Source organism: Schistocerca cancellata, chromosome 3 (assembly GCF_023864275.1).
Source record: "Schistocerca cancellata isolate TAMUIC-IGC-003103 chromosome 3, iqSchCanc2.1, whole genome shotgun sequence".
Classification (NCBI taxonomy): domain Eukaryota; kingdom Metazoa; phylum Arthropoda; class Insecta; order Orthoptera; family Acrididae; genus Schistocerca; species Schistocerca cancellata.
The window spans coordinates 327417023-327561201 of NC_064628.1; the positions used below are offsets into that span (position 1 = coordinate 327417023).

Consider the following 144179-nt stretch of genomic DNA (forward strand, 5'->3'; position numbering starts at 1 on the left):
GCAGGTCAGATGTTGAAGTGTGGAGACGTGGACACAAAACAGTTAGTCTTTACAGACAAACGTAGTCCACTCAATGGTGGAGTTACGACCACGCAGAGATCACGGGGTGTTAAATTTTATGACGTGTTTGCGGAAAGACTGTTAGACAACTAACACACTGAAGTGGGTACATATCAAGGTACCAATGATCACATCTGCACTTACATTCCTACATCTTGTATGTTTGGCTTTCTCTAATTGCTTCAATTGGCTAGTTTTCAGTATCTTTCAACGATCCACAGCTGACCAGAAAAGAAGGTAAAATGTTGCGCTGCCTGGACAATAGCGGTGGGACACTCCATGTAGACACTGAGCTAGATAACTCGGTGGTTTGTAACATGGACTCGGATTCGAGAAGATTGTGGTTCAAATGTTCTCCAACATCTTCCTTATTCTCCTAGTTTGACTCCGGCAGACTTCTTTTCGTTTCCGTGCCTTGAATTAGCCCTGAAAGGCTCTTTTGCAGACCTAGCGCTTGACCACGGTGTGTCAAGCGAGTCTATAAAAAGCGTTTGATCACGGTTTCCATCAGCTTTACAACCGATGTCAGAACAGTGTTGTAGCTAACGCCGATTACTTTGAAGGTCAATAAAGGTATTTTGTTTGTAACTCTTGTTTCCTTTATCTTCTGAGATCATTCACTGAACTTTTCTGGCGCACTTTTGGGTTCATTTAATCTTTTGTCCTGTGTTGTTTCTAGAATGCAGTACATTCTACACTAGGGCACTTGTCGCTCAAAATGCGGCGTGGTAGAGAAAGGGAAGAAAATAGAGGAAAATAATTTACAATTTCACTTTTAAAAAGGTTTTGATGATATGTCCACATTTTTATTCTGTTGATGAAGTATTTCGAATATCACGAATGATTTATTACCGATGCTACGGTCATGCTTTCAAACCTCCAAGAACCAATTCATTACCTCCATCGTTATAGGCGCTTAAATACTTCAGAAGTGTCCTATAGGAAGTAAAAATGCGATCTTTAGAAATAGTTTCACCGCAGAAGATCGTAAAACAGTCCCTCTTCCAATAACCGTATGAACATCGAAATGGCTAATGTTGAGATCATCGACCACGGAATAGTACAGCAACTAGAATCGCTTGGTAGTGGAATAGCATCAGGACCAGATGAGATACCTGTAAGATTCTACAAACATTACGCGAAAGAACGTGTCCCCTTGTAGGAGCAGTTTATCGTAGTTCTCTGAAGGAACGACCGGTTATAACATTACAGGCCTATAATATTGACGTCAATCTGTTGCGTTTTAGGGGAACGTAAATCTCCTCTATAAAAATCAAAAAGGATTCCGCAACTTATCTCTCACTGTTCCTCCGTGAGACCCTCAGCGCTACAGACAACGGCACTCGGGTTGATGCTGTGTTCCTTGACTTCAGCAAGACATTTGACACCGTCTAGCGAAAAACTACGAGCTTACTATCAGACCAGATTTGTGACTGGATTCAGGACTTCCTTGCAGACAGAACTCAACATGAAACTCTTAACGGAACAAAATGTACTAATGTAAAGGTTATTTCCGGAGTAACCAAATGAAGTGTATGTAAATGTATGTAAATGATATAGTAAAAGCGTTAGAAGCTCTCTGAGACTATTCGCAGATGATGCGGTTGTCTATAAGAAATTAGCAATGCCGGAAGACAGCGTCGATTTGGAAAATGACATATAGAAGACTGATGAATGTAACAGACTCTGGCAGTTGACGTGAAACGTCAGTAAAGATAACACATTGCGCATACATAGAACAAGAAATGCACTACAGGACACCTAGACTATTGGTGATATATTGTTGGAAACATTACATACCGTAAAGTATCTAGGAGTAATAACCACAGCGACCTTAACCAGAATGACCGCATGAAACAAATAGTGGGAAAAGTAGACACCAGACTGAGATTCGTATGAAGAATCTTAAAGAAATGTAACTATCCACGAAAGAAAGGCTTACAGACAGCTTGATCAACCGATTCTTGATAAATCATCAATCTGAGACCCTTAACAGGTACGACTCAAAAGAGGTCTATTCGGAAAGTAAGGTCCGATCGATCGCGAAATGGAAACCACAGTGAAAATCCGATGAAACTTTGCACAGATGCGTTGGGAAGCGTCTCCAACAAGCTCGTCGGTCGTGTCACATCGCGCTTTTTAGTTCTGAGCTCACAGTGAGAACGTAAAGATGCCTAGAACGCAGAGTCTCCCGCCAAGTACGAGAGTTGGAACTTTAATAGTGGCAACTACACTCCTGGAAATTGAAATAAGAACACCGTGAATTCATTGTCCCAGGAAGGGGAAACTTTATTGACACATTCCTGGGGTCAGATACATCACATGATCACACTGACAGAACCCCAGGCACATAGACACAGGCAACAGAGCATGCACAATGTCGGCACTAGTACAGTGTATATCCACCTTTCGCAGCAATGCAGGCTGCTATTCTCCCATGGAGACGATCGTAGAGATGCTGGATGTAGTCCTGTGGAACGGCTTGCCATGCCATTTCCACCTGGCGCCTCAGTTGGACCAGCGTTCGTGCTGGACGTGCAGACCGCGTGAGACGACGCTTCATCCAGTCCCAAACATGCTCAATGGGGGACAGATCCGGAGATCCTGCTGGCCAGGGTAGTTGACATACACCTTCTAGAGCACGTTGGGTGGCACGGGATACATGCGGACGTGCATTGTCCTGTTGGAACAGCAAGTTCCCTTGCCGGTCTAGGAATGGTAGAACGATGGGTTCGATGACGGTTTGGATGTACCGTGCACTATTCAGTGTCCCCTCGACGATCACCAGTGGTGTACGGCCAGTGTAGGAGATCGCTCCCCACACCATGATGCCGGGTGTTGGCCCTGTGTGCCTCGGTCGTATGCAGTCCTGATTGTGGCGCTCACTTGCACGGCGCCAAACACGCATACGACCATCATTGGCACCAAGGCAGAAGCGACTCTCATCGCTGAAGACGACACGTCTCCATTCGTCCCTCCATTCACGCCTGTCGCGACACCACTGGAGGCGGGCTGCACTATGTTGGGACGTGAGCGGAAGACGGCCTAACGGTGTGCGGGACCGTAGCCCAGCTTCATGGAGACGGTTGCGAATGGTCCTCGCCGATACCCCAGGAGCAACAGTGTCCCTAATTTGCTGGGAAGTGGCGGTGCGGTCCCCTACGGCACTGCGTAGGATCCTACGGTCTTGGCGTGCATCCGTGCGTCGCTGCGGTCCGGTCCCAGGTCGACGGGCACGTGCACCTTCCGCCGACCACTGGCGACAACATCGATGTACTGTGGAGACCTCACGCCCCACGTGTTGAGCAATTCGGCGGTACGTCCACCCGGCCTCCCGCATGCCCACTATACGCCCTCGCTCAAAGTCCGTCAACTGCACATACGGTTCACGTCCACGCTGTCGCGGCATGCTACCAGTGTTAAAGACTGCGATGGAGCTCCGTATGCCACGGCAAACTGGCTGACACTGACGGCGGCGGTGCACAAATGCTGCGCAGCTAGCGCCATTCGACGGCCAACACCGCGGTTCCTGGTGTGTCCGCTGTGACGTGCGTGTGATCATTGCTTGTACAGCCCTATCGCAGTGTCCGGAGCAAGTATGGTGGGTCTGACACACCGGTGTCAATGTGTTCTTTTTTCCATTTCCAGGAGTGTATTTGTTTACAGCTCGTACAAAATGGATACGTGTTTCAATGTTTTACTGACCTTAAAAGTAGTCACCAGCATTGTGTATAACCCGTTGCCAGTGAAGTGGAAGCCGTAAGATACTCTTAGCAGTTCCAGTTGCGTTGACATTTCGAGCGGCGCGGTCTATTGTCCGACGAATTTGTAGCAGTTCTGAAGCGAATGCCCTGAAGTGTTTCCTTCTGTTTAGAAATCGAGTTGATCTCACGAGAGCTTAAGTCAGGGGAGTGCAGTAAGTGGTATATTACTTAGGAGCCCCATCAGTCAAACAAACCAGTAACAACTTGCACTGTATGTGCTTGAGCACTGTCCTGCAAAATGATGATCAGGTCCTGCAGAAAGTTTCATCTCTTCTGTCTCTAAGCTGGTCGTAGATTGTGTTCCAAAAATGAACAGTATAGAGACAGGAGTGATGAGACTTTCTGCAGGACCTGACCATCATTTTGCAAGACAATGCTCAAGCACGTACAGTGCAAGATGTTACTGATTTGTTTGACTGATGGGGCTGCTAAGTGCTCTACCACCTACTGCACTCCCCTGACTTAAGCCCTCGTGAGTTCAACTCGATTTCTAAACTGTAGGGAACACTTCAGACGGCATTCGCTTCAGAACAGCTACAAATTCGTCGGGCAATAGACTGCACAGCTCGCACTATCAATGCAGCTGCACTGCTAAGAGTATCCTATGACTTCCACATCGCTGGCAACAGGTTATACACAATGCTGGTGACTGGTTTGAAGGTCAGTAAAACTTTCAAACATGTACCTGTTTTGCATGAGCTGTAAATAAATAGTTGCCACTATTAAAGTTCCAACCCTCTCATGAGGGCCTGGTGAAAGATTTCGCCTGAAGCTATGCAACCCACATAACGTAACTGTCATGCGTTTCGTTCTACAGGACAATTCCCAGCTGTACTCTGCATGGGCAATGAAGATGCTCCTGCAGCCTTTTCGGTGGGAAGTGTTTGATCACCCACAATACAGCCCATAACTGGCGCCCCTTCAGGTTCATATTTGCTCACATAAACCGCTGGCTACGAAGACAGCGTTTTGGCACAGACAACGAACTACAGACCAGCGTAGAGAATTGGTGGAAAGCACAGGCGGCTACCTTCTGTGACGATGGTATTGGAAAGTTGTTACAACGATTTGACAGATGTCTAAGTCGGAACGACGATTATGTAGATAAGTAGCTGGAAGTTGTAGCAAATAGTTGCAAATAAAACATTTTTGATCTTTACAGTGGTTTCCATTTCGCGACCTTACTTTCCGAGTAGCCCTCGCAAAAGAGACAGAGAACATCCAACGAAGAGCGTCGCATTTCGTCACGGGGTCGCTTAGTCTACGTGAGAGCGTTACAGAGAGGTTCAACGAACTCCAGTGGCAAACGCTAACAGAGAGGCGTTGTGCATCTGTGAGAGGTGTACTATTGACATTTCTATAGAGTAGTTTCCGGGAAGAGTAGGACAACAAATTAATTCCTCCTGTACGCATATCACGAGATGAACACGATGAACAGTTCGAGAATTTAGAGCTAATAGGCTTACCGACAATCATTCTTCCCACGCGCCATTCACGAGTAGAACAGGGAAGGGGGTATCAGTTTGGTGCCAGAAGTACCCTCCGCCACCTACCGTCAGGTTACTTGCGGAGTATTGATGCAGGTGTAGATGGGTATATTTGAAATTATAAAAACTGAAAAAAGAAATGAAAGATTTCGACATTTCCAAACACTACATCGACGAAAAGGGAAACTGACACATAGTTAGCAGAACTTTATTGTTTTCTGCTCAATATCAAAGCATAAACTGCTAAGAAAAGATCTTGGCTATCCATTCAATTATCTCTAGTTTTCCATCATTTCGAAGCAGTTATGGTGTGAAAGCTTGCTACATGAGTTCACTGTCGATGAAAATGTTAATGCCTTACCATGGAGATTAGTTTTACGCAGCCCAGAAAGACAAAATCTCTTCTGTTAGGATTTAAAATGAGTGCACCACATTTATTTCTCAATCTGGAATAACTCGAGACACATTACTGGTCTGTCTGCTGGGTACAAAGGCGCCTACGGTACAAAGACTCGACTTACCAGTGACGTCCAGTGCTGTGTCCAGCGTGAGTGATCTGATCTTAAACTCCCCGCCGATAACTCCAGTGATTGCTGGCCGTACTATGTGTTACCGACGCCGCATCTTAGATTTGCTGAAGTGGTTCGGGTAGACTGTTCTTTGCGGTGTTGACACAATACGTACAGGGAGGCACATCGTTTAGCCACTACGTTTAATTATCACGAAGAGCAAACATATGAAAGCTGCTCCGGTTCACAGGTCTCTGCTCGAGCGCTGTATTCTTGTTGCGTCATCCGGCGCCAGAACCGCGAAGTCAAGCGGAGAAAACCCATGCGGTAACCGGCGGTATTGCTCCTCCCTTGTAGGCAGGCGATTACATTTTTGTGAAAGTTTATAGTAATAGCTGTTGTACACTTAAACAACAGAGGAAAACGGTTGAAAAGGCGCAAGACTGAAGGCGTAAGCGTGTGATTAGTTTGATGTTTAAGCCATAACGAAATTCTGCACGTACTCCGAGTTTTTCGAATCCAGAGAACTTGAATGATCTCATGTGTTTTGTTCATATTTCTCGAGCGATGAAAACTCATATTTTCAGATTAATAGCAACGATCCTCTATTAACTTGTGGGCTTGGTTTGCATAAGGTCAGTTAATAGGACGTTATTTGGTATCAGCAGACTTGAATGGTGCACATTACTTGGTTTGCATTTGAGATGTACTACGTTATTTGCCGGACACTGTTCCTATTTTTGTATGCGAGAGGATGTGATTTCCACGACGCACTTCGATACTAATTTCGCGAGCACCTCCACGACAGATAATGTCGTTGTTGGATTGGACTTTTTGTGTTTTAATATATGGATTAAAAGTATGCGGCTAATTGTGAAAGAGATATCAAGGCAGAAAGTGGGTGCTCAATATGCGAAGTCTGTTTAAAAAAATTCCGGAACATTCGTAATTTCGCGCCAGTTGGAGCGAAATGCGGTTGGCATCCCTGCTCACGCACGTGTTTAATGTGTAACTGCCGGACGTTTCATCGTTCTATGTCTGTGAGTTATTGTTCAATGGTGTATTGAGTAGAACGTTGAGTCGCACAGTCTGTGAATTTCGAGATGGCAGAGTTAGAGGAGCACGTCCACGAAATTGTGAGTGCCAATCGAAGACTCACTGTCCGAGAGATTGCAGAAGAATGTAACATTTCAGCTGGATCATGTCATTAAATCCTGACGCAGCATCTTGGAATGCATCTTGTTGCCGCCTAGTTCGACCCATGGCTCATGAGTCAAGGCCAGAAAGACCTTCGTCTCGCAACCTGTGAAGAGCTTTTGGATTGCGCAAATGAGAATCTTTAAGAGAATCATAACTGGCGATGAGACGAGCGTCTACGGTTATGATGTTGAGACTAAGGTTCAATGATCTTCACAATGGGTCGGGAAAGGTTCTCCAAGACCAAAGAAAGCACATTCATCCCTGTTGGTGCGTGACTGTTGCACAAAAAATGAAATTACTGTACTGCGTCATCCTCCGTACTCTGCAGACTCGGCCCCTGCGGACTTTTTTTTTTTTAATTTCCAAAGTTGAAAACCCCGTTAAAACGACGAAGATATGCAACGATAGACGAGATAAAAGAAAATTCGCGGAAGGCGCTTCACGCGATCCAGAGAGAGGCGTACCAAGACTGCTTCCGGAAGTGGGAATGGCTTTGGGAGCTGTGTATCAATTGTGGAGAAGAGTATTTCGAAGGAGACCATCCACAATAAGTAAAAGCTGTGCGTAGAAAAATTTTGTGGACAAAGCTCCGGAATTTTCTGAACAGATCTCTTATCATGCATCACTTGTGTAAGAATGAAGCTGTTAGTGCCCCTTCACAGCTGTGCAAATTGTTTAATCACTTGTCAATAGCCGTCAAGTTAAATCATAATTTTATTGGTACAGGTAATTTGCAGAACGCTTGTAAAGACAGCCACATCACGTGCAGGGACAGGGAATAAGCAAAGATGAAACCGAATCAATTACAATATCATAGAGGAGTAAAGACTCTAATGGGAATTAGGAAATTTTATGTAGAGTTATGAAGATCATTACACAGTAGATTAGATCTGTAGTCAGTCACGTGTGCCGTGTGTGTTTCAGGTGCGGTCAGTTTCGTGCCAGACTGAAATAATCGATGGGAAAATTTATAAAAAAAAAAATTATGAAATATACAATGTGGCCAGTTACTGGGCAATTTACTGTCCAACGTTGCAGTGGACACAGGTCATAATGTATTGACTTATCAGTGCATTACGTATTATCTGGAAAGAAGTACTGTGGGAGTAAGCACGATCAACCTCCTATTGGGATAGGCGATAACGTGTTGGGGGAAGAGGGCAGTGGGAAGCGATGGACAGACAGACTTTACTATTAGCGTTTCCAAAAGGTTTTTTAGAAAACAGTGTGTAGGAGAGCAATGGCAAGTCACAGTACACGTAATTTTCTGTTAGACCCTCTGTCTGGCTTCTGAAAGAGAATATCCACAAAAATGCTATTTATTCTTTTGTGTGTTAGGATTAGCTGACTTCTCAGTGCTGCCCATCCATGTATTTATTCCAGTTTTATTAGTCCATCTCCTCCCTCCCCCTGTCTTTGTCCATGTTCCCTTACGCCCTCTCTACCCATCTTCTCCCCCTTCTCTCAGTCAACTTCCTCCTCCATCATCTGTCTGTCCATGTCTTTCTCCCCTGTCTCACAGCCCATCTCCTTTCGCCCCTCTTTTCACCTTTTCCTCTCTCCTTTCTGTCCATTTCCTCTTCCCCATCTCCCTCTGTCCGTCACCTCCTCCCCTCTCTCTGTCCATCACCTCCTCTTCCCTTTCTTTGTCAATTTCCCGTCTCTCTGTCCATCACCTCTTCCACCACCTTCCCTCTCTCTGTCTGTCCATCCCTTCCCACTGCCCTCCCCTTCCGTCACCACATTATCGCTCCCATCCCAATAGGAGGTTGATCGTGCTTACCCCCACAGTATTTCTTTCCAGATGTTAAGTAATACTCCGATAAGTCAATACATTATGACCTCTGCCCACTGCAACGTTGGATGCATTGCTGGCATGTGATGCGGTAACAAAAGTATGTAAGCGGAGCAGACTCGGAGGGAAGCTATGGGCTGCAAATGGTTGAAATCCATTGAGATAAGTGACTTTACAAAAGGCGGATTATTATTACGCAGAGCTGTGAACGATTATCTCGAAAACGGCAAAGCTGGTCGAATGTTCACGTGCTACTATCGTGATCATCTGCAGAAAGAGTTAAAAGGTAAAGTAGGACGGATGGTGATCTGTGGCATCTCTGCCGAAAGAGTACAATGCTGGTGCAAGCACAAGTGCTTCGGAACACACTGTTCAGCGTACGTTGTTGAACATGGAGTTCCGCAGCAGACCACACGTACTTGTTCACATGTTGAGCCAAAGGCATTGACAGTTGCGACTGCAGTTGGCACGAGACCATAGCAATTTGACTGTCGATCTCGGCTCTTTGGACGAATTACATTTTTGCTACACTAAGTCGCTGGTCGTCTCCCCAAACGCCGTCATCGACGTGAACGGCGGCTCGAAACTTGCAGAACTCCACGGACACAGGCTGGTAGAGAAGTGTTACGCGATTTCGCTTGTATGGGACCTTTGGTAGTAATTGAAGACACCTGCGAACTACCTGTATCCCTTCGTGCTTGATGTCTTCCCCGACGGTGGTGTCATCTTTCAACAGTATAATTGTCTGTATCTGGAAACCAGAACCGTGCTATAGTGATTTGAGGAGCATTATAGTGAACTCATGTTGATGTCTCGGCGACCCAACCCGCCTGGTGTCATCTTTCAACAGTATAATTGTCAGTATCTGGAAACCAGAACCGTGCTATAGTGATTTGAGGAGCATTATAGTGAACTCATGTTGATGTCTCTGCGACCCAACCCGCCTGATGTAAATCATTCGGAACCCATCTGGGTCGCTATCGGCGCCATCACTGCGTACGCAAATCAGTGGCCCATTATTTACCAGAATTACATGACCTGTGCGTAGACATTTAATGCCACGTATCTCCACAAACGTACCAATAAACTGTCGTATCCCTGATACGCGGAATCAGTGCTGTATTTCGTTCCAAAGGCAGACAAACAACACATTAACCAGGTGGTCATAATGTTTTGACTCATCAGTCTATATCTACGAAGTTTGGTTGAAATCAATCCAAGGGTTTAGAAGGAGTTTTTTGGTCGTGGCTTTGCCCCCATACGCACAAGTCACTTACGTTTCACATATATTTAACATAATTCACACATATTTGTACACATATTTCACCTGTATCTCTAGCGAATTTCGTCCTGCAGTTTCGTTTTCACGCAGAGTAACGTTCATGACCTCATATCTCCAAAATCACGTCCCGTACAATATAATTTAGCAAGTACAACAAATGGGGTACACTGTCTGCGACATGTGTTGCGTACAGAGTTAGTAGAAAAGACGTAGTAAATTACAACATCATGCACGATGCGTCCGCTGCTCGTGGTCTCGCGGTAGCGTTCTCGCTTCTCGAGCACGAGGTCCCGGGTTCGATTCCCGGCGGGGTCAGGAATTTTTCCTGCCTCGAGATGACTGGGTGTTGTTGTGTCGTCTTCATCATCATCATTCATCCCCATCACGGTCGGAGGAAGGCAATGGCAAACCACCTCCACTAGGACCTTGCCTAGTAAAGCGGTGCGGGTCTCCCGTATCGTTCCCCTACGCTCTGTAAAGAAGCATGGGGCTTCATTTCCATTTCCATGCACGATGAGGCAGTTTGACTACATGAACAACGAAACTCTACTAAGAGAATTTTTTTTACTTTTTTGGCTTTCATTTTTTTGTTGGGGGGGGGGGGGGGGGTGAGACCGGAGGAAAGTCTCGTAAAGGTTTTAAAATACGTGTAAAGTTTGTTGTAAGTCACTACGTGCTCTCATTCTCAACTATTGCATGAATATATTCTGGCTATTTGCGCGTTGCCATGACTGCAAAAGAATTAAAAATAACATCACAACCAAATGCAGACAGAAAAATTAGAAACGGACAAAAAGCACTGCTGAAGAGGCAGAAGAACAGGACCACGTGTTAGAAAATTATGGCCCTTCATCACGAACCTCGAGCGAAAACAGAAGTAGTAGACCTTGAAAAGCAACAGACCAAATAGAAGTCGTCCTAAAAAATTCAGTGATACAAACAATCCCCAAAACAAGGACGGCCAAAAGATGGTTCGATGCTGAATGCTACAGCAAAAGAAACACTGTTCTAAGAATCCTCCACAGACTAAGAAACCAGCATGACGAGGAAACATACAAACTGTACGCAGAAGAGAGGAGAATCTACAAAAAACTAATAGAAGAGAAGAAAAAAGAATACATAGAAAGTGAGGCAAAAAGAGAATCGGATGAAGAGCAGAGAAAGACCCATACATAGCAGCAAGACCAAGAAAAATGGCTCATACACCAAATATAGACCTGAAGGAATGGGAAGACCACTTCAGTAAGATACTGAACAAACGAGGACTCAAAACACCCCCAAAGAAAGAGAAACAACATCAAACTAAGGAAAAAGACAATACATGGGAACCCCTAAATGAAGATGATGTGAAAGAAGTAATAAAAGCACTGAAGAACAAGAAAGCAGCAGGACCTGATAATACATATAATGAACATATAAAAGATGCAAAAGAGGCCCTCCAACACATATGGACCAAACTGTTTAACAAATGCCTGGAACTTGGAAGAATTCCGACACAATGGAGACACTCGACAATAAAAGTTCTCTACAAAGGTAGAGGAGACCAAATGGACCTAAACAAGTACAGACGCATAGTCCTGGAAAATACTCAATTCAAGATGTTTTCAAAGATAATAACACAAAAAATCCAAGCCTCTGTGGACAGTCATCTCCCAGAACGACAAATGGGTTTCAGATCTGGAAGATCAACACTTCCGGCAGTCAGGCTTCTTCTAATCAACATCGATGATGCGCTACAAAAGAATGTTCATAGACTTCACCAAAGCCTTTGACCTATTGTAAAGAGAGCTCATAGCCCGAAAACTGGAAAACACAATGGGAGAAGACAGCGTATGGGCAAGAATAATCAAATCAATCCTCGAATACAACTTAATTACAATATCAGACAACCTCTCTTTTTCGAACCCAATTCTGCAATCGAACGGAGTCTTACAGGGTGACCCAATGAGCCCTTTGTTGTACATTCTTGTCACTGAAGAAGTACTCCGAATTGGAGAAAATGAAGAAGATGTGTATTTATATGCATACGCTGACGACATAGCCGTAGGTTCAACAGATATACAGAAACTGCAGAGAATCATTAAGAAAATAGGCAGATGGTGCAGTGAACACAAACTTCACATAAACATAACAAAGACAGAAATGGTAATTTTCAGAAAAGGAGGCGAAACACCCAAGAATGCGGAAATCAGTATCAGAGGACAAAAAAATGAAAATCTCATCAGACTTTAAATACCTAGGAGTGACATTGCAACCAACAGCCAAATGCTTCACAAAACATACAACAGAACGTGCAACCCAAGCAATAATAGCAATACAGGACATCAAAAACATCCGCCTACTCAGTCTAGAAACAGCCATGAAATTATTCAACACAAAAATCTTGCCAATCCTGGCCTATGGGATGGAGGTTATATGGGACCACCTGACAGAAAAAAATCTAGAAACACTAGAAAAGGTAAAATCGACATATCTAAAAAGAGCACTAGGTCTCTCAAAGACAACAAGATCTAGACTAGTGTACCTGCTAGCGAGAGAGACATTCCTAATTGAAGACATCAGACTTCGATATATGATGCCACACACCAGGGCTTCCAGAAAGCAACTGAAGATCATGGAGGACAAACGAGAAAAAATATGGCCGGTGTTTTATGGCACCGAAGCAATGACGAACCGCTCACGGAAAGCACCAAACGTCGAACAGCGACATGTTGTAACTAGACTTTCTATTCACGGCTTTCATCATCTAATCTGCAAGAACAAAACTTATCACGACCCAACCACAACATGTGTATGTGAACTGTGTATCGAAGCCTGTGAACGATATCACATAGAACTGTGCAGTAAAAGAATGAAATCGATAAATGAACATGTAAAATGTAAATGTAAAATGTTAAGCAAAGTAACTGTATATGACTATTTGGCAGCAATTTTATTAAATAATAAAACAGAAGTAGTTAAAGATAAGAAGGAATATTACTGATGGAAAATGCTGAGATATGTGCTGGTTGGGAAGAATGCATAGGGGAACTGTACGATGATGTGGACTTCAAGAATGAAAGTAATGTATTTGAAGACATCAGTGAGTGTGAAAGAGAAGTGCACGACCCTCCACTCATTAGACATGAATTTTAACATGCCCTTTGCAGTCTCAAAGAAGGTAAAGCAACTGGTGTTGAAAATATTCTCGTAGAATTCCTGAAAGATTTAGGTAGCAACATGAAAAATCAATTATTCAAAGTAATAAATGACAGTTGCGAAACAGGAATCATGCCAGAATACTTCATACAATGTAGAAACATGACCATACCTGGAATAGGAAAGTTAGTTGATTGCTTCAGTTGTATATTACGATCAACGTTGTCACTTGCCTCCAAAATTTTCACTAATGTTATTAAAAGCAGGATAAAAGGAAAAGTGGATAAGTATGTTGGAGAAGACCAAGTGCAAACTAGAAGAAGCAGACAAACAAGAGGAGCAATTTTGGCCTCGAGTGTACTATTGGAGAGAAGGATGGATGCGAATAGGAAGAACTTACCTTATCTTCACTGTCTTAGGAAAAGCTTTTGACAACTAGAACAAAGGAAAAGTAGGACATAACTGGAAATGGAGAAGAATGATTAATCAACCGATGCACAAAAATAAACATCAATAAAATAGAGGAAGAAGCCAAGATTAGACAAGGCGTTAGATGAGAATGTCTCCTCACCCATATTTCTTTAATGTTTCTTTGAGGAAGCTATTCATGGAAGGAGGAGACAAAGGACTACATAATACATCGTATCAGATTTGCTGACAACAAGGTACTAGTTGCAGACTCCAAAAAAGAAATCAATAGAATGCTGCAACTCCTGTCAGACACTCTTGAAATATGGGAATTGAAAGTGAACAAATAGAAATCGTAGTGCAGAAAAATATGGAAGAAAGTAACACCGATATAGAAATTGATGACATCAGAACTGATCAGGTGAAACACATTTGTTATCTCGGTAGTATAATCACATAGGACAGCATGTGTTTAATGGAAGTGAAGAGAACGGTTGCACTGGCAAAACAGACATTGATGAGTAACGAAAACATTTTAAACAGCAACATACGGACACAGATATCAGAAAATCTTTTAAAAATCATCTTTAAGGAGTATACTGATCTATCGAAGTGAGAGTTAGACTCTGGATGAATTCTAAAAGAATCGACTTGAATCTAGTGGAATGTGGATATGGCGGAATAACAAGAATGAGCTGGATGGAAAGAAAAAGATCTGTAAGACTTATGGAAAGTCAGTGAACAGAGAAGACTATTAAAGAAAATGGAACAGAGAAAAAAAAACTTTATTGGACATGCCACAGACACAGCAACTTCGTCAGTAACATTTTGGAAGGGAAAATCCCGGAAAAGAAAGGAACAGAACAGCCTACGATGAACTATTTGGAAGACACTGAGAAGAGAAATCGATGCGATAATTACATGTAACTGAAACAAAACAGCCAGTGTCAGAAGGAAGTTGTTGCATAAACAAGGCATTATTCTGTAGAATATGTATGTGTAAGTTTGTTTGTATGTACAAGATACAGCCAGGTAAACTTGGTAATTGTATCAATAATACTTACAATGTCGTTGTACCGTTTGTTAGTTGATTGAAGTGGTCCAGTATGATCTACATGACTCACTTTCTTTGAATAAGGGATGAAAGAAATCTTCCTTGATTCCTTATTCACAATTAAACATTTTACACAACTGTAAATCATTCTTTTCACCTTGTCAGTCAAATCTGGTGTATAATAATAGTGTTTTGCTTCCTCTTCTGTTCGCTTAGTGGCATAATGTCCTTTCTCATCCACATGTGTGATGAATTCATGTTGCATAGTGTGTGGAACCACTAAAGCCGCCTTCCGTCACAGAACTTGGAAAGAATTCCATATCTCATTACAATGTTCTCATAAGGCCATTGTTTGAGAATGTTCTTGACTACTGCCACACTACTCTAGAGATATCCTGACTTGGTTCTAACTATTAAATAATCTGCAAAAGCAAATTGTACATTTGCACAATTACTTTAGGCATTAAATGTTTCATTCTAGAACGGGATCGGTATTTGATGGTGTAGGAATACTGTTTAAAGATTAAAATCCCTTTTGCTATTCCTGATGACAAGCCCTTCTCATCCATAATATTGGAATGAAGAATTAGAATTTTTAAATGTATTATTTTTAAATACACCAAGAATTACTTTAAGGAATTAACAATAGCTATAACTTCAAGCTGATAATTGGCATATTTTTCTTGTTGAGATGCTTTTTTACTCATATACGAGATGGAACTTGTCATCAGTTGGAGATTTTTTAAATAACATAGCTCCAAAACGTTTTTTACTTGCAACTGTGTGTGGTTGTTTTGCATTATTGGTTATAGTTTTTTACAACCAAAATCAATGACAGAATATTTTTGAGATTTTAGAATCCTTTTCTGTGCTCTTCTTAGAACTTATACATTAGATTATCTCTTTAAATCACTCAGAGGTTTGGCAGTTGTAGGATAATTTGAGATAAACGTCCTAAATTATACTGTTAGTCCTTGGAAACATTGTACTGCTGCAATAGACAGCTATTATCTTCTCAGGAGAAGGTCAGATTAGTCCACAGTGTGTAACGTATACAAGAAACTCAACAGTTTACATTCAAGAACGGGCATATTGCAAAATTAAATTTAAAACCATATTCTGGTGCAGGTTTATCACTAAACCAAGCCACTGAAGCTCCTAATCATCACTCTTTGTTATTATTGCAATATTCTCCATGTAAATCAACAGGATGTTCTTTCAAGTCAATGCACAAAAAATCAAAAATATTTGTTAACACAGCAGGTGAAATTGATAATCCAAGTCAAACATTCCTGAACTGGAACTGCCCTGGCTGCTTCACAAATGAGGTATATTTTCGGCTTAAACGTCACATGAAAGAAAGGAAAAAGCTCTTGAGAGTAGTAGTATAGTGGGGTTACGAGCACTCTTTTGATATCCAATTAATTAAATTGATCAATTAATAAACCCCCACCCCCGCCCAACGCCACCCATCCATGCCCCTGACCACACTCACCCCCACCCCTGGATGACTCCACCTGTTCTCTCAGCTGTGCATGTGCCCCAGGCCTCTCCTCCCCCACCCACCCTCCTTGGCAATCTACCCTATTGGTGGTAATTTCAAATTTTGGCGTAAATTTCGAATTTTGGTGATAATTTCTTTGTCCCAGGTCTGTGGTGACATCTCACCCCACCTCCCACCGGGGAATTGAGGGGAAATTAATAACGGCAGAGCCCTTTCTGGGACTCGAAACCTGGTCCTCCTGGGCGGAAATCCCAACTGTACCCCATAACACAATTAAACCACTAGAGGCGCTTGGAATTGATGGGAAATTAAAATTGTCAGTACTCTTCCCGGGACTCGAACCCAGGTGCTCCCGAATGGAAAGCCCAAGTGCACACCCTAAAGCATGGAAACTGTCCAGATACGGGTGAGGAAGGTTAGGTTAATGTACTTTATTGATTTTGGTCGCTAAACTGATGCAAAGATCGATCCTAATTACATAATTAATCACAAAATTCGGTCCTAATTACACAAATATATGCATAGCGCTAAACAAGGACAGCATAAAATCGCCATATAACTCAAAAACTGACGATACCATACAACTGGTGTTATCCTGCTGGGAAAAAATTTCGCAATACCACTCGAAACTAGTGACAGACACCCTCAAACCCTGCCCTACACCTACAAGCTTGCGGGAAAAAGACTGGGGTGTAAGGTACTACCTTTATTCCTTTTGGTCAGAAATATGTTCAACTGACGAGATGCTGGTGTTGGACAGATAGGAGTTTAAAAAGTGTATCACCTGTAAGCACATAGTATCTATCGTTGTTTGATGTCAGAGTTTGCTACAGACGCCTGCTCAAAAACCACCTACAGCCCAGGTAACCGATGCCAATAAGTGCTATCACAGCTGGTGGTCCAATGCTTTTTCTTGTTTTCATTAACGACTTCTCATCTGTTACTTTGCCAGATACTAAGTTAACTAAGTTAGTTTTGTTTGCAGATGATACAAACATTGCAATAAGTAGCAAGTCAGGTAAGGATTTAGAAATAGCTGCTCATCATATTTTCACTTACATTAATAAGTGGTTTAAAGCTAATTAACTGTCATTAAACTTTGACAAGACCCTCTATAAGCAGTTCAGAACCTGTAAGAGGTTTTCTTTCAACATGTGTATAACAGTTTACCGCATTGTATTCACTTATTTCTACAATCTACTGACAAATTGTCAAGGTAGTATGTATTATATGCAAGTGTTTTATGATTTTATGCTATATTTTCTGACATGTTCCACACCCACGAGAAACATCTCAGGTTTTGGGTCTATGGAACGAAAACTGAATCTAATCTAATCTAAAGTATTCTCCAATATTTGGCTTCTCCGGCTTATCACCAGTCTCGTCGTCTGTAAAACTCTTAACCTACCAGAAAAAATTCACACAGATATGTACATTGAGACGACAAAAGTATGGGATACCTCCTAGTATCATGACAGACCTCCTTTTGCCTGGCATAGTGTAGCCACTCTGCGTGACAAGGAGCCAAAAAGTCGTTAAGCATCCCCTGCACCAAAATATTTAGCCATGCTGCCTCTATAGCCGTCTATGATTGCGAAAGTGGTGCCGGTGCAGGACGATGTGGACGGACTGACCTCTCAATTATGTCACAAAAATTTTCGATGGGATTCATGTCGGATGATTTGAATGGCCAAATCTTTCGCTCGGACTGTGTAGAATGTTCTTCAAACCAGTCACGAACAATTTTGACCTGGTGGAATGGAGGAGTGTTATCCATAAAAATTCCATCGTTGTTCGGGAATATGGAGTCCACGATTGGCCACAAATGGTCTCAGTTGGTTCATCTGGACCAGAGGACCCAGTCCATTCCATGTAAACACACCCCACACCATTACGGAGCCACTAACAGCTTGCAAAGTACCTTGTCGACAATTTGGGTTCATAGTTTCGAGGTGTCTGCGGCACACTCGAACCCTACCAACAGTTCCTGCCAACTGAAATGAGGACACACCTGACCGCGCCACGGTTTTACAGTGGTCAAGGGTCCAACCGATATGGTTCCGAGGCCAGGATGTCGTGACGGTAGCAAAGGCACTTGCGTTGATCGGGTGCTGCCATAGCCCATTAAGGCCAAATTTCACCGCTATGTTCTAATGGATACGTTCTCCGTACGTCCCACGTTGATTTCTGCGGTTATTTCTCTCAGTGTTGCTTGTTTGTTAGCACTGACAAATCTTAGCAAACGCCGTTGTTCTCGGTCGTCGAGTGAGGGCTGTCGGCCACTGCGTTGCCCGTGGTGAGAGGTAATGCCTGTAATGTGGTATTCTCGGGACAAACTTGACGCTGTGGATCTCGGAGTACTGAATCCCTAACGATTTCCGAAAGGGAATACCCCATTCGTCTAGCTCTAACAACCATTCCTCATTCGGTGTCTGTTAATTCCCGCCCTGCGGCCATCATAATCAGGTCGTAAACATTTTCACATGAATCATCTGAATACGAATGACAGCTTCGCCAATGCGTTGCCCTTTCATAGCTTGTGTATGCGGCACCACCGCCACCTGTGTATGTGCATATCGGTATCCCATGACTTTTTGTCACCTCACTGTTAAGATCTGCCTCCAAACGTCAGAGATGCCACATTTTCTTTTAGACGACACAAATGTTACTGTGTAAAACATGGGATGTAATATAATTTTCCCGAGCTGGTCAGTCATTGAAGTAGACTATTTCAATTCTTAGGACTAAGGATAGTTAGAACATTTTCTTGGAACTATCGCTTTACAGATCTTACTCAGAACCACCTTCACAATAAGAATGGTGTCCACTGCCTCTGGTACTGAAATGCAACAGCTTGTTTGCTTTCACGCTGTAATCTCATATGGTGCTTTATTCTGGGCAACTCTGCTCACTCACCAAGAATATTGATAGCCCAAAAAAGGACTCTTACACTGATCTGCGGAGTCTGCTTGAAAATTTCGTGTAGGCAGCCGTTTAGGTTTCTCGGAATTCTAACTCTGACATCTATGTCGAAATATTCCATCACGGGATTGTTGTTGACAATATTGGCTCATTCAAAAGAAATTGCAACATTTATTCAGTGAATATTAGACCGAAGGAATGTATGCACTTGGATAATACTTTCTTAAGCAATGTACAGAAAGGAGTGTTTTATCCATTAGGTTTCATTTTCAGTGGACGTCCAGCACAACTGAGAAAAGAAACGCTGATAAACCTCAAATATTCAATCCAAGTTGAAAGATTTCCTTGTGGCACACATTCGTTCTATTCTCTACGGGATTTCCCACCCAGAAGTCCAGAAATTTCCTCTGTAAAGTGTTTATTACAAAACTTTCTCATATTTTTTCCTGTTTTACTAATTCTTTGCTTATAAATTTTATAATCAGCAGTGTATAAACTACACTGACGGAATAAAATCGCAACATAAAAATATATTAATAAAGAGTAATGAAATTTCGGGAATACGTTTGTCTAGGTAACACATTTAAGTGATTAACATTGCAAGATCACAGGCTATGTAAGCACGAGATAATCCATTGCAAATGTGAAATGCTCTTATCTTAATAACCGGTGTAGCCACCAGAACGATGAATTCAAGCGTACAAACGGGCATGCATTGTGTTGTACAGATGCCGGATGTCAATTTGTGGGATATGACTGTCGCAGTTGATCGGCCAGTACAAGGACCGGTAATGCTGTTTGTGGATGACGTTGAAGTTGTCGTCCGATGTGTCCCACACGTGCTAGATTGGGGACGGAACTGATGATTGAGCAGGCCAAGGCACCTTGTCGACACTCTGTTGAGAATGCTGGATTACAACAGAGGTACGTGGCCGAGCGTTATCCTGTTGGAAAACACTCACTGGAATGCTATTATTAATGGTAGCGCAACAGGTTGAATCACGAGAGTGACGTAGAAATTAGAGGTCAGGGTGCGTGGGATAAACATGAGGTTGCTCCTGCTGTCATACGAAATCGCACACCGCACTGTAACTCCAGGTGTAGGTCCAGTGTGTCTATCAGGCAGGCAGCTTCGTTGCAGGGCCCCTACCGGCTACCTGCTAACCAACACAGGGCCATCACTGCCTCCGAGGAAGAACCATATTTCATCCGAAAACACAGCAAACCTCCAACCTGCCCTCCACTGAGCTCTAGCGTGATACCACTGAAGTCGTGGTTTGGGGTCAGTGGAATGCACGCTACAGGGCGTCTAGCTCGGAGTCTTCCTTGAACTAACCGATTTATAACAGTTCGTTGTGTCACTGTGGTGCCAATTGCTGCTGAAAATGCTACTGCAGATGCAATAGGATGCTTCAGAGCCATACTACGCACACGATGGTCTTCCCTCGCGGGAGTGCAATGTGGCCGTTCGGAGTCTGGTCTTCTTGCGACCGTACTTTCTCGTGAATCCCGCTTTGCATCTTCATAGTGATGCTTATAGCGCCACTGTTACATGACTGACGTGAAATCTGAACAGACATTATCTTTCAGATGTAGAAACATGTCTACCAACTTTCGTTTAAGCCACACAACTCCTTCTTGGTATTGCGGTTTCTTTTCCATCAGTGTATGTACCGACCCGTTCCTTGAACAAGTAGCTCTGGCTCGCATGGTCCCACGGAATCTAAAAGATACATAAAGAGATGTCGTACTTGTTAGAAACCCATGTATAGACTGAAGAAGCGTCCTAGCAGGCTGTTTGATTGTGCTACTTATCCTTTGAAACTGAACACTTCCTACGAGCTTATACTATTGGTATAAGCCGTTAGTTGCTTGTATCAATAAACAACTATTCATTACGACCATTATTTTATAGTCTCAGAGCACGAAGTTTCTGATCTGTATACTTTTGATGCTGGAAGTTTGGGATATTCTGTACTTGTAGAGTGAGTTGGAACTGTAACGATAGAATAACAGGATAGAGTTCTTATTGTTTCCTTGGCTTCCAGTACGTCTTTGCATTGCAATTCGTTTTGTCTGTGCGAAGGAAGATACAGGAATGTTGCTCTTCAAAGTCCCGTTGCATTCTGCAATTTCTCGCGCTGTTACAATCAAAGACGTGCAGCACGATATGAGCGTTGTGTAAATATTTCCACTGACTCATTTTACTTACTGTTTATTACACGGTAAATTCCCTCTTTCCTCTTTGCCAGAAGGCCTGAACTCTGACAACAGTAAGACACTGTTACACAGACAACCACAGATAACGAAAAATTACAAAGCTTCGAGGAACGTCGTAACCCTGTCAACGCTACATAAAAATAGAACGTTTTATATGCGGAGCTGTTAAAAATGATATCTACGATGATTGCAAGATCTTGTGCAGTAACGCAATGCGATCAAAAATCTTTGTAATTTTCTTACAAGTTTAACATCTACAATAGTCCTAGAAAAAACTTCCATGCAAGTATCGACTGGAGACGAAAATGACGTGGTTGAGTGAATGGGGATTTAGGAGGCTTTGACAAAAATTTTATTGAATGTGTTGTACGGCAGCTTGCTACAAATGAAGATGTATATTAAATGGTGATAGATAGGATAAACTTTGCAGTAATGTTCCAATACATGGTATGATGCTTAATCGCGGCGACTGAATATGTAGTGTGCCGTTGCCAAACGACATGGCATGAAAAAATCATGTAGGGTCTATTGTAAGGAAGAGGAATGACTGACTTCAATTTATTGGGATAATTCTGGGAAAATGTAACGCACCTGTAAACGAGAGCACGCACAGAGAACCGTTCTTGGATACTGCTCGAGTCTTCCATATCCTCCGATTTGCATTTCAGGAAGACATCGAATCAATTTCGAGGCGCCTGGTTACATTTTCACTGGTCTGTTCAGTTACAAGAGTGTTTCGGATGGGTTCCGATACCTTAAATGAAAATCCTTGGAGCGAAGAAGACGTTATTCCGCGAAATGTTATTCAGAAAATTTCTGGAAGCAGCATTTGTGACAGTTTACACAACGTTACCACTGCATGCTACTTGCATCTCGACCAAGTAGCGTAAACAGAAGATAAGAGAGATTACTACGTACAAAGGCATACAGGCAACACTTATCCTTTGCTACGAGGAGCATTCAATAAGTAATGCAACACAATATTTTCTCGGCCAGTTTCGGCACACCGTGGAATATTCCCGCTTCAGCACCTACAGTTTTATGATGTTCCGGTATGTGGCGGCATTATAAGCAGGCTTCAAAATAGCGACTGTAGCAGAGGTGCGTTCCAAGTAGAGAGCTTTCGTTAAGTTTCTTTTGGCAGAAAACCAGAGCTTCGCAGATATTCACAGGCGTTTGCAGAATGTTCATGGAGACCTGGTAGTGAACAAAAGCACGGTGAGTCGTTGGAGGCGTCTGTCATCAGCACAACAAGGTCGCGCAACTTGTCCCATTTCCCGCTTGCCGGCCGCCACATACAGCTCTGACTCCTGCAATGTTGGAACGTGTGGACACTCTCATTCGAGGTGATGGACGGATCACAACCAAACACCTCACTGCCCAACTGGACGTCTCTGTCGATAGTGTTGACACACTCAAAGTTGTGTGCCCGCTGTGTTCCTCAACGCCTAACAAAAAACCACGAAGAGCAACGAAGGACCATGTGTGTGGAGTTTCTTGCGTGTTACGAGGCTGATCGTGTCAATTTTTTTATCGAACATCGTTACAGGAGATGAAAATTGGTTCATCAGTTCGAATCGGAAATAAAACCACAATCCATGCAGTGGCCCCAGGCCATACCTCCTCCGAAGAAAAAGGTCAAAGCCGTGCCCTTATCCAGCATGATGTAACGATCAACTCTGAAGGTAAAGTGGTACCCTCAAGAAATTGAAGACCGATTTCAGCGTTGTTGTTGCCAGAAATATGCAAACCAACTTCTTCTCCATGAACAGGGCCCCACACAAGTCTGTTCGCCCGAGACGAGCTCACAAAACTTCACTGGACTGTTCTTCCTCAAATTCACTACAGCCTAGATCTCGCACCTCCCCACTTTCATCTTTTTTGCCCAATGAAGGATACAGTCCGCTGGAAGCAGTAGACTACGTGGATGATGGGAAGGTTATTAATACAACAAGACGTTGGCTCCCATGTCGACCAGTAGAGTGGTACCATGCAGGCATACAGGCCCTCCAAGTAAGATGATGTACGACTGTCGAAATGAACGGAGATTATGTTGAGAAATACAGTTTTGTAACAAACAGAGTGAGAAATAAGGCCGGCCGTTGTGGCCGAGCGCTTCTAGGCGCTTCAGTCTGGAACCGCGTGACCGCTACGGTCGCAGGTTCGAATCCTGCCTCGGGCATGGATGTGTGTGATGTCCTAAGGTTAGTTATGTTTAAGTAATTGTAAGTCTAGGGGACTGATGACCTCAGATGTTAAGTCCCATAGTGCTCAGAGCCATTTGAACCATTTTGGGAAATAAGATGGTGTATTGGAATACTGAATAAAACCAACCTTATTTCAGGAAAAAAATGTATTGCATTACTTATTAGACGCTCCTCGTTGATTTAAGAAGGGAATAGTAAAAGGAGTACGTTGCAGCAAGAAGCACCTGTCTGATATTTCTCAGACTTCATGGAGATATTGATCACATATCGGATATGAAATGATTAAGCTCTCATGTTTCATTCGGAACTGACGTCTATTGTCAACGTCACATGGTGGTGCAATCTGCCCGGGGAAGCCAGGCTCCAGACATTGCTCTTTGTTGCCTCTGGTAAGCGATCAGTGGTAAAAGATATACGGCAACCCCACCTCTCAACTCACTTCCCAGTACTCTGTACCCGAAGGTCCGTGGCTAAACTCAGTCCTTAACTTGCATCTGCAATAGAGCTGTTTTAATACGTCTATTAGTTAAATTTCCTTCGGACGATCCTATAATCTTCGTGTGCTGTAGTTCCTCTGGAAGGACCCGTGCCTACTCTTCTTGTCATGCTATTGTCCGGGGCCCATTTGGTCATCACTCGTTCTCAGCCATTGCAGTACAGCTCATGGTCTGAGTGACCCGTCGGCATGATGCTGCTATGTCAGTGCAGTGATTCGGCCTTTTTCAAGCCCCTTAAGGCCATAGTAAGCTGCATGTGCACTTACTCTGGGCACCATCTGTTACGATCTCCACACGTACAGTGACAGTAACTGCAGCTAAGCGCTGTCACCGAACACCGAAACAACAGCAAAGCTTTTAAGTCCTCAACTGAAGTCCAGAGTCTATCACTCCTAAAATTTTCACATCTGAAACAATGGCGTCTAATTTTCCGCCGCAAAACACTTTGCCTTTCCTACCTTGACGAGTGGCCAGCAGACGACGAGCGTTCAGGCAAGGTGTTCATGGTGTAACATTTAATATTTCCGTCAGTGTAGCAATGGCACAATGTACTCTCCAATAAGCGCTGACAAGTGGCTTGCGGTTTACGCATGAGGAAGTGTAAATCGTTTCTTATTTACGGGTTCACCGTGAAACAAGATCACGACGACCAGTCCATCGTTACATAATCTATTTCACCGCCCTGTCACTAAAGCTGATTAATTCTTGTTGACACATATAGCAAATCTGGGAAGACATGTATAGGGTACGTTTAATTTGGACTGCTGTGATTTTATTTATTTGCCTTTGGGCAGCAAAGACCATACAGCCATACAGCCAACTGTAATTACAAAAGTGTCACGTTAACATAATTGAAATTTTCACAGTAGAAGACGTGCAAACATTAAATTCTTAATATAAAATATAACCCCCAGTAGCTGTAATAGTGCCACGTTAATATTAGTGCGATTTTCACAACAGAACAATGATAAAAGTCTGAAGTACAAAGATAAGTTCGTAATATAAATTAAAAACACAAAATTATGACCCAGATTTAGAAATGGGTTGGTTCCATAGGAGAATGACATCTACAGGAACATGAGGTTGAAAGCTGGACAACGGCGTCGTTTTCAAAGGTAAGTTCTTAATGGAAAGTAAAAACACAAACAGTCGTCTCAGTTTTCGAACAGGGCTGGTTCCATGGGAGGACAAGATCGACACAACTTGAGGGGCAAACCTGGTTACCGAGCGAGGTGGCCCAGTGGTTAGCACACTAGACTCGCATTCGGGAGGACAACGGTCCAAACCCGTCCCTAAATCGATTCAGTCAAATGACGGGATGGTTCCTTTGAAAGGGCACGGCCGATTTCCTTGCCCATTCTTCCCTAATCCGATGAGATTGATAAGCTCGCAATTTGGTCCCCCCCCCCCTCCAAATCAACCAACCAACCAATCAAAGCTATATACCGGCGTGTTTTAAACAGCGAGCAAATAATACTTATACAAGGTGAATCACCTACAGCTTGCACCCCAAATATTGCGGGCTCGCATTTTTAGCTAATAAACAGATTGCAATAATACTTACTGTATTTTTTGTGAAAAATACTTCTTTTTTAAAATGGAACAATGCCTATTGATACTAACAATCCTAAAGTAGGGAAATTAGAATAACAGTGGTGTTTCTTGCAGGATTCTAGTGGGAGTCATTTACGAAATATCGTGTTTTGAAAAATTTCCACACCGACTCTTGTCTGTGCCATTCAGTCTTCGTTATTGCTAGGTACGGTGTTGTTATGTTTGCTTATAGATTGCTTGTGTGTTCCTTGAGCGTAATGCGACTTGATAGTAAATTAGTGTGCTACAGTCCAAGCAATAGGCAGTGAGTGGACGATGGGATTTACCAATGCAGAAATAGCCGACATGTTCATGGTGTATAGAGAGTGTAGGAAGAATGCAGCTCGTTCTTATAAGGTGTATGCAGCAAGACATGCAAACATACGTCAACCATCTCGGCCGTTATTTATCAACTTCTTCAAGCAGTCACCTGAAACTGGTATTGTAACACATAGACAACGCTACAGAAGGAAACAAATCCCGACAAAAGAGACGGAAATTAATGTTCTTGCTGCTGCTGCAGTTGATCCGCACGTTGGCTTACGCGCAATTGCACGAGAAAGTGGAGCGATCAGGCAAGCGTCCCATGCGTTTTTCATGGACATAAGTTCCATCTCTATCACATTTCTCTCTATCATGAGCTGCATGGAAACGATTATGAGAATCGTTTTAACTTCTGTACATGGGCTTTGAAGCAGGATACTCCAGGTGTATCATGTGTCTTGTTTAATGATGAAGCCACATGTACCAATCACGGCCGGCTGAACAGCCGATACATGCACTGTAGGTCTACTGACAGTCCCCGTTGGCTTCGTCAGGTGAAACGTCTGCGTCCATGGAGTGTAAACATGTGGTGTGGGACAATCAGCTCGTAGGCCCGTTTTTCATAGACGGAACACTGAACGCGCACAGGGATCGCAGTCTGCCAAAGCACTAACTTCCACGGATGCTAGAAGACGTTCCTCTGCGGACCATAAGGCACCTGTGGAAGCAATAAGATAGCTGTTCAGCCCATACTCCACAGAATGTCTTCACGAATTGTTTCCATATCGGACTGGACGCAGAGGTCCTCTATCTTGGCTGCCCCGGATCTGAGGCCTGTAGACATTTCTCTGTAGTGAAAGCTGTAAGATGCTGTCTACAAGGGCATACCAACTACACCCGATGATAGACAACGGCGTGTTACTGCACCCTGCTCGCACATCTCCGCTGAAATACTAGCACGTGTGCAGCAGTGGTTTCGTACCAGGCAGGAAAAGTGCATTGCAGCTGCTGGCGGTTATTTTGAACGCTACCTGTCATGGTCAGCTGTGTCGTTACCGGTCAGAATCCATATAACTAGGTATGCACTTGTATTGTTCTCTAGTGTGTCCTACAACAAGTATTGCATAAAGTGTCGGTGCGGAAACTTCTCAAAATACGGTATCTTGTGAACGAATCGCACTAGAATCCTTCAGCAAGCACCACTGACATTCTAATTTGCCCAACTTTGAGTTTGTTAATGTGAGTAGGCAGTGTTCATTTCACGAAGTATATTTTTACGCAAAAGATACACCTTCTAAATATTATCACAATCTGAAACTTCCTGGCAGATTAAAACTGTGTGCCCGACCGAGACTCGAACTCGGGACCTTTGCCTTTCGCGGGCAAGTGCTCTACCAACTGAGCTACCGAAGCACGACTCAGGCCCGGTACTCACAGCTTTACTTCTGCCAGTACCTCGTCTCCTACCTTCCAAACTTTACAGAAGCTCTCCTGCGAACCTTGCAGAACTAGCACTCTTGAAAGAAAGGATACTGTGGAGACATGGCTTAGCCACAGCCTGGGGGATGTTTCCAGAATGAGATTTCCACTCTGCAGCGGAGTGTGCGCTGATATGAAACTTCCTGGCAGATTAAAACTGTGTGCCCGACCGAGACTCGAACTCGGGACCTTTGCCTTTCGCGGGCAAGTGCTCTACCAACTGAGCTACCGAAGCACGACTCAGGCCCGGTACTCACAGCTTTACTTCTGCCAGTACCTCGTCTCCTACCTTCCAAACTTTACAGAAGCTCTCCTGCGAACCTTGCAGAACTAGCACTCCTGAAAGAAAGGATATTGCGGAGACATGGCTTAGCCACAGCCTGGGGGATGTTTCCAGAATGAGATTTCCACTCTGTAGCGGAGTGTGCGCTGATATGAAACTTCCTCGCAGATTAAAACTGTGTGCCCGACCGAGACTCGAACTCGGGACCTTTACCTTTCGCGGGCAAGTGCTCTACCAACTGAGCTACCGAAGCACGACTAACGCCCGGTACTCACATTCTGGAAACATCCCCCAGGCTGTGGCTAAGCCATGTCTCCGCAATATCCTTTCTTTCAGGAGTGCTAGTTCTGCAAGTTTCGCAGGAGAGCTTCTGTAAAGTTTGGAAGGTAGGAGACGAGGTACAGGCAGAAGTAAAGCTGTGAGTACCGGGCGTGAGTCGTGCTTCGGTAGCTCAGTTGGTAGAGCACTTGCCCGCGAAAGGCAAAGGTCCCGAGTTCGAGTCTCGGTCGGGCACACAGTTTTAATCTGCCAGGAAGTTTCATATCAGCGCACACTCCGCTGCAGAGTGGAAATCTCATTCTGGATTATCACAATCTTTTTATCGGCTAAAAACGCGAGTCCCCAGCTATCAATCAGTTCTGCGAAAACCGCACATCAACAGCAATTTGCATTTTCGCAATGTCTGCTGTGCAGGTTTTTGGTGATTCACACTGGAGATATTGTACTAGTGAAGTAAAGCAGTTACACTTGTAGGGAGGGAGTATCCCATCACAACCAATTTCTTATATAGGACCGCCTGTGCGGCCAAGTACTTGGTACACGCCAGTATGACGTGGCGTGTGCTGATCACAGTGTTTAGAAGCGATGATTTTGAATCGGTGTAGGTGGGCGGGATAACACCTGTGTCCCAGTCTAGTGCGGATGACAGAGGTCACATAATATCTACGCATACTATACTCCAACGACATGAACATTGGTCGAAAAGAGACATTCGGTTCTATAACAGCCAGGTAGCCGCCCTATAAGGGCGTGCCATTCACAGTTCGAATTGACTGTCGAGCTGAGATCCGTAATGCTCCTCTTAGTGAGGCGGTCAGTAATTTCACTATGGAGAATCCAATGATGCCTTTTTATCCAAAGTAAGTGGACGTCAGTGCCCAATGTCAGCGCGTCTATTATGGCCTTCAAGACGTCCAAGACATATCTGTTACTCTGTTTATCAAACCCCAGAGGCTGTAGTTTCTGCACCACACTTTTGGGGTCCTTCAGGATCAATACGGGCCGGAAAGTCTGTTTCCCATAAGAAATAGCCTCCATTGATGTCCACACGACTGGTATGAAGTGAAATGCACCGCTTGGCAGTCAGCGGCCGAGAGTTTTAAACAAAGGATCGTGGCAGTGACTGACCGCCTGAGAAGGCAGGCAGGAGCGAGTCGTCTTGGCTAGCGGAGACAGACCAGTGTAGCAGTGGACTTTGCTAGCTGTTGCGGGAAAGGTTATTTTACCGATATTGCAGCTATAATTTGCGCGAAACCACACTGGTGGACTTCGTGTCAAGCCGATACGTCAGAAATCTACAATTTAGAGTAATCCTGCAGTAATCACAGGTACACCTAAACGCTTACTGCCACTCAGCCGACAGTTGTACTACGAAAATTTAGAAATTCACACACTTTGCATAAACCAAAACTTTCGAAAAGTCTAAGGGACGATGAAAAAGTTTCCGTTTGAAGGAGTTTCTGCAGTGTATATGCAATGTAGCCCGACTCTCATGATGCTTTATAACCAACGATATGCAAGCAAAGGGTCACTGTGGCATTTATGTTTTTCCGACGTGAGTGCGGTAAATGCGGAAACGTGAAAACGACGTTATTACCAAATGCGCCCAAACAGGACCAACGTGCTGTCATTCTTTTCTCGGCTGCTGAAGGACAAGGGCCGTTAGAAATCCAGCGGAGAATTAAGGATGTGCATGGGGCAGCAGGTCCGCCGAAAACCACCATAGTGAAATGGTATGCGGCAAGGGACGCTAGTGCTTCATGACAACGCACATCCCCATATCGCAAATGTTACGCCAACTCAAATGGAAGACGCTGGAGCAACCGCCCTGTAATCCTGATCTCTTCTCATGCCACTATCACTCCTTCGGTCTCTCGAACAAGGCCGTGAAGAGTCGACGATTCCTGCCGGACGAAGATGTGCGGCAGGCGTTTACGGACCTCTTCACATAGCAAGACACAGTGTTTTGCCAATCGGTATCTGCAAGCTGGTGCGATGGTGTGGTGATTGCCTCAACGCTTACGGCGATTTTGCCCGATTGGCATGCCGATTCCGGATTGTACAACTTTCGAACCGAAAATGATGTTCCTTATACAAATAAAATTTATTAGAATTCAGCTGCATGTGGCCACGGTCACAAATGAGGCGTCAGACCATAGTTGAAGAAGTCAGTTGTCAACACTAACCAAGTACCACGATCGCAAGCACAATTGGTATTCGTACTATAGCTTGTTGTAATAACAGCTGTTTATTCCAGTGTGCCAGAAAGCCAAATCCTTTACATAAACAAATAACATCTACATCTACATCTACATGGTTACTCTGCAATTCACACTTAAGTACCTGGCAGAGGGTTCATCTAACCATTTTCATACTACTTCTCTATCATTCCACTCTCGAATGGCGCGTGGGAAAAAGGAACACTTAAATCTTTCCGTTCGAGCTCTGATTTCTCTTATTTTATTATGATGATCATTTCTCCCTACGTAGGTGGGAGTCAACAAAATATTTTCGCACTCGGAAGAGAAAGTTAGTGACTGGAATTTCGTAAATAGGTCTCGACGCAAAGAAAACCGCCTTTGCTTCAGTGAATGCCACCCCAACCATATCAGTGACACTCTCACCCCTACTGCACGATAACACGAAACGGGCTGCCCTTCTTTGCACGTTCTCGATGTCCTCCGTCAATCCTACCTGGTAAGGATGCCACACCGCGCAGCAATATTCCAGCAGAGGACGGACAAGTGTAATGTAGGCTGTCTCTTTAGTGAGTTTGTCGCATCTTCTAAGTGTTTTGGCGCAAAGCGCAGTCTTTATTTCGCCTTCCCCACAATATTATCTGTGTAGCCTTTCCAATTTAAGTTGTTCGTAATTGTAATTCCTTGGTGTTTAGTCGAATTGACAGCCCTTACATTTGTGCGATTTATCGTATACCCAAAATTTATCGGATTTCTTTTAGTACCCATGTGGATGACCTCGCACTTTTATTTGTTTACTGCCAATTGCCACTTTTCTCACCACACAGAAATTCTCTCTAGATGATTTTGTAATTGGAATTGATCGTCTGATGATTTATTAATTTAGCATAATGTAGCCCAGATCCATTCTTTTCTCCTAATCGAGTAATTATTCATTTGGTCACTAAGGAAAGATGTTCTTCATTTAAATGTGGTACGTAAATATTGAGAGGGCTGTTGAGAAGAGCGCATAAGTAACTCAATATAAGGAATCGATGTTAATTGTTGTTACTATTATTTACTGATGTTTCTTATATCTAAAGAGATGAGCACGTCCACCCATTAGTGGACATTAATGTGGGATGTGTGCACCGTACACCTTTGTGACGGCCTGAGCTCTCCTGGCCACACTTTCAATAGCTGTGTTAATGTCTCTGGAGAAATGGCACACCAATCTTCCTCAAGAGACAACACCAGAGAAGGAAGTAATACTGGGCGCTGGGGTCGGAAGCTAAGTTGGCGTTTTAATTCATCCCAAAGGTGTTCCACAGGCTTCAGGTCGGGACGCTGGACAGACCAATACGTTTCAGGAATGTTACTGCCCACAAACTAATGCCTCATAGATTCTGCTTTATGACAGGGCGCACTGTCAAGATGATACAATCATCGTCGCCGAATTGTTCCGCTACTGTATACAGCACTTCACGCTGTAAAATGCGTTCATATCCTTCCGCGTTTAGCATTTTCTTGAGCTCAATGAGGGAACGACACCCTAAGAACGAAAATCACCCCCATATTGTACGAGGGCTGTTTTTTTTTCCCAACCTCCGATCGTCCATCTAAGCAAGTAAGAGGTAGGGAGGGGCCGGACCTGCGCGTCATGCGATTGCGCAGCTCCCCCACCACAAGCTCTGCCGTTTTCAGCTGCAGTGTGTCAATCGTATTCGAGCTACGTCCGTGTAAACATGGCCGCTACGCTCGATGCACCCACCAAATGTGAGTTACGAAGTGTAATCCGTTCTCTGCAAGCAGAAGGATGTACTGCTGCGGAAGTCCATCGCAGAATGAGCAACGTGTATGGTAACAACGTTATGAGTGATGGTAGTGTTCGGGAATGGTGTCGAAAATATAGAGGAGGACTAATAGACGTCCATGATGCAGGTGGACAAGGTCGGAAGTCTGTCGCCACTGTAGGCCTCATTGAGCGTGTTGATCAGGCGGTGAGATGCAAACGAATGTTTACGATTATCGAACTATCAGATGAATTTCTAGACATATCAAGGTCTGCTTTGTACACAATTGTGACTCAAGACCTAGGCTATCGCAAATTGTGTGCACGTTGGATCCCAAAAATGCTCAGTACCGACCACAAAACGCAAAGGATGGCGTCAGCATGATCGTTTCTCACACGTTCTGCCAATGAGAGAAACGTTTTTTTGAAGTCGATTGTTACTGGCGATGAAACGTGGGTCCTCTATGACAATCCTGAAACAAAGGAACAATCAAAGCAGTGGATGCACACAGCTTCCCCAAGCAAGCCAAAAAAGTTTAAACATTCACTGACGAAAAGAAAAACAATAGCCACTGTGTTTTGGGACCATAAGGGAGTGCTGCTGGTGGACTTTATGGAGCAACGACGATAACCAAGGAACTTTATTGTGAAACTACGTCGTCTCCGCAGAGCCATTCAAAACAAACTCAGAGGAATGCTTTCACCTGGCGTTGTTTTGATCCATGACAACGCCCGAACACACAGTGCCAACATGACAAAAGACCTCCTAAAAAAGTTTAAATGGAAAGTTTTTGAACATCCACCATACAGCCCGGACCTAGAACCAAGTGACTATCACCTGTTACGAGAAATGAAGTCATGATTAGGCGGGCACCGCTTCGCTACACTTCAGGACGCCATCAAGACTTACCTGTCCTCACTGGCAGCAACATTCTTCGAGGAAGGCATCGAAAAGCTTGTGTCACGGTATGACAAGTGCCTCAATCGTTTTGGCGATTATGTAGAAAAATAAGTTAAGACTTTACTGTACTTTTGGTAATAAAATTATTATTTTCTGTACATTTTTCTTTTATTTACAGCTAATCGGAGGCTGAAAAAAAATTGCCCTCATAATACCACCTCCTCCTTACTTCAGCGTTGCCGCTACAAACGATGACAGGTAACGTTTACAGTCACCTACTGTCCAATGTCTTCTCTCTGTATATCTTCACAAGGGCTACGTAGCACTGTCTACAAAAATGTGTGGCTCTTGACGAGCTGACCGAACATTGTAACCCATTGTCTTTAACTCTCTATGCACAGTCATTTTTCTATAATGGTGGTAAAACTGAAACTCACGTGTGGTTCCTTCCGCTAAATGTGATGCGATTTTTCGCAGACATCCTTCGCAATGCTCGACGGTCCATGTCGGTCAATATATGAGATCTGCCTGGTCTTCGTTTAGTTGTGCTTGAACCTCCACGTTTCCACTTCGCACTTATATCGACATCAGTCCTCTTGAGCAGCTGTGGAAGGGTTGAAAAGTCCCCGATGACTTGTTCGTCAAGTGATTAGTGCACGTTGAAACTTTCCTGACCCAACCATTCTGCTGTTACAGCTTCCCTAGTGACAGCACACTATTCCCCGTCTCCTTTCCACCTCTCGTGACATCTAGTGGTCAATTCCTCCTGATATAACGGTGTCCGCATACTTTTCATTGGATGCTGTATGTGCAAAACATGTATTTTTATTCTTTAACGCTAAACCGGTAGAATTAGGACGATCTGTGAGATTGCAAATTTGAATGGTGTTCCATTTCTTAAATTACGGCGTTTATGTGGGAGCTTTGTGGCATGTGACAGTAATTGAGGCTATTCACTCGTGGAAGTGGCAAAAGTATAATGTTTTTGGGTTGCACACTGGCCATGAATGTTTCAGACTTTAACACTTTGTTAGTGACTGTCTCTGGACTTCAAAAGATGAATAAAATGAGCGTATTGCATCGTTGGCCGGGAGGCCCCATTCGGGGTAATTCGGTTGCCAAGTGCAAGACTTATTTCAGTCGACGCCACATTGGGCGACATGCGCGCCGGTGATGAGGATGAAATAATGATGAGGACAACACGAGACCCAGTCCCCGAGCGGAGAAAATCTCCAACCCGGCCGGGAAAGGAACCCGGGCCGGCCTGCAGGCGAAGCAAGCACGTTACCACCCAGCTAAGCAGGCGGACTCCGGACACCACTTCAGGACTTACAATACTATGACGTTGTTTCGGTGTTCGGTGAAAGCATTTAGCTGTGAGCAGATACTTAAACTTTTCTACGAGCGTTAATACTGAGGCGCTGTCGGAATTTAGAGTTACTTGTGATGCTTTTAGTGACAGACTCTGAAAAGATTGAAAGACAAATATTTCGTTGTAGATGAAGGATACTACTGGCAGATATTACACTTTCTTTTGGTTGACTGTTAATGTTTCGTGACGCTGAGGTACTTCCGGACTTAGCAATTGGGCGCCAGTTAAATAATTGTTTAAGGGCACCTGCCAGCATACGTTCGCATATATGCAAGCTGTACGTACACTGGTTATATTCCAAATGTTCAATTAGCAACCCATTTATTTCTACTGTTTGCTCGTCTGTAAGTCCATCATTCACAAGTTTGTTGTTGTGTTGGTATTACATATGTCATTTAATTTATCCATAAGTTTTTGTTGTTGGCTACCATCATTGATTTTTCTGGATTACATTCATTCACTTATTATTTAACTATGCAATTTTTCCTGACAGGATTATTTCAATTGAATAATCACTTGTGAAAAAAAGCACCCCCATGACGAGCTATCTCGGATGTTATAATTCACAAACAAGCATCAGCCCAACTCAACAGTCTGCTGGTTGCTATCGTCAGTAAGGTAGACCAGGCAGCAAAAGTAAATATAGATGAGATATTACACTGTGTTCAGTGAGTAGTGAAGCAGGTAAAATTCAATTACAAACAGTTGACAACCAGCCCGTAGATTCAAAGTATGTGTTTTAATAGTCATTCATTTTGTATGACTGCTTTCCCCCATGGACCGGGCTAGATGCCACTTGGTAGTTTTGTATGCCCTTAAATATTAGTTTTTAAATAGTGGTCTCAGATTTTTCCTAATTAACTGTTATCTTGTCAACTTTTGTAATATTTGATTTAAACTGATAGTGTTTATTCTCATGACAGTCAGAATATCACCCGGTGAACAATTATTCTCTTTAAAAAATTTCCAGCATTTTTTATTCAGAGCACACATAAATAAGGAAATTGAAAGGTTTAGTGCCACGCAGTGCTGAATGCAGTAGAGCGATTGACAAAAATAAGACAACAAATAAAAAAGTAATGAGTTTATTACATATGAATGATAATGATGAGATACAAAACTCATGAGAAAATAAATAGTGACAAATGACGTGACTTTTGTTAGAATCGCTCTGTCTCGAAGACGGGGTTGTCAAGTCCATTCTGTTGTTTTCCTTCCTCTCTGGCCTCTTCCTCTGTAAAGATAAACCAAAACATCGTAAGTGGTAAGTGAAACAAAATTTGCAAAAAAATGGCTCTGAGCACTATGGGACTTAACATCTGAGGTCATCAGTCCCCTAGAACATAAACTACTTAAACCTAACTAACCTAAGGACATCACACACATCCATGACCGAGGCAGGATTCGAACCTGCGACCGTAGCGGTCGCGCGGTTCCGGACTGAAGCGTCTAGAACCGCTCGGTCACTCCGTCCGGCACAAAATTTGCAGATTTATTTGTTAGTTACATATCCAATAGATCGTTTGAATGATTCTCTTATCGAAGTTATGTGGAGGACCTATCATTAAAATCTATAGTATTCCAGACTGCCTTCTTAGAAGCTGAGCAGCTTGGATCTAACTAACAGTAAAACTTATAGAGAAGTTTGGAATTTGGACAGAAACGGCACGTATGAAACTTCCCCTGAATGAGCTATCCAGACAGAACAAAAACCGCAAAAATCTTCCAAGCACTTACAGTCATTTATCTATGAGAAAATAATCATTGCAGATGACAATAAAGGGAAGAACATTAGAGATAGTAAGACACGGGACGCAAGTTAATTTTGAACAAGGATGGGACGTGAAATCACATTGCTCTTTTCGAAAAAATCACCCGCCACCCACTTTAAAACACAACATAACTCTGGGTGACCAGATAATGGGTAAAATCACGACCCTCCCAAATGCGAGTACACTGTCTTAAAGATCTCGCTCTGTGCAATCACTCCTGCACCACCTTCAGCGAATCGTGTAGCCGTATGCTGAAGAAACAATCTGTTGTAGCACGGTGTTGTCTGTACTTAGCTCATTTTCCAGCAGGCTTTTCTATTTAGCCTTTCGTTTTTCTTATGGGCCAATAACTTCCACAGAGTAATTTGTCACTCAGCTCTTTAGAACCAGCGCTGTAGATACAAATGATAATGTTGCAGTGATGTCGAAATTAGTAACAAAATCGTGTTGAGCTTAATGTTTCCTGACAGAATTCTAAAAAAATTGAAGCCGTCTTATGGCAAAACATGATTGACAGCAGCTACACACAGCGTTATTCTAATTAATCGTCCATACTAATTTCATGACGAAATGTGTGAATACGGAGCAGTACTGGCCGATTCATCTAAGTTGTCTGAAACGAAAAACCCCAAATAATGGGCCACTACCAAGTATGGAACTTAGCTAATTTCTTTTGAGACTGTATGGAGTGGGGTGTCTGAGAGGCAGTTAAGGCGCATAAGTGCTGGAGCTCAAATTAATTAAGTGATGATGTTTATGACACGATGACAGTGATGCAATGAAAATTCTTTCCATTGTGAGGGTGATGAGATGGGGCCTTCTGCTAACTGTGAGTTGGGATTGTGTTGATAGCAGTGCAGAAGAGGGTGTTATCTGGAAAAAATATAATCAATGTATAGACAGGCCTATGTGTGAACTGGGTTCTTAATTTGAGATGGGATGGCTAAGAAAGGCATGATTGGAAGAAACGGTAGATTACAGGAATGAATGCATGATCTGGAAAGTAAAATGACTGAAATTAAGCCGTCAAAGGACAGGGAGTGTTTGGAAATGAAGGGATGGTGTGATGCGTTGATAGAGGCGCGGTAACAGGCTACAGTTTTCAATTATGATGGAGACTGTAAGGTTTTGGGACTCAAAACTGTACGAGATGTAGCAAAGGCGAATGTTTTGAGCTGATACAAGATGCGAGTATGAGGAGATAATCGCATAGGGAAAGCGAGGTGGCGTGCAAGGATTTGACAGAGTGATAAAATTAAATAGGAGCAGAAGGCTTAGATTTGGATAGGCCAGGCGTGAGTTTTATATGTGCGGATGATGCTCGTGGTTTTCTGATTCCCATATTCGACCGGTTAGTAGTTTTAGGCTGTTGTGGGCTTTCTTTTGAATAATTATGTGGTGCAGAGACGTTGGAAAATAGGCACTTTTTGCGTAGACGCCGTTTTGTCGGACCTGCTGGGTACATGAAACAAAAAGAATATAAACGAACATCGTAGACTATGCTTTCAACGACGAGTACATTACCGTAGTCTTTCCTTTCTCATGGTACAACTTAGCCAGTGGATCTTCTGTGAGGCAGTTACGTACCTTGGGGTGGGTCGTTCCAGGGCTGCACTTTGTCCGTGGCGAGCACCACATACAGGGCGTACGTGACGAGGCCGATGCCCGCTGAGATGTAGAACACTGTATTCCACGCCGTCCGCGTTTGCTGGAAGAAGCAATGGAAGAAGCTGTTACTAGTTGATTCCAAGACCAGAGACACCAGAATCATACTACTCTTCTAAGTCTTCCACTACTGCCGAAAGTTAGATACCAGGTGTTAACTCAGCTCTCAAATATACATCGCAGCCAAATTAAAGGATCATTTTTTTCGAAACCTCGTAATTGGTTTCCATTGAAATTTCGCATAAAAGTGCCTAAATTTTCCTCCTAATGGCGCAGAAGGCAGAATTGAGCCAAACTTCAGACTTACGCTCGGGAATGGGAAACAATTATGGGGTTTCGAAAAGAACTCTCCCTCCGAACAGGCCTCCTAAGGCCAACGGTACCGACCGACGAACTTGTCTGCCTTAGCCCACAGACGTCAGTGAATGTGGATATGGTGGGGCGTGTAGTCAACACAGCGCTCTCCCAGCCGTCGTCTGTTTTCGTGGCTGAAGCAGCTACTTCTCAGTCAAGCAGCTCCTCAATTGGCGTCATAACGGCTGAGTGCGCCCCGCTGCCAATAGCACTCGGCGGAACCGAACAGTCACACTTCCAAGCCCGATTGCACCTACTTCAGATGGTCTGACGGGAAACGGTGTTACCGTTGCGGTAAGGCCGTTGGCGGGTTTCAAAAAAGAGATCCTTTAATTCTGTAGCGCAATATAAAACCATTAACGTATTTTTTATTTCTATTTTATGTTTTATATAATGTTATTTATTCACTGTTAGCATAAACGTTTCAAACGCCCTTTCCAATTTATTTTTAATGAAGCATACCGTGTTCGAGGCGTAGCGTCTCACTATTTTCAATGTTCGACCGAGCGACGTGGCTCAGTGCTTAGCACACTGGACTCGCGTTCGGGAGGACGACGGTTCAATCCCGCGTCCGGCTATCCTGATTTAGGTTTTCCATGATTCCCCTAAATCGCTCCAGGCAAATGCCGGCATGGTTCCTTTGAAAGGGCACGGCCGACTTTCTTCCCCGTCCTTCCCTAATCCGCTGAGACCGATGACCTCGCTGTCTAGTCTCCTCCCCCAAACAATCCAACCGCCAATGATCGATCGTAGATACTCTTTAGATTCGGAATAAAAATCAACAACTCAGGCGGCCATAGGCTTCAAGTATAAGAAATCTCTTTCTGCCAAAGACCTTGCACCCTTTTACTCTTCGGGTGGGTAGCACCACCTACAACCGGAAAAATCACCAGTGATCAGCGATATGAGAACGCACATGGCAATGGAAACCACTGTCTTAAAGTGACACAATCTCTATACCTAGGAAATGTAGCCTGTAATTGAAAAACAAGTTGTTGCTCCACAGTGAGAATGTTCCAAAGTAGTCCCCAATTCAAACAGACAACAGGTGGTGAAAATGAGAAAAATATTAAAAAAAGAAACGAAAGGGTAATATTCTATGAGTCTGAGCCTCTAATGCAAGAGGTCTGAGCGTGGCAGAGAAACTAGAAAATCCGAAAAATAAAATACAAAAGCTAAAGCAAGATGTAATAGGGATCAGTATTGTGAGATTGAAAGAAGATATAGATGTCTGGTGAGACGAGTACACGATAACATCAACACTATCAGAAAATGTTACAACAGGAGTAACATGCAAGAATTAATCATGCCATATCATTATGAAAAGAAAAGCAAGGCATACATTGAGTTACTGTGAACAATTCAGCGACAGGATTATTCTCATTACAATCGAAAACAAACCTACGCTAATAATCATAGTTCAAGTATACATCCGATATCGCACGGAGAACGTGAAGAGAGAGAGAGAGAGAGAGAGAGAGTATAAGATAAGTGGACATGTAATTCAGCATGTAAAGGAAGATGAAAATCAAATAATCGTGTGGGACAGAAGCACATTAGCAGGGAACGGAACAGAAGGCAGAGCTACGTGTGACTACTGCCTACATGACAGGAACGACAGAGAATTCTCCAATTCTCCAATAAATGTCAAAAAGTAATAGTAAATACACTATTCAAAAATCGCATGACCTAGAGACAAACTTGAAAAAGAAACACAAGGAGATTACAGCATGGTGAGACAGAGATTCCGAAATCTGAATTGTTATGTAAGACGCACTCAGGAACAGATATATGCTCAGATCACCAGTTAGTAATAATGTAGAGTAGGTTGAAGTTTCAGAGCATCATCAGGAAGAATAGTTCACTAAGAAGTAGTATACTGAAGTTCTGAACAACGATGTGCTTTGAAAGTTCTCCGAGAATATACATACAGCGAAAACGAATACCACAGTAGATAGTTCAGCTGAGGAGGAATGGAAGTCCCCACAAAAGGGTAATCGTATAAATTTGACAGACAAATGTAGGTATACGAAAAGTAAAGTGGAAGGAAATGTGTAACATAAGAAATACACCAACTGAAAGAGTAGAGAGGGAAAGAAAACAAGTTAATTTAAAAAAGGTACACAACAATATACGTCGCTTGGAAATTAATTAAATAAGAAAACCGAGGACGCCAAAGGAAAAACAATACAAAAAATGCGGCGAAATCAGAAAGGAATATTCATAGAAAGGATGTTCAGAATGGCCAAAATAACTTTCAGAGAATTTAAAAGCAACAGTGTCAAGGTTATGAGTGGGAAATAATTGCACTGTGAAACGCAAAGGCTTCAGCGGAGAGAGGAAAGAGTATACTGTGGGCCCCTACGGAGGTGGTACGGCAGGGGGGGGGGAGGGGGGGGGAGGGGAAGAACTCTTATTAAACGCGTTAAAAGAAAATTTGGATACAAGGGCTCTGGGCTCTGTTTCTAGAGTTTACCATAGCTTTATCTTTGGAGGACCTTCGTTGAAAGAAGACAGAATTGATAGACAAAATTTCTTCAGAATTTCTAAAATCGTTAGGAGAAATGGCAATCAAACGATTATTGGTGTATAGAATCTATGGCGGTGGAGACACCATCGAATCTTCGGAAGAGTATTATCCACGTAATGCTGAAGGTGACAAGAGCAAATAAATGTGTGAACAAGACTCCCATCTGCCTGACACCTCTTGCTTCTTTCCAGCACAGTTAAGAAGAAGGTATAGACACCAGTCAACCTGATGTGGAAGCTGGCAGGTAGTATGTGGGGAGCAAATGCGTCAGTCGTTTGCGAAGCATCCCTTGCATTGGTATACTCTGTAGCAGAATACTGCGCAACAGTTTGGCTCCTCAGCGCTCATGTAAAGAAAGTTAACGTTTATCTGAATGCAGCTATGAGAAACATTACTGCTACAGTCAGAACTACACTTTCATGCCGACTAACAATACTATCTTACATCTGCCGACTCGACGAAAGGCGGCTTTCTACCACCTTTGTCAAAAAATTTCCAAAAATGAAACAATGCCTCTTCAAGAAGATTTATTGTCGCTGCCAAGGAAACGCTTCAAATCCAGAGGACCAGCATGTGAAGTGGGAGTCAAAATTCTCTCTACAGGTTTCACCCGGTACTCTGCGTGGAAACGTGAGTGGCAAGCCATGGAAACCTAACTGTTAAAGTTTCAGGCTTTTATCATCCCAGGGAGATGTGGGCACAGCTTAATATACTTCGGACTGGAGAAGGTATGCGCAAATACAACACACACAAGTGCGGGTTTGCACTGACGGTACGTGTGACTGTGATGGTATTCAGACACTGAGCCACATGGTAAACGAGTGCCCTAACAGAAGTTTCCCTGGTGCTATGAAGAGTCTAAATGAAGCATTTGACGAGGCATGACTCCACATAACTGAGTCTTCCGATAGTCATGTGTACTGCGGACCACTGAAAATATAATGTAAATAGTTGCACACGTGTATTTTTTAGTCGAACATGTACAACAATTTTATGGTAAATCATCATACGATAATAATAAAAAGTAGCATAAATGTGATTAGCGACAAAATTAAATTCTTAAGTTGGGATCGCGTATCAGAGGAAGGAGGTGAGCTATGTCGGAAGCAAATGGACGAAGCAAGGAAGATATAAGAAGCAAACTAATAGAAGCAAAGGCAGGAAGGCTTCTTAAAGTAAGTGTGATTCCATGAGTCATAGGACTTAATCTGAGAAAAATTTTGGAGGATGTGCCTCCGGAGCACAGCACTGTGTGGCAATAAATCAGGACTGTGGTGAAATTGAAACAGAAGAGAGTGGAAGCATATGAGATGTGTGAGATGTTACAGAAGGATTCTGAAAATCCAGACTAACCATACGAAGGGACTGGTTGACAGAATGTCTATTAAGAGATCAGGGAACGAGACGGAACAGCAGAGAGCAAAAATATTAGAATTTTTTTCCTTTTATCTTGAGTCTTCTGTCAGGCGCCATGCATAACTTAACGATTTCCATCCCAGTGCTATCCGTAGGGACCGCCGAATGGAATACGACGGGGTGCTGATAAGTCCATGGCTTTTCCTAGTTAAAATGCATGTAGATTAATTTTCATGTTTCGGCATCAAAGCTTGTTCTTTACGTTTTCTGTACAGGTTTGAAATAACTGCTCTTCCTGCTCCACTATCAAGAATTGAGTCGCTGCATTTAAAACACGGCATTTCGGCACTGAAGATGAAGAGCGTCCTGGGAGACCAATTCAAGTCACATTTCCGGAAACCGTGGATACTGTTCAGTCCATGATCCTGGATGATCGGAGGTTAATTGCTAAAAAGACCCAGGACAAATCCCGAGAAGGTGTGGGTCATATTATTTGTGAGACTTTGGACATGAGAAAGCTCTCAGATAAATAGGTTCGCTAATGTCTCAGTGCAGACCAAACGTGTGAAAATGTGCTTGCTTCACAGTCCATTTTGGTCCCATTTCGCCGAGAAGCAAATAGGATTTTTGGATCATCTCGTCACTATGGATGAAACATGGACACACACTTATGACCCAGAGACCAAAGAACAGTAAAAGAATGGAGACACAGTGGTTCTTCACGCCCAAAGAAGTTCAAAACACAGAGGTCAGCAGACAAGTCGCTCGCATCTGTCTTTTGGGATAAAGATGGAATTCTACGTACTGACGGCTTACATGGTAAGACCATTACGGAAAATGACTATACTGAACCTCTCAGCAAACTGAAGAAATAACTGGTCTTCAAACGTCGGGGAAAGCTGGGAAATGGAAACTTATTTCTGCAGAACAATGCACCTTCTCACAAGGTGGCTATCACGCAGCGAAAGCTGGCAGATTTTCACTGTTAAATCGTCAAATATGCCCTCTGTTCACCTGACGTGGACCCATCAGACTATTATTTGTTCCAAAACCTCAAGAAACATCTCAAGGGAAGACGAGTTCCGAACACTGGTGAAGACAGAAAGGCTGTGGATGAGTGGTTTGCAGCACACTCAATTTTTTTTATATTTTTTTAGATGGGCTAAAGAAGCTCGAACAAAGATTCCATAAACGTGCTGAACTCAAGGAGTAATATACTGAGTGCATTTTTCTTTTCAAACTCATAAGAACATTTCTTCTTTATGAAGCCAAGGACTTACCCCTCTCGTACATACGCAACAACATATATACAATTGAGGACACTGTAAGTGTTACTCTGCGATGAAGAAACTGTCACAGAAGTGGACTGCACCAAAGTAATTGGAAGTTTGGTGAAAAAGAAAAGTTAATGTGAGGAGACCACCGCATTTGCAACTTGTTTGAAGAATTACTTTGTAACTATTAGCAGTAGTAACTCAACGTAGCCGCTAGAACGTTTGTTTCAAATATAGTGAATAAAGTTACGTTGTGTTACACGCAGCAGCAGAGATGTAACGCATTGGCCACCTTCGACATGACAGACGTATTTCCACCTTTTTTTGGAGAGGTTACCTATGCGTTAGACTCCTCCTTTCCATAGCGGAGTTAATTCTGTCTACGATGGATGAACCTTCAATCGAGACGATTTCGGACTGCCGAATACCGAAATGGTTGTTTTATAAAATTGCCGGCTGTTTTCCCTCTCCATTCCTGTCCAATCCGAGATTGTGTTCGGACCTCGTCATCGACAGTGCATTAAATCCTATTTTTACTCCGTTTTATTATTTGAGATGTAGCACATGACTTGATACCATGCATTTTCCCTGGGAGGACACGCAACGAAATCTTCATCTTACGATAAGTTTTTGGATGTTTCAATGCTATCAAATCTGAACTACTTACGTTGCCATTCGTCAGCCATCCCACGACGTACGGTGCCAAGATACCAGCGGCGTTTGCGAACGTGTTAGAGATGCCGAGCATGGTGCCCGAAAAGTTGGGCGCGATGGCGAGCAGGTTCATGGAATTGCCCGTGTACTGCGCGCCCATGCACAGGCCGTTGATGGCGAGGAGGGCGATGATGCCCGCCACGTCACAGCCCACCAGCGTGATCACGATCAGCATCAGCGCCGGTGGCACAGCGGCTGCAAGTGACACCACCACGTCAGTCATGTGAAACGAGAATCATATTCGCATTTGAGAATATTACGAAACTTCCGCTGTACTACGCAATGGGCGTGTATAGCGGATAGAAATGTACTGTATTCATGGAAGATTACAACACACACTTCGCTAGATGACAGTACTATATACGTTATAACTTGTAATAGAATATAGACTTTTTTTTCCCTTTATTGTAATTTCATGCCTCAGATGAGGCGGGCCAGCAGCAGCCTACATACACCGCTCTCCGGCCAATAGATACAACAGATAGGCATAGAAGACAGAAAACATAAAAAGCATGGTAACACGAGGTGCATTCAAGTTCTAAGGCCTCCGATTTTTTTTCTCCGGACTGGAATGAGATAGAAACATGTGCATTGTTTTAAAATGAGGCCGCGTTCATTGTCAATACGTCCCAGAGATGGCAGAACCGTACGGCAGATGGAATTTTACCGCCAGCAGCGAGAATGAGAACTGTTTTAAATACTTAAAATGGCGACGTTTTCCTTACTTGAACAGCGTGCAATCATTCGTTTTCTGAATTTGCGTGGTGTGAAACCAATTGAAATTCATCGACAGTTGAAGGAGACATGTGGTAATGAAGTTATGGATGTGTCGAAAGAGCGTTCGTGGGTGCGACAGTTTAATGAAGGCAGAACATCGTGTGACAACAAACCGAAACAACCTCGGGCTCGCACAAACCGGTCTGACGACACGATCGAGAAAGTGGAGAGAATTGTTTTGGGGGATCGCCGAATGACTGTTGAACAGATCGCCTCCAGAGTTGGCATTTCTGTGGGTTCTGTGCACACAATCCTGCATGACGACCTGAAAATGCGAAAAGTGTCATCCAGGTGGGTGCCACGAATGCTGACGGACGACCACACAGCTGCCTGTGTGGCATGTTGCCAGGCAATGTTGACGTGCAACGACAGCATGAATGGGACTTTCTTTTCGTCGGTTGTGACAATGGATGAGACGTGGATGCCATTTTTCAATCCAGAAACAAAGCGCCAGTTAGCTCAATGGAAGCACACAGATTCACCGCCACCAAAAAAAATTCGGGTAACCGCCAGTGCTGAAAAAATTATGGTGTCCATGTTCTGGGACATCGAGGGCGTAATCCTTACCCATTGCGTTCCAAAGGGCATTACGGTAACAGATGCATCCTACGAAAATGTTTTGAAGAACAAATTCCTTCCTGCACTGCAACAAAAGCGTCCGGGAAGGGCTGCGCGTGTGCTGTTTCACCAAGACAACGCACCCGCACATCGAGCTAACGTTACGCAACAGTTTCTTCGTGATAACAATGAAGTGATTCCTCATGCTCCCTACTCACCTGACCTGGCTCATAGTGACTTTTGGCTTTTTCCAACAATGATAGACACTCTCCGTGGCCGCACATTCACCAGCCGTGCTGCTATTGCCTCAGCGATTTTCCAGTGGTCAAAACAGACTCCTATAGAAGCCTTTGCCGCTGCCATGGAATCATGGCGTCAGCGTTGTGAAAAATGTGTACGTTTGCAGGGCGATTACGTCGAGAATTAACGCCAGTTTCATCGATTTCGGGTGAGTAGTTAATTAGAAAAAAAGTCGGAGGCCTTAGAACTTGAATGCACCTCGTACATGATGAGCATTACATGATATATTAAAAGCCGTTCGACGGAAGGCGCGGTACAGAAAGGTTGTCACCAGCAGAACAGACGATGACAACGGAGAAACACTGACGCACGGAAACACTGGTGACGATCATCGGCGGTGCACTCACAAAGACTCTGATGAAAGGGGGGGGGGGCTGCCTGCAGGTGGAAGGAAGAGGTAGGAAGGCGGGAAGGAGGGGGGGGGGGGAGCCAGTTGGAGGAAGAGGGCAGAGTGGGGGGAGGAATAAAGACTGCCACGCGTACGTTTATATACTGAGGTGATAAGTCATGGGATAACGATATGCACGTGCACAGGTGGCAGTAGTATCGCGAACACAAGGTATAAAAGGGCAGAGGACTGGCGGTGCTATCATTTGTACTCAGGTGATTCATGTGACATTCCATTTCGGAAATCGTTTGGGAGCTGAATATTGCGAGATCCACAATGTCAAGAGTGTACCAAAAATACCAAATTTTAGGCATTACCTCTTACCACGGACAACTAATGGCCGACGGCCTTCACCTAACGACCAAGAGCAGCGGGAATTGGGTAAAGTTGTCAGTGCTAAGAAACAAAGAACACTGTGTAAAATATCTGCAGAAAAAAATGCGAGATATACGACGAACGTATCCGTTAGGAGAATGCGGCGAAAATTGCCATTAATGAGTTTTGGCAGCAGACGATCGACGTGAGTGCCTTTGCTAACACCACGCCTCTCCTGGACTCGTGACCATATCGGTTGGGCCCTAGAATACCGGAAAACCGTGGTCTCGTCAGACGAGTCCCAATTTCAGCTGGTAAGAGCTGATGGTAGGGTTCGGGTGTGACGCAGACCCCACGAAGCCATGGGCCCAAGTTGCCAACGAGGCACTGTGCGAGCTGGTAGAGGTTTCATAATGGTGTGGACTGTGTTTACATGGACTGGACTCGGTCCTCTGGTCCAACTGAACCGATCATTGACTGGAAATGGTTATGTTCGGCTAATTGGAGATCATTTTCAGCCACTCACGGTCTGCGTGTTCATTGAATCTTTATGGATGACTATGCGCCATTCAGAACATTCTGGACAGTTCGAGCGATTGAATTGGCCACCCAGATCGCCCGACATGTGTCGCATCGAAAATTTTGTGGACATCACCGAGAGGTCAATTTGTGCACGATATCCTGCTTCGGCAACACTTTCACTATTATGGACGGCTATACAGGCAGCATGGCTCAGTTTTTCTACAGGGGGCTTTCAACGACTTGTTGAGTCCACTCCACGTCGAGTTGCTGAACTACGCCGGCCAAAAGGAGGTGCGACACGATATTAGGAGGTATTCAATGGCTTTTGTCACCTCAGTTCGGAATACACTGATGTGCAAGACTTAAGAACGAAAACTACTTTCACAAGATGTGTCATTGCGAAATAACATAGTTCGAATAAACTTGGACAATACTTAGAAATAAATACTACAGTACCATGCAGCACAGAAAGTACCTGAAAGAAATACCCAATGAGAAAAACATTGACACTTTTATTCGAAGACAGTAATTGCACTGAGAACATCACGATTCATGACGGCCCCCTGGAAACTACAAAAGACGGGACATAGTTGTTAATAGCGTGTCTTAGCACTACAGACAGCAATACATGCTCTGCAACGCGCTCGCGTGCTGCTCAGAAGACTAGTAAGGAGTTGTTGTGGTCGGGCTTTTCATTCCTCCATCAGCGCGGTTAACAACTGCTGGATATTCGTCGGTGCACGTCGATGTGCTGCAATACGTCTGTTCAACGCATCCCACACGTGCTCTATAGAGCTTAAGTCGGAAGATTTCGGGCAAAATGATCCCTCATTTTCATTCATTTCCACCTAGCAGTTAATATGTTATGTTACATTATCTAGTTCGTTCTTAAGTTTTGTAGAGCAGAGTACATATTGCACTTTGCTTTTATAAAGTTGTATTCCTGCTGTCTTTGGCATTCAGTTAACACGCTTTTCACGCATATAGCGGCTCTTATATTTCCAGAGTCGGGACTCTCGTTATTTACCTTTTTTTTCAGGCTGTTGACCTCTACGTAACTCTCACACCAAATCCTCAATAATTTCTTTGGTATATTTTTGTCTTCCTCTGCTCCTATTGTGTCTCCCCTTCACTGCTTCTTCCAGCACGGTGTTAACTATTCCTACATGCCGCAGCAGATGCCCCACTAACTTCTCCCTTTTTCTGTAAGTGTCTTCCATACCAGTCAAATGCAAAATTTCTAGGAATGAATATTGATTCTCAGTTGAAGTGGTGTGAACACACAAAGGTGCTTTCAAACAGAATGTCATCAGCATGTTATGCCCTTAGAATCCTATCATCAGTGTGTAACATGCTGTGTCTTTTAGTTACATATTATTCATATGTACCCTCAATTCTTAGCTATGGCAATCTTTCTTGGGGAACAAACTCACAAAATATGAACAGTTTTCAAACTCCAGAAAAGAGCCATACTGTTCAAAACCCTGGGGATTTTAACTGCTCCAGGTGAATACATTTACTAGTCAGTTATACACATCAAAAATAACATTGGTAATTACTGCACAAACAGCTCTGTCCATGACCATGCAACAAGAGATATACTCAACGAACATTTACCAAGAAAAAATAATATAAAACTCAAAACAGCATTTTCTACCAAGGAATAAAACTATATAATAAATTACCAAAAGAGATTAAAGAAATTGCAAATATACACTTCTTTAAAAAGGCAGCTAAAAAGTACCTGTTATGCAATACATTTTATACATTGAAGGATTACAAAACAGAGTATGGGTTTGATAAAAAAAATTTTGTACAAAAAAAAATAATTATTATAAAACATCCAACATTCCACTTAACACCTTCACTTTATGTTTTTTCCTTCTTTTTTCCTTTCTAGAAATACTTACCCCCAAGCTATCCATAGCACAGTACTAACACCTGCTCCTCTTCCTGAACTCAACACCTGACACATTATGGAGGGATGCTGATGTGTGTGTGTAGTGAGTCAAGTGTTATGAAACAATGAGTGTATAGTGTGTGCAGTGACTGATAGTGAGATATGAGTGAATGGTGTGGCATTACATTATGTAATAAGTTACTTGTAAAAAAAGTATCGTATACCAGGAGTAAATCTAATGATTATTTCTAACTAGAAGTCTGTAAATATTTGTGTATACGAATTAGATAATTTTAAATTGGTCTAAACTTGTAAATACTTTGACATGTCCTATATCCTTGTAAAAAGAGATCTACAGATGAATAAAGCTACTACTACTACTACTACTACCACTACTTCTACTATTTTCTCCACCGCTACATTTTGTACTTTATCTGTCCACTTAGTTTTCAACGTTCTTTGGTAGCATCACACTTCAAATACTTCCAGTGTCTTCTCCGAATTTCCAATGGACCATATTTTGGTCCAAATCAAGACTGTGCTCCAGACATACTTAATTTCAACATCAGTAACTAATACCAGTAGGTCTTTTTTTATTTAAGTACATTGTCTTCCCGATTCTTCCTCGTTTCAGCCTGCTTTGTAGTATTGCTCCCTAGACAGACGAATTCTTTCACTTCTTCCAGTACTGAGTCATTCCCAACTTCTCCCTAGACAGACGAATTCTTTCACTTCTTCCAGTACTGAGTCATTCCCAACTTCGTCGTTATCCTCCTCTTTACCTACTGTTCATAGGCCTCGTCTTTGCTCTGTTTATCCTTTAGACATAATCCGCCCTTTGTGTCAGCTCTATTCCTTTCAACCTTTCTAACTCTTCCTTACAACCAGACTGAGAGCTATGTCGTCTGCGATCTTTTGCATTAGGATTAGTTCTTACCTTTTAAATCTATTAAAAAATATTCTTACCCTTCCTTTTTTGCTTGTTCGACTTTCAATCCGTAACAAGTCCTTGCATCCTTGTTAACGCGAATTTTCCTACCTTTTACAAGTCCCACATGGATTTTCTGGTTACCGTAGAAATACATTACTTCAGTGGTACGTCACTGAGACAGTGTGCTGGGAATACTCACTGATGCCGTTGAAGATGCGGTAGCCGTTGATCTTGGACACCTTGCCGCTCGTGATGAGGTAGTCGAGGATACCGCTGTAGACGACGCTGCCCAGACCTCCCACGATGTACGGGACCGCCGACAGCGCAGAGTTCTGCACAGACAGGACGCAGCAGTTACCATCAGATCCGCCTCATGACGGCATTAATGCCTGCTCTTCTCTGATTCCCATTCAAAGCACTGTTTTTGTGCTGACTTCGGTGTAGCGCTGGGTGTGTGCAGAAAGATCGGATGAGGGATGAATGGGACAGAATTTTCAGCCCTTAATGTGCTCTCTGTACCTCGTTTAGAAATGTCTTTGCGGTCTCTCTATTTACTGACTCTATCTGCCCAGTATTTTTACCGTATAGTCGAAATTTCATCCTTAATTTTTTAGTCGATTACCTTTAAGTGAAATTTTTGTTACCACAGTATATGTTAAAGTACATGCATAAATGCTGGTGTAGGGGTTTTGTAACTGTAGTTTATATATAAGTTTATTAACTATGCGGTGCAACATTGTTGTTATGAAGTAATACTGGCGTTTATATGAATTCATTTGAAAAGTAGTTTTTGTTGGAACTTCGTTAGTCTCTCTGTGACGTGTCTATGCACCATAGACTTATTTCTTGGTTACTTGTATTATGGCGTCTGTTTCCTTGTTGTAGATTCGCCTTACAAGAGGGTTTTGTTGACTTTCTCTACCGTGACTGAAACTAGCTAAGTGACTCGATTTTCCTTCTTGTCTCCGCGATATCTCTGAGGACATAGTACGTAATCGCAAGTTTGTGATCGTGTGTTCTTGGGGTTACTGAATAAGAAGCTCCGTAAAGTATGTACATTACGAATCGTGTTGCTTAGGTTGGAAACTCCTGTTGATGTTTTCTTCCGTTTTTTTATATAAATTAGTGTTATTTAAACTCCGCCTTATGTAAAACAATTTCTTTCTTTCTTTTTTTTCCAGATATGTTTCGACATCTATGTATCATCGTCTGTGGTTCAATCGAATCACATGGCGGATTAAAGACAAGCGTCGACGTGCCGGCCAACCTAGATGTGGCTTTTAGGCGGTTTCCCCCATCCCTATAGCTGAATGCCGGGCAGGTACCAAGTCCCGCATCAGTTACACAATTCGCAAAGATTGGTGCACGAATTACACTACACGCAGAGGGTTGGTTGGGGGGGGGGGGAGGTACACAAATTCCGTGTTGTGGAGGGAGGGGGAAGGTCAGCGGTTTGGCAACAGAATCAGCATCCGGCCAACCCATAAAGTAACAATGCCAAATCCGTTCATAATCCTGCCTATCCTGTGTCGACGCGTGGCAAAGGCACAAGAAAACGAAGTTATTATCTTAGGTGTTAGTGTCTAATGAAAAGTGGGAGTGACTCCAAGCTATATTTTTTTAGGTGGGGCGGGGGCGTAATAGTAACAAACAGCGACCCCGATTCCCTCCACTACCGAACGCTGGATCTGCGACTAGCCTCTGACAAATGTAAAATTACGAAAATCAAAAATATTAGATGAACTCGAAAATGTTTCAAGCGCCGTGTGACACGACATAGTTCCAGATACTGCAGTCATCTTAATATATCTCGAAATATTATTTCCCAGGAGATAACAGTTATTAGAGCAATCAGTTAGCAATTCAAAGAATACTTCTTCCATGATAGATACGCACTCTCACGATAAGAGATAATTTACTACAGCTCTTGAAATTATCTCTCACGTATAACCTTGATATAAAATCACTACATTATCCCACAAGTAAACATGTAATATATTCTATGTCGCAGCCTTCAAGTTCCATGTCGTTCTCATGGACTTCGTATCAGTTTGTGAAATATGCTAACGATATGTTGATCCTCAGTATCACTTCATAAATTTAAGATAAAACTTCCCTATTTTGTACCCAAACAAAAGTCTACAACAGGTACATTCTTGTTCAAAGCGCAGCAAAGACGGAAAGGGGATAACAGAAAAGTTAAATTACTACAAGAATATGCTAACTATAGTGCAATCCTGTGCACGAAATTACAATTTATGCCTTCAATGGCAAGCGGACTTTTTGAACGCTGATGAGAATAAACATGTAAAATGTATTTCATAGCTGTCAGAAATACATGCTCAATGATTGAGAGGTTATGAAAGACTCCAATTTGGGCACGCTATTTTACTAGCAGTTGCTCGAGAACAACAGTCTCAAAAGCCTTCTGGAAATCTAGAAATATAAAATGAACATCGCCTGTCGATAGAACTCCTTACTTCTAGTGAATAAAGAGCCAGTTGTCTCTCATAACAATGACATTTTCTGAATACGAGCTGGCTAACGCCAATAGATCGTTTTCTTCGAGCTATTCATAATTTTCAAACTCAGAAAATGTTTCAAAATCCTACTGTGAATCGATATCACTAATCTGGATCTATAATTCAGTCGATTACTTCTGTATCCTTTTTTGTGATTTGGTGTGATCTGTGTGTGGCTTGTGTAACTTTCCAAGCTTTAGGTACGGATCTTTTATCGAGCGAGCGGTTGCACATGATTGGTAAAAATGGAGTTATTTCATCAGCATATTCCGAAAGAAACCTAAATGGTGTACTATTTAGACCTGAAAACTCGTCTTTATTGAGTGATTACGTTGCTTCACTGCACCGAAATTATGTAGTTCCATGTTGCTCATGTTGGCAACTTTTCTTGATCAGAATTCTGTAATATTTACTGCATCTTCTTTGAGGAAGGAATTTTGGCAAATAGTCCTTAGTAACTCTACTTTAGTGATGCAGTCATGGTTGACATTATCATTGCAAGCATGCAATAAAGGTAGTGGTTGTGTCTCACCGCTGGTGTACTTTAAATACGACCAGAACCTTTTTGGATTTTTTGCCAGATTTCGAGATAGAGTTTCGTTTCGGGTGCTATTAAAAGCGTCTCACACTGAAGCCCGTACTAGTTTCGAGTATCTTAAAACTGTTGCCAATCTTGGCGCTCTCGCTTTGTTTTAAATCTTATCCTTTTTCGTTCCTTCTGTAACAGTATCTTGACCTGTTTCTTGTGCCATTGAGGATCTGCGCCGTTTGTTATTGATTTACTTGGTATGAAGCTCTTAATTTCAGTCAGTTCTATTTCTATGAATTTAGCCACCTTAGGTCTACGCTTACATAGTTTAGAACGAATGGAGACTCTCTCTTAGGAATGCGTCAACCCCAGTCGGAGGTTCGATTCCTCCATCGGGCATGGGTGTGTGTGCGTTGTCATTAGCGTAAGCTAGTTGAAGTTAGATTAAGTAGTGTGTAAGCTTAGGGACCGATGACGTCAGCCGCTCGGTGTACCCGCGTGGTCTTAGGCGCCTCGCCACGGTTCGTCGGGCGGCTCCCCCCGTCGGAGGCTCGAGTCCTCCCGCGGGCATCGGTGGTGTGTTGTCCTTAGCGTAAGTTAGTGTAATGGAGATTAAAAAGTGTGTAAGCTTAGGGATCGATGATCTCAGCAGTTTGGTCCCATAAGATCTTACCACAAATTTCCAAATTTTTTGCAACCTTGGAACACATAGACTTACAAAAAAGTATTAAATTTCATTCGTGTGAGCAGACAGTTTTATCTGTACCTCAAGCCGCAGAAAGTACTTTATGAAAATCGTGATAACGAGCGTTATGAAATGTTGGAATAGGTCATAATTGTGTGTGGTGTATTAGTATCTGTTCTTTATGTTCTGATTCTAGTTCTACATTAATTACCAACTTTGCAACTGTCAAAAAAGACACTACTGCCACTAGCGTGTACATGAAAATTTTGTGAATTAACATTAATTATAATAATCCTCGATATTAGTTCAAATTTCGTAACGTAAAATGGAGGCATTATCTTTTCATATGAAATGTAGGATGTTGATATTTTGTTAAAAAACGAGTCAACCTATGAGACTGGTGAATTGACTGCAGATCTGATTTTCACCAACGTCTATTTACATCGAAACTTTGTGCCTTGGGACCGCAAGTTTCTCTGTGCCTCAGTTACATTCGTCATATCATCACATAATTTTTATTTGTCCGCCCCCGGTAGCTGAGTGGTTAGCGCGACAGAATGTCAATCCTAAGGGTTCGATTCCTGGCTGGGTAGGAAATTTTCTCCACTCAGGAACTGGGTGTTGTGTCGTGCTAACCATCAGCATTTCATCCCCATCGAAAGTCGCCGAAGTGGCGTCAAATCGAAAGACTTGCATCCGGCGAACGGTCTACCCGACGGGAGGCCCTGGTCATACGACATTTATTTATTTATTTATTTTTATTTTAGTAATGAACTTCTACAGCGAATTGAAAATTATTTTAAGATAAAGTGTTTATTTTTAGGATTCAGAACATCAGTCGGTAAAAACGGAGCTCTTATAGAATTACTTTGCTGTCCGTCTGTCTATCCGACTGTTCAAAACCCTTTTTGTGATGAATTGGTAGACATATCGAGTTGAAAGTTATGAGACATATTATGGTTTAAGGTCACTTAGTGGTGTAAAAATTGAAGCTGCTCTGTCAGTGGACTCAAAAGATACAGTCATTTATGTCACATATTTTGTTATTCGCAAACTTCCTTTCCAGAACTTGTAGGGTACTTCCTGCTGACTTAGAATCATAAATCTGGCAAGAAGCAAGGTTTCACATGTGAGTAAAGGGAAAAAAATCGGAAAATTGTTAATCTGTAATTTGTCACACAAAAAGTATTTCTTTTGTTATTTATTATCCGATTTCAAATTTAAAATTACAGTGTATTAACCACTATGTCTACTGACAGAGCAGCGTTGCACAAATGCTCGGACTACCCTAGCACTCCTCCATCCTCAATCCAAATTCCCACTCACACCTCAGCACACTTAGTATTCCCCCTAAATTCGAACAGTATTGCAGAGGCTGTCCAACTTGATACAAATTTCCATTCGTCTCTTCAACTTACATATGTGCATCACAGATGTTGAAGACTTGGAAAGGTTTGTCGAACCACATAGTTTCATTTGATTAAAGCACCTGAGCCCAGGTTTCAGGCAGGATTCCCCCGTTTCGTTCGATACTTAGGTGCTATTCCAATACAGCTGGAGAGCCTCTGCGATGTTGTTCGAGTTTAGCGGGAATACTAAGCGGACGGAGGGGCCAATAGGAATCTGGATCGAAGAGAGGAGTGCTAGGAGAGTCCGTGAGCTGAGCAAAGCCACTGTGCCCGGGTGGCGTAGTGGTTAGCGCGCCTGCCTCGTGAGCAGGGGAGCTGGGTTCTGACCCCAGCCTTGGTACAAGTTTTTATTCATAGCTTCGGTCTGCATATATACATCATAGATATTTGAGATTTAAAAGGCCTCCCAAACCACATAGTTTCATTTGATTAAAATTTAAACATTCTCGAAAGTCTAGGAATTTCCAGCACCACTATCTTGTCAGTACCAATGTCGCTAACAGGCAACAATCTTTGAGATTCTCAATTCCAGTGATGGATTAATTGTCTGTATGCGTAATTAAGTTCGCACGAAACCCTCAGAGCGCAGGTGCTACTCATACCTGGCGGATTATTATTGTGAAGAAATATGTAAAAACCAATTAGAGGTACATTTTAAAGCTCTATTGAACTAGGAATAACCTCAAATCATACCAGCTGTAACTAGTTATGTTCAAAAACAAAGCCCACAGAAAGTAATAAGAATGATCATATCAGTGTATATATAGCCTTGTATCCACTACTTTTGAAAATAAAATATTCTGGCTAACCACTTTCTGCTTGTCATACTAACAGCTCAAGGTCTTAGCACTTATTGACAGGGTGTTTACAGATAAGTCCCTGAAGATAGCATACCCTCAATACTTCATAATCACTTCAAGATATGGAAAGAAGGAATATAGAAAACAATAACAAGCAAAGGGGGCAGGCTTTTTTATATCGTTAACATTTGAAACTTTTTCTTGTAGTGGTATACAGCAGTAACTAAGACTTTTTCCTTGAAACAGTGTTTTAAGATCACGTAGAAGATCGTAAAGGCAGAAAAAGTGTGTGTCAATTCACGAAGAGAAAGTTCTCGCAAAGAAAACGCAAGAAAATTTGTGAAATACATACCGACATCACTTTCTTGTGAATGTAACGTACTCGAGCTGAAACTGCACTTTGTCGAGTACACCTTTCCTAAATTAGCAGATTTCTTGCGAAAAGTATCGATGTGAACAATGACGCATGCTGCGTAGCTGTAATTTTAGTTTCGTAAGCTATCGTTTCGCGTTGGAAAGTACGTCTTCCTATTGAACAAAAACATATTTATACATACAACGTGTTTCCGTGAAGACGCAACAGAGTTCCAGGAATAACTGAGGTGGGCAACATAGCTGCTGAAACGACTGAATCGAATGTCAGAAGCGAAAATGACAAAATTTGTAATTTAACGCACGTCTGATGACAATGAGTAAATTGCAAGTGGACACATTTTTTGTAAATGTTTTATTTGTCTGCAAAACTTGCACAGGATCCTCACCTTCTATGCTGGCATTTGAAATGGGCGTAAAAACCTCTGTCACATGAAGTTCGCACAAATCCAGTGTTGCCACAGGCGACTAGAATTTTTGCAAGTCTCTACAGATGATTCGTATATAACAAACAAACAGATGTCAAGTGAGATCAATAGAGGCTAATGGACCGATCACGGTAAAAAGATCTATTCCTATGCACCTTTTACAGAATGTACTGTAACACCACAACTCTGTGGATGATCATAATTTTTTACGTGTTTTAAGAAATTTGCGCCATTAATTGTGCTGAATATTATTCTTGTAAATAAGTTATAAAGTTACATAAGCTATTTGTTATTTAAGAAAGACAATACGCATGGAATGTTGACTTTTGTAAGTAGACGCGCTGGCCTAGTCAGGGAAAAGTTATTGTCAAAGAGTGTAGTAAATTGAAAATGCATTATCGCTGGGCGTCCGAGCGCGCCAAAAAAGCAGCAGTTGGGAGTCGCAAGTAGACGATTGGTGCCGTTGGTTGTATGTATTCGCTGGCGTGACTATGCAAAAGTGAGGAGACAAAAAGTCTGTTTCCGAAGTGCGGAGCAGTGAAAATTGAGTTGGTTGTGTTGGCGGATGTTTAATATGGGCAAGTTAAGGCATTTAATGGGCACAGTACAAATGCAGCAAGAGTAATTCACGTAACATCAAGAGTACTGTGGGCCCTTGTTATTGGCTATGATACGGCAAGAAGATCAACCTGTGCCCTATTTACCGCTAAATGAAGCCACTCGACAAAGCAACGGCATCATAAAGTGAAGTAAGATCTAAACTTTTTATAAGTAGAAGTGTAGTAGACTGATCAGCATAGTTGGAATTTTATTGCTTGAATAACATTGTTTTAGTGCATATTGTCATGTAAATCATTTTCTTAAGTCATTATCCAAATAGTATCCATCTTATTCGTTTGTATGAACCGAGGTAATCAGAAAATGAACTGAAAATGAAGTGAACATTAATTTATTAGATTATCAAAACATAATGTTTCCACCTTTTGGACAGTTGCGTAATAATGAAATCTTTGGTTGTAGCATGAATTATGTCACAAACAGAATGATGCAAAAGCCAGTATTAATTCATTTGCTAAAAATAGAGTAACTTTCACAATAAAAAAAATGGTAGTAAAACTACGTAACTTGGACACAAAAAATTCATTGTCAAAGCACAGTTCTACTTTATATCTTGTGGCATAATTTGTAAATTTCATTACTAAGAAATATCAAAGTAACTGCTAAATTCAAACAATCTTTCTGCTTGTTACTATTACGACAATCAGTATTACTTTGAGTAACGTAATAAAAAGTTTCTGTCCACAGCTAGTAAACAATCTTGCATTAATTGATCTTTGAAAATTAGTATGATATTTTGTATATGTTTGCTGTTTGATTATTATCTGACTACTGTGACACGTGTGGTGTGAAGTACTTAAAAGTGTGCGTTAGGTACTATTCTTACGCCGTGACGCCAATACTATTTTTGTGTAGGATTGCTTTCGAGTATAAAGTTCAGTTTTAAATGTGTTCAAATGTGTGTGAATTCCTAAGGGACCAAACTGCTGAGGTCATCGGTCCCTAGACTTACACACTACTTAAACTAACGTAGGCTAAAAACAACCGGCCGGTGTGGCCGAGCGGTTCTAGGCGCTTTAGTCTGGAACCGCGCGACCGCTACGGTCGCCGGTTCGAATCAAGCCTCGGGCATGGATATGTGTGATGTCCTTAGGTTAGTTAGGTTTAAGTAGTTCTAAGTTCTAGGGGATTGATGACCTCAGATGTTAAGTCCCATAGTGCTCAGAGCCATTTGAACCATTTTTGCTAAAAACAAAACACACACACACACACACACACACACACATATGCCCGAGGGAGGAGTCGAACCTCCCACGGGAGGGACCGCGCAATCAGCGACGTGGCGTCTCAAACCACTTGGCCACACCGCGCGGCTTCAGTTTCAATTTAATTCTTTTGTACCGGTGAGGAACAGACGACCGTTGGTTATTTCATTAATGACGTACTTTGAAAACCTTTCTTCCAAATTTTCCACTTACTACTGTTAATTAAAAAACTAGTTTACGTAATTAAAAATATGTATAGTTAACGGAACCTTGTTTCTAATCGTCATTGCCAAAGTACTGAGCAGTGGCGATACGGTTATAACTTCATCTACTTCTCTCGGTTTTGCATTATTCTTCGGAATAGATGCCTTTTTCCCACAGATTAGGGACTTTAGGTAGGAGGGTTATAGTGCTATGCGACCGTCCAAGAGAAATACGTGTAATGTGATATGTACGTCATTCCTGGAACTACGTACGTGCGCTGAGACCAAGTGAAATATTTCCGAACGTCACCTTACTATCACCTCTTCTCGTGGTGTGCGCCTACGTGTTAGTCGAGTTTGCGTGGCCTACTAGCCTACAAAGGTAGCAACGCAAGATATAATAAATTAGTTTTGCATATAGCAGAAAACACGATTCGTATGCGTTCGTACTCCACTGGTAGAGTTATCCTGTAAAACGTTGAGGTTCCTAACTTTCAACCCGTTCGTTTCCAGAGAATGGTTTCTTATCTCAAATGGATATTTTAGTACTTCTCTAGCATCCCTCAAAATTTGTTTCATCGCTACGGAAACACATTTTATGTCGCCATAAATATCAAAAATTAGGATTATCAACCTTGCAGTAAAACACTAGATTCATTGCACACTATCACTAAGAGAAATATTGGTTCAGACACGTTGAACTGCGACATGTTAGAAGTGTTATTTGATTCATCTCGTACATCATTTCCGCTGACAGATTTCTTTTCCAGATTATTAGCCCCATCTACTAGTGCAAAAGGTAGGACCATTTCTTCATTTTTGTGACGCTGCCATTGCGGTGATGTAGTTGACGAAATATTACCATTTGGATTCATTGTCCTTGTATTTAACACTCCGGTGAACAACGTTTCCTATTGTGCAATTATCGGATTTCTACAACGAGAAGCTCAACTTTATACATACAAATCATATAAAATTTATACGAGGGTTGGAACTTTAATAGAGGCAACTATTTGTTTACAGCTTGTACAAAATAGACACGTGTTTCAAAGTTGTACTGATCTTCAAAGTAGTCACCAGCATTGTATATAACCCGTTGCCAGCGATGTAGAAGTCGTAGGATACTCTTAGCAGTGCCAGTTGTGTGGACAGTTCGAGCGGCGCGGTCTATTGACCGACGAGTTTGTAGCAGTTCTGATGCGAATACCGTGAAGTGTTTCCTTCAGTTTCGAAATCGAGTTGAATTCACGAGACCTTAAGTCAGGGGAGTGCAGTAGGTGGTGCAGCACTTAGCAGCCCCATCAGTCAAACAAATCAGTAACAGTTTGCACTGTACGTGCTTGAGCATTGTCCTGCAAAATTATGGTCAGGTACTGCAGAAAGTGTCATCGCTTCTGTCTCTAAGCTGGTCGTAGGTTGTGGTCCAGAAATGAACAGCATGGAGACAGAAGTGATGACACTTTCTGCAGGACCTGACCATAATTTTGCAGGACAATGCTGTAGCACGTACAGTGCAAACTGTTACTGATTTGTTTGACTGATGGGGCTGCTAAGTGCTGTACCACCTACTGCACTCCCCTGACTTAAGCCCTCGTGAGTTCAATTCGATTTCTAAACTGAAGGAAACACGTCACGGCATTCGCTTCAGAACTGCTACAAATTCGTCGGGCAATAGATCGCGCCGCTCGAACTGTCAACACAGCTGGCACCGCTAAGAGTATCCTACGACTTCCACATCGCTGGAAACGGGTTATGCACAATGCTGGTGACTACGCTGAAGGTCAGCAAAACTTTTAAACACGTATCTATGTTGCACGAGCTGTAAATAAATAGTTGCCACTATTAAAGTTACAACCCTAGTATATAATAAAAAACATGTATCTGTGGCAACATGCTAGCAGCGTGAAACAGTCGAAAAAGGACGTATGGACGGGCTTAGACAGCGTGCAGAAATGCACACAGAGAAATCACACGCACTCGTGTCGAGTACTCACGCTGGAGATGTCGAAGTGCAGGATGTTGGCGAGGTAGGTGGGCCCGCTGGTGAGGAGCGTGAAGAAGCCCCAGCCGATGCCCAGGTGCATAGAGGCACACGCCCACAGCCCAGGGGTCGACAGCAGCTTCTTCCATGGGATGGGCAGCTTCCTCTGCAAACCAGACACACATTACTTCCGATAAATGCTTTTTGGATGCCAAGAAATATTGCGTGTCCATTTTAGCCTTGACCCACGGTTTTCAGGACGGCACGGAGAAAAATGCAAGTTGAGTTTCGCATTACCGATGTTTTGTGAAACGATGTTGGTTGGCGTGAAGGAGGCCATTCTGTTCGAGATACCTCATTATCTTGATCTTAGCTTATAAGGTCCTAACACTCTAAACGTACTAAGTACCAGTTATTCAAAATTGGTTTTATTCGTTCTAAAAGCGCTACATCAATGCGAGTATATGACGAAGGTACCGAATCGTAACGATGATGAACAAAAGGTGCTGGTGCTGGCTCCACGGTCTTCTTCGTTCTAAGCCTGCTTGGTAATCAGTGTTGAATTACATCAATGTAACGCGCGAACGTAATAGCTGTCATATTGCTTTTCGTGTTGTTGGGGTTGGGTTGGGTTGTTGTGGCGGGAAGGAGACCAGACAGCGAGGTCATCGGTCTCATCTGATTAGGGAAGGACGGGGAAGGAAGTCGGCCATGCCCTTTCAGACGAACCATCCCTGAATTTTCCTGGAGCGATTTAGGGAAATCGCGGAAAACCTAAATCAGAATGGCCCGGTGCGGGATTGAACAGACTTCCTCCCGAGTGAGAGTCCAGTGTGCTAACCTCTGCGCCACCTCGCTCAGTGTCGTGTTGTGGAAGTAGTGACACCTGTATAGTAGCAATATATATGCAACAAATATTGTTTATTCCAACTCTTACGCATTCGGACAAGCTCCATGTCAGCTTTCATATGACAACTCCTGTCTTCATGCTCACGACAACAGTGAGGCAATAACGTACTTGTGACGTGAGGGTGAAGGTGCTCGTGGAGCTAACAACAAAACATCATGCCTATTCCAGGTTATGAATTCTACTAACAATACCGCAAATGTAAGTTATAACAAAAGGAAACTTGTAATTTGGCGTGCTAACTGGTGTGCACAAAACAATAGTCGTGTGCTTATATATACTCGTATGTACATCCTCGTAGTCTTTTGCGGCGTACTTGATTAGATATAACATAAGAATCTGGTCTCAGACCACAGTTTCCTATCTTGTCATAGAGATTTTGCCTTTACGGAAAAACGCAAGAAGTTAAGTATTATGTAGCGGATGATTTACAGAAGTAACTATTTTAGCACGCCCTACTTTACCGCCCAACACATTCACAATGGAGGAAATGTACTTTATTGATTTACAGAGCGCTGCTCATAAAGTCATCAAACAATAAAGCAACGAATCATCAGTGTTGCTGCATATAAAATCTTCTCACCTAGAACAGTGCACATCAAAACCACATTTAGTGACACTGAACAATGGGAAAGTGTAAACATCCAAAAGAGAGGCAAAACTGTTGACGTTTTCGTTGATACATAACTTTCGGTAGCGAAAAATATTTCACGATTGTCGGCCGAAAAAAAAGGACATGTTTCCTATGATGCTCTTCATACCACATCACCATCGGCACGTTGTTTTACTCATTTGGTGATGATACTGTGAACTGATGGTTTTGGTTTCATACTGTTACATGTGTTGTAAGGTCCAGATTTTATGGACCTTACATGAGCTTGATCCATAACGACAGCACGATACGATATGAGATCCTCAGAAAATAATAATATATTATATCAACAAAAGGCAATTGCAGTAATCTCATGTACCGAAAACTAACAAAAAAATACCTACCAATATATGGACAGGGTCATGAATAAATAAGTTAAAGTGAAACGCATTTTGGAGACAAACCAGGCAGGTGGTTAATGGCATCGGGAAACCCCACTTAATGATAGAACGGCGAGCTTCATCACAGAAAGGGATAAGGCCAGAACAATACATTATTCCTTTTAACGTAAATACGGCTGGGACCGAGAGTAAGTGGATGGACGGCTTTAACAGAGCTAGGCTGCGACCCGGTAAGCTAAGTTTGCACACATTAGTCCACTCGCTTTACAGATACAAAGTGCGGACAATCTCACAGTGTTAAGATATTTATATTTTGGTATGTTTTGTCACCGATTATAGCATCATATCTCCGTTGGACTTGATTATAGAATGATATCTCCGTTGGACTTACTTAGCCTATTTAGTCTGAATAAAGTAATGGGTAAAACACCTTTTGCTCCAAAGTTTTAAATTTTCTTTTTCTCGACAATTCAATGCAATTTTTTCTGACCTTGCTCTATAGTTTGTATTTATTGGACGATAATAAATGTTACATACTATAAAGCGTTTCACAATTCCTATTACACACTTCTAGACATTGTGGAGGGAATTAGTAGACCAAGTTTTACATAGGAACCCGTGTTCGGAAACGTCAGCTAACGCCGCTACAGAGAGTCAAAATTATAGGGTCAGGCGCCTATAAATGTATGTAGCTACAAGGTGATCCCGTGATGGTGTTACAGACTTTCTAAAATGGCGTAGAAGGATAAATGTGTCAATTTGAGGTAAGGGTCCCTGTACCGGAAACGAACGAGTCGAAAGATATAAGCGACAACCGTTCTCATCCGACATGGGAATACATGTGCTGATACTGTTGTTGCTAAGATTTTAGGGTAGGTAACTTTCGGAGGTGGTAGTATGGACCAAAAAAAGGAAAAATGTCCAATAAACACGGACTCTAAAATGCATACCCGATTAGCTATGAGCTCTGGTTCATCTTTGCTGCTGTGAAAAACGTCTCCTTCATCGTACAAGTGCTCATAGCTCTTAAGGTATGCATTTTAGAGTCCATGTCTGCTGGGCATTTTGTCCTTGTTTTGGTCCATATTATAACCTCTGAAAGTTGGCTACCCTACAATCTTAGCAGTAACAGTACCAGTGCATGTATTCCCGTGTCAGAGGTATCAGAACCGTTTACGCTTATAACGTTTCCGGTACAGGGACCCTTAGCTCAAACTGATACATATATCTTTCTCCATCATCCGAGAAAGTTTGTAACATTTTCATGGGATCACCCTGTATATACATACATTAACAGGTGTCAACGCCCATTTTTTGACGCCTCATAGCGTTGTTGGATGACGTTTCCGGACGTGGGTTCCTATACAAAACTTGATCTACTAAGTACCCTCTACAGCCTCTAGAAGTGCGTAACATGAATTGTGAAACACCTTGTATTTCGTACGTCATACCTTTTCTTCATTATATTTCAAAACAATACTTTTGGTCCATAGCACATAATTTACAATGTTAGGTCTTCATATGTTCTAGGATTCTACAAAACGCGAATGTAAGGCCATGACAGTAAGGTCATATGGCATTGTTGGCTGGCGACCCTAAGTTGTAGGTACAGCCGCCGAGTTGGGAATGGTTTTCTTCTTTTGAGCACAATGTTCCCATACCGGATCGTCTATTAGAGCTTGGTCATACATGTATTTGACGAATACAGCTAAGTTCAAATGGCTCTGAGCACTATGGGACTTAACATCTGTGGTCATCAGTCCCCTAGAACTTAGAACTACTTAAACCTAACTAACCTATGGACATCACACACATCCATGCCCGAGGCAGGGTTCGAAACTGCGACCGTAGCAGTCCCGCGGTTCCGGACTGAGCGCCTAGAACCGCAAGACCACCGCGGCCGGCTACAGCTAAGTATGATGTGTATATGTACAGTGTGATGTTGTGTGATGTTACATTTGTGTTGTACGATGATGAGAGAAGGGAGAAGGTGAAACCTGGTGCGGGCACATTGGCTAATCCTCTTGAATAACACCAAGAGGACGGCCATCAGCAATCTCACATGCTCTCATTTCGTGACACACTGCGGAGACGCTTGAAATTTAATCGAGGACAATGGTGCACAAACTGGTGATGAGGAACTTCACGCCACCATCTCTGCTCGCATTGCCGACCAAATACTGGCAGTTAAAATTTCACCCATTACTAGGATTGGAACCGGCCTATTTCCGAATCGAGCGCCAACAGACAGGCATGCGATAGTAACTGCGTTAGCACTGATTTTGGAACTGTTCAACCTGCAACGAAAAGTCTTATGGACTTTGTTTTTGGAATGAGTGTACTATTACAATAAACGAGAATTTTCTGCACCACTGGGCTTTCTGACTGCGCTACACCACATAGTGTTCAACGGACTGTGAATTCAGTTTATTTTTATTTTGTGTCTGTTAGTCACTCTATTTGTCCAAGAAACGGCTATTGTCATTTATAAAAGATCACACAGCTGTTGTGATATGAATCCGTAATTGGAAAGCAACAGTGTTCAAGACCCTTACGAATAGCATGAGTTAGATTTTGTGTTGTTACCAAGATAATTCTCGACAAATTAAGGCCTCTGTTTTGCCTCTGATTTGTTAGTGATTCATCTCCAGAGACCACTATATAGACGCAGCGATAAACTTTGTACTTCCGTCAATTTTTTTCCGTTTCGAGAACCAAGTGTTTGGTAGGTGGGAGTTGGTGTCACTTATTTGCAAAGCTACTCGGAAAAAATTATGAATAATTCTTCATTAGTCAATAATCTCAGCAAATGAAGAATACGAGAAACATAGTCTAGGCTGTGACGGTTATGTGTTAGAGTTACAGCGACTCACCTTGGCGGGCACCTTGCCCAGGGAAGCCTCGATGTAGCGCCGCTCGGCGGGGTCGATGCGCGGGTGCTTGGCCGGCGTGTCGTACACGAGGAACAGCCACGGGATGTACCAGAGGATGCCGATGCCGCCGAACACGTAGAACACCAGCGGCCAGCCGACGCTCGTATTGCACAGCAGGCCCGACACCGGCATCGTGATCACCGTGCCCAGGTACCCTCCTGCGTGCACACCACTCTACGGCACTCATCTTCCCTTCTAACTGTGTCTAACAGCACACAGCGCATACAAGTCCACTTTCAAAAATGGTTCAAATGGCTCTGAGCACTATGGGACTCAACTGCTGTGGTCATAAGTCCCCTAGAACTTAGAACTACTTAAACCTAACTAACCTAAGGACATCACACACATCCACGCCCGAGGCAGGATTCGAACCTGCGACCGTAACGGTCGCGCGGCTCCAGACTGTAGCGCCTTTAACCACTCGGCCACTCCGGCCAGCCAAGTCCACTTTCATTGAGACATATAAACAGCTTCAAATCGCAGGTTGCCATGACATAGTCGCGTCCTGGTCGCAGAAGTATATGCGCTGAGTGACCAAAAGTGATGGAAAGGCCCTGGATGTTTCGCTAGTGAGTCGCTTCCCTGTGAGTCCTCAACAGAACAGTAAGATGTCTAGGCATGGACTCTATGAGATGTTGCAATCGTTCTAGAGAAGTACTGATACCGCACATGAAGCGCAAAATGCAACTGCAAAGGATCATCGAGCATACAGGTATCGACAGATCCGTATAAATGCTCGATTGGGAGGATCAGGTCACGATCCTGTATTCATTGGAGTCTACATCAAGCCACCTATCTGCAACAAAGAGCGGTGGTAAGTCATTTTCTCCCTCTGAAACACGGCTTCTTCGTCGGAGTACTCTGCCATAAAGGAATGCAGATAGTCAGCAAGAACGTCCACATACTCGTAAAATGGACCTATCATTGGTCCTTGCAGAGCCGAAACATAACTTAGCTATCTCCTCCCTGGGCATACAGGGTCCATAGCTTCATTGACCTAGCTTCTCTGTGCTATATACGTCGGAGACACTGTGACGGCGCCGCAGTCCTTTAGTTCAGTAACGATGTTCGCTGGCCCGTGTCAATGGTTGTGCTCACTGTGTTGTCTGCAAAGGAACACGATAGACTCATAGGCAGCCGGAGCCTATGCAATGCATTTTTCTCCTTTTGTATCCCTCCTGGAAGACGGCGCGTGGGTAGGATCTGTAGCGATGCTCGTAGACCTCTCCAGCGTCGGCTAGAGGGCGCTGTCATCAGTGGCGATGTCGTAGTGCCAACTTAACTCGTACCTAAGCCGTGGCATCGTAGCTATCGATACCACATCTCTGTACAGTCGACCTGGCTCACAGCTGTCTGTCCATCACTCCGTATAGCTCTGTAGAGGCTACATAACGTCCCTTCATCAGACACCTGTGTGGAAACATTGTCTCTGCGATACTGAAGATGCCCTCCCCCTCAACCTCTAGACGATTTTATTCTCGGAAATCCTAATTACTGTGTACTGTGTTATTTGAATCTTGCTCTGCTGATCATCCCTCGTTCAAAGTCGGTTAACTCGCGATGTGCTGTCGTGTCTGCTTCACTACACACGTATCTGTATTTATTCCTTAATAGAGAAGGGCATAAAACTTTCACATTTATTACATGAGCCTGAAATACTCCTACACGATCACATAATTTAATACGCTTCGGGCGAATTTTTTGTTTACATTTAACAATGTCTTCCATGATTAAACTTGTAAATCTCATTAGACGTTGTGGATAATACTATACAATATATTCGTAATTAATTCACTTCTTTGTAAGGTTGCACGAGTGAAATGAGAATTCTAGTGAACATTAAAAGATTGTTTTAATTTATTTCAATAAAATGTTAACAAAGTTAACAATGATTTACACATGTTTTTTTTTAAACATTTACCTGACTGTGATGTTATACCTCAAATGATTTAGTAACAACTGTGGGGAATTGGAATAAAGGCACTGTGACACAGTACACTTCAAACTTTGCCTTTGAAATACTATCCGTTGTAACGCTGAAGAAGTTGAAGTTTTCGGACTCTCAGTCAGGGACTCCAGAAGTATGTGAAAAGTTGACTGAATGAAGCTCACTATGTACAGGTGTTGGAAAGAACAGGAAAGGAATGAAGTCTACGGAAATCCTTCACGACGAAAGCGTCAGCTTAACGACACATGTGCTAAAATGCACAGGCATGTTTAGCTTGCGACTGGAATGGAGAATAGTTCGACGGTCAGAATCTGAAATAAACATTATTAGGTGCGGAGGGTGTAACATGTAGCATGAGTGGTAGAGTTTCGCAAATTGTAGAAAAAATGAAGAAAAGTAACTACATGATAGTTCATTATTTAAAAAGGTAAAAAGTAAAATCATTGGTTTCCTTTGGCCTTCAGGGAGCACACTAGATCCACTGATCTTTAAACTAGTGTTGCAGCATCCTGGCTGTCCATGTACATTTCATATATTTTGACAGGAACTCCTTGAAACTTTTTAAGTGAAAATCCTCCGTAGGTAAAGTAAGATGACGTGCGTCTTAGATGAAATAAAAAAAATAAGATCGTTTCTAAACAACAGTGAGTGCAGACGTGCTTGGGAATGAAAATTGTAGAGGCGCTACTCAGTGTTTCTGTGTACCTCGTACGGACATCTCTTTCCAGGTTTGGTGAAGAGAGTAGTTGTAAACATTGTTGTGGAATAAGTAGGAGTTTGTTCCGATGAGTAACATCGGCGATTCGTCGTTGTGAGACATAACATTAATTTGTCATGCATAAAGGCAGCGCGACTTACCAGAAAAGATTATGGAAAACCTGCTTCGTTCTTGAGGGGGCGCCCACTTAGAAATCATGAACTGCACCGCTGGGAATGTCACTCCCTGCAACAAAACACGTATTATGTCATAACGGAAAAGTAAACTCATTTTTATGATATATGTATTCTGCCATTCGTCTTTACCTTAATAGTAATACGGTATGAGTGAAATATTTCTTGAAAGAAGGTGCTTGTCACAAATGTGGTGTCAGTGTTACCAAAGTGCCTCTCTTTCAAGTCCATTTTCTACCGAAAATATGCATAGGTTGAAATTCTGTCACAGACTTTTTGTCCTTTTAGTATGCAAGTAATCGCACTGTAGCGTGTATTTTCGTTCATACTGTATTCATTAAAACATGGAATCAGTAAACGATTTCAGGTGTTTTAACTTGACCTGGACGTCACAGCCATCAGAAAATAGCAGGAGAATGTTTGGACTTACGTCATCATCCAACCTCGGTTCAGAATATCACTCGAAGCGCTGTAGTCCTCAAAAGTGATTCATACGGTTATCCTTGATTCATGGTATCGACTTTGGGTCCTAAGACTCGATATATTTAAGGGACGTTGTATTATCTTTAATTTTCCCTTTTCATTAACTATGAAAATATCTCTGTTTACGAAAGAGACTACGCAATGCGTATTTCTTTGAAGCGTACCATTTCTTCACTGAGACATGACATCATCATCATCATATCTGTCTACATAATGGGTAAAAGCTGGGAGTAATTGTGGAACTGGGGAAGACGATGGTTATTGTAATGTTGTGCTGCTAATATTGTTCGACGTTCCTTTTACCAAAATGGAACCTAAACTTTGCTGAAACGTGTGAATCGTACTAGAAGAAATACATGAAAGAGTTACAAGTTAGGGTATCCCCACTTATCAACACAAACGGAGCTTAAAGACGATGCTTAACTTAACAACTGTCCAAATTCTTTTTAAGATATGTTGTCACCCACTAATTCAAAGAAATTGTCCATTTCAACCCTGACCTTCCGATTTCAGATAATAAGATTGATGTATCATTTCATTCCAACCACAGAGAAAGCCGCACTGGCGGTCAATTCACTCTAACCACCGAGACTGCCGTTTCTTCAGCAATTGAAGTGGACTAAAAATGCGCTTTTCTGGGCGGTTGGTATCAACTATAGCGTCCGTCTCATTGTCTGAAGACTGAAGGCGAGGATCGAAACTGGTAATTTCTTCTTGAACGGAATTCTACAGGAGGCCTACGACCCAAACGTCGTTCTTTCACGTCCAAATAATACTTCTCTTTTATGCTGCCATTTTCACCACTCTTATTTTTCACATCGTCTTACGCTTTATGAGAGTAGGCCTAGTGTCATATTCGCATATTCGCTCTATGCATGAGACACGGGGAATGGAGCTGGAATTTAAACAATGACATTGGCACCCAGTATTGTGATCAAACTGTGCAATACCTTCTCTGTATTTGCCATCACAAGTGGTGACGAAATTGTTGCTTTCTTTTCTTTCTTTTTTTTTATTTTGCACATAAAAAATCTGGGTTGTGAAAGTGAGTGTGGTACTACCAGCCATTTACAAGTCGTCTGCGGAAGCACAGAACGGTGTAATGAGTGAGAATGATCTGGAATTCATACACGATTTTGACAGACTGGAAATGAAGTTCCCCTACAGAGAGGATTGTTCATTACTGGACTATAAAAATACGAGTCTATTAGACAAGAAATAAAAGTAGGACCCAGTGTAACTGAAACTGAAAAATACAGACTGAACTGGAGAGAGCATGTACAACGTATATCTAATAACAGGATAACTAAAGCTGCAAAGCGATATAACCCAATAGGATAGACAAACGTTTCACGTTCCTCAAAGAGATAGCGTGAGCAGTTTTGAGCGGAACAGACGAAAAGGCCAAATCTTTGAAGACGATGATGATGAAAACGAAATGAAGGTAGGCAGGATATTTACACTAGACAGTGGATAGCAGCTGGAAGAAGGAAGTTAGCTAGTTGATTCATAGGCCCAGTCAACTGTTGTAGGTTGGCAGATAGCATTAGAAAATTTACGAGGGGAACAAGAATGTGTACAGCTGAAAGCAATAATTTAAGGAAATTTTTAAACCAGGTATGTCTTGATTAGTGTATGGCAACCAGCTGACGATAATGAGGATACTGGGAAAATAGATGTCTTGTCCAATCATATTGCTTAAATCTGGACATCGACAACAGAGCTGCGTACGTTTGAAGGGAAGACGAAAGGCTTGCCTTTAATATTCCATTGATGACGACGCTGTTAGCTGAAGCACATCCTCCGACTGAGGAAAAGTGCGACAGGAAATCGGCCATCTCCTTCTCAAGATTGCCACCTGACATTTGCCTTAAATGGTCAAGGCAACTTCGGGAAACTTAACGCGAAACCAGTGTGGTACCACTTCCCCTACCTGCTGATATCATGTTCCAAAACTTTTGAGATGTATTCTGAGAATGCCATTTACATGTTCTCTCACCAAATTATACAAGCATAAAATAACAAAATAGAGCTGTTTCGTATATTCTCGACGTATCTAATGCATTTGACAGCGTGAATCACAGTATTTTTCTAGATAAATTGAAGTTTTATGAAACTTACGGTATAGCCGCCAACGGATAATGCCATATCTAACCAAATAATGCAGGAATTTATACTTAGTATCCAACCAATGCAGTCTGTGAACATTATTCTCACTGGGCAGAATTCACGTGTGGGGTTCTCCAAGGCTCAGCCTTAGGTCCACTATTGTTACTCATATATGTAAACGAACTCCTGTCAAACATACGTACAGCATACATACATACAACAAGCAGAATTAGTTCTTTTACAAATGAGACTGGTACTGTAATCATTGCAAGCATACATACAGAAACAAAAGAAATAATATCGTTGACTGGATGTCTGCGAATGATCTCACCCTCAATTTTAAAAAGATACAACATATTCAGCTCTGCACATCTATGGGTATTACACCCATAAGTGTAGCACATGGCGAGGAAATAATAAGTAGAGAGGATTAAAGCGCATGTGCATTTTCAAATTTTCTTGCGACTTACTCTGAGGATGGCCGGACGATACGCAGCCGATATATCAGTGGAAGAAATTTTATTTGCGCGGCTGCCCATGCCCGAAATTTAGTGGACATGGATAAAGCACATTTTGAACTCGTATAACAACTTAGTTTAGCAAAGTTTGCACTTATAATCATTGCAAATCTTGTGGAGAGACAAATCAGTAATTTGACATATTTTCATTCACTAATATTGCACGGAATAATGTTCTGGGGTAACACACCTTTCAGAAAGAAAGTCTTCATCGGTCAACAGCGTGCTCTAAGAGTAATGTGTGGTGCACACCCACGATCATCGTGTAGACATCTGTTTAAAGAGATGGGCATTCTGACTATTGCTACGCAGTATATTTACTTTCTCATGAAGTTCGTTGTAAATAATCCACTGCAGTTCAAAATGATCAATGATGTACATAATTACAAAACCAGAAAGAAAATGACATTCATTACTCCGCCTTAAGGTTGTGTTTAGCACCAAAAGGGTTGTGCACTGCTGCAACAAAATGTTTTGGAAATTTACCCAGGGATATACGATGCCTGAAAGATAGTAAAGTTTTAAGGCAAACTTAAAAAGTTTCGCCTTGACCGCTCCTCATATTCCGAAGAAGATTTTCTATTACAAAGAAATAGTATAGAGAGCAATTGAGAGATTTATACTAAATAAATTAAGAAATGCTACACAAAACTGGTTAGGACACTGTTGCAGAAAAATGCAAAAAAGTATGTCAAATTTAGACGAACGCAAAATCTCGACTGTTGTTGATCTTTTACAGAAGCTCGAAATTTAGCGAGGACTTACATGAGAGATGCTTATAATAGTTTCCACCAGGAAAACTTGTCTCTAAACTTGGCAGAAAATCCAAAGAGATTCTGGTCGTATGTAAAGTATGGTAGCGGTAAGACACAATCAGTGCCTTTTCCGCGCGATAGCAATGGAAATACTGTCGAAGAAAGAGCTGCTAAGGCAGAGTTACTAAACACAGCCTTGCGAAATTCTTTCACCAAAGAGGACGAAGCAAATATTCCAGAATTTGAATCAAGAGCAGCTGCCAGCATGAATAACTTACACCTGTACCCAGGGGCTGGAAAGTTGCACGGATCACACCAATAATCAAGAAGGGCGATAGGAGTAATCCACCAGATTAGAGACCAATATCATTAACGACGACATGCAACAGGATTTTGGAACATATATTGTGTTCGAACGCTATGAATTACGTCGAAGAGAACGGTCTATTGAGACACAGTCAAGACTGGTTTAGGAAACATCGTTCTTGTGAAACAGAACTAGCTCTATACTCACACGAAGTGTTGAGTGCTATCGAGAAGAGATTTCAAATTGATTCCGTATTTCTAGATTTCCAGAAGTCTTTTTACACCGTACATCAGAAGCAGCTTCTAATCAAACTGCTTGCTTAAGTTTGATCCTCTCAGTTATTTGACTAGATTCGTGATTTTGTTCCAGAGAGGTGACAGTTCTTAGTAATTGATGGAAAATCATCGAATAAAACGGATGTGATTTCGGGCATTCCCTAACGCAGTGTTATAATCCCTCTGCTGTTTCTTTATCTATACAAACGATTTAGGCCACAATCTGTACAGCCGTCTACGGTTGTTTGCAAATGATGCTGTCGTTTATCGTCTAATAGAGTCATCAGAAGATCAAAACCAATTGCAAAACGATTTAAATAAGATAACTGTATGGTGAGAAAATTGGCAGTTGACCCTGAATACTGAAAAATGTGAGGTTATGGTCATAACCCGTTAAACTTCAAAATAGTTCAGATGGCTCTGAGCACTATGGGACTTAACATCTGAGGTCATCAGTCCAGAACTTAGAACTACTTAAACCTAACTAACGTGGGGACATCACACACATCCATGCCCGAGCCAGGACTCGAACCTGCGACCGTAGCAGCAGCGAGGTTCCAGACTGAAGCGCCTAGAACCGCTATGCCACAGCGGCCGGCTCCGTTAAATTTCGGTTACACGATAAATAAATCAAATCAAAGACAGTAAATTCAATTAAATACCTAGGAATAACAATTAGGAACAACTTAAGTTGGAAAGAACACATAGGAAATGTTGTGGGGAAGGCGAACCAAAGACTGTGTGTTATTGGCAGAACACTTAGAAGATGCAACAAACCTATTAAAGAGAATGCCTAAAAGACGTTTGTCCGTCCTCTTTTGGAGTAGCAACGCGCGATGTGGGACCCTTGCCGGGTGGATTAACGGAGTGCATCGAGAAAGTTCAGAGAAGGGCAGCAAATTTTCTATTATCGAGAAATAGCGGAGAGAGTGTCACGGACATGACACAGGATTCCGGGTGGACATCATTAACACAACGGCGTTTCTCGTTGCGGCGGGATCTTCTGACGAAATTCCAATCACCAGCTTTCTCCTCCGAGTGCGAAAATGTTTTGTTTACGCCAACCGCGATAGGGAGAAACGAGCATCATAATCAAATAAGGGAAATGGGAGATCACACGGAATGATACAGGTGTTCGTTCTTTTCCGCTCGTTGTTCGAGAGTGGAATAACAGAGAATTATTGTGAAGTTAATTCGATGGCAGGCACTTAAGTGTGTTGTGTAGATGTACATGAATGTGTAAAAAGTGGTGGGTGGGATATAGTAGCACACATCTGGAGATATTGAAGAAAAATACTTAATATGTGTTCAGCATGTGGTCACATTTAAAAATTAAGTTGTGATGTGTATGTAAAATTTCGTGTTGCACATCGATCCACGGAACGTGAAACTGACTGAGCGCGCAGTACAGAGGGAGGGTTCGGCTGGGTCGGGTGGCGCTCACCTCGGCCAGCCCCTCGAGAACGCGCACGGCGAAGAAGAGGTCGTCGTTGAGCCAGGCGGCGAACGGGCTGACGACGGTGAGCACGGCGGTGATGAAGTTGCCCAGCCCGAACACCAGCTTGCCGCCGAAGCGCTCGGCCAGCAGGCCGCCCGGCAGCTGCCCCACCGCGTAGCCGTAGAAGAAGCCCGCCAGGACGTAGCCCTGCCGCGCCTCGTCCCAGGCGAACTCGCCGTCCTGCAACAGCGGCACGAGGCCGCCCTCATTCTGCACTCTTGTCCATCCTGTCTGTCTGACCACCCGCCTGTTGGCGCTCGTCTCGGGAGTCCCAGACGAGTGTCATCTAGAGGTTCTTCTGACCGCTCGCTAGAACGAGTGGCTAGCATTGTCAAAGATTCGCCCTCATGCCCTCATTCTCTGGAGGCAGATCAGAGACAGCAACCCCGACAAAAAAAAAAAAAAAAAAAAGAACTTCTCCTTCTCCTACTCAATTTCCTCACTACTATCATTACTAATGTTTGGATGTGATGTTTAGTTGATGTTAGTTCTTTGATGAGTGCATCTTGGTAATTAATTTTGTAGTTTAATATTTCGTATTTTACTGTAAACCAGACAGATAATGCGAAAAAACTCCAATGTCATGGGTCTCCAATGCACAGAATGTTCAAATAAAGGTTAACAAATATTGTAATTGAAACATTTCATATTGCAACGGAATTTCCACAGTCAGTCAGCTTGCTGACAGGTAAAAGCAGCCTGTCTGACCAAAAATCGGACCAGGACCTTTGTCTTTTGTTGACAACTTTCGCATTCGAATGCCTGTCGTGGTCATAAAAGGTTTAAATGTTCTAGTAAAGCTGTCCTAATTCAACAAACATCACAAAAGCTCTCCTACATGCTTCACTAGTAGAGAGTAAAAGTCTACTTCCGTCACGTAGTTTCGATGAATTAAATATCTACATATCTAACTTTCTTCAATGCCTTGAATATTTCTCCAGTATGCTGTTCTGCAGCCTCAACAAATTGGATGAAATGCGTGCTATTATAGCAATAATACACCAGACCTGTTTTTTAATATTTTATTTGCTGCTCCCGCTTTCGAGCAAATGGCTCATTCTAGACCGGTAACAAGTTACAATCAAGATATTACCAGAACATGCTCGTATATCTGTATATGGACATGTAAATGGATAATATTTGCAGTGTTAATATTTGCAGCCACTTTTCCCAACACTCCGTACCACTCTCCCAGAATCCGTTAGTCAGTTTCCGATTCCTCACTCAGCTCTAAAGCATTTCACCAAGAATAGTACAAACATGTACAGTTTCCTACGGTATACACTAGGTGCAAAGAAATATTTACTGGAAGAAATCTACACCATGTGCGTTTAGCACGCACTGAATAACACATGGCTGCATGAATAGGACACAAAAATGAATATAAGTAAAAACAACAAACATTTAATTGTAAATAGAAATAGAGCTAAAGAAACTGCAAAAGAGTCACTCTATATCTCACATCAAAATACGTGTAGTTAAATAATTTGTGCATATTATAGAACACTGAAGATGACTAACAAGTACAAGTGAAACAACTCTGGTACCCAAGAACAAATTTCAGTTGTAAAAGACGGAATTTTTTCGTATCTTCAAGATAAAACAAAACTGAAGATATAATGTTAGATAATATTACAATTTTTTCTTGCTTAGAAGATTTTAAATATTATTTTTCAAATATGATCCACTTTTGTTTTTACATCATCGAATTATGTATCAGAGATAGTGTTTGCATTAAATTTATGTCTCTCATGAATATCAGTTTTATCCCATCTTAAATTCAGGATTGTCTTTCGCTCTTAATTATATTTTTTATTTCGCCAAAAAATTCGAATAAAAACTTAAACGTACAAACAGAATTCAGAAGTAAAAATATGTATTGAAAACTTCGACAGAATTGTTAGCTGTGACAGATAATTCAGAACAAAAGACAATCTTGAATTTGACATAAGATATAAATCGATTTTCATTAAAGATAAAAGCTTCTTAGCAAAAATCATGCACAAATATGACGAAAGAAAAGTAGATCATATTTGAAAAATAGAACTGAAGATCTTCTAAAGTAAGTCAAAGAATTAAAATACAAGCAACACTTATATTAATATATTTGCTGATAACAACTCGATTCCATCTACACTATGTGATCAAAAGTATTCGGACACCCCCAAAATCATACTTTTTTCATATTAGGTGCATTGTGCTGCCACCTACTGCCAGTACTCAATATCAGCGACCTCAGCAGCCATTAGACATCGCGAGAGAGCAGAATGGAGGGCTCCATGGAACTCACGGATTTCTAACGTGGTCAGCTGATTGGGTGTCACTTATGTCCTACGTCTGTACGCGAAATTTCCACACTCCTGAACATCCCTAGGTCCACTGTTTCCGATGTGATAGTGAAGTGGAAACGTGAAGAGACACATACAACACAAAAGCGTACAGGCTGACCTCGTCTGTTATCGGACAGAGACCTCCGACAGTTGAAGATGGCCGTAATGTGTAATAGGTAGACATCTATCCAGACCATCGCACAGGAATTCCAAACTGCATCAGGATCCACTGCAAGTACTATGACAGTTAGGCAGGAGGTGAGAAAACTTGGATTTCATGAACGAACCGTAGCTCATAAGCCAAAAATCACGCCGGTAAATGCCAAACGACGCCTCGCTTGGTGTAAGAAGCCCTGAACCCCGATAGAACATCTTTGGGATGTTTTGGGACGCCGACTTTGTGCCAGGCCTCACCGACCGACATCGGTACCTCTCCTCAGTGCAGCAATCCGTGAAGAATGGGCTGCCATTCCCCAAGAAACCTTCCAGCACCTGATTGAAAGTATGCCTTCGAGAGTGGAAGCTGTCATCAAGTCTATGGCCAACACCACATTGAATTACAGCATTTCCGATGGAGGCCGCCACGAACTTGTAAGTCAATTTCAGGCAGGTGTCTGGATACTTTTGCTCACATAGTGTGGGTACCGTTTGAGAAAAAACAGTTTTTGTTTTGTATTAGAGTTGCGTGTATTCATATAATTTCTTTGATGTGGCTCCTACAATAATTGTATATAAAATTATTTTCTTCCCTGCAGTAACCCACCGTATCGACAACAGATGTGTATCGAAAGAGAAACAAACAAAAAAGTCTTCAACTCTAAAACGAAATGTATGCAACATCAGTGATTTCATCGCCGACGAACGTACACACAGTGTACCAAAATACTGCCTGCTATAAAAGAAAACCAAATCACTGCGACTTCATCTGTATGGGGTAAGAGTAAAGAGCTTGTACATGCAGACCTTTAGTCTTCTCTTGATCTGAAGTATTTCGGGGTCCTTACCTCTGTCTTTTGAGTGGTGACATTCTCGCCAGCGAAGCACGTGCCCTCTGCGTAGACTCCGGTGTCCTGCTCGGTGGTGCCGGACTGGATGGCGGTGTAGTTGACCATGGTCACGATGGCCACCGAGAGGTTCACCCGCAGCGCGTAGCCGATGGCGATGCCGCACATGCCCAGGCCGCCGAAGATGTAGCGCGCCTTCAGCTTGTCTGTCGACACACCGAGGGCAAAGTTAAGTACCTCACTATTCATATTACAATCATGAGCTATTCTCTCTGGACGCCGCTGAAAAAGTTTCGTCAAAATGTGAAAATGACCACTCCTTCACCAACGAATAAGCATTGAAAAAAATAGATTTAAAAAAATAGAGTTATTAACCAGTGCCGGCAAAAATGAAGTTTCCTATTTCCAAAAATGGTCCAAATGGCTTTAAGCACTATGGGACTTAACATCTGAGGTCATCAGTCCTTTAGACTTAGAACTACTTAACCTAACTAACCTAAAGACATCACACACATCCATGCCCGAGGCAGGATTCGAACCTGCGACCGTTGCAGCCGCGTGGTTCCGAACTGAAGCGCCTAGAACCGCTCGACCACAGCGGCTGGCTCCTTTTTGTACTAGATGTCATTCCCGAATCTGTCACTGTCACACATCCATTTCCCAAAATATCTTAAAGCAAGTGCACACCCAGCATCAACCTCGCACGATATTGTATGCAGACAGTCACGATACGTGGTCCACGCATTCGGTGTCAGCTCAGTATCGAAACCACAACGAGACGTTCCAGGTAGTTGATTTCTGTGTGTTTAATTTATGCCTGCCTAACTTAATGTGTTTAAAAAAGAAGAAAAGAAAATCTTCATTGTTCTAGCAGTTAGGAGGGTAATGATTTCATTCACATCATTTCTGAAGAATCTCAGGAATATCTCATCCAGCCGGCCGATGTGGCCGAGCGGTTCTAGGACCTCCAGTGAGCACAACTGTTTGACGGCCATTTGAACCATTTGATATCTCATCCGGTCCAGATGATTTTCCATTGTTGAGCGGTTATAATTTATTTTCTATTCTGCGTATATTTATCTAAATATCTTCCGATTCGACGTTCGCACCGTGATTAAAACAATTTCTGAAGACCAAACTAAGTGTTTTGGCATTCTCTCTATTATTCATGATAGATCTGGTCAATAATACTGGAAAACTCTGGCTCACAAACAACATTACACAGAAACTGAGCGGCTCGACTTGAGGAATATGCGACCTATACTCTGCGAATCAGCTATTTTGCCATTATCTAATTCTGTGCAGAGCGCTAAGTTCTCGTCTGATAATACATCCACAACATCAAACCGACTGACGTGAAACTCAACAAGACAGTGAGGATGATCATGAGAACGATCAAATCTACTTCAATCCAGTGGATTCCTATAGCGTTGGAAATCGATTTCCTAAGTACCTATGGCCTTATGAGAGAGAACAACAGAATTTTGACTAACCTGTAACTTCTGCCACTTAAAACATATAACCTTTAATCTAGACAATAAGTTAGCAGGGGCACACAGATGAGATTAGATTAGGTTAAATGGTTCAAATGGCTCTGAGTACTATGGGACTTAATATCTGAGGTCATCAGTCCCCTAGAACTTAGAACTACTTAAACCTAACTAACCTAAGGACATCACACACATCCATGCCCGAGGCAGGATTCGAACCTACTAACGGAGCGGTGGCGCGGTTCCAAACTGAAACGCCTAGAACCGCTCGGCCACAACGGCCGGCAGATTAGATTAGTGCTTGTTCCATAGATCATGAATACGACACTTCGTAATGATATGGAACGTGTCAGGTTAATAAAAGGTGTCTATACAAGATATTACATTACATAAAATATTACATGGCACTTAATATTATTATTTTTGGGTGGAGGGTGGGGAAATTACACACTTACTATATCCAAAAATTCATCTAATCAGTAGAAGGAGTTGACATTCAGAAATTCTTTTAATTTCCTTTTAAATGCTATATGGCTATCTGTCAGACTTTTGATGCTATTAGGTAAGTGACCAAAGACGTTTGTGGCAGCATAATTTACCCCTTTCTGAGCCAAAGCTAGATTTAACCTTGAGCAGTGAAGATCATCCTTTCTCCTAGTGTTGTAGCCATGTACACTGCTATTACTTTTGAATTCGCTCGGATTGTTAATAACAAATTTCGTAAGTGAATATATATATTGTGAGGCTACAGTGAAGATCCCACGCTCTTTAAATAAGTGCCTGCAGGATGATCTTGAATGAGCTCCAGGAATTATTCTGATTATACGCTTTTGTGCAATGAACACTCCTTTACTCAATGATGAGCTACCCCGGAATATGATGCCATACGAAAGCAGAGAACGAAAATAGGCGTGGTAAGCTTAATGTACTGAGATGTATATCGCCAAAATTTGCAATAACCCTAATAGCATAAGCAGCTGAACTCAAACGTTTCGGCAGATCTTCAGTGTGTTTTTTCCAGTTCAACCCCTCAAAAACTTAGCTACCGATTTCTGATCGAAGTCTATATTTATTAATGGTATCATTCCATTTACTGTGTGGAACTGTATATACTGCGTTTTGTCAAAGTTTAATGAGAGCTCATTTGCCGAGAACAACTTAATGAATTTCTGAAAAACATCGTTTACAATTTCATCAGTTAAGTCTTGTCTGTTGGGTGTGATAGCTATACTTGTATCATCGGCAAAAAGTACCAGCTTTGCATCTGCGTGAATATAGAATGGCAAGTCATTAATATATATTAAGAACAGCAGAGGACCCAAGACCGAACCTTGCGACACCCCATTCTTGATTGTTCCCCAGCTTGATAAATCACCAGTTTTTTGCGTATTATGTGAACTGCTTATTTCAACTTTCTGCACTCTTCCAGTTAGGTATTATTTAAACCATTTGAGCGCTATCCCATTCATACCACCTGAACAAAAACGGATTTATTTGAGTAACGAAGCAACCATTGTCTCAGAAACTCATCTACAAGGTGCCTTCACTCGAGGAACTTTTTCGCCAGATCAGAACCACCGCTCAAGATCTGGGTTAGACCGCATAATATGCGGACTTGTCACGAAAATTGCTCATATTCTCGTCACAAACTTATCTCCTGTAACCTTCATGTAATTATCTACCATATGGTCAGGAAGTATATAAGAGGAATAGGTAAACTTTTTAGAAGCTGTATCAGCAACTCACAATGGACACACTAGCTGGACATCAGCTTACGAATACTTAAAAAGTTTACTGGTGACCTGCCCCGGCTTCACAAGGGTAGCGTTTACTATCTACGACGGACGATTTATCTAACGTAACGGTAATAAATTACACAGGATGAGTCAGCAGAAAAGGTAAATGCTTTGAGGGGTTGATAGTACTAGTGATTCTGAACAAGAAACGTAATATGAACATGTCCTATTCTTAACAGTTTCGCAGGAAACTAATGAAAATAGTAGGGAATAGAACAAACGCAGGTGATACTACATGAAATACTGATCTAACGTTTTGTTTAGTTGTGTACATTTCCTCACAAAAGACGTTGAAAAAGTCCACCGTCAATTGCAATCCATTTTGGAGCTCTCGTAGGCACCTGCTGTGTTGCTGATCTGGGCTCATGCGTACGGTTCTTTACGTGAGCACACGCGTGTAAAGTACGTGTGAGAAGGTTCTTCTTTGTGTCCACTCTGCGCTTGTAGACTTTGCTGTTCAGCCAACCCCACAACCCTGACGAATAGTAATCAAATAGGGTAAGATCGGGTGACCTCCGTGACCAAGAAGTGGCTCCACGTGACCGGTCCAGCGCCCAAGATACGTGTCAGTGAGGTGCTGTGTCACTGGCCATACGAAATGTGTAGGAGCTTCGTCGTGCTGCAAGTCCATACGAGGCGTGTTGCCAAAGGATCATTTTCCAAATATTGTGGTAACACATTTTGAAGAAAAAATGGTTCAAATGGCTCTAAGCACTATGGGACTTAACATCCGAGGTCATCAGTCCCCTAGGCTTAGAACTTCTTAAACCTAACTAACCTAAGGACATCACACACATCCATGCCCGAGGCAGGATTCGAACCTGCGACCGCAGCAGCAGCGCGGTTCCGGAACTGAAGCGCCTAGAACCGCTCGGCCAAATCGGCCGGCTTTTGAAGGAAATCAAGATACCGTACTCCGTTAAGACGGTTTTCTAAAACAACTTGACCGATGAGTTGGTCATCAATAATACCGCACCAGTAAAGACAATAGTCAGTAAAGGCAACACTACGTAGCCTGGTGTCGCTTTGGTTGTATTCGGATGTGAGTGCCTGAGAAGAAGGACGTACGACTGACCCCAGAGATGAATAGTTCCATGCCGGATACTGTTAAGAAAAGGGCGGGTGTTAATTTGAAGCTTTTTGTTCAGAGTAGCCAACACTACCACCCCACAAAGTATGTACTTTTCCTCCTAACTCACCCTCTATACACAGACTTTCCTCGTAAACCACTCTATTAATGAAGACTGTATCAAAATTCCTACAGTAGTTCCTGAGATTAGCCTTCACATATAGACAGAAAAACGCAGTACTGAACTTTAATTTAGTAACACGTATAGATTCATTCTATTGTTAGTACACTTTGTTACAGTCTAATACACCTCTGTGTTCCTCTCTCATCCTCAGACAAATCTAAATTGTAATTTTAGACTTACATATTCGTATTGCCATGTTATCGTGAATGAAATTCTATAAATAAATAAATTCTCTGCACACACTCTTCGACGTAGATACTATTACTTCGTTATGTTGATCACACTGAAGTGTTCGCTTTTAGAATTTCCTACAGACATATCAGTAAACGATAAAACTGTGGCAAGAATATTTCTCTGAACTCTTATCAAGGTGTATAGTAGACGTTGGAGCACCATTCAGCTAAAGGTACCTTGAATTTTATGATAGCCACGCGTCGCACAAGGTCTGATTTAAGCATTTTGTTATTGAGGCGGCTAATGTGTCAAGATTAACTGTCTTGCGTGAGTGACTCATGAAATATACGTAGTTATGTGAATGTAGTGTAATGCCGTGTATATGTTGTTGACGGTGATGATGATTTAACCTTCTTCATGCAAACCAGCAGGGACTCCAAAATCGTCAATTATACGGAACTCAAATCGCGCTCTGCTGTAGTTAACAGCATGGTTAGAGGAAACCAGCTCGATTCTGTATTTCCAGAATTTACAGAAGCTTTCTGTAGGAAGCAAGTTCCCATGGCATATAACGTTGTTTACGACTGGATCGAAAATTTCCTGTCAGTCAGAACGCAGCACCTTCTCCCGGATAGAGAGTATACAGACACTGAAAGAAGATCTGGTGTTCCTCAGGGAAATTTAATAGCACGTTGCCATTCATGTTATGCTTCAGTGAATTAACGTATGGTGTTAATAGCAACCACAGGTTTTTCACAAGTGACGTAGTCACCTGTGAGAAAATTGTGTTTGGTTAAAACTGCAGTATATCCAGTTCGATCTCGACATAAAATCAGTCTTGCGCAAAGACTGTTAATTTCTTTTCAATGTAGAGAAATTCAGAACTGTGTATTTCATGAAAGGAAAAACAGTGGTATACTCTGACGACAAGATTAACATGGCACAGTTAGAGCTAGTCTTGTCATGTAAATATTTGGGAGGAACGATAAACAGGGATGTTAAATGGAACGACGTGGTAGGCTGGGTTGTAGGTAAAGCCTGTGCCAGGTTACAATTCGTTGATAGGATACTAGGTAATTGCCGTTTGTCTACGAAAGAGATGGCATACAAAACATTTGTACGGCCCGTGCGTAAACGCTGCTGCAGTGTGTTTGGAGCACACATTAGGTCGGACTAACAAGGGACATGGAGTGTACGCAACGAGGTGTACGAGAAAGACAGGTCGTGGTGCGTAAGTCACAGCGCGTGACACTGCAGATCTTACAAGTGCCACCAGGCCGTGTCCGGCGGGGAGCGAGTAACTATCTCATTCTTGACTGCGCGTTTAAATGAATGCAAGCTCTCGATAGATCACAACAATGAGAAGACCTTCAGTGAATACTGTAATACAAAAACACAGTGTCTGACATAAGAAATTTCGCAGTATTAATTTGTAATTTCGAGTAATGGAGTAATTTTTTGTCGAATATATTTTGTCACTACCTTGTAAATATTTTCTTACGAATGAACACGATTATGTAATTTAAATGCACTATATAAAAAAGAATTACGTAATAGCAAGCTGCTCTAATCAGGGCGCTTTGCTATTGTGAACAAAGGGTATATCTGAAGTAGGGGAAAATTGTCGTTGGGTGCGGACGCTCAGAGAACAGGTGAGTCTGGAGCGAGCTCTTGTGCAGTGGAGTCTGACAGAAGCATTCAGGGCTTGTGCTTGCTACCGGAATGCAGTGTGGCACATTGTAACGTACCAAATTGGAAGAGTTCTCTGTTATGGCCACGTATAATTGCGGTGTTAATTGGGCAAAGTGCAAAAAGCATCAAGAGGAATTAATATGAAAGAAGAGCACTGTGGGCTCAAACTTGTTCATTCCAAAGCGACACTAAGAACAGCCCATTGCCGCGCATTGCCGGCGATTATTACCTTACGCAGCACCAACACCCGCTCACTGAAGTAAGACTGGATTAAATTTATGCTTATAAGCATATCAAGGCTAGCCAGCGTTGTAGGTTCATTTTGTAATAATCACCAACTTAACATTGACACTGTGTTACAAGTGCTTAAATCTGAACAGGGGTCCTAATCTGTCATTATTAACTAAAACTGAGAGTCACTGTTGACGATAAAAAGACTAAAATTGCTGAGATAATTTAATTTTGATAATTTGTTTAAAGAATTGAAAGTTATAAAAACGTAAAAAATAATCGAGACTGATAGTTAAAAATAATGGACTTCGTTACTCAGAGAAATCTTCACTTAAAGAACAGTATTAATATTTAGTTATTATGAAAAAGTAATTTCAGTGAGTTTTTAGAGATTATTGTAGATCAGAATGTTTAATTCTTTGTGCGATCAATACTTTCTGCTCTAATTTCCGAAATACTTAATAGTGTTATGCAAAAGCTAAAAAACAGTTATCTAATGAAAATTAAGCTCTTATGAGACATACTTTGCTTAACAGCAAACATTTATTAAAAACAATTACAATTTTAAAAATATTAACAGTAGGCTTTATGGTGGGCTGCGGGAAGGTGTTTATTAAACAAACTGAGTGACAAACAATTGGCAATCAAATGCATATGCTTAGCGCAATTTGATGTACTGATTTCACGATTAGATTTATTTCATGTTGATAACCGTCATTTTGACTCTGAGCTCGAGCCAGTGTTATTATGTCCATTATCGCCTGATTGTCTTGCTTGAATCATTACATAAATACTTTTCCAAATTGATTAACTACTATACAATATTGTTCGTTCACACCATGAGCTAGCGACCATTTTCTATAACCATTGCAATCTAAACTAAAAAATATTGAGCTTCATTATCTGAAATTTCACTAACTACTTTGAAGTTTTTATTATTTATCAAAATTCTTTCGATCGTTATTTCATAGCAGTAGTCGCGCAATGGAAATGGAAATGAGCGTTTGGCATCATTAACCGGAAGGTCCCTTGCGGGGCAGGTCTGGCCGCCTTGGTGCAGGTCTTATTACATCCGACGCCACATTGGGCGACCTCCGCGCGGGATGGGGATGAAATGGTGATGAAGGCAACACAATACCCAGTCCCTGAGCGGAGGAAATCCCCGACCCAGCCGGGAATCGAACCCGGGCTCGTAGGACGGCAATCCATCACGCTGACCACTCAGCTATCGGGGCGGACAGTCGCGCAATAACGATTCGGTTATGACTGATTCTACATATATTTTATTTTATTTGTTCTTTGGAACCGATGCTTTCCCAAACAAGGACATTAGGATCACGTGCCATCGATTATTTCAATTATACGAAAGTGTAGATCTGTCATAGTACCTTTTCAATTACGTACTGATTTCCCGTGGGCCCTGCACGCAGCCGAGCGTTCACGAAGTGCGGCGGACAAGGCGACTAGTGTGACGTCACAAGTTCTCTGCGCTGACGCTCGGTAAGTGCTGTATATTTCGTGGGCCCTGATGTGTAAAGGATGACGGAGCGAATGGTCACAGACTTCTTTGACTAGCGAGAGAGCGTGAGGTAAATTCTGAAAATCTCAACTGGCAGACTCTCGAAGAAATTCTAAAACATCTAGCGAGAATCTGTCGAACCTTATGAACCCCGTTTCATTGTAGAAACTGCGAATATTAATGCATCTACTCATCTACCCGTAGTGGTAGTGCAGAAAACGGCTCACAGACAGGCGGCCAAGCGGTCATTCTTCTCACGCTCCAGCCATGAATGATATGGTAAGAAACCCTAATATATAGAACAACATAAAGTACCCTCAGCCAGGCACCAAATAGTAATTCTAGATTGCAGATGCAAGTAGATGCATATGGTGAAAGCCGGTGCTGACACATACACCATTCTTCTGGAAAAGCAGCACCTAGCGAGGTGGCGCGGTGGTTAGCACACCGGACTTGCATTCGGGAGGACAGCAGTGCACATCCGCGTCCGGCCATCCATATTTAGATTTTCCGTGATATGCCTACATCGCTCCAGGCAAATGCTGAGATACTTCCTTTGAAAGGGCACTACCAATCCTCCCCCTTCCTTGACGTATTCGAAGACTGTGCACCGTCTCTAATGACCTCGACATTGACGGGACATTAATACAGAATCTTCCTTCCTTTCTTTTGGAAAGTAAGGGGAGTGTCGAGATTGGCGTCTCCATCCGATGGACGGACTACCAATAACGGTGCACATGCCCTCTATTCATGTCATAATGCAGAACTTTGCCTCTGGCGTAGTGTCGAATACGGGAACCATATTGCCTCCCCTTATCAGCCGAATACTGGCCAAGAAAGATTTTACGTAGTCGTAATTTTAACAGACCACTCGAGAGGTGAGCGCGTCACGTAAGCCTGCGTTGACCTTTGCTAAGGGAGTCACTTCGCGCTTGATACTCATATCACTATACACATGGATTATTTTTGATATATCTGTTTTTTTTTTTTAATATCCTGTGATTCGCCTTTGGTACGACTCATGGAAAATGCTACGGACATAGTTAGCAGTGGACTAGTCTAAATTGTATTTCAGTTGATTACCTACTTTGTCTTGTATTAAAACTGTTCATGTCGGAGAATTTCGTCCTCACACGCCTGAAGTAACTTCAGGAAGATTTAGAAAAATTAAGAGGAATGTACAGTATTCTTATCAGAGAACTTAGGTTAAGAATAAACAAAAGAAATACGAAAGTTATGAATAGTAGTAAAAGGAATGATGAAAGATTACATTACAAACGGAGCGCGTAATCAGATCGGGAAGGATGGGGGAGGGAAGTCGGTTGTGTGCTTTCCAAAGGAAGAGAGAATAAAGATTTGCACAAATCGAGTTTATGGGAAACAGAATGAAAGAAGTGCTTCTGCCACGGAAACAGATTGACAGTATGTATCATTTCCTACATGTAATGTACCACAGCCGTGAATATATTAAAGGATAGTGTCATGGTTTGACCCTGCCTGTTGCTTAATTAACAAGTATTCATTTTGGTCTGTTTTCCATGACTGATCAATTTCGGACTTACAGGTAATTTTCAAGTCCTAGAGATACCGACAGCTTATCGTAATATATCCGACCAAGAGAAGCGAATATGGTGGTCCGAAAGTGAAACCATGCACGTGCAAGCGTCAGGTTTAAAAGAGAGAATATTTACTGAATACAGTAATGGCCATCGTTGAATTTATTGGCACGTTCCTAGACATTGTATGTGCTCGCTGTCGCAGTGACAGCCGGCCGTTGTGACCGAGCGGTTCTAGGCGCTTCAGTTTGGAACCGCGAGACTTCTACGGTCGCAGGTTCGAATCCTGCATCGGGCATGGATGTGTGTGATGTCCTTAGGTTAGTTAGGTTTAAGTAGTTCTAAGTTCTAGGGGACTGATGACATCAGAAGTTAAGTCCCATAGTGCTCAGAGCCATTTGAATCATTTTGTCGTAGTGACAAACAAGTGACTTTGATTCAGTGGTGACCATTACTGCATGCAGTTAAGATTCTGTCTCTTAAGCTCGACGCTTGCATGTAAAGGATGATACAGCTGCCCCTACCTAAGAGTTTTATGCAACGCACACCATCTTAAAAAACCACATATGGGATGTTCATATTCTCTCGATAGTTACATGCAAATTACTAGCCGTACAGGAAAAATGAACAAGGCTTTTTGTATGAAATTAAATGTAGTTAAATTTTTTAATGGCATGCGTTTTTGCTAGAGGTCGTAGCTCTCGAATTATGAAAACAATAATCGTACAAAGGTGACATTCAAACGTGTTTTCTTGAATAACTCGAGAACTGTAGCTTGCAGTGAAAATGTACCCCAGTGCAAAACTTAACTGCATTAAATTTCCTACAAAAAGGTTCTGTTCATTTTTCTGTAGGACCAGTAGTTTGCACATAGCGAGCTAGAGGATATTAAAATCTCGCACGTGGTCTTTGAAGGCATTGTTGGTTGCATAAAAGCCAAAGGGAGGGGCAGCTGAATCACCTTGCATATGCACTCGCTTTCGGAAGCGCCATGTCCGCTGCTTATTGTAGGATATAATCGTATTAATGCTGTCAGTAATTGTAGCATATGAAAATGGTCTTTAACGATGAAATTGGCCAATCGTGCAAAAAAGAAATACTTATTAGTGAAGAAACTGGCGAGGTGTAACCATGACACCGTCCTTTTGGAACAGATGGGAAAAAATTAAGGAAAAAATCTGTTTCTGCATACATTTGCAAGGAAGTTAAATGTGTGCATTTGGAGTATAACAGAATAATGAACCAGCCTGATTAGAATTTAGTTGCAACAAAACCCTGCTAAAAAGTAATTGAAAAGACGAAATAAGAAATGAGTGGTTGTTAAATAGAAATGACAGGAAAAAAGTGCCTGGTCAGAGGGATCTGCACAAAGTCATGTAGGAATAGCGGAAAGAAATAGCAGAATAAACAACTGTTGTGGTAAACAAAGATTAGAAAGACCATCTGAAGGTTTCCAGCGCGGCTGTTGGTGACTAGAAGGGACAGTTAATGTTCAACAACGAAAACGAGCATATTCAGTGACATATAATGTGCCATTACTTATGAACACGACTATTAGTGCACTCTGTAAACATTTCAATTTTAATTTTGTCTCTTGCACGTTGTGTGTCTGCTCTCGGATAGCCTTTGTCCGCCGTTTCAGTATCGGATAATTTTACAATATATGGTCCCCTACTCCACTTTAAAAGGGGCCTGTAAAGCCGAAATTGGCCAGTCGTCCAAGATGTAATAAAGTGAATACTGGTCAACAACAGCCGAAATGGAATCTATCGAAATGTCTTTAAACAAATGTACAGCTGTGACATTTCAAGTTAAGAAAATGATCGAAAGATTAGATATTGTAAAACAGACTTCAGAGGACGTAGGGAGTAATACAGTGTATTTGCTGGTGCGAGAAAATTACCATAAAATGATAAGAAGTATAATATTAAATGCTGTGAGAGCGAGAGAGAGAGAGGGGTGGGGTCTATAGTCTTTCCATTATGAAGTCTTGTATGGACATCAAGGAGGAACAATAAGTACAAAGCAGCGGTCAGCCAATAAACGATTCAGTAACCACTGGCGCTGACAGTCACTGACGTGAATGCAAGACGTCTGTCCGAAAGAACCGACTCCACACATTCATGTAATTGATTCGACTCGAAGGGCAATGAATGCACCATCTCCAGTTCAGTGCAGTTACGTCCGACCTCCTGCTGGAATCTCAAAGTAGCGAGCCTGGAGGATATGATCACCGACTGTGGGTAGGTGGCGCTAGGTGGGAATGTGGGTCGGCCAAAAAGCGTGCCGACACAGTCCGCGCAAGTGTGATGAACACCGCGTTTCGGTGGCCCAGTGGCTAACGCATCTCAGACAATAAGAATTTCAGCCTTCAGTTGCAAGGTAATTTTTTCTCTTTTGTTTCCTTGCAACTGAAGGCTGAATTTCTTATTGTCTGAACAATTCACAGTTACTGAAGCGCTGCATTATGTTAAAGATTTGTTCACGCAACTGCCTAATGAGCAGGATATCCCAGGTGCGAGTCCCAGTCTGACACGCATTTTCACTCGTCGCCGCTGATTCCGTATAAAGTCCCGATGCAGCTAATATCAGTAGTCCCTTCCCTTCTTTTCCTTTCTATCACCTCATCTAAATCTGCATCTACATGATTACTCTGCAATTCACATTTTAGTGCTTGGCAGAGGGTTCATCGAAGCACAATCATACTATCTCTCTACCATTTCACTCCCGAACAGCGCGTGGGAAAAACGAACACCTAAACCTTTCTGTTCGAGCTCTGATTTCTTTTATTTTACTTTGATGATCATTCTTACCTATGTAGGTTGGGCTCAACATAATATTTTCGCATTCGGAAGAGAAAGTTGGTGACTGAAATTTCGTAAATAGATCTCGCCGCGACGAAAAACGTCTTTGCTTTAATCACTTCCATCCCAACTCGCGTATCATATCTGCCACACTCTCTCCCCTATTACGTGATAATACAAAACTAGCTGCCGTTTTTTGTACCCTTTCGATGTCCTCCGTCAATCCCACCTGGTAAAGATCCCACACCGCGCAGCAATATTCTAACAGAGGACGAACGAGTGTGGGGTAAGCTGTCTCTTTAGTGGACTTGTTGCATCTTCTAAGTGTCCTGCCAATGAAACGCAACCTTTGGTTCGCCTTCCCCACAATATTATCTATGTGGTCTTTCCAACTGAAGTTGTTCGTAATTTTAACACCCAGATACTTAGTTGAATTTACAGCCTTGAGAATTGTACTATTTATCGAGTAATCGAATTCCAAGGGATTTCTTTTGGAACTCATGTGGATCACCTCACACTTTTCGTTATTTAGCGTCAACTGCCACCTGCCACACCATACAGCAATCTTTTCTAAGTCGCTTTGCAACTGATACTGGTCTTCGGATGACCTTACTAGACGGTAAATTACAGCATCATCTGCGAACAACTAAGAGAACTACTCAGATTGTCACCCAAGTAATTTATATAGATCAGCAACTGCAGAGGTCCCAGGACGCTTCGCCGGCCGAAGTGGCCGTGCGGTTCTCGGCGCTGCAGTCTGGAACCGCGGGACCGCTTCGGACGCAGGTTCGAATCCTGCCTCGGGCATGGATGTGTGTGATGTCCTTAGGTTAGTTAGGTTTAAGTAATTCTAAGTTCTAGGGGACTATGATATCATTTCAATTTTACTCGATGATTTGCCGCCTATTACTACGAACTGCGACCTTCCTGACAGGAAATAGCAAATCCAGTCGCACAACTGAGACGATACCCCATAGGCCCGCAGCTTGATTAGAAGTCGCTTGTGAGGAACGGTGTCAAAGGCTTTCCGGAAATCTAGAAATACGGAATCAACTTGAGATCCCCTGTCGATAGCGGCCGTTACTTCGTGCGAATAAAGAGCTAGCTGCGTTGTACAAGAATGTTTGAATACAAAATATGCTCCAAAACCCTACTGCAAACCGACGTCAATGATATAGGTCTGTAGTTCGAGGGATCACTCCTACTACCCTTCTTAAACACTGGTGCGACCTCCACCTTCAATTTCCATGAAACTACCAATCTTTTCAAATCAGCTGCTGTTTCTTTGCTCACCTGTGGTATCCTCGAGTTCGATGTCCGTGCGAGGAGACAGATCACGAGTTCCAGCACTATTCATATTCGAAGAATTTGATGTCTTGTTTTACGACACAGGGTTTAATCTAACTCTAAATTCTACGCCAGATCTTGTAGGGATAAGGTGGACGGCACGGCCCTCCTCTTGTATGGAGGTTTTGTGTTGTCGATTCGTGGCTGCGTGAATAGAGAAGAACTACGAGTTGCTGCTGAGGATCCCCGGCACGATTAAACCAGAAGAGACTAGGCGGGAAGCAGGGCTGCAACTGAGTCCGACGTCGGCAGCGGCGACTAAGGAAGCATCGCGGATCCGTGTGCGCGGTCGGTTGCGAGAGTTATCTGGCTGACTGTGGACCGCCGCGTGGAAAGGACAGAGCTTTTTATAATGACGGCCGCCTTATCTGGATGATTGTCAGGTGGACACGGTGGCGTCAGATACCACAGGCGGACATTCCCCACAGCGTAGCTTCTGCTGTCCTCCACCCCAACACGTCACTCGAGGAGAGAATCACATTCAATGCTGCACAATACTTAAGTCTTGTTTAGAGCATCTGCTACGTCCCTAGTTGAATAGGTTTTCCACATAATAAATTTGAAACTAAAAACATGGACCTACTTTCATATGATCCCACTGGCGCTGCCGATGTGACCATGGCAGCTGCATTTGACGGCGTACTTAAAGTACAGCGCAAGGACACTCATTACTGGAAAAGAGCGTAAGTCACGTTTGTTTACGAAATAGAGAGAGAATTTTACACCGCAGTGACAAAAGTCATGGGATACCTTCTAAGTGCAGCAACTCCACGTGGCATGCACTCAACAAGTCGTTGGAGGTCTCCTGCAGAAACATCGAGACAAGCTGCATCTTAACCGTCCATAATTACGAAAGTGTTGCTGGTGTGGGATATTGTGCACGAACTGACCTCTCGATTGTGCCCCATAAATGTTCAATGGGATTCATGACGCGCGATATGGGTAGACAAATCATTCACTCGAATTGTCCAGAAAGTTCTGACGTGGTGCATTGTCATCCTTAAAAATTCGATGAATGTGTAGACTATGAATGGCTGAAAATGGTCTCCAAGTAACGGAACATAACCATTTCCAGTCAATGATCGGTTCAGTTGCACTAGAGGAGCAAGTCCGTTCCATGTAAACTCAGCCCACAACCATTATGCGTTGTCCGTGGTGACAGGCAATACCTGAAATTTTGTATTCTCACTACACTCTTGACACTGTGTATCTCGGAATATTGAATTCCCTAACGATTTCTGAAATCGAATATCCCTGCGTCTAGCTCAACTACTATTCCACGTTCAGTGTGTGTTAATTCTCGTCGTGTGACAATTATCACGTCGGAAACAATTTCACATGAATCACCCGAGTACAAATGAGACCTCTGCCTATGCACTACCCTTTTATACCTTATGTGCGTGACACCGCTGATATCTGTATAAGAGCATATCGCTATCCCATGACTTACGTCACCTCAGTGTGTAGCCTAAAGCGCAGCGCGCTGCTTGTGAGCCAGACCTTGATCGATTCCGCGTTGGGTATCACCGACTGTCGCTGGTGCACTTACCAGTATGAGTGTGGGTTTTAGGCGGTTCTCCACGCACGCTTTATTTTAGACAAATGGCTGCCTAGTCCCCACTCTCTGCCTAAGAGAATACGAAACACAAACAGTTCGCGTACGGTCAGATAGAGAACAAAATTTACACAGTTCCAAGACAGGTGGTTCACACGACTTTCCTCTCTTAAGCCACTAACACCTGCCGCAAGTGGAAGGGCATCCGGCACCACAGTCGAATAAAAACAATAAAATTGCCAAAATTGAAATGCAAAACTTAAAAGTTTTGCATCACCTCAGCTCCGAGAGTTCCGGAACCTGTACAGAAAATTGGAATAGAGATCAACATAAACATCATTTCCGTTCTTTTTATTGCTCATGAAAACCACACATTGCATGTTGTACCACCATACAGCGAGACTTTCAGAGGTCGTGGACCAGGCTGCTGTACACGCCGGTACCTCTAATACCCACTAGCACGTCCTCTTGCATTGATGCATGCGTATATTCGTCGTGTCATGCTATTCACAAGTTTATCAAGGCACTGTTGGTTCAGATTGTCCCACTCCTCAACGGTGATTCGGTGGAGATCTCTCAGAATGGTTTGTTGGGTCACGTCGTCCATAAACAGCTCTTTTCAATCTATCCCAGGCATGATCGATAGCGTTCATGTCTGGAGAACATGCCCTCTAGTCGAGCGATGTCGTTATAGTGGAGGAAGTCATTCACAACATGTTCACGATAGGGGCGCGAATTATCGTCCATGAAGACGAATGCCTCGCCAGTATGCTGCCGATATGGTTGCACTATCGGTCGGAGGACGGCATTCACGTACCGTACAGCCGTTACGCCGCCTTCCATGACCAACAGCGTCGTACGTCGGCCCCACATAATGCCACCCAAAAACAGCAGGGAACCTCCTCCTTGCTGTACTTGCTAGACAGTGTGACTAAGGTGTTCAGCCTGACCGGGTTGCCATCAAACACGTCTCCGACGATTGTCGGGTTGAAGGCATATGTGATACTCTTCGGTGAAGAGAACGTAATGCCAATCCTGAGCGGTCCATTCGGCAGTCTTTTGGCCCAAGTGTACCGCGTTGCATAGTGTCGTATTGCAAAGATTGACCTCACCATGGACGTCAGGAGTGAAGTCGAACATCATGCAGCCTATTGCGCACAGTTTGAATCGCAACACAATGTCCTGTGGCTGCACGAAAAGCATTATTGAACATGGTAGTGTTGCTGTGAGGGTTCCTCCAAGCCGTAATCCGTAGGTAGCGGTCATCCACTGCAGTAGTAGCTCTTGGGCGGCCTGAGCGAGGCATGTCATCGACAGTTCCTGTCCCTCTGTATCTGCTCCATGTCCGAGCAACATCGCTTTGGCTCACTCCGAGACGACTGGACACTTCCCTTGTTGAGAGCCTTTCCTGGCAGAAAGTAACAATGCGGACGCGACTGAACCGCGGTATTCACCGTCTAGGCACGGTTGAACTACAGACAACACGAGCGGAGTACCTCCTTCCTGGTGGAATGACTGAAACTGATCGGCTGCCGGACCCCCTCCATCTAATAGACGCTGCTCATGGATGGTTGTTTACATCTTTGGGCGGGTTTAGTGACATCTCTGAACAGTCAAAGACACTGTGTCTGTCAATATGTATATCCACAGTCAACGTCTATCTTCAGGAGTTCTGGGAACCGGGATGCTGGAAACCCTTTTTTGATGTGTTTACACGGGAGTCCGTAACTAAAAACGTGGCAAACGCTAACGGAAAAAAGAAGAAGGAAAAGACTGAGAAGTAATTATTAAATGGGGTGAATCGATTAAATCGCTAGTACTTTATGCCAAGCTTCTATCCTGCCGTAGGGAGAAATGAGGCAACTGTTCCCGAACTGATGACTGCCATTTGGCGGGACGAATATGAATACTACAATATGATGTAAAGGGTATGAGAGCCAATGAAATGAAGCCCAAGAACAAAGTAAAATGATGTTTACTTCCAGATTCCTACTGAGTAATCAAGTCTATCTTAAACGAATGTAGCTTCCTAGTTTTCTGTATTAGGTATCCATCGAAAGACGGGAAGTAATAAATATCTATTCAAGAACATCAGATCCGTTTCTAACTCGTAGGAGCGGAAATGTGTCAGATCATCTGTTCAAGATAGTTGCATGAAACTTACGAAATATCAGATACTGAGATTAATTTTCATTCGCAAAGTTTTTCACTTTCGGTTAATGTTTAACGTTTTCTGGCACATACTCTGTGTTCATTTTCCAGTCTTCATTTTTATATGACATAATTTTATCAACCTTCTTTCCACGATTATATCGCATTTATCCTTCAGCGAGCTTCTACTTGAATAGCTGTAATCTGCAACAGAACTTGCACTAGTCACTTCGTTTACACACTTTTATCTAACAGGCGTACAGAGTCCATATGAGCATCATTTTCTTCTGTTAATTCACTATTTTATGTGATGTTTGACATCATTTGCTAAGTTCAAACACAGTGTCGCAGCCCTGCTGTGTGCCAAATTTGTTTTTGTTGTTTTAGTGTTGTTGGACTGACCTGGGAACATGTGGATGTGGTATTTCTTGTGAAGCATAGTTATGAAAAACTATGTAGCGTAGCTTTATGTTCATGGATTATGTTTCGTATTTTGATGGTGTTTACTCACGTTTTCTCCTGCCCATTTGTGAATACTATGCCTTTCAATGTTGCTGTGGCTTGGATACACATTTCACTGCACAAATCTACGTTTCTGATGTGTTCCAACTGTCGTTTGTGTTTTGTTTTGTGGTGTCCGATAGTTCGTTTAGTGTTTCCTAGAATACAGTTTGGTCATTGATGACATTTTGCCCCATGTGATAGCTTTTAGGATGTGGTAATTTTCTTCTATTGTTAAAAAATGGTTCAGATGATTATAGTGTTTTAGGATTTTGAGGTCTGCTTATTTATTTATTGTTCCGTGGGACCAAATTAAGGAGAAGTCTCCATGGTCATGGAACGAGTCAATACATGAAATTATAACACGATATTAGAAACAGATAAAATGAAATATAAAAAAACATATTCAGGTGACAAGTCGTAAGTTTAAATGAAGAAATCAACAATGTAACACTGGAATTTGCTTAATTTTTTAGCTCTTCCAGGAGCTCCTCGACAGAATAGAAGGAGTGAGCCATGAGGAAACTCTTCAGTTTAGACTTACAAGAGATTGGGCTACTGCTAAGATTTTTGAGTTCTTGTGGTAGCTTATTGAAAATGGATGCAGCAGAATACTGCACTCCTTTCTGCACAAGAGTCAAGGAAGTGCATTCCACATGCAGATTGGATTTCTGCCTAGTATTAACTGAGTGAAAGCTGCTAACTCTTGGGAATAGGCTAATATTGCTAACAACAAACGACATTAAAGAAAATTTATACTGTGAGGGCAATGTCAGAATTCGAATTCGCAGATTTTTGAATAGGGGTCGACAAGAGGTTCTCGAACTTACACCACATATAGCTCGAACAGCCCGTTTTTGAGCCAAAAATACCCTTTTTGAATCAGAAGAATTACCCCAAAAAATAATACCATACGACACAAGCGTATGAAAATATGCGAAGTAGACTACTTTTCGTGTTGAAGTGTCACTTATTTCAGATACTGTTCTAATGGTAAATAAAGCAGCATTTAGCTTCTGAACAAGATCCTGGACATGGGCTTTCCACAACAGCTTACTATCTATTCGAACGCCTAGGAACTTGAACTGTTCCGTCTCGCTTATAATATGCCTATTCTGTCTGATCAAAATATCGGTTCTTGTTGAATTGTGAGTTAGAAACTGTAAAAACTGAGTCTTACTGTGATTTAGCATCAAATTATTTTCCACAAGCCACGAACTTATTTCATGAACTACATTATTTGTTACTGTTTCAATATTACACACAAGATCCTTCACTATCAAGCTGGTGTCATCAGCAAACAGAAATATTTTTGAATCACCTGTAATACTAGAAGGCATATCATTTACATAAATAAGAAACAGCAGTGGCCCCAGCACCGACCCTTGGGGAACGCCCCACTTAACAGTGCCCCATTGGGACTGAACATCACTACCACTCTCAATATTGCGGAGAATTACCCTCTGATTTCTGTTCTTAAAGTAAGAGGCGAACCAATTGTAAGCTACTCCCCTTACTCCATAATGGTCCAACTTCTGCAGTAATATTTTGTGGTCAACAGAGTCAAAAGCCTTCGTTAAATCAAAGAAAACACCTAGCGTTCGGAACCTTCTATTTAATCCGTCCAATACCTCACAGAGAAAAGAGAATATAGCATTTTCAGTTGTTAAACCATTTCTAAAACCAAACTGAACATTTGACAGCAAATTATGTGAATTTAAATGCTCCAGTAACCTTGTATATACAACCTTCTCGATAACTTTAGCAAACACCGATGGCATAGAAATAAGTCTAAAATTGTCAACATCATCAATGTCTCCCTTCTTATAAAGTGGCTTCGCTACCGAGTACTTTAATCGGTCAGGAAACCGACCACTCCTAAAGGAAAAGTTACAGATATGGCTGAGAACTGGGCTAACATACATAGAACAATACTTCAGTATTCTGCTAGATACCCCGTCATATCCATGAGAGTTCTTGGTCTTTAGTGATTTAATTATTAACTCAATCTCCCTCTTGACAGTATCATGGAGGAGCATTTCAGGTAACAGTCCCGGAAAACTTTTTTCTAAGAGCGCTTCCCTGTTGGGACTAGGTTTCTATTTAGTTCACCTGCTATATTCAGAAAGTGATTATTAAATACTGTACATATATGCGACTTATCAGTAACACGGACATTCCCACTACGCACTGATTCTATATCCTCGACCTGTCTCTGCAGACCAGCAACTTCCTTTACGACTGACCATATGGTTTTAATTTTATCCTGAGACTTAGCTATTCTGTCTGCAAACCACATACTTTTTGCCTTCCTAATAACATTTTTAAGCACCTTACAATACTGTTTGCAATGGGCTGCTGCATTTAGATTTTGACTGTTTCTAACGTTCTGATATAATTGCCACTTTGTTCTACAAGATATTCTTATCCCTCTAGTCAGCCACCCAGGCTGCCTGTTTGTACTAGTACCCTGTTTTAAACGTTCTAACGGAAAGCAACTTTCAAAGAGCATGAGAAAAGTCTGGAGAAAAGCATTATATTTATCGTCTACTGTATCAGCGCTATAAACATCTTGCCACTCTTGTTCCTTTATAAGGTTTACAAAGGTCTCTACAGTAACTGGATCAGCTTTCCTGAACAGCTGATGACTATATTTAGCACGTGTTGCAGCACAAAAATCTTTTAAAGTTAAAATTTGTGCATCATGATCTGAAAGGCCATTCACCTTTTTGCTAACAGAATGCCCTTCTAGTAATGAGGAATGAACAAAAATGTTGTCTATGGTTGTTCTACTGTTCGCTTGTACTCTCGTTGGAAAGAATACGGTTTGCATAAGATTATATGAATTAAAGAGGTCTACCAGCATCCGCCTCCTTGCACAATCACTTATACAATTAATATTGAAGTCACCACATATAACAAACTTTTTGTATTTCCTATAAAGTGAACCAAGAACCGCCTCTAGCTTTAGCAAAAATGTTGTGAAATCGGAGTCTGGGGATCTATAAATAACAACAGTTAGAAGTTTAGCTCCGTTATATTTAACCACACCTGCACAACATTCAAACACCTTTTCAGTGCAGTTCTTTGAAACATCAATTGACTCAAATGGGATGCCGTTTTTCACATACATGGCTACTCCCCCACACCGCAAAGAGCTCCTCGAAAAGCTGCCAGCCAACCTGTATCCTGGTAAAGGAAGCCTTTGAATCATCTCCTTACTTAAGAAGTGTTCAGATATACCAATAATTTCAGAGTCAACATTTATAAGCAGTTCACTAACTTTATCTCTAATACCTTGTATATTTTGATGAAATATACTAATTCCCTCATTACTCGGATACCTGAGCTTTGTCAAAAGTGGTTCCTTTGTTAGAGAGACTTCCCGAAAGCAGGAATACATATCAGCTGACTTCAATCTAAAAAAGGTGCAGCTCTAACACCCAGTACTGTAGGAATTTTCCCATGAGTGATCCCACCAACCCCACCTATGCTGTAACCTATAAGCTTTGCCAACCTCCCCTTCCCATACCTGTTGAGGTGCAGACCATGTCTAGTGAAACCCGTCCTGCTGATAGACTCCACCGACACCACTGAAATGTGACCCATGCTTTCTGTCATCAGCGCACCCCCAAGTCTCATGTTATTACGCCTGACGGCTGTATTAAGATGAGGCCGATCGTGTTGCTGAAACAGTTCCACGAAATGCACATTCGTGTTGCCAGTCTGAGTGGCTATCTTTTCCAGGTCACCATCTATGTCATACCCCATCCCTATCAATACTGTTACCAGCCCCACCCACAATCACTACCTGATCCTCTGTAGTAAAATCCCTACATAACTCCCCTATGTTAACAGTCACCTGAGCCAATCCCGCATTAGGCTTCACAATGCTGGTGACCTGGTACTCACTCCACAGCACTTCCTGCAGCTGCTGGCCTACACCTCTGCCATGAGAACTACCTAACAGCAGAACCTTCTTCTTCCTCTTCGACTTTGCAACAGTTCTAGCCACCATAACTACTGAGGTCTGCTGCATACTTCCTACATCTACAGCTACTAGAGATTCCTCTCCACTAGACTCTGACAGTTGGTCATATCTATTGTAAACACCAATAGTAAAACTATCTGAAAATCTTCTTCTCCTAGCAGATCTCTTGCCAACAGCCAGCTCCCATTCCCCAACCCCCTTCTCCCTCCTCATCCTATCTAGCTCCTCCTGTGCGTTTTTCAACTGCACCTGAAGGGCACAGATCTTACGCTCCTGCTCCTCTATCAACTTACTCACGCTACATAATCTGCAGTTCCAGGAGAGGATCTCACCAGAATGTCCACTAGCTTCCCCACTGCGTTCCCCCCAGTGAAAATACTTCGAACAAGTCTCACACCGCAATCCACTACTCACGAACCTACGGCAAAGCCCACACTTCTCACTCATGGTAAAATGTTACTTTTTCTAAGTTCCACTACTACAATAAGAAGATGTTAAAAACCTGACTACAATAATCACAAACTTACTCTACAAGGGAAGTAACTACTGTTATTAACAGTATTAATAAACAACAAATGTGAATATAACAAAAGACTAATACAGAAAGAGAATCAAACGTCTAATGACACAGTAACGACGCTGAAAACAGTTCCCAAAAGGTTCTTCTGAAATTATTTCACCAGTAAACACCAAGAACACCGGTTGAAGACTACTAAAGTTCCTAAATAAACCACTATACACAAACAATTAATTAGTACTTAGCTTTCGATGCGCCGCTACAGCTGCAACTGGTCAGCGCGGAATGTAAACACAGGCAAGAGGTTAAGTTGCTCGATACGAAACACTCACAAATATCAGGTCACAACACAACAAAGGCAGAGGTGAATGAAGAAACCACTAATACGTCACTTATATAGTAAATATTATCTAAATTTCTATGCCACTACGGTGCTGATTGTTTTTAATGGCGTCTACAAATGTGTAATAGACTATGTACTGACACTTTTCAGTGCTCTTACATGTTCTGAGAATCTTATCCTGAAATTTCTACATGTGTCTCCGAATTATAATGAATCACAGTACTTGCGGGTTAGCTTTTATATCTGCTTTTTCGAATTTATCGCTATTGGTGTTGGGTATCTTTAACAGTTTTTGTAGTGTGTTGTTTGTTTTATATGCCACATGGATACGTTGTTTTCTTATAATGTTTCCTATCCTCTGCGTTATTTTGTTGTTGAATGTCAGGGTGTGCCATGTTTCCTTGTTTATGGTTTCTTCATCTTGTGTACCTTGTGTGCTTCCTACTATCTGTTCGTTACTGGTGTGCTGTGTTGTGACACTGCTCTGAGTGTTCCGTGTCAGTTCCGTATTATTTTATGACGTAGTTTGTTAATAGTATTTATTTCGTAACCGTTTTTTGTGGGAATCTGTCTGATTATGTTTATTCGTGTCCAGCTATCTTTGTTCGTTGGAATTCTGTACAATCCGTGTATATATGAGGTATATGAGGCTAGTCTATTTGTGTGATGTTGGGTGATTTTCCCTGCTATGAATAACTGCGCTGGTTGATGTATGTTTTCTGTGTATTGTGAACCGGTGTTTTGTGGTTTTTGTTTTCTATTGTGAAGTCTACAAAATTTGTATTTTGTGTACTTCAGTTTGAAGGGTGAAGTGTAATTTTGGGAGAACAACATTGATTTCTCTGTGTAACTGTAGTATCTAGCCATGTGTTCCATCTATCAAGAAAATTACTGGTATATCATCAACATAGCGGTACCAGTATATTACTTTGTACTGTTTTGAGCCGGCCGGAGTGACCGAGCGGTTCTAGTCGCTTCAAGCTGGAACCGCGCGACCGCTACGGTCGCAGGTTCGAATCCTGCCTCAGGCATGGATGTGTGTGACGTCCTTAGGTTAGTTAGGTTTAAGTAGTTCTAAGTTCTAGGGGACTGATGACCTCAGCTGTTAAGTCCCATAGTGCACAGAGCCATTTGAACCATTTTTTTTTTACTGTTTTGGTTTTATTATTTACTCAAAGATTTTGTTGACAAGGTGAGTATGGAAGATGTTGCCCAGGATGCCACTTATGGGTGATGCCATGGGGAGGAGTTCTTTCTGTTTGATGTAGAATTCATCTTTAAATGTGAAATAATCTTCTGCTGTGTTTACTTCCAAAACAATAATATGCGTACTCACATCAAGGCAGACCCATCATTATTAATTGATAATATTGGTGGCCCTTTGTGTGCACACACACTAACACGAAGCAAACATGAAAGTGATTTACAAATACAAAAAGAAGAAACGTAAGCACAAGGAGTGAACATCGGGATAATCTAAGTCACCTTGAACCTGTTCAGCAGGCTTACATGGAATGTATAAGGTAAGAGTGACGATTATCGCAACAAGTCCTCCCTTCAAATGCATAATCGCTGGTTACTGATTTCACATGCAAATATCTAAACCTACTCAGGCATGGATGAGTCCTCTACTACAACACGTAATATCAAGTCGTGCTATCTGATGAAGTTTAAAAGAAATGAAACGAAAACGCCTCCCCTCGTGATGGCTCTCGCTGCAGACTGTTCTCGTCGGAACGATGACTCAGAACAGCAGGAGTTACCTGTGCCCTGTGCTGCGGCCTACTGCCAGTAACTGCTCACCAGCCACACAGAGACGAGCTGACTCTGAAATGCATGTCCACGCCTCTTATGCACGTATCTCCATCCGCAGCTGCCGACCAAGTCCTACTGCGCCTGTGCTCCAGAATTTTCCAGAAAAGGTCCGAGCAAGCCTTCCTCCATCAATCCTCGGTCAGTGATTACATAATGAAATTTGAAGAAAGAGTGTGCCAACGTCCACCTAGTATATGTTTTTAAGACGCTCAGCGAAGAGCTCTCCTGCATCGGGAGATAGGAAAAGTAAAAGTTCGTTATTGGCATGGTATTCCATCCCACGAGGAGAAATATTTTGACCGTAACTGCCACACAGCTTTCCTTCGTGAAAACTGTGTGCTGTCTTTTGCCCAGTGCTGCTCCCTCCAGGTTTCTCGGAAGGCTTTTAGGCGGAAAGCGAACCACCGAAAAAACGGTTAAAATGGCTCTGAGCCCTATGGGACTTAACTTCTGAGATCAGCAGTCCCCTAGAACTCAGAACTACTTAAACCTAACTAACCTAAGGACGTCACACACATCCATGCCCGAGGCAGGATTCGAACCTGCGACTGTAGCTGCCGCGCGGTTCCAGACTGTAGCGCCTAGAACCGCTCGGCCACATGGGCCGGCCCAAACCACCGAGATATTATTTTCACAGAGACAGTGTATTGCAAAATAATTTATTTTGTGTTGGCCAGACGCGCTACGTTATTCCCAGGGTTGGTTCTTTTACAAAGGGGCCTCTACCGCGCAGGACGAAAATCGCAATTTGAAAGACTTGGATTCGCACGCGGCAGGCCGGCGTCAGAGTGCACAAGGCAAGTAGCGACAGAAAACCCACCTGCCGATAAGCGGTCACGGCGCTGTCCCCCGCCCAGGGTGTTTGCCTTTAGTTCGGTACCCGCAAATGGCCTCCAATCCAATTCCTCTACAGAGAGGTGCAACTCATCAAATCAAGAACACGTGACTAAATAGTTGGAAAAATGAGGAGGGCATTAGCGGCTCGATCATTGCAGTAACCATCATTCCGATGATGGCAGGTTTCTATTAATATGCGTAACGGAAGAGAAGCATGAAACGTTGTAGCCTTCCCACTAAATGTGTTTCTCTATGAAATTTAGCTCAGACTTACCTCCCACTCTATAAAAAAATCTACGTATTACCAAAACTATGTACCCACAAACTATTATTCAACTTAAACTCGTATGCTAACTTATGTGTAAATAGAGCCTAATTTGAATTGAACTGTAACTGATCTGAATACAACATGTCTTTGTATTAAATGCGTAGCTCAAGTAAAATAATTGTCTGACCCTGATCAAAATATCCACTAACATTGCGTCTTGGCAACATAGTCGCAGATTTCTCAAAAGCACAACAGCAAACAGCAAGCAGAAACACATCTTAAGGTACGCATTTTGCAGACCATGTTTACTGGACATTTTTTTCTTGTTTTGGTCCATACTACCACATCTGATAGCTGCCTACCCTACAGTCTTAGCAGTAACAGTACCGGTGCATGTATTACACTATCAGAGTTATGAGACCCAGTTTCGCTTATAAATTTCGCCCCAGTCGTTTCCGGATCAGGGTCTTATACCTCAAATTGATACCTTTGCCCTTTCTCCGCCATCCCTGAAAGTTTGTAGTATCATCACGGAATCACCCTGTATACGTTGTATATAAATTCATTTTAATGCACACGATGATTTTGCAAAATGGGGAGAGACTGACAGAAACGAACCTTGAGAGAATATGAATTAAAAAGGGTTATACGCTCAGAAACTCGATCATCTTGAACACGGAGCTAAAGATCATTGACAGTGACCCCGGTATCAGTAAGAGGCAAGTGCCCTGACAGCGTGAGATAAGCCAGAGATCGTATGGAACATTCCATTCTCCACGAGAAATGCCACTAAACTTATCTTACAGCGCGTGCAGACTTCTTACCTACGGACTGGCCTCCTCCGCGACGGGTTTGTCGCTGGCTTGTCGCTCATGCCATCACGGTATTTTCTCAACCATTCCATTCACAGATGAGGTTACCTTTAAGAGGGGTGCTACAGCCACGTACAATACCAGTCTGTGAGCTACAGTGTTCCCATGGTATGGTGGCAGGGAACCATCAGAACCGGTTCGGCCTCAGTGTATGGACGCATATTTTGGCGACCGCCTATTGGGACCAGTCGTCCATCGATGATACCTCAGAGGCCGTGCATACACTATGTGATCAAAAGTATCCGGACACGTGACTGAAAATGAATTACGAGTTCGTGGCGCCCTCAGTTGGTAATGCTGGAATTCTATATGGTGTCGGCCCACTCTTAGCCTTGATGATAGCTTCCACTCCCGCAGGCATACGTTCAATCAGGTGCTGGAAGGTTTCATGGGGAATGGCAGACCATTCTTCACGGTGTGTTGCACTGAGGAGAGGTATCGATGTCGGTCGGTGAGACCTGCCACGAAGACGGCGTTCCAAAACATCCCAAATTTGTTCTATAGGATTCAGGTCAGGACTCTGTGCAGGCCAGTTCATTGCAGGGATCTTATTGTCGTGTAACTACTTCGTCACAGGCCGTGCATTATGAACAGGTACTCGATCGTGTTGAAAGATGTAATCGCCATCCCCGAATAGCTCTTCAACAGTAGGAAGCAAGAAGGTGCTTAAAACATCAATGTTGACCTATGCTGCGATAGTGCCACGCAAAACAAGAAGAAGTGCTAGCCCCCTCCATGAAAAACACGACCACACCATAACACCACGCTTCAGAATTTTACTGTTGGCACTACACACGCTGGCAGATGACATTCACCAGGCATTCGCCACACCCACACCTTGCCATCGGATCGCCACATTGTGTACCGTGATTCGTTACCCCCTACAACGTTTTTCCACTGTTCAATTGTCCGATGTTTAAGTTCCTTACACCAAGCGAGGCTTCGTTTGGCATTTACCAGCGTGATTTGTGGAGTATGAGGAGCCACTCGATCACGAAATCCAAGATCTCTACCCTCTCGCCTAACTGTCATACTATTTGCAGTGGATCCTGATGTAGTTTGGAACTCCTGTGTGATGGTCTGGATAGATGTCTGCCTATTATACATTACGACCTCTTCAACAGTCGGCAGTCTCTGTCAGTCAACGTCTTGTATGCTTTTGCGCTGTACGTGTCCCTTCACGTTTCCACTTCACTATCACATAGGAAACAGTGGACCTAGGGATGTGTTTAGGAGTGTGGAAATATCGCGTGCAGACGTATGACTCAAGTGACACCCAATCACTCGACCATGTTCAAAGTCCCTGAGTTCCGCGGGGCGCCCCATTCTGCTCTCTCGCAATTTCTAATGACTACTGAAGTCGCTGATATGGAGTACCTGGCAGTAGGTGGTAGCACAATGCACCTAATATGTAAAATGTATGTTTTTGTGGGTGTCTGGATACCTTTGATCACATAGTGTATCTGCACTTCCTGAAGCTGACTCTCTCTCCCCTGCTGGAAACGTGCCTTTCGTGGTGCGAAGAGTAATATGGCTACTCCATGGTGATTCACCAACTCACTGCTCTCTTGAATGTGGAGCTAAAACACTTGCACAGACAGAACATTCCCACTTGCCTGGTGTGGTCTTATATGTGCTTTCATTCATTGAAACCTACTCTGCTCTGGATCGTTTGTCTTCACCTTCAAGTGGGTGTTCCTTGCAACGCATTTCCGGCCACATGTAACTATATGTGACCTGCTTTCGTTCTTTTTCCTCTTAGTAATCGTTCCTTGCAATTTGTACCCATTTCACAAAATTCTACTGTATTCTAGATTTCATATACATTACAGCACAATAACGTAACAAACAGGTACTCGTGAAATCTCAATATGGAACCTGCTGTAAAACATGACGTAAAAGCGCTTGTGAAATTCCAGCGCGTGTCTGATCAAATAGGAATGCGATTTAGCAATTTGGATCTGATTTTCATGGAAGTTTTGCTTTGTGTCTCCTTCAGTACAAAAAATGATGGCACGAATAATGGCTCGTCATCTATCTTTTGCAACGAAATTCAGATGTAAGGATTCTCGTGTAGTGGCCCTTGTTATAAGATGAAACGTCTGTTATCAGTGGCGGTTCTTCACACGAGCTGGAGCGAGAGTGGCAGCACTTCTCAGCACGTGGGTTTTGATGGAGACATGTGAGAGATAGTGAGTAGCAGGTAGATCCAGTTAGCAATCTGCTACTTGACAATTAATCTAATCTCTGCCATCATTTGATAAGCATAGTATTGCTTCAGTCTTGGATTTTCCGGATAAATCTTTAGCTCTCAGACATTGAAATCGTCACCTACCAGAACGGCTTAACACTGGAACGTACAGGGTGTCCCACTCAAACCTCCCTGATTTCAAAGACCCAGAAAAAAAAAACCACAGTAGAAACGACAATGAAAAATGCACCACATTGTAGAACATCACAAAGGATTTATTTATTTATCATCAATACACCTCCACATGTGAACCATTTGTAGTCAAAGAATATCGAGTCTATATTCAATTGCCTTGTGATGCCTGTGTGTTGTGTGATGTCCTTAGGTTAATTAGGTTTAAGTAGTTCTAAGTTCTAGGGGACTGATGACCATAGATGTTAAGTCCCATTGTACTCAGAGCCATTTGAACCATTTTATATTCAATTTCTTGCCAAGTTCTTTGTAACATTTCCTATGTTACTGCTGCAATCGCATTAGTTATACGATGTCGCAACACAGGAATACCGTACACTTTGGTCGCATAGTCATGGTCCTTCACGGATCCCCAGATGAAGAAATCAAGCGGTGTAATGTCGGGTGAACGTGGTGGCCAAGCAATGGGTTCTCCGCGTCCGACCCAACGACTGGGAAATTTCCTAACCAGGAACTTACAAACAGCCGTTGACCAATGCAGCAGAGCTCCATCTTGTTGAAAAATGATATTGGATTGCAAGTCTTGTATCTGAGGGTACACAAACTGCTCCAACATATCCAGATACACTGACCCATTCACTGTTTGTTCTGCTAAGAACAACAGCCCAACAATCCTGTCGTGCATTAGCCAGCACCAGACTTCAGTTTAGGGCTATCATATATATGTTCAATGACAACGTGCGGATTTTGCGAACCCCAAATCCGAACGTTATGCCTATTAACGCTTCCTGATAGATGAAAGGTTGCCCCATCTGAGAATAAACATCTTTCCAGGAAGCTGGCATCCATATCAATACTCTGCAGCATATCCACAGAAAATTGTTGTCGGCGTGGTTTGCCGTTCGGCGTCAGATGTTGCAGAATTTGCACACATACGAAGACGCTGGTGAACTACACGATGCAATGATGATCGATGTACTTCAAGTGGCCTAGCTACTTTCTGAATTGACTAACGTGGGCTTCTGAAAAACGTTTGTCTAATGTCCTCCACCGTCTCTTCTGAAACTCCGTAACGTGCACCGCCAGAATGTTTCAGAACACTTACTGTTGCCAAAAGCTTCCTATACCATTCCTTAACTGTTTTCACACCAGGTGGATCACATTCATACACACGACGATTATTTCTTTGCACAGTAATCGGCGATTTTGTTTCTGCAAACCACACTACTGCTTGCGTGCGCTGCTGTGGAGTTGCCATTTTCACTTCGTGCTACCATGCTGGACTCAGGCGACGATGCTTGGCGCTTCTGACGCGAGACTATAAATTCTTTGAGATGCTCTACAATGTAGTGCATTTTTCATTGTCGTATTTACTGTGGTTTTTCTCTCCTGGGTCCTTGAAATCAGAGAGGTTTGAATGTGGCACCCTGTACATTAATGCTGACCATGTCGTGTTCCACAGCTGATTGACGTTAATTTCAATAACCAACACAGATGCATTGAGATACATTTACTACGTCAAGATCGCTTTCATTGAACGAGCATTGTCAGATGATTACTACCAACAATGTTCGTAACAAATTCTCATAGAAATGTGCCGATATCAAGACTCATGACTCTGGCACAATTCTGTGAGAATTTGTTACGACTATGGCAGTGTCACTGGATGATGTTTATTAACAAGACCGACGGCGACACATAAGTGTACCTTCATAACAGACACAAACCTTCTCTAGCAACAGGACGTGATGCAGTGTTTAAGACTATAGACCGTTCTCTCTTTAATTAAGGTTGTAAGGTAACACTTTTTCGTGTATATACTTTCAAGTGAATTTCTTACACAAGATGTGTGTTTGTTGTAACCCATGAAATACTGATAATTTCTCGTTGCACGCAAATAGAATATAATATAAGTAAGATTTTTTAAATTATGTATGTTAAGAGGAAGTAGTACTTAACATCTGCATCTAAATCTACATGATTACTCTGCAGTTTACAATTAAGTGCTGACAGGGTGTTGGTCGAATCACCATTTAGCTACTTCTCTACGTTCCACACTCGTAAAGCGCGTGGGGCAAACGAACGCTTAAACCTTTCCATGCGAGCTCTGATTTCTCTTATTTTATTATGATGATCATTTCTCCATATGTAGGTGGATTCCAACAAAACTTTTCACGCTTTGAAGAGAAAGTTGCTGACTGAAATTTCATGACAAGATCATGCTGTAGCGAAGAACGTCTTTGTTTTAATGTTTGCCACCCCAATTCGTGCATCGTATCTGTCGCACTCTCTCCCATATTTCGCCTTAATACAAAACGAGCTGCCATTCTTTGAACTTTTTCGACGTCCTCTGTGAACCCTATCTGGTGCGGATCCCCCACGACACAGGAATACTCTAGAAGAGGGCAGAAAAGCCTAGTGTAAGCAATCTTTTTAGTGGACCTGTTACATTTCATAGATGTTCTAACCAATAAATCGCAGTCTTTGGTTTGCTTTCCACACAGCATTGCCTACGTGATCGCTCCAATTTAAGTTAATCGTAATTGTAATCGCTAAGTATTTAGTTGAGTTTAAAGCCTTTAAATTTGTGTGATTTATCTTATCGTGTAACCGAAGTTTAGCGGAGTTTTCTTCTTTTTTTTTTTTGTTTTAGTACTCATGCGTATGACTTCACATTTCTCATTATTTAGAGTCATTTGTCCTTTTTGCGCCATGCAGATTCATTTAGATCATCAGATGACTTTACATGTCGTTAAATTACAGCATCGTCTGCAAAGAGCCTCAGAGGACTGATCAGATAGTCTCCTAAGTCTTTTACATAGATCAGTAACAACATAGGGCTTATAATACCACCTTGGGAGCGCCAGATATTATTTCTGTTCAGTTGAAGACTTTCCGTCAGTTATTACGAACTGTAACATTCTGACAGGAAATCACGAATCCACTCACAATTGAGACGATACTCCATGGGCACGCAGTTTAATTAGAAGTCGCTTCTGAGGAACGGTGTCAGGAGCCTTCTGGAAATTTAAAAACATGGAATCAGTTTGACATCCCCTGTCGAGAGCTCACATTACTTCGTGAGAATAAAGAGCTAGTTTAGTTCCATAAGAACGATATTTTCTGAATACTTGTTGACTGTTTGTCAATAAATTGTTTCCTTAGAGGTGATTCATAATACTCGAGCAAAGTATATGATTCAATATGCTACTGCAAATCGAAGTTCGTGTTATGAGTCTGTGATTCAGCGGATTACTTCTTTTTCCTTTCTTGGGTACTGGTGTGACTTGAGCAACTTCCCAGTCTCTGGCCACGGATTTTTCTACGAGCGAGCGGCTGTACATAATTGCTAAGTATGAAGCTATTGTATTAGCATACTCTGAAAGAAATCTGGCTAGTATACAATCTGGACCGGAGGCCTTGCCGTTCTTAAGTACAGGTTGATTATAATTAAAGTTAAACTTTCAAATCGCTGTAGAAATAATATCACTGGTCAGAATGACGTCAAATTGCAACGGAATATTATTGAAGAAGTGCGATAACGTATGGCAGAAGAAAAAAATAGTGTGAAAATTTATCAATAGATGTTGCTGTATGTGTCAGAATACGTAAATGAAAACACCTGCCATGCGCACGACCCATTGAAGTTGGTATAAACACGCCGGGTACACGGTTCTTCCTCCATTCGCGTCTGCGAAGTTCGCAATAACTGTCTCAATGCAGGATCGCACTTTGCTTGTAAAGCTGTATTATAAGAATGCCGACTGTGCACAGCCGTCCGGAGTGGCCGTGCGACTCTAGGCGCTACAGTCTTACAGTCTGGAGCCGAACGACCACTACGGTCGCAGGTTCGAATCCTGCCTCGGGCATGGATGTGTGTGATGTCCTTAGGCTAGTTAGGTTAACTTAGTTCTAAGTTCTAGGCGACTGCTGACCCTCAGAAGCTAAGTCGCATAGTGCTCAGAGCCATTTGAACCTTTTTTTTCTTTTTTTTTTCACGACTGTGCACACGTCGCTGTGCAGAAGTTCCGGACACTGAAGGGCTTCAAAAATGGCGTTGGTCCGATGACTGCCGTGGGTCTGTAGAAAATGATTCGGAAATTCGAAAAGACGGATTCTTTTGGTGTGCAACATGGTAGAGGGAGGAAACGAATCGATTCGACGTCAGTGGAAACAGTTGCCACAGTAGTGCAGGAGGAGACGAGTGGTGATGTGCAAGAATGTAGTGCACGGAGAACTGCCCGAACATTGGACATAGCCGTGTGCACGGTGCGTAAAATCCTACGAAACATCCTTGTTTGCTATCCATTCAAAATTACCCATTTCTACGAGTTGTTTTCTGTTGATCTGCCAGCAAGGGAGACCTTTGCTTTAGAATTTCTTGCTCGGGTGGAAGTGGCCGAGGAAGATTTTGTGGACAGACGACGCTCACTTCCATCTGACAGGATTTGTCAATACACAGAATAGTCGAATAAGGGCAACGGAAAATCCACACGCAAATCAAACAGTACCACTTCATCCTGAAAAGGTCGCTGTGTGGTGAGGGGGCTTAACGGCATCATTTATCATAGAGCCATATTTTTTCGAAGAGACAGGAGCTTCCGGTCCTGTTACCTGTACCGTCACTGGTAAGCGCTATGAGTGTCTTTTGCGCAACCGCGTCATTCCAGTTCTTCAACAGTGTGGATGTGTAGATGGGATCATTTCTATGCATGATGGCGCACCTCTGCACATTGCAAATCCAGTTAAACAGCTGCTGAAGCGCGATTTAGGATATGCTAGAATTATCAGCCGCCATTTCCCCAACAGCCTGGCCGTCTCGATCACCTGATATTAATCCATGTGACTTCTGGCTGTGGTTCTATCTGAAGATGTTGTGTTCAGTGTTCCGATTGCAAACTTACCTGCATTGAAAGCATGCATTGCGCAACACCTTCTGAACGTGACCCCGGAAAAACTTCGATCAGTTGTGGAACATGCTGTTTCTTGATTTCAACTTGTTGCAGAAAACGGTGGACAGCGTATTGAACATGTTTTGCGCCAGTCACACGGAAATTAATAATCCGATTTGATTTTTATTGATGCTTTTTATGCGGTTTTTGGTCTCAGGGCAATTAAAAGCCTATGTGAGTGATGCTTTTATGCGGTTTTTTGACTCAGGACACTTAAAAACCGATTTTTCCCATCCGATGTGATATGACCTTGCCTTGGTGGATGGGCTTACGTAACTAACAGTATCACATCTGTACACCCATGCACATGCAGCGGTACAGTTTGTTTAAGGGGCGTACGTACGTCCCATACCCGCAGTGTTAAATTTGCAATATTGATGACCCATTATCTCAGAACCTGTGACAGATAGAGATCTGAAATTTTTGGTATGTATAGTATCACTCCTTTTCTGATTACTAAACCAGAACCAAAATGTACAGAGAAATAATTAGCTAGATATGATTTTGTAAAAATGTTATTCAATATTTTCTTTTAAAAGTCCACTTTTTCTTCCGTAAGTAAAAAACCGTTAGAGGTAGAGATGTTTTGGGAGGTTCAGGAGGTGCAGTATACTAAGTGGTAACATAGTGTTAAATTAGATATATGTATCTGTAATAGTTCCTGAGATAATGGGTGAAATAATTTTAAAAATGTCATTTCCAGCAAATCAAGTTCAAACATTTTATTTGATATTAAATTACACATGGAGGCATGCCAGCTTCTACGAGTAGAAACAGCCAGGCCCATTATCAACATTATCTGGATCCTGTTCTTGACTATCCTGCAAACCTAGAAGCTTCCTTCTTTTCCTGCCTCTTGCTTCTTTAGTCATTTCCTCTGCTGCACGCTTGGCTTTCATGATTCTAAGTCGATCCATTCGCGGAAAGGCTTGCAGTGTGTTGGCACCTGGAGTGATACCAAGTTCCTCTAGTACCCCAATTCTTCCCTTTATACTATCATTAAATGTTATCATAGCATCACAAACACCCAAGCATAGAGGTTTCCTTCCTACAAAGACATTTTTTGGTATGCGGGTCCAAATTACATTATTGAAAAACTCATTCGGGTTTTGTGTTCGACCATGGAGACATTTGGAAAGACGGTCAGGATGAGCTAATTCTCTATACATTGGTTTAATAGCTTCCATCAGTGCAGATGGTATGCTATTTTTGTGCCTAAATTGCTCCTCGCTACCCGCTGCCTGAGCTTTGCGGTACTTGCACCATGAATCAGCACCAGGTGGACAAAGACCATGTATAGGTGTATCACCAGTGGAAGATTTGTGGAAGAATGTAGCCCACACTGCTCGTTTCATCCCTTGTAGGTCATGTTTATTGTTTCTTATTGCCATTCCATAATAATGCCGGAGTTCATCAATGTTTTTGTCTGTAAGTCTTCCTTTACCATTTAGAGTCTTTCCATCTGATAACTTCTCTTTTCCTTTTGTCTGCTTCAATTTTCGGAGACGTGTTCCCATCCATTTTTGAACGTGGCCCACACATGTTAACAATCTGCTTATTACCATAAGCCGCCCGAGGTGGCCGAGCAGTTCTAGGCGCTACAGTCTGGAACCGTGCGACCGCTACTGTCGCAGGTTCGAATCCTGCCTCGGGCATGGATATGTGTGATGTCCTTAGGTTAGTTAGGTTTAAGTAGTTCTGAGTTATAGGGGACTGATGACCTCAGAAGTTAAGTCCCATAGTGCTCAGAGCCATTTGAGCCATTACCATAAGGTTGGCCTTCCACTACTGATTTGTAAGCTTTTGAATCACCATCCCCCAAGTACTCAGTGTAACACACACCTCTCTCCTGTTGTGAACGTCTGAACATAGAAACAACTGCAGTAGCCTCCATACCCCCACTAGTTCCCTTATAATTCTTAGCACAATTTGTTTTATGTCTTTCACTTGTTTCATCAACTGATTTACACTGATGACGTATTTAGTTAGCACTTCAATGTCTAAAACTTTACCTGTATCAACACTAGTGACAGTTGCAACTGCATTTTTTGATGTGTGACCTCTCTTCTGCCATGTGCCATCAACTGCCACAGATAAGTCTGTTGTGTTATTTAATTCTACTGCTTCCTTAGCAGCAGCTTTCATAGAAGCAACAGCAACGGATCTGACACATTCACCAATTACTTCTGTGTACTTACTTGATCTGGTTGGTGGGTTTGGCAAGTTCAACGTTGCACATAATACTTCAGCTGCAGTCAATCCTTTCCCAATGCGCCTCATTCCATACAGGAATCTAACATTGTTCTCAAAAAGTCATTCTTGCACTTTTCAGAAGTGCAAAATGATGTCGAGAGCCTGCAAACTTCATACTGAATATCAAGTTTGTTAGCCAGTCCAGTCCTTGCAGATGAGTCCTCAGAGATGTTAATTTGTCCACCACAAACCTTACATGACACAGCATCTTGCAAAACTTGTCCTAACACACTCAAATCTAAAAGACCACAACCTAAACTGTTTTGATATTTGCCAATAAATAAATCCTCACGGTCTCCAACTTTCCTCTTCGAAGCACTAGTAGGCGTGTCCTTATCACGGGTCTGTGAAAAATCTATTTCAGGATCAACACTGGATTCAGATTTTGTGATATGCTGATTTCCATGGAAACGTAGCTTCTTAAAACAACCCATTCTCTTCGTCATGTTGAAAAGAGGTATAAGAGCGTATAATAACACCCCAAACCACTATGTTTTCAGTTCAAAACTTATGAAACACGACAACCACAAAGTAAATAAACAAAATGCATGTGTTATACCGCGATTTCTGTTTACACAGTGCATCCAACCTCTTAACACGAACATTAATATGATTTCAAGGAATAAATAGCTGAAAACCACAGCCTTCTAGATTGAATAGTTCAAGAGATAGAGATACTTAGGCAAGTCAGTGCAGAACGACCGGATAATTTTTCACACGCGCTATTAACTTTGAAATGATAAAAACTACACTTCCAATTGGAATTTTTCGACAAATAATGCATCAAATTATTCAGGAGAGATTAAATATTAATAACAGATAACAATCCGAAAATGTCACTTTTTGACCAATTCCGCCATACGTACTCCCCTTAACGTCTAGCGTACACCTTAGGCATTGTTGTATGATTTATTTGTCATTTGTAGTCGACTACTACTGAATTATGATGCTTACAGCGTCATCTATTGCTACATTATGTAATTATTTATTTTTCTTCTGCCATACGTTTTCCCCTTCTCCGATAATACAATAAGTCCGCCGCTCGTGGTCTCGCGGTAGCGTTCTCGCTTCCCGAGCACGGGGTCCCGGGTTCGATTCCCGGCGGGGTCAGGGATTTTCACCTGCCTCGAGATGACTGGGTGTTTGTGTTGTCCTCATCATTTCATCATCATCCAGGAAAGTGGCGAAATTGGACTGAGCAAAGATTGGGTAATTGTACGGGCGCTGATAACCACGCAGTTGAGCGCCCCACAAACCAAACATCATCATCATCATCTCCGATAATATTCCGTAGCAATTTGCCATTATTCTGACCAGTGGTGTTATTTCTATAGCGGTTTGAAAGTTTAATTATAATAACCCCATATATTAAGCTGCTTTGCTACACAGGGTATCTACTTCTAATTTACTCACATTGGTAGTCGTTCTTGATTCGAATTCTGGGATATTTTGTGAAGTAATTCTGGAAAATCGTTATTAGTACCTCTGCTTTAGTGGCGCTATCATCAATAACATCACCATTGTTATCCCGCTGTCAAGTTATTAATTGCGTCTTGTCACTGGTGTACCTCACATACGACCAGAATCTCTTTGTGTTTTCTGCCAGACTTAGATTTTCTGCCAGATTTCGAGAGTTTCCCCATGGAAAATATTAAAAACTTCTCGTACTGAACTTCGCGCTAAATTCCGACCTTGTGTTAAACTTCGCCAGTCTTGGGGATTTTGCGTTTTTTTCAAATTTGCCAAACTTTTTTGTTTGCTTCTGCAATACTGTTCTGACCTGTTTTGTGTACCATGGTGGATTAGTACCACCTCTTATTAATTTATTTAGTATATATCTCTCAACTGTTCTCGACACTACTCCTTCGAATTACAATCACATCTGGTCTACGCTGACATAGTCAGATTGAAAGGTGTGGAGACTGTCTCTAAGAGAGGTGCCAAATGAATTTTTAAACCGACATAGTTCGCTTTTATTTTCGATGGGTTGATATGTTACGGTATACAGTCAATCAGCAACAACTTTGTGGTCACTATTCCCTGTATCTGTCATAATGCTCCCTATTTTGTCAGAATTAATTGTTACTAAGAAGTCAAGTATTTTTTCGCAACCATTTACACTTTGAGTGGGCTCCTGAACTAGTTCAACATAATTTTCTGAGAAGGCAGTCTGGACGATATCGGACGACGTTTTATGTCTGCAACTGACTTTAAACATATGTTTTCGCCAACATATCGAGAGTAGATTGAAGCCACCACCAACCATAATTGTAAGAGTGGGGCACCTATATGAAATGACACTCAGGCTTTCTTTGAACTGTTAAAATGGGTTTCCTATCTTTTTTAGGTCAGAAACGATGAATAGAGTGGGAGACTACCCGTGACAGATGAGAATATTGCCAATTATTGCTTTTAGAGAGGACTCAATAGAAACGACATGAGCTGTCGACGTGAGTGACATCTATGATCGAGTGAGAAAAGCTAAGCAGCGCCAGCGAGTTTTTTAAAATCAGTGGCTAAGATGTAATCTCGGACACAGAAATTGCCTTAACGCATTGTGTTATAATTGTACTTATAAGCGAAAACATTGTTGTTCAAGGCAGTGTGAATTTTTATTAGTGACTGACGATTGAATACATAGTTACGCCATAATTATCAGTATATAGAGGGATTTTTAGAGCACGTTTTACGTGACAAATAATGGCTGTGTACTCGATCGCCAATTATTCTAACCATAGAAGACAAGTATGTCACGACTTCAAGATGTATTCAAGACATTCTTGAGAGCTAATTTTCCAAAGTATGAGGACTGGGAAGATCGTGTAGGCCTAACCACCTTTTACCTACCACAGTCTCCCAAGCAACTGTTTCATTCTGAGCCATAAAATGAGCGAAATCATACCTGGTAGTACATGCAAGAAAGAAAGAGTGTTTGATATTTTAAGTGCTAATAAACTGAGGTAAACTCGAGGTATAACCATAAAAACGTCATCTTCTGAGAAGTAAGAAATTTATCGTCTACAGGGAAGTAAATGCGACAGCGAGAAAGTTGAAGCAATTGTTTCAGTGGTGGGAGAAATTTTTGAGAATTGCTCCGAATACGAAGGGGAAAATGTTCCAGAATTGAAGAAAAATGTTGAGCTGTTGGGAATAATTACAGGTTATGTTGCTTACAGAGTCAAACGCAAACACCCCAAATTAGCACATTGTAGTGTATGCTGTGCATCATATGAATGATGATTCTTTGTAAAAAAACTGGCAAGAAATACTTTGTTTCCATTGCTCACGTGAGTAATTTTTGTGACTGAATGATAATATGGGATGTTCACCTTGAAATGGATGTAAAGCAGGTTATCCCTTGAGAAAACAGCTAAAGACTGTGACTTTCATTTTTCTGAACCATTTTTCTGTCTTCGTTATCGGCAGTAATCAGACACTTTTACGGCAGCTAGAGAAAATGTTGAAATATAGTGGTTTTGATCAATCAGTGGAGATTTATTTTAACTTACGTCACGACAGGGCGGTATTATAATTTCTGGAGACGAAATTTGATATCACAGAGAAAGGAGTGCAGATAAAAGGAGACTATTACGTAACGACAGCTGTAGAAGTCCACAAGAAATTTTGGTGGTAAAGAATAATAGACATTGACCACAGGCCTGCTCTATCTTGGAAATGAAAATCCAACATGCATTGCGAACACCTAAGGAACCTCCCAACAGACGTCTGAGACGTCCTGCTAAACCCACAGGACACAACAGGTAGTTTAAATTGTGGAAAGGGGCTAAAATAAACGGCTGTCAGTTACATTCGAACATACAACTTTATTTATTTGACCATACATTACAAGAGCCAAGAAAATTAAAAAGAAACCACAGCATTAATTTTTGGAACTTAATAACTGGCTGAATATGCGATACAACCTCATGCCTTAAGGGCAAAACAACCTTAATTAAAAAATCGGCTAGAAGCCATACAATACAAACAATAAGAACAAATAAGAAAATGCAGTACACCCAACGGCGCTCAGAAGTTTCCGAGGTTCAGCCTGGAATTCAAACACTACCACTCGCTTAGGTGAGACAGACAGTCGGCCCAACTATTCTCGATCCGACGACAACCCAACTGACAGACAGTCCAGACAGTCAACGGACCCACCGACAAGATAACTTCCGCTCCATCTGACCAGCACACGACAGGGAGTTCAATGCAACAACGTAGTAAGCATTGGCGCCCACAACCAATTATACATTGAGCTGTCAAACAACACACCATGCTGGACAGCAAAAACGCCGTGAGAAAAATACACTGTCTGAATTTACGTCAATGGCCAGGGCAGATAACTGGAACGTTAACGGCCACAAAGCAGAAGATTCCGCTGGTGCACTTCAATCCCAAATAACCAATTAAAGTTAAACTCCACTGGCAGGTGGCTAAAATTTGCCAACTTGAAAACATATGTTGTTGCTCGCGGGAATGTCCCAACAGCCGACAACTAAATCCAAACGACACAATGTGAACAGTCGTCACTTGATGGTATATTAATTCAAAACTCGACTTTCGTGTCCAGGATCTGTGAGCCACGGACCTCGTAGCAGTGGGAACAGCACCACACACTCCGACCACGCGTAGACGCCGCCAGCAGTCCCAGCCAAACCACGCGCCCTGGAGATTTCCTCGCTGCTCCACGCCAACCGACCACCTCGTCGTACACAGCCCAGCTGGAAACTACACTCCTGGAAATTGAAATAAGAACACCGTGAATTCATTGTCCCAGGAAGGGGAAACTTTATTGACACATTCCTGGGGTCAGATACATCACACGATCACACTGACAGAACCACAGGCACATAGACACAGGCAACAGAGCATGCACAATGTCGGCACTAGTACAGTGTATATCCACCTTTCGCAGCAATGCAGGCTGCTATTCTCCCATGGAGACGATCGTAGAGATGCTGGATGTAGTCCTGTGGAACGGCTTGCCATGCCATTTCCACCTGGCGCCTCAGTTGGACCAGCGTTCGTGCTGGACGTGCAGACCGCGTGAGACGACGCTTCATCCAGTCCCAAACATGCTCAATGGGGGACAGATCCGGAGATCTTGCTGGCCAGGGTACTTGACTTACACCTTCTAGAGCACGTTGGGTGGCACGGGATACATGCGGACGTGCATTGTCCTGTTGGAACAGCAAGTTCCCTTGCCGGTCTAGGAATGGTAGAACAATGGGTTCGATGACGGTTTGGATGTACCGTGCACTATTCAGTGTCCCCTCGACGATCACCAGTGGTGTACGGCCAGTGTAGGAGATCGCTCCCCACACCATGATGCCGGGTGTCGGCCCTGTGTGCCTCGGTCGTATGCAGTCCTGATTGTGGCGCTCACCTGCACGGCGCCAAACACGCATACGACCATCATTGGCACCAAGGCAGAAGCGACTCTCATCGCTGAAGACGACACGTCTCCATTCGTCCCTCCATTCACGCCTGTCGCGACACCACTGGAGGCGGGCTGCACGATGTTGGGGCGTGAGCGGAAGACGGCCTAACGGTGTGCGGGACCGTAGCCCAGCTTCATGGAGACGGTTGCGAATGGTCCTCGCCGATACCCCAGGAGCAACAGTGTCCCTAATTTGCTGGGAAGTGGCGGTGCGGTCCCCTACGGCACTGCGTAGGATCCTACGGTCTTGGCGTGCATCCGTACGTCGCTGCGGTCCGGTCCCAGGTCGACGGGCACGTGCACCTTCCGCCGACCACTGGCGACAACATCGATGTACTGTGGAGACCTCACGCCCCACGTGTTGAGCAATTCGGCGGTACGTCCACCCGGCCTCCCGCATGCCCACTATACGCCCTCGCTCAAAGTCCGTCAACTGTACATACGGTTCACGTCTACGCTGTCGCGGCATGCTACCAGTGTTAAAGACTGCGATGGAGCTCCGTATGCCACGGCAAACTGGCTGACACTGACGGCGGCGGTGCACAAATGCTGCGCAGCTAGCGCCATTCGACGGCCAACACCGCGGTTCCTGGTGTGTCCGCTGTGCCGTGCGTGTGATCATTGCTTGTACAGCCCTCTCGCAGTGTCCGGAGTAAGTATGGTGGGTCTGACACACCGGTGTCAATGCGTTCTTTTTTCCATTTCCAGGAGTGTATAAGTGCCAGGCCAAAGATAGTACAAGGGGCCAATATCGATATACACCACTGTTGCCACTCACAGAGAGAGAGAGAGCATAATAGCACAATCGCCATAACTGCGGGAGACTAAACACAGAATAGCAACCAAGGTTTAATCCAACGCATAACATGTGCCAGCTACGGCTCAACGTCAATTGCAGCGTCCTTCGGAAGTGGAAACAGTCACAAAAATTAACTCCCCTCTTTCCCTGCTGTTATTTCCGAGTAAACACTACACTATTTGTATGGTAAACTAATTGGTCAAGTAAATGTTTCAGGAAAGAGCTGGTTTCAAACAGTTTTAAGAAGATCTTTACTGAATCAAACTGAAAGTTTTATGGAATTCGCTTTGAACATGGAAAGAGAATTTACACAATTCTACATCACTTTCATTGATTGTAACTCAAAAGTTTTTGTAAGGTTAAATGACATTATACTCCCTTTGTCAGAAAAGTTCCAGGACACAATTTTTAAAAATAGAAAATTGCTCTTGCCAAGTAATGGTCCTTGCTCCAATCGAAGTAGTCCCATTGTCTGTCTATAACAGCTGCCACCGTTTTTGGAGGTCTTGGAAACAAGAAGGGAAATTTTCATCTGCGATGATTGTAAGCTCATTTGTCGCAGCCTGCCGGATGTTGAAGCTTTCTTTCAGTTGCCTTTTCATTCGCAGAAACATGAAAAAATCATAACGCGAGAGATTTTGAGAATATGGCGGATGTGGGTTGGCAATAACAGAATGTCTGGCAAAACTTAATCTACACTCTTTGCTCACAATCAGCATAAATTGTCACCTTAACTAATGCACCAAGAACCCAAGCAGTATGTTGCAAAGCACAACCCTACCACCACCTATTGATTGTGCAGAAACATGGCCAAGACGCACACGTACCGGGTAACATATAAACGACTTGTTTCCGCTTTAGTATTGCAAACTCAAAAGAAAAACTTGTCCTGGAAGTTTTCTGACAAAGGGAGTAAATGAGAAATACTCAGGAATGCAGAACTTGGCTTTAATGCGTTTCATGAAATGCACTTTTATCAGAGTGAAAGCTATGAAGATGAAAGGATTGGAAAGTTAGTAAGCGAGCTGAGAGTGAGCAAAGAGAGAAACTGATAAAAATCATAAAAATATTTTAACGTAGCTTTCCAGAACTGAAAAAGAAAACCTTTTTATAATGTCAAAGAGATTAAAACGATACTGTAAGAGAGTTCTCCGTACTAAAGGTCTGTGTGGTCTAAACTTGTATGAGCCTCCCCTCCCCCTGGAAAAAGCAATGGCCTCCGAGATTGTGAAATAGGTTGACGTCCTTGAGACGCTTTACAATAACATTTCACCGACCGTAGAATAAAGCAGTCTTAATTAATGCAAGGCTTCATAATAATACTAAATATAATAATACACTAGAATCTTCGTTTGAGTTAAACATGTATGCGCCGTATGCCTACAAGCGTCAGTGCAGTATGGCGTGGCGAGAGGGTTCTTAGAGATGTCAGAGCTCACGCCCGCCTACGCGTGACCCCTGCCATGTACTCTGGTATCCGTGGATGTAACTGATGGAGATAAAAATAAGGGGAGTGGTCGTGAAGTCAAAAACCGGAAGCCGACGTCCGCCAGCTTAGTTGCCTCAAAACATTACCTTCATATGTTTCGATTGTTTCGAGTCGTGGAAGTCGTTCGATCAAAAGTGACAGCTTGCATGGTTTATGGGTACACTGCTCGTTCTGATCGTCCTTTGTTGGAAAAAGTTTCGTTGTATGTATAAAAATCAGCTTTCCCAGAAGAAAGTAAATGAATATTGAATGAATAAAATAATAGCTCCTGCGGTAATACGCATTATTGGTTGAAATGTCAGGAAGCACAAGATTCGTCTGGTAATCCATAGACATTGGATTCTTAGTCAGAAATGTTCTTGACTTCAAACGTTCTGAACGTTTAAACTTGTGAAACTTGTCTGCTTCCTTTTCTGTACTTCATTTTAAGTCGTTAAAATGCTGTTTCTACTTACTCGAAGTTTGTATCTGCCTTGCATTTTTCTCTTTGTTTGTCTGTGAATCAAGTTTAAAACCGTCGGCTTTAAATTTGTCATGGACTGAACACGTGGTAGCTCTCGGGTACTCAAAACTTACGTCGCAGTTCGTCACGAAAATTAGTAAATATTGTTAGTATGACACAGGGGAATGGAGGAAGTTCTCCGAATAGCTTATAACAGATATAACTTTCTAATATTAAGATCTTCTAGTAAACATAACAATTTGCTGTCTTGAATGATCATGTGATTTGAGGCTTCTCGGTGACTGTACATGTTGCTGCAATTTATATACGTTTTCTCCTTTATGATTGTTTGGTCTAGTGACATGTTTTTCTCTGGTCTCCTCGTGTGCTTTCTCAATAGTAGCCATTGTCTTTTAAGAGTAATAATACGTGTGTTGGTGACCCCATGCAATGCCAAGAATGCTAGTTGACGTACGTGAACCTCCTGTATTTGCCCATCACTTTTGTAGCTACAGAGGTAGGGGAAATCATGGCATGCAGCTCCATCTGGACTTTCTTTGGTTTCCTTCACGTCAAAAGATTTACACTGATAAGTCGAGTCAGGAAAGTTTTGTGTATCGTAGGAAGCCTTTTCATTGAATTCGTTTTTTAATCTATTCGTTTCTATAAATGGCATATTTTGAAAACGTTTCAGTCGGAAGCACTTAACAATCTACAACGTGACTCAACGGTCGTAATCTGTTTGAAGAATATGCCCCAACAATTTTCTTTTCCTTCTACTCGTAATCTGCATAGGACCGGAATGTTCATCTTCATTCTCCGACATTTAGGACGTTTTCATTTTCTTAAGAAATAACTTTATTTGCAATCTCAGTAACAGTAACACATGAATGTTTCTACTCAACTTACCGTTAGAAAATCCTCTTCCAGCCTACTTTGTATGCATAATGTAGCGCAATTTTATATCGGTCCTTGCTTTATTACTAAACAGTGTAACAGTTCGAACTTCGTTTACAATGTGTGTGTGACTGATACGTATTGTTGGAAAGACAGAAACATGAAGCTACAGCATTATAAGATGAAAAGATTAAAGGAGAAGAAAACATTACCAAGTAGAAAATTGATCTTGATCGTTCTTCCCCAGCACCGAGTGGTCCTTTATCGTTTTTCTCAAGTATATCAAACCCTAAGCACAGATTCTCGAGCATCTTGATCGTTTTTACAAAAACAAAGCTTGCCAAACTGCAGTACTTCCATTCCTCTATAAGATGGTTTTATGAACTAAATTTTGAATTTTGATAGACCTTGATCTTTATTAATCCTCATTAGGCACACTGTTGGTTAGGATTTCTTCTGACAAGTGCGTTGTATCAAATTTGATTTCCTCTACCATGGATGAATGGTTAACATCGTAAGAACTGCCTACTGGTGGCATTTATTGAATTGCAGTTTGCTGGAACATGCTTTCAAAAGTGAAATTGTCCTTTTCTGCTATATAGGTCGACTGCATAACATTTCCTAGGTAACATTTCAAATCGAAAAGATTTGTAAACTACAATGAAAGTGACGCAGTCCTTCGTGGAGGTATATCTCCATGCAATTCTGTTCTATGGACATTTCAAGAATATTTCACTTTTTGAAATCCGCAAATCATGATAGAATCATTGCACACATTTATGGGCTAAAAGAGAAAGCTTAGGTAAGTCTTTTGAAAATAGGAACGTTAAACATGTTGTGCATATGATTTGAGAGATGGAAAGGTAACGAGAGAGAACAAGTACCAGTAAGCAAAGAAGGATTTTTTTCGGAGTCCTAGCTTATCCAGTTATCGACACAATTACAGTAAAAGAGGAATTAAAAGGATTAGGAAAGTATCCTTTTCTCTTCTTGCTTATCTGAAATGTATAGAGAAAAAGAAAGCTACATCTACGAGAGCAAATGCGTCGTATTACTGGATCAAGTAAGCATTTAAGACGAGAGAAACGTTTGAAAATGTCTGTCTAGCACAATGTTATTAGCTTAGGAACTGTAGTATTCACTACTTAAAACAACTGTTGCTTGCACACGATAGAAATTACAAACAAAACGCACTCGTAAACTATCTCCACGTAAACAATAGCCGAGTAATGGTATGAGGCATGTAAATGGCAGAGCCGCCTTCAAAATAATGTACAATATAGTAATAAGTCTATAGCGTCATCTCCCCTTATTTTTATCTTCATGATGTAACTACAAAAATCAATAATTATTCTTTTATATGGCGATGTATTGATTTCCTATTCTTAAGAATGTTCCGGTGTTTCTTGAATGGAGACATGAAATGTGCTGCCTCCTTTGTGTTTTAAAGTTTTAAGAAGGAAAGAGCACTTATTACAAAGTTCGACGAATATTATTTCACTCAAGTTTCCTCCATTGCCACAGAAAAAGGTAAATGCAAGCACTGAAGAAAAGGACTAAACCGTTGAAGCTGACGTTATAACTCATCCCAAACGTGTTCCACTGGGCTCGGATAGGGACACTGGGAAGGCCAGTCGATTTTAGGAATGATACTACCCAAACACCATTACTTCACTGATACCATTTTATGACAAGGCGCATGGTTTAAGCTGATACTATCAATTATTGCCCTAACCATGAAGAACACCCATATGATGTAAACCACCTCCTCTGTACTTCAATGTTGCACTGTACATGATGGCAGGTATCGTTCTCCTGGTATTCGCTAAAGCCAAACCCTTCCATCAGAGCCGGCCGGAGTGGCCGTGCGGTTCTGGGCGCTACAGTCTGGAACCGAGCGACCGCTACGGTCGCAGGTTCGAATCCTGCCTCGGGCATGGATGTGTGTGATGTCTTTAGGTTAGTTAGGTTTAATTAGTTCTAAGTTCTAGGCGACTAATGACCTCAGAAGTTGAGTCGCATAGTGCTCAGAGCCATTTGAACCTTCCATCAGACTGCCACAGTGTATAGCGTCATTCATCACTCCAAATCACTTGTGTCCTGTCACCCACTGTCAAGCGGCTTCGCTTTTTGGAGTAACTTAAACATCGCTTACCACTGACAACAGGTGTGTGGCTTATGGGGAGCTGCTCGACCAATGTACCCATCATTTTTAACTCCCTACGCACAATTATGCTGGTAACAGTTTGGGATTCACGAGTGATCCCTTTCGCTGATTTAGAGCAATTTCTATAACCACTCGTCACACTGCTCGGCTCTCCCTGTACTTCAGTACACGAAATCTGACCATCTTGCTTTAGCAGTGGCTGTTCCTTCGCGTTTCCACATCACCGTCACATCACCAACAGTCGAATAGGGCAGCTTTGGAAGTACTGAAATGTACCCGATGTATCTGTCACTCAGATGACATCCAGTGACTAGTTCACGCTCGAAGTCACTGAACTCTCCTGCCCGCCTCGTTACGCCGTCACTGGTTCTCATGGTCGTGATGTAAAATATAGTTTTTATTATAAGGTATTCAACGAACATTTTAGCTACCGGTTTGGAAGGCCCCAAATTGACACTTGCTGTGAATGTGAGATGCTCAATACGCGAATCAAAAATCCTCAGCTTAATGATACAGCAAAACGAGTATCTGTTACACAGTTACTCGTGCACAAAAGGCGGGGTAGCAAATTTTATACTTCGTTACGTGAAACAAAACAATACTGTGCAGAGCATGATAGTGCTGTGCTTTTGTGTTTTGACTACTTGACAAACATTTCTTTGCCCACAATTCCAGTTCAGGTTGTCTATTACCTTAAGCAGCCGTCAGTTTATCCATTTTGTATGCACAACAGCAGTACTGACACAGTATCCTTTTGCTTGTACCACCAACGGGTTGCAGGAAAGGGCAGAAATTAAGTTTTCCCTTTTATAAAGAAGTGTATCAATGATAACATAACAGAAAATGTTGATGAGTTGTACCTGTTCAGTGATAACTGTACAGGACAAAACAAACATCACACAATGATTAGGTTCCTGCTTTCTTTTACAGACAGTGAAAGATTCAAAAAGATTGCGTACAGACTGCCCATAAGGGGCCACTCTATCTGCCTTGCGACAGAGTCTTTGGCCTTGTCAAAAGAGAGTTAAGGAAATGTGACCGATATTACACAATAAAAGAAGTATGTGAAATGATATGAACTTGTACAGTACGAGGTAAGTTTAGTGTTGATTTGACAGGAACAGAAAATATTTTGGATTTTCAAAAATGGTTGCAAAAAATGGCTCTGAGCACTATGCGGATAACTTCTGAGGTCATCAGTCGCCTAGAACTTAGAACTGATTAAACCTAACTAACCTAAGGACATCACACACATCCATGCCCGAGGCAGGATTCGAACCTGCGACCGTAGCGGTCGCTCGATTCCAGACTGCAGCACCTAGAACCGCACGGCCACTCCGGCCGGCTCAAAAATGATTGCCTCAGTTCTATAAAAAAAATGTACTGTTGCAGAAGAAACCAAATCTGAAGATAAGGGAAAAAGTGAATATTTTACTATTTCTAACTACCACGTATTCTCGTTCCAGCAATCAAGTAAAGGAAAAGTAACAGTTCCAGCTTTTATTAGTGGAACTCTCTACAACATATTCAAACTCGCTATCCCAAACAATCATGCACTTCTTTACCCATAGACAAAGCATACAATGAAAGAATACCTAATCCTAAAAATAAAATGGATGATATAAAGAAGTTTGTTCAGTTGACCCCTGAGGAACATGGTTTCTTTTATGACGAAGTGATTCAGCGCCTACAGTTGAAAAAGAACTGTGAAATTTAATGATATGAGACTTTTGTCTCTATGAATGGGCTTTTGTCAGCCCTTTGTTTAAGAAAGGACTCTTGTCAGACAATTTAGGTAAGAACTGTCATGTAACATAAACAACATAATTGTTTTTAATCATCGTTATTATTAGTGGTGAGTAAAATAAAAATAACTAGAATAAAGAAATCTGTCGTATTTAGTAATATTACGAGGGTAAACAACTTTTTTTTTTTAATTCCCAAACAGTTTACGTTTCGTGACAAAAGCCATTTCATAAATAACCGATTCAATTGAAGAATGAAGTTAAAAATTAAAGTAGTTTTTCCAAACTTTGTCAACATATGCTTCAGTATATTAACGTTTAAATTGTTAAATCTCAGAGTGATCAGTGAATATGTGTCCCTAAATCCATTGTTTTAAGTAAAAAACTGGCGCTGCTGGGTCTTTGCGATGTAACGGGTATCTACGGAAACTTCTGCCGGAAAGTGACTCTGATATATTAAAATTTTATTGAAATCATCTTTCAGATAATAAATTTAGGCAAAATCGAACAAAACTGTCATCATGACGAAGAATCCTGACTCACTAGAACGACCACAATACGCTCGTTATTGGTTGAATCTAACACGTTATTGGCGGATTCAGTATACTGCGCGTATTCTTGTAATGATGATGATGATGATGATGAGGTCCCATACTCCGAGGAGCGTAGGGGACGATACGGGAGACCCGCACTGCCGTACTAGGCAAGGTCCTAGCGGAAGTGGTTTGCCATTGCTTTCCTCCGACCGTAATGAGGATAAATGATGATGATGAAGACGACACAACAACACCCAGTCACTCGAGGCAGGGAATATACACACAAATAGAAGGGCAAGTACTGGAAAGCACACACTTAAATGTAAGGAAAGACAAAGAAGCCAAGAATTGAGGAAATACTGCAAGAAATTAACAGAAAGTAAATGAAGTCAGGAAGATAATATGTCGGTAAATCGAGGCAGTTCTCGAATGTAACCATTACTATGACCAAGAATTTAATTGCAGAACTAGCTCCCATGGCTGGAAAGTTGTTTGACATTAATGAAAGTGATTTAAATAATTGTGGAACTAACAGTAGTCGAATTAGTATGCAACAGTGAGAAGTCAATAATTGCAGCAAAAAACATGATTAAATAAATTTGTATCCAAACCAATTGCGTAAAGAGAGAGAGAGAGTGACCGTTTCAACTAATTATGACTCATTGTGGCGAGAACATCTTTTAGCAAGCAGGATATTCAATGTAAAACTGCCTTAGTCGGTGTAGCATTGATTAGTGTTGACGAACTGCATATCGTAATCTTATGGCAACATTTGTACTTGATACCGAAGACATACCTTGCAGAATTTAGGTCTTCCTGCACCGACCTGTTTCACAGATGTTCAGGTCCACCGCTCGCCAGTTTTTCGATGTACTGTAAGCTGCTATGTCTGGTTGACTGCTGCAGCTATCTCTGGTATGTCTCGTGGTGATCAGCGACTTTGGATTGTGGTAGCACATCATAGTGCTCGTCGCCATAGTTTCAGTCTGGGACAACGTTATCGCAACAGGAAGCCACTATGGTGCTTATTTTCGTATCGTACGGACGAAGGTGCAGTCATAACTGCGATTCCAGCATGCTACCTCATGTATACGGACAGGATTCTGCTTACTCTTGGTTTAATTGAGCGTTTCACGCTTGTATCACTTTCGTTTCTTCCAGGCCATACTGATTTCGAGTCACATTTATACAAATTCCCCCATCACGACCAAATGGTAATGAAACCTAGCAGTCCTGTGTGATCAGTTCAGATTTCGGATTGTGACTAACACATCCACGAGTGTTGGTGGCGTTCAGCCTCTCTCTTGCTGCTAAAAGTAGGAAGCACGATTTCATTGTATTTTTTTCTTGTGGTTAAATAACTACACAACTGATGATTTTGTGCGGCACTTGATACGAATTGTAATCGGCCACTTGCCGTTGTCTAGCTTGCAGTCAATCATTTTGCACATTGGAATATCTTTCTACTACAATTAGTGTCCGTCTTTTCATTGTATTAGGAAGTTTCCTTTGATGGAACATAGAACCACGTGACTATATGTATTTGCAGTACTGACAAGGGAACCTCCCCATCGCATTCCCCTCAGATTTAGTTAGAAGTTGGCACAATGGATAGGCCCTGAAAAACTGAACAAAGATCAATCGAGAAAACAGGAAGAAATTGTGTGGAACTATGAAAAAAATAAGCAAAATATACGAACTGAGTAGTCCATGCGCAAGATAGAAAACATCAAGGAGAACGTGAACTCAGGAGCGCCGTGGTCCTGTGGTTAGCGTGAGGAGCTGCGGAACGAGAGGGCCTTGGTTTAAGTCTTCCCTCGAGTGAAAAGTTTAATTTTTTATTTTCAGACAATTATTATCCGTCCGTCCGTGTCAATTATCAAAGTTCAGGCACTCACACATAATCAACTTCGCTCTCCAAAATTCCAGGACATGTTCAGATTTTCTTGGACATAAGCAGGATTTGACAGTCTACACACGGAAAAATTTGAAAACGTTAAAAACATATGTTTTGACAGAGCACAGGGAAAACTGTGCGACTGTGAAATTGTTGCATTCATTTGTTGCAGTTCATGTGACAAACTCTTGTTTTCATCACTTTTTTGGGAGTGATTATTACATCCACAAGAAAACCTAAATCGGGCAAGGTAGAAGAATCTTTTTAGCCATTCGCCAAGTGTACAAGTTAGGTGGGTCGACGACATGTTCCTGTCATGCGACGCATATGCCGTGACCTGTGTCGTATAGAATACATCAGACGTGTTTTCCTGTGGAGGAATCGTTTGACCTATGACCTTGCTATCAAATGTTTTCGGTTCCCATTGGAGAGGCACCTCCTTTCGTGTACTAATCGCACAGTTTTGCGGTGTGGTCGCAAAACACAGACACTAAACTTATTACAGTGAACAGAGACGTCAATGAACGAACGGACAGATCATAACTTTGCGAGAATAAAGAAATTAAACTTTTCACTCGGGGGAAGACTTGAACCTAGGACCTTTCGTTTGACAGCTGCTCACGCTAACAACGGGACCACTGCGCTCCTCAGCTCACTTCTTCCTTGTGTTGCCTATGTTGAACATGGACTACTCAGTTTGTATATTTTGCTTATTTTTTTCATAGTTCCACACATCTTCTTTCTGTTTTCTCGATTGATCTGTGTTCAGTTTTCCAAAGCCTATCCACTGTGCCAACTTATAACTAAATCTGAGGGGGGTGCGATGGGGAGGTTCCCTTGTGAGTACATGTTCCCTTTTAACGGTCATGCTTCAATAATAAATACACTTGCCTTACCACACCTCGCACTTTTCTCTTGCCTTTCGTAATATTTACTGCTATCACGTAAGATGAAGTTATTAATTTGTTGATGTACGCTTTTCGGATCATCGACGTCATCACTTCAGTCTCACAACATACATTTTGTCATGGTTTAGCAGTATTAAAAAGTTTCTGATCTGGGTGCTTAGTTGCGGATCATATACATAGCAGATACATTTGCCTTTCAAGAGTTTAGCCTAAAAGATCTACATCTACATATATACTCCGCTAGCCACCAAGCGGTGTGTGGCGAGGGCACAATTCACGCCATAGTCATATTCCTCCCCTGTTCCACTCGCGACTGTCTGAACGCCTCAGTAAGAGCTCTAATTTCCCTTACGTTTGAATGGTGATCACTGCGCGATTTGAAAGGTGGTAATAATATATGCTCTACATCCTCGGCGAAGATCGTATTTCGGAATTTAGCGAGCAGCCCTTTCCGCTTAGCGCGCCGCCTATCTGCGAGTGTGTCCCACTTCAAACTTTCTATGAGATTTGCAACGCTCTCACTATGGCTAAATGTACCAGTCACGAATGTTGCCGCTCTTCTTTGGACCTTCTCAATCTCTTGAATCAGAGGGTGCCATACAAACGAACAATACTCTTAAGACTGGATGAACTAACGTATTGTAAGCTATTTCCTTTGCTGAAGGACTGCATCGCTTTAGGATTCTACCAATAAACCGCAATCTAGAGTTTGCCTTACCCGTTACTTGTGTAATCTGATCGTTCCATTTGAGATCATTACGAATAGTCACACCCAGATACTTGACGGATGTTACCGCTTTCAAAGACTGGGCATTTATTTTGTACTCGTACATTAATGGGGATTTTCGCCTTGTTATATGCAGTAGGTTACACTTACTAATATTGAGAAATAACTGCCAGTCATTACACCACGAATTTATTTTCTGCAAATCCTCATTGGTTTGTTCACAACTTTCGTGTGATACTACTTTTCTGTAGACTACAGCACCATCGGCAAACAGTTTAATGCCGCTCTCAATACCAGCAATCAGATCCTTTATGTACATCGTAAAAAGCAGCGGACCTATTCCGCTGCCCTGGGACACACCTAAAGTTGCTCTTGTTTCTGTTGAAGTCACCCCGTTCAGGACGACATACTGCTCCCTGTCTGTTAGAAAACTTTCTATGCGACCGCATATGTCATCGGATAGACCGTAAGCGACCACTTTTTATAGCAAACGACGGTGCAGAACTGAGTCGAACGCCTTTCGAAAGTCGGGAAATACGGCATCAACCTGGGAGCCGGTCAAAATGGCTCTGAGCACTATGGGACTCAACTGCTGAGGTCATTAGTCCCCGAGAACTTAGAACTAGTTAAACCTAACTAACCTAAGGACACAAACATCCATGCCCGAGGCAGGATTCGAACCTGCGACCGTAAGCGGTCTTGCGGTTCCAGACTGCAGCGCCTTTAACCGCACGGCCACTTCGGCCGGCTGGGAGCCGGTATCTAGAGCCAGTTGTATATCATGAACAAAGAGGGCGAGCTGTGTCTCGCATATCCGCTGTTTCCTAAAATCGTGCTGGTTTCTGCAGATGAGCTTTTCAGAATCTAGAAAGGTCATTATGTCTGAACACAAAACATGATGACGTTCATTATACGTCTGTCAGTTAATGCAACAGAATTCCTGGTTAAGGTTTATTAATATATTTCCTTGAGAAACTTTTATATGAAATTCACATTCGCTTACGATAGCAGCACCATTACAGGAAAAGTTTCGAGTTAGATTACATTATAAGGGAATCTACGCTGATAAGTGGACGAAAATTGCGGTAAAACTTCTTTCAAAAATTTAATTGAACGCTTAGCTTAAGTCTCAAAACGAAGCTGTACTCTTGAAGTTGACATGGCAGGTCGCGGTAAAAATGTTTCCAGGTTTCTGGAAGTTTAGAGTTGTAGCTCTTTAGGGCGAGGAACTGATATGCTCGGTGTGAACTGGAAACTCTTCACCTTTATCGCCAAAGGTTAATTTGCACCGTTAAATACTTTGTTCCATTTCATACTTAGTTCGTGGTCTGTATATCATATCAAACGGGAAAACAATCCACACAGCACGTGGTTATTTCTCAGTCAGCATGTAGTGTACTAAAACCAGTTCAGTTTCAAGTGAAGCTAGTAAACAGCACACAAAAGACTTGTGTGCGATCCACAGTTTGTTACACCACGCAAAATATTTCACTTGATAACTTTTAGGTCACAGTCGGTATGTAGAGTTGTGCATATTAACTAACTGCGACTTTAATAGCAAACAACACGCAAAACACGTCCGATGCACAGTTCGTTACTCTGTAGGAATCACAAACATCTTTTATTTCACAGTCCGTCCGTAAAATTCGGAATATTAATTCAACTGCGAGCAGTAATAGCAACCAGTGTGCGAAACACGAGTAATGTGAGGGCTTGCTGGAAAGTAATGCCTCCGAATTTTTAATGCGAAAACTCTTAAGGCCTTTTAAATAAAACAGATGTTTTTAATATTCTAAATCGTTATTCTTCATGTCTAGATATTTGCAGCACTCTGCCCCTTGAGGCCTCCGAATTGTAGCATGTAACATGGAAGTGTGTGACGTAACTATGTCGGTACGTGAGAAAAAGCATTCCGTAATCCAGTTTCGAATTCAAAGGCTTCGTTCACACATGGAGCACCCTCTCCAGCATGTCAGCTGTGCCAGACCACATACGAGCGTTGCGGCGTCTACAACACACCAACGGTGTCATCGATCATCCCACAGGCAGTCCCGACTTGACCCCATCCGATTTTCACCTTTTTCCTAAATTTAAAGAACACTTTTGAGGACTTCGCTTTGACAGTGGTGAAGAGGTGCAACGCAGGCTGAGGTGAGACTGCGGCTGCCGTCAACAAAGTGAAACATTTTGTAGTGACGGTATCAACAAACAGGTCTCCCATTGTAAGAAATGTGTTCCTCGCCAGTGCGACTGTTGAGAGATACAAGTAAATACGTGAACCTGAAGAATAAAGAGGTAGAAAAAATTAGGAGGTATTACTTTTCAGCACGCCCTCGTAACAACCAGTGCATGAAACACACGATCACAGGACCACCGTAGGTAACCTTTTTATTTTCTTTTTTTTACATGTGTAAATAACAGCATACTCTCTTGTGTGGTTACGATTCACGCACCGTGCCTCAGTCTCTACCCATCTACCCAGACTACTTTGCCACAGCTTCACATGATGATTTATCGGTATATTACAAGCCTTGTGTCTCTCGCAGAACATTTTATAAATCACAATCCTTTAAATATTTCGCGCAAATATACAATTTTATACACTTACAAATGTCTGGCTCGCAAGTAACAAGAAGTTATGCGCTTAAGCAGGCAAAAGCACAAAACGAAATATAATACTTCCGTGGCTGGTAGTTACAGGACATAAAAGCAGAAAATGGAAAATAATTCTCTCATGGTTGTTAGTCAGAAAACATATACGGAAAGAAACAGAAAAGCTGACACGCACTATTACAATTTTACAGGGTGTTCAAAAAGTCTCTCCGCACTGCCGTATGATTGTCAGCCGCGCGTGCCGTAAGCCACAGTGAATGCACCGAAATTAAACTCAGTGAAATACAAGTTATTAATTTACTGAATATTCATTTTTACTGAGATAAACGAAACAGTGGAATGTTTGGGGAGTCCACTTGAAGAGAAGTAACACAGGCAGGCGAACAATCATACGGCACTGCGGAGAGACTTTTTAACACCCCATATCTTAGGTGTTAAAGGAAAATAAACAAGAAGAAAAAGATATGTGTATTGTATTATGATAGTATCTTCGCACCTTCTGAGTCTGAGTGACAGTTACCTTACTTCACAACTGAAAACATCCAGACAGTCTACTATCCAGCATAGTATGGTCTCCCACGAAGAGACAGATGGTGCAAACGAAGTATAGACAAGTGACGACGTACCAGAGGTAGCAGACGTGTGAGGCTATGGGGGAGGCGAATGGCATTGAACGCCCTCTCTTCTAGAACAGTAATTTGTAATTAAAAGGTACTGATCTACAAATTCAAATAAAGAAACTGTACTGAAATAAAACACACACACACACACAAACAGCTTCCATCATCATCGATATACACATGATGCATCATATTCTGAAATATAATGACGCTAGCGTTGACAGCAACAGGAAATGAAACAGAACAGCAGCTCGCGGGATATTTTCCGTAGTAAAAATTTTCACTCTACTACGTAACGAACAGAGCGAAGCTCATAACGAACAGAACAGGAGTAAAGAATGCTCAGAAACATAAAGATATCACAGCATGTAACACTGAAAGTCAAAGGTCCTGATATGCAGAGAGAAAGGTTCTCATTGGAATTTTCATTATCTGGTCTGATCCGTATTAGTATTACATAGTAATCTCCGCCGCCTTCTCGCCCTGAGGAGTGACTCGGGAACGACCAACGGCTGACAGCCATGTAATCCTCTGCCAATGGCGTCACTGCATCCGGCACGGAGGGACGTGGTATGAGCACACACGTTACATGCTAAAGACAAGTGAAATAGTGACCATAAGTGTCTTGTCGGTGACTTATTGCTCATTTATAAACTGACAGACATTAGAAAATAAAAGATGAATTAGAGTGGTTTAAATGTTTTGTTATCCTTATACAGCTACTAGTATGAAGAAAATCAAAGTTTAGCTATTTGCGGAACATAGAGTGCACTGTTGAAATACAAATTTACGTAAGAATCCTAATCGTATAACTTTGCGCTTGGATTAAGTTTGAACGACTTTGAGCTACAGCCTGCGTAAACAATGTACCTTTCTCTTTCTCTCTTCGACACGCAAAGAATTTAGCAGAAGACAACAGCTACATTGACTGTTTGCACAAGTCGATCATTTTCTGAAGCAATAAAGATATATTTCCAAGTAAGAAAGTGTTTTGACAAGAAAGGGACACCCAGCTAACAACGGTCTATTCTGAAGTACCACCTCAGCGTTAATCTCAACTAACTTGAGGAACCCACTTCTCAAAGATGAGTCCGATTTTATTACTTTATTTTAAACCTTCGCATTTTAATTCAACTAACTATTTACGTCTGTTTCCTTCCTGCCGTTTACCCAACAAACAGCGATGTATGCCATTGTAGTGCAACTTTTCAAACTGTGGACTTCGAAGAGGTAGTATCCAATACAGTTTTCTCTATAGTAATGTATTTCTAATTGGTGTGCACTCTGCATAATCTGAACATCCCATGGCCAGTGATGTTCAAAACATCAGCGTATCTGATCTCGCCTTATGGTTTAGAGGATCTTGTTGCTGTCTTTCTTGTGAGATTCAATGAAAAACCTGTTTATTGAAAGTACAGACTGAGGTCAGACAAAAAAATTATCTGTATGTTAGTAGGAAATTTACCGTCGCAGGATTACTAATTTTACTTAACACTCATGGGGAATTTTCTGCTTTTCGTTGTAGTAAGTTTTCTGGATTACACCAGTATAAAATTTGTGAATTTCCCAATGAGTATTCTGACTGCTTGCTCTTGAAGTACTGAGTCATTCGTGTTACTCGGTAGGAAAGCTCGCGTAACTTAAAGTCAAGACAGTACTCGGCAACAGAGCTGTTATCAGAAGACTTGTAGCTGATAACTGTATAAGCATTTAGCCGTATGTTACTGAACAAAGAGTGCGCAAACAATCTGTGACGAGGTCTGTTGGTACGACAGCATTAGTTCGTTTCGGAAAAAAAATTGTGTGTTTCATAAACAGTATTCCAGCATCATGGGTCAGCATAGATAAGATGTGACATGAGCGGAACACGGGAAATATTTGGGTCTCTTGAAACCCCAATTAAAACATTCCTACCAAGTGTCTTCCGGCAGCTTGGCGTATTCATCGACCCATGACAGCAGCATCTCTATATCTGCAACATATGCTCTTCGTTCAGCAGATTCATCGCTTGAGGAAACATGAAAGTACCACATGGGTAGGACCAACGCCAAAGCGAAAGGGCTCCGAAACTCTCAAACGCACTACATCTAACTGATCGGCGTAAGCTGTTGGTCGATGTGCTGTAGCGTTGCCGTGATGGAAGAAACAGCTGGCCATGTTGAACTACGACCTTCTTTTTAAATGCCTCTGCGTCTTGAGTCAGGAATTGTTCCACATAGTCTTGCCATCAGAGATCTCTTCAGACTCACGCTCCACACATTTCAACGCAACGTTTCTTATCGATACAGACCCAATTTTCTAACACTGGGGTTTGTGGACATTACCTACTAATTAATAAGTAAATAATGAAAGGCTTCTTAATATTACCTAAATATTTTATGACGTGCAACACCTCATTATAGAAAAAATATACAAGTATGAAGAAAGAATGCAACGTATGCTTCAGTGAAATGGTAAGTGAAATGATAAGAGAGTTTCTGGATGGTTTTCAAGTCTCAGCTCATTTAAATAATGAAAAGGTTTTGTGCAAAAAACTACAAAGTGTTTCTTTTATCCATAGTCGCGTGATAACTCCATGGCTGTTTAGGAATACATCGATAAGAAAAACACTACAAGAGCTCATAACGTGTGTTGACTGATAACTAGTTCTGAGCCCTATCACATCTCAAGAGGGTGACATACATTTCTTATGCAAATTTTACATGTTCTCCTGTAGTAAAAAAACGGCTACTAATAATTCCTTTGAAAGGGCACAGGTGATTCATCCTCAACCTTGAATCAGTCCAAGTTTGTGCTCCATTCCTAACGACTTCGACGTCGACGGGACGTTAAACCCTAAACCTCCTTCCTTCCTTTTCGATTATCATGGAACATTCTAGAGCATTCTGGGAAATTCTAAAAGATCCGAAGAATATTCTAGAATATCCTCGAATCTTTGGAAGATTCTGTAACATTCTGGAACATTTCAGTATTCTATTCCCAGTTGATTTACCAAGTTCACATAACAAGTCCATTGGTGCAATACCCTCTTTTGACACGGATGTCTTCGAACTCAACCCAGAAATTCCACACCGAAATGTTCTTAATGGATGGGGGATGGAGGCTTAGCATACCATGAAACGTCCATGTGGCTGCAGGGGTGGGTTGCGGAGCTATAACTGCACGCACTGACAAATATCGCTTACATTTATTGCATAGAAAGAAATCGCAGCACCAAGTAGGGGTCGTGGGAGTGTTTCTACATCTGAAACATGATGTCTATTCAGATTTCGCTCCAGTCCCATAAGAATGGCCCTAGTAACGCTGCTGTGAGGGTGCAAATCAGGTTTGCTCTAAATACTTGCTGTAACGATCGTGAGTGTTAGTTACCTGTGAGATTGGACGTAGTGAGTTGATATTAGTCAAGCATGGCCTTAAACCAACAAAGACACCATTACAAACACCTCACTCAGTTTGAAGAGGTTGTGTAGTAGGGGTACGAGAAGCTTCTGCGATATTGTAGGATAACTTGTCAGGAATGCAGCCACTGTACATGACTGCTGGCAGCGGTGGTCACTAGAATGTACAGTCGCAAGAAGACCAGCCTCTGGACGGCCACGTGGCACCACCTCGAGGGAAGAACGTCGTCTTCGGTGTATGGCCCTATCACATTGTACTCCATCTCCAGCAGCAGTCTGAGCAGCAGTTGGCACCACGGGGACACAACAAGTCGTTAGAAATCGGTTACTTCAAGGACAGCTCCGAACCACACGCCAGCGTCGACTCCACTGACCCTAAACCACCGCCACTTGCGATCCCACTGGAGTCGAGCGAAAGCTCATTGGGGGGTAGGGTGAAGGTTTGTTGCGTTTTATGAAAGTTGGTTCTGCCTCGGTGCCAGTGGTAGCCTTGTGTTGGTTAGAACGAGACCAGCTGAGAGCCTGCAACCAACATGTCTGCGTGCCGGACACCCTGGACTACTCCTGGAGTTGTGATCCGAGGTGCGATTTCGTATGAGAACAAGAGCACTCTTGTGGTTATCCCAAGCACCTCGACTGCAAATTTGTACATTAGTCTGGTGATAAGACCTTTTGAGCTGCCATTCTTGAACAGCATCCCAGTGAGTGGCGGGATGACGCTCATCCACATACCACTGCTGTAATCCAACATGGTCTACAGAATGTGGAAACGTTGCCTTGGCCTTGAAAGGTGGCTACACTGAGCCACAGCGCCAAAAATCGCGCCAGAGAGAGTATTGTTCCGCCGCCTCCACTGGCAGTGCTCATTGAGAGGTAGCGGCAGGCAGTTCTTGCCGAGCAGTCGTGGTGGACACTGCTTGTATCTGAAGTTGGAATGAGATGGGGTAGTAGTGAGTGTTGTTCCATGTTATGCAGATATGTGATGGGAGAGATAGCAGGTGTTATTCTAATGGAGATATTGTAATGATCTGAGTGCTTTTCGTCAATATAAATTAAGGTAACTAACTACTGTTCTTTATTTTTTTATTATTTGTGTGTCATGAATAATGCTTCATTACAGGTTCAGTCAACAAAGCATCTGGCGTGTGTTCTTGTATTAGAGTGTAATTTTGGTTTTCTTGCACAATTATAGAATTTGTAATTTTATTTTATCACGTCAGTATATTTGCTATTTAAAAATTCTTGTCTTGTTGAAGAAGAACCGTGCCAGATGTGCGTTGAGTCACACTCCCACACACAGAACAGTTATACTTGTGCTTTGGTTTCGTAGGTTTTATAGTTGCTGGGGACTTAATTAATTAATTGTGTTAACGAAAATTTTCTTTTCATTCTTTGTTGTTATTCTATGCAGTCAGATAGCGTAACAATTAGTTGTCAGGGCCAGCCGTTTACGAGACTTGCGTAATCGGACATACAGCGACAGGAAAACTAAAATTATTTGCATTTCATTTTATTAAGCCCCCATGCACGTGGCGACCGCTGCTTCGGATCGTCCCTTGGAATTCTTCTGATTGTAAAAATAGTAGACAGTAGTATTGTTGTAGTAATTTGTAGTTTAGTAATTGTAGTCTAGATTGCATGTGTAGATTTTGTAATTGTCATTCTTCTAATGGTATTTTTCAAAATTTTTTTTTTTTTGTTGTCTTGTATACGCGTTTGACAATTTAGTGCAATTATTTCAATTGTTCGTCAATCGTGTTTGAAGGAAACATTTCGTGTGAATGGTATTGTTGGAGATAAAGTGTCATTGTGTGCAATTTTCATATAGTGACGAGTTTTGTATATTTTGTAAATGATTACGCGATCAATGAAAAAGGCAAAAATGATGAATAGTGAGAATGACGAAATTGTTAACATGGCGAACTCGCCAACAGAGGAAAACAGTATGATGGATAATGAAGTGGAAAACAATGTAATAAGTCGGGAAAATAGTCCGGAACCATTTCAAAATTTTTCTCAATCAGAAAATTCACAGAACCCGAGATTAACGACAGAAGATTCTGGAATAGTATCGAATACAGATAGCTTTATGGCTATGCAGAAGGAAGTTAGTTTTGTGGGAAATGTTAGGGGCGAAAAGAATTTCGAACAACTTAACACGGAGCAGTTGATGAGTGCAATATTAAATCTGGGATCACAGTTGGAATCTAAGTTTAAAACAGAGATGGGAACTTTGCGATCTGAAATTAAAACAGATAGGGGAACAATGGAGCAGTTTCGATCTGAATTAAAAACAGAGATAGGAACAATTAAAACTGAGATGGGAACTTTGGGATCTGAATTAAAAAATGATATGGGAACTTTGGAAACACGGTTAGATTCACGAATAGGGACATGTTTCAAAAATATGAAAGATGAATTAAAGAAAGAAATTCGAGAAGAAGTACAACCGATTTTGAATGCTCACAATAATAGATTAGTTGCAGTAGAGATTAGACAAAGGGAACAGGATAGAGAACAGGAAGAAAGAGATCGTGTGATAGTACAGAAGTTTTCAGAGTTAAATTTACAACGTGCAAAAGATAAGGAAGAAATATTTGAGAGAATCGAGGAATCGGTACCAAATGACAGATTAAATAACCTAACACAACAGTATGAACAGTTAACTACTAAATGCGTTAATACTGAAACGCGAGTCGCGACACTTACGGAAGAAGTAAATAAACAGAAAGAACAAATTGGTGACTTATCGGAAAGAGTGGAGGAGATTTCAGATAAATTGACAAATCTTAGTTTAAATGGGGACAGAGATTCAGATGACACAGCTCCATTGCCATTTTCAGAAACCGAAGAGTACCAGAGCATAAATAAACATGTTGAAAATCAGGGAAAATTTAATGAACGCGTGAAAAGGGAATTTGAGGCATTAAAAAAGCAAGTCAAACAAATTGAAGGCGAAATCGTAGGAAAAGGCGGCAAAAGAAATTTAGAATCACAGATACCAGAGGGGTTTGAAGAAAATAATTTGTTTCATTTACGGGATGCAACAAGAGAGCGCCAGGCGCGCGAACTTGACAATAATCGACATTGGGACTGGGACAGACGCGGTAGGTCTTTGTCGCCACGAGGCGAAAACTTTGACTATAAACACTTTTTGACTGTTCGGAAATTTAAGATCTTACGCAAATCTAAGAATGACATACATCCATGTTCATGGTTAGCTCAATTTCTGTACGCACTTCCGCCAAATTTGCCACTAAGTCACAAACTGAAATTTATGTGCAGCTATTAATGTCCTCAGGGGATTCACTACTCTAAGTGAATATGTGCCGTAGCGAGCATAGGGCCCCGAGCTGTAGTGGTGCTATTTCTCTTTTAGTTTTCTGTACCGCTGCCTACTCTTTCACTATTCTTTGCATCTGTCAAAACAACTCTTCGACTATCAATCTATCTAGTGAGTAAGTAAACAATAACCGGATATGACTATTTACCTAAAAGTGACTTCGGAATTTACCGTTTGGACTTACTATATTTTCTGCAGCATTCATTTGTAGTTTAAACGTAAATTTACCTGTTCATCTTCGTGACAATATTACGTCATATGTTGACGACATTCTTATTGCTAAACATTCTTGGAGTGAGCACAACAAAATTTTGGATTCATTGTTACGTATCTTTGCAAGAGTTGGCATTACTCTGAACTTAGAAAAATCTGAATTTGGTCGTTAACAGGCGAAATTTGTCGGTCACATTATTTCTACAGAAGGTATTCTTCCTGATCCAGAGAAACTAGACGCTATTCGTAATTATGCTGTTCCTACTACAAAACGTGACGTTTGTAGTTTCCTTGGTGTCTGTAATTTTCTTCGAAGCTTTGTTAAATTGGACGATTTGGCCACACCTCGTTTTTGCGATCTATCTGGAAAGTTCTTTTTAAACGAAAATCGGTCGACAACTCTGTTTGGTTAGTTTGTATTCCTGATGAGTGGGTTAATAAGCTGATTTGGTATACGCATTTCAGTTATGCACACTTTGGTCCCAGAAAATGCTTTCATAAATTACGAGAAAATTGCTGCTTCAATAATATGGAAAAACGTATTCGATTTGTTCTTGCCAAATGCAAATTATGTCAAAAGGCTAAACCGCCGACAGTTTCTCACAGAGCACCGTTGTTTCCTATCATTCCAGCAAAATTAAAGGACATGGCTGCAGTTGATTTGTTCGGTCCAGTGGTTCGATCTACTAATGGTTTTGCGTACATTTTCGTAGCAGTGGAGTTGACATCAAAATATGTGTGTTTTACACCGTTACGCAAAGCAACAGCTCGTTCAGTATCTAATGCTTTCATCAAACATTTTCTTAAAGAAGTGGGTCATGTTGATAAGGTTATATCAGATAATGGATCACAGTTTCGTTCTAAAATTTGGCTTCGTACTCTACAGCGTCGTAAAATTAAACCAATTTTCATTTCACTTTTTCACCCTCAGTCTAACGCTTCAGAGAGATGGATGAAGGAAATCAATAAATTGTGTCGTCTTTATTGTCAGCAGAATCACAGAACGTGGGATCAGTATCTTCATACTTTTCAAAACATTCTGAATGAACTTCCTAACGACTCAACTTCTTTACCACCTATACTGATATTAAAAAACAAAGCACCGACAAATCGCATTTCTGAAATCGTTCCTTTTCCGAATTCACGGAAACTGCGGCAGTCTGAAGTTGTCAATCTGGCTCTACAAAATATTGCATCTGCGGCTGCTAGAAGAGAGAAATCAGCTAAGCGTCCTGGTCGTTTAAAAATCTTGTCAGTTGGTCAGAAGGTGTTAATTAAGTCTCACTATTTGTCTCACAAAGGAAAAGGCTTGTGTCGCAAATTTTTTCTGCTTTATAACGGCCCATATAGAATTCGCAAAATTATTCATGATAACACTGTAGAAGTAGAAACTCTTAAATCACGACGCTCTAAGGGAATACATCATATATCTAACGTTAAAATTTTTGTGGAATGATATACTTTTGAAAAATTTTTGTAGAATGACATACTGGTGAGAAACACAGCTACATGTAAACATGCGGGGTGAGAAACTAACAGCTACATGTAAACATGCGGAGAGTACAAGGATACCGCGCTGTGTTTTGGCGGCGGCATATACTCAAAGCAACAGTCAAGTCTGCGTGCCGCACAGGGCAGTCGTTGACCGCAAACAATCACTTCCTACGTCACGCGCCTACAGCTGATCGAGCGCTCAGTGAGAATGCACTGACAGCCGTAAATAAATACAGTCTAATTTCTCCGACTAAAATCAGTATAAAGCTATAGTGACTTGATGAATTCTGTTATTAACATTCAGTATTTTTCAGGATACGGTTCTGTAAAAGATTTAAGAACTTCAGGTAAATTCTGTGCGTGTCCGACGTTAAGACGACTTGCTATCGAGAAAATTTCAGGAAAAATGTCATTTCGAAGAAGAAAGTAATTAACTAAAAAAGGTAATTATTAATTGAGTTTATTTTTCAGGTAACATATTTCCACTTAGGTACGTACCTTAGACGTAATTTGCTGCGCGATTACGTGATTCATACTTTGTGCTAATTACATGTTCTATGAATTTGCTTGTGAAGCGACGTGCTTGCGTACGTTAACTGATTTTGACAATGATTATCCATGAATTGAGTTGTAACTTGTGTATATTATGCATCGCTTGGCTGCACTGCTTTTTCACTGATGTCATATTTTTTATTATGTGCCTGCTGTGCCTATTTATTTAAATTATAATTGTCACCTGATTAATTGTGCTGATGTGGTTAGGTATGTAAGTTATACTTTGTGATTTATCTGCTTGCGCCTTCATGTTTACTTATTAAGATACGATCCTAATGACCTGTTTAGTACGTAAGATATATGTTTACTGCTATGCGTATGGATTGCACATTTACACATTTCTGCTTGTTGTCATAACTATACTTTAATTTGGTATATAGCAATGCTGATGTACAGTGTACAAACATAGAGTTTAGGTTACACTATGGTACTATTTACAGATTGTTCGCTTGGCAGAGCCTCGTTGTAAGAATTGTGCTGCATCCACTTGTTGACATTCTGTTCACTACTGGTATATTTACTCGCTGTTGCTTGTTTTGCTTCCGCTCAGTGCTTTATATTTTAACATAAGAAAAGTAATTCGACGAGCGACTTTAGTACAAGAAACATCATAGAAGTCACATGAGCTGGAGGTTTTATGGAATCTGTATAAATTTGTGCTAATAGAAAGGAAGCTAATGACATGACATACCAACACAGTTATTACACTGCATTTTTCGTGAGCAATTGAAATAGGAAATGACACTTGACACAAGAAATACTCCACATGTTTGCTTCTGTTTGCCATAATTCTGGAAGTGGTGTACACACTGTGAAATATTAGCATCATTCACACTCCGTAATCGTACTTAATTACTGAGAGTTATTCGAACTAAGTCTGTTAGAGGTCATGTATGCATTCTTTGTTTATAATTCATAATGAGTAGAAGATTTTGGTCAGATGGATTACACAGAGGTTGTGTGTTGACAGTGTGTCTTCGGATTGTATGGGATGAGGAGGTTTGCATTAGGATTTTATCTGTACTTGTTCGACGAAACTGACTTGAGGAAAGAGTTGTTATGGAAGTGAAATGATATTGGTGCTAAGGTTTATATGTCGACGTATTGAAAAGGTATTATTGAGGTATTGAGATTATATGAAGTTGATTGGAGCTTTGGTGGATAAGAGGTAAAGTAAGTGAGGTGCATATTTTTTTTGTTGTTGGTCTATATGGAACAAGGAGGATGAAGATAGCAGACTAGAACACTAAAATGGAAGGAAGATTGTCTACACACACTTTGTTAAATCACTAAGCAGTATGTGTCTTTTTTTTTGGAGAGAGGAAGCATTGCATATCTTGGCACACTGAC

At 42.1% G+C, this 144179-nt stretch overlaps 1 protein-coding gene across 1 annotated transcript; it reads right to left on the reverse strand.

Annotated features, from left to right (window-relative positions):
* Positions 1-35325: 35325 nt before the first annotated feature.
* On the reverse strand, positions 35326-91278 carry LOC126176713 (sialin-like). The gene is made up of 10 exons (XM_049923879.1): positions 91055-91278; positions 77247-77452; positions 73859-74092; positions 67935-68019; positions 65069-65286; positions 60309-60461; positions 49743-49875; positions 43806-44047; positions 37547-37667; positions 35326-35421 (listed from the first exon to the last, which is right to left on the reverse strand). The coding sequence occupies exons 1-10, from the start codon at positions 91116-91118 to the stop codon at positions 35348-35350; spliced, it is 1530 nt and encodes a 509-aa protein (XP_049779836.1). The 5' UTR covers positions 91119-91278; the 3' UTR covers positions 35326-35347.
* Positions 91279-144179: the final 52901 nt, after the last annotated feature.

What these genes read in the sequence shown, in the direction of transcription:
- LOC126176713 (XM_049923879.1), bottom strand. Translation starts at nt 91,118, where the DNA reads ATGAATAGTGCTGGAACTCGTGATCTGTCTCCTCGCACGGACATCGAA. An exon ending in TCACCACTCAAAAGACAGAG is followed by an intron (nt 74,093 to 77,246) that starts GTAAGGACCCCG and finishes CCGCTGTTGCAG; the next exon opens with GACGGCGAGTTCGCCTGGGA. An exon ending in TGCACTTCGACATCTCCAGC is followed by an intron (nt 49,876 to 60,308) that starts GTGAGTACTCGA and finishes CTGTCTGTGCAG; the next exon opens with AACTCTGCGCTGTCGGCGGT.